This window comes from Hibiscus syriacus, unplaced genomic scaffold, assembly GCF_006381635.1.
Source record: "Hibiscus syriacus cultivar Baekdansim isolate YM2019G1 unplaced genomic scaffold, ASM638163v2 tig00110788_pilon, whole genome shotgun sequence".
In the NCBI taxonomy this organism is placed as follows: domain Eukaryota; kingdom Viridiplantae; phylum Streptophyta; class Magnoliopsida; order Malvales; family Malvaceae; genus Hibiscus; species Hibiscus syriacus.
Genome location: NW_024062863.1, coordinates 1,991,536 through 2,135,714, shown reverse-complemented (window position 1 = coordinate 2,135,714; position 144,179 = coordinate 1,991,536). Strand labels below are relative to the sequence as shown.

At 33.3% G+C, this 144,179-nt stretch overlaps 12 protein-coding genes, 1 long non-coding RNA gene, 1 other non-coding gene and 7 pseudogenes across 17 annotated transcripts; 7 read left to right on the top strand and 14 right to left on the bottom strand.

Moving 5' to 3' along the window:
* The first annotated feature begins 458 nt into the window (after positions 1 to 458).
* On the top strand, positions 459 to 1,760 carry LOC120140949 (annotated as a pseudogene).
* Positions 1,761 to 2,511: 751 nt separating this feature from the next.
* LOC120140717 lies at positions 2,512 to 3,652 on the top strand (annotated as a pseudogene).
* A 4,721-nt stretch (positions 3,653 to 8,373) lies between these two features.
* LOC120140767 (probable hexokinase-like 2 protein) lies at positions 8,374 to 10,611 on the top strand. The gene is made up of 9 exons (XM_039155746.1): positions 8,374 to 8,657; positions 8,811 to 8,964; positions 9,058 to 9,246; positions 9,342 to 9,416; positions 9,505 to 9,660; positions 9,742 to 9,840; positions 9,906 to 10,036; positions 10,132 to 10,213; positions 10,294 to 10,611. Exons 1-9 carry the CDS (start codon positions 8,374 to 8,376, stop codon positions 10,609 to 10,611), a joined length of 1,488 nt encoding a protein of 495 aa, XP_039011677.1.
* Positions 10,612 to 11,479: 868 nt separating this feature from the next.
* On the bottom strand, positions 11,480 to 12,646 carry LOC120140721 (EPIDERMAL PATTERNING FACTOR-like protein 2). The gene is made up of 3 exons (XM_039155707.1): positions 12,269 to 12,646; positions 12,142 to 12,179; positions 11,480 to 12,041 (listed from the first exon to the last, which is right to left on the bottom strand). Exons 1-3 carry the CDS (start codon positions 12,375 to 12,377, stop codon positions 11,781 to 11,783), a joined length of 408 nt encoding a protein of 135 aa, XP_039011638.1. The 5' UTR covers positions 12,378 to 12,646; the 3' UTR covers positions 11,480 to 11,780.
* An 8,132-nt stretch (positions 12,647 to 20,778) lies between these two features.
* Positions 20,779 to 21,944, bottom strand: LOC120140637 (annotated as a pseudogene).
* Positions 21,945 to 23,100: 1,156 nt separating this feature from the next.
* Positions 23,101 to 23,201, bottom strand: LOC120141013. Its single transcript, XR_005517750.1, has one exon. It is a non-coding gene; the product is annotated as a U6 spliceosomal RNA (small nuclear RNA).
* Positions 23,202 to 43,897: 20,696 nt separating this feature from the next.
* Positions 43,898 to 45,714, bottom strand: LOC120140948 (1-aminocyclopropane-1-carboxylate synthase 3-like). Its single transcript, XM_039155929.1, has 3 exons — positions 45,568 to 45,714; positions 45,145 to 45,437; positions 43,898 to 45,070 (listed from the first exon to the last, which is right to left on the bottom strand). The coding sequence occupies exons 1-3, from the start codon at positions 45,712 to 45,714 to the stop codon at positions 44,101 to 44,103; spliced, it is 1,410 nt and encodes a 469-aa protein (XP_039011860.1). The 3' UTR covers positions 43,898 to 44,100.
* A 6,479-nt stretch (positions 45,715 to 52,193) lies between these two features.
* Positions 52,194 to 52,905, bottom strand: LOC120140947 (uncharacterized mitochondrial protein AtMg00810-like). The gene is made up of 3 exons (XM_039155928.1): positions 52,878 to 52,905; positions 52,513 to 52,770; positions 52,194 to 52,342 (listed from the first exon to the last, which is right to left on the bottom strand). Exons 1-3 carry the CDS (start codon positions 52,903 to 52,905, stop codon positions 52,194 to 52,196), a joined length of 435 nt encoding a protein of 144 aa, XP_039011859.1.
* Positions 52,906 to 58,605: 5,700 nt separating this feature from the next.
* LOC120140617 lies at positions 58,606 to 59,302 on the bottom strand. Of its 2 annotated transcripts, none has more exons than XM_039155583.1 (2): positions 58,801 to 59,302; positions 58,606 to 58,751 (listed from the first exon to the last, which is right to left on the bottom strand). In XM_039155583.1, exons 1-2 carry the CDS (start codon positions 59,234 to 59,236, stop codon positions 58,726 to 58,728), a joined length of 462 nt encoding a protein of 153 aa, XP_039011514.1. In that variant the 5' UTR covers positions 59,237 to 59,302; the 3' UTR covers positions 58,606 to 58,725. The 2 variants fall into 2 exon arrangements, with proteins under 2 accessions (XP_039011514.1, XP_039011513.1); XM_039155582.1 differs by having other exon boundaries at positions 58,606 to 58,755; positions 58,805 to 59,302.
* Positions 59,303 to 60,030: 728 nt separating this feature from the next.
* Positions 60,031 to 62,995, bottom strand: LOC120140648 (heptahelical transmembrane protein ADIPOR3-like). The gene is made up of 3 exons (XM_039155616.1): positions 62,865 to 62,995; positions 61,661 to 61,985; positions 60,031 to 60,751 (listed from the first exon to the last, which is right to left on the bottom strand). Exons 1-3 carry the CDS (start codon positions 62,927 to 62,929, stop codon positions 60,134 to 60,136), a joined length of 1,008 nt encoding a protein of 335 aa, XP_039011547.1. The 5' UTR covers positions 62,930 to 62,995; the 3' UTR covers positions 60,031 to 60,133.
* Positions 62,996 to 63,212: 217 nt separating this feature from the next.
* LOC120140650 lies at positions 63,213 to 63,665 on the bottom strand. The gene is made up of 3 exons (XR_005517731.1): positions 63,564 to 63,665; positions 63,416 to 63,448; positions 63,213 to 63,302 (listed from the first exon to the last, which is right to left on the bottom strand). It is a non-coding gene; the product is annotated as an uncharacterized LOC120140650 (long non-coding RNA).
* A 1,154-nt stretch (positions 63,666 to 64,819) lies between these two features.
* Positions 64,820 to 67,421, bottom strand: LOC120140815 (NADH dehydrogenase [ubiquinone] iron-sulfur protein 4, mitochondrial-like). The gene is made up of 5 exons (XM_039155796.1): positions 67,179 to 67,421; positions 66,965 to 67,053; positions 66,244 to 66,373; positions 66,041 to 66,070; positions 64,820 to 65,072 (listed from the first exon to the last, which is right to left on the bottom strand). Exons 1-5 carry the CDS (start codon positions 67,341 to 67,343, stop codon positions 65,016 to 65,018), a joined length of 471 nt encoding a protein of 156 aa, XP_039011727.1. The 5' UTR covers positions 67,344 to 67,421; the 3' UTR covers positions 64,820 to 65,015.
* Positions 67,422 to 67,660: 239 nt separating this feature from the next.
* Positions 67,661 to 82,826, top strand: LOC120140816 (60S ribosomal protein L26-2-like). Of its 2 annotated transcripts, none has more exons than XM_039155798.1 (2): positions 67,661 to 68,204; positions 82,814 to 82,826. In XM_039155798.1, the coding sequence occupies exon 1, from the start codon at positions 67,763 to 67,765 to the stop codon at positions 68,201 to 68,203; it is 441 nt and encodes a 146-aa protein (XP_039011729.1). In that variant the 5' UTR covers positions 67,661 to 67,762; the 3' UTR covers position 68,204; positions 82,814 to 82,826. The 2 variants fall into 2 exon arrangements, with proteins under 2 accessions (XP_039011729.1, XP_039011728.1); XM_039155797.1 differs by lacking the exon at positions 82,814 to 82,826 and adding an exon at positions 68,809 to 68,825.
* LOC120140814 lies at positions 77,566 to 78,625 on the top strand (annotated as a pseudogene).
* A 4,518-nt stretch (positions 82,827 to 87,344) lies between the features above and the next one.
* Positions 87,345 to 88,919, top strand: LOC120140745 (scarecrow-like protein 32). Its single transcript, XM_039155727.1, has one exon. The coding sequence runs from the start codon at positions 87,552 to 87,554 to the stop codon at positions 88,917 to 88,919; it is 1,368 nt and encodes a 455-aa protein (XP_039011658.1). The 5' UTR covers positions 87,345 to 87,551.
* Positions 88,920 to 89,099: 180 nt separating this feature from the next.
* On the bottom strand, positions 89,100 to 92,825 carry LOC120140747 (WD40 repeat-containing protein HOS15-like). The gene is given in 8 exon segments (XM_039155729.1): positions 89,100 to 89,423; positions 89,615 to 89,689; positions 91,222 to 91,295; positions 91,594 to 91,647; positions 91,919 to 91,993; positions 92,385 to 92,506; positions 92,596 to 92,611; positions 92,613 to 92,825. Coding segments are annotated over 8 exon segments (834 nt in total). The 5' UTR covers positions 92,811 to 92,825; the 3' UTR covers positions 89,100 to 89,203.
* A 121-nt stretch (positions 92,826 to 92,946) lies between these two features.
* On the top strand, positions 92,947 to 104,034 carry LOC120140946 (annotated as a pseudogene).
* A 717-nt stretch (positions 104,035 to 104,751) lies between these two features.
* On the bottom strand, positions 104,752 to 105,824 carry LOC120140746 (transcription factor MYB44-like). The gene has a single exon (XM_039155728.1). It carries the CDS (start codon positions 105,724 to 105,726, stop codon positions 104,788 to 104,790), a length of 939 nt encoding a protein of 312 aa, XP_039011659.1. The 5' UTR covers positions 105,727 to 105,824; the 3' UTR covers positions 104,752 to 104,787.
* A 19,521-nt stretch (positions 105,825 to 125,345) lies between these two features.
* On the bottom strand, positions 125,346 to 129,894 carry LOC120140705 (annotated as a pseudogene).
* Positions 129,895 to 130,293: 399 nt separating this feature from the next.
* Positions 130,294 to 133,071, bottom strand: LOC120140582 (cathepsin B-like protease 3). 2 transcript variants are annotated; one of them, XM_039155547.1, is made up of 11 exons: positions 132,886 to 133,071; positions 132,338 to 132,394; positions 132,162 to 132,242; positions 131,908 to 132,064; positions 131,794 to 131,798; positions 131,632 to 131,706; positions 131,412 to 131,537; positions 131,097 to 131,315; positions 130,798 to 130,911; positions 130,666 to 130,701; positions 130,294 to 130,561 (listed from the first exon to the last, which is right to left on the bottom strand). In XM_039155547.1, exons 1-11 carry the CDS (start codon positions 132,955 to 132,957, stop codon positions 130,427 to 130,429), a joined length of 1,077 nt encoding a protein of 358 aa, XP_039011478.1. In that variant the 5' UTR covers positions 132,958 to 133,071; the 3' UTR covers positions 130,294 to 130,426. The 2 variants fall into 2 exon arrangements, with proteins under 2 accessions (XP_039011478.1, XP_039011479.1); XM_039155548.1 differs by having other exon boundaries at positions 132,338 to 132,391; positions 132,886 to 133,069.
* A 1,210-nt stretch (positions 133,072 to 134,281) lies between these two features.
* Positions 134,282 to 138,761, bottom strand: LOC120140581 (annotated as a pseudogene).
* Between the last annotated feature and the right edge of the window lie 5,418 nt (positions 138,762 to 144,179).

Here is a 144,179-nt window from a genome sequence, read left to right as displayed (position 1 = left end):
GCTTACATCAATTTAGTTTTGATGTCATTGCTTACATCAATTTAGTTAGGTGAAAATTAAGTATTTTTCTCATGTTTTAATTTCAATGGTTTAGATTATTTAGTGTTTATTTTAATGAGTGGTTTAGATTGTTTCTTGTAACCTATAAATACCCTACTTGTATTTGAGTTTTATCATCCAACAATCAAAGCTTAATTATAAGCATTTGAAAGCTTTCTTAAGAGTTCTTCCCTTTTGCAATTTTGTGAGATTATTCTAAAGAGAGTTTTTTTTTTTTATCAATTAGAGTTTTTACTCTATTTTGATTCAACAGACGGCAAGTCTGTTCCATCAGTTTCGCCATTGTCGAATAACAAAGGTTATATATTACATTGCTAGAACAAAAACTAAAGGTAATTTTCCTTTTTGCAAATTGTCTGGTTTTCTGATCTCTCTCCGGGATATTATTACATACAGCAATGGACTCTCAGTCTGCAAAATGGTTATCTGAGCTTGTAAGTTTTACTATCACCTGCTGCGATTCCGTCGTCTCTTAATTGTGCCTCGTTTAAATTTTAATTTGGGGTTTTGGAATTGCAGGGAATGGATGAGTACAACATAATCCACCAATGTCATATGAACTCGTTAGCTGAACTCACCGCCGAGAGATCTACAAATCAGCTCAAAATTCTTCCCTTTGAGAAACCAACTTCGTTGCCTAAAGACGAGATGGTTTCGTCGGCGAATATGAACTTTTCACCGGTGAAGAATGACCCTTTTGAGAACACAATTTATGCACCGAAAATCAGTCAAGGGTTCAAAAGGAGTTATTCAATGATCAGAAGCCATTCACATGCTCAAGATCGCATATTGGCCGAGAGAAAGAGAAGAGAAAAGCTTAGCCAACGTCTCATTGCTCTATCAGCAATTATTCCTGGTCTCAAGAAGGTAATCCCGTGACTCGAATTCTTCATTTTTCTTAAAGTATTCGGGTCCGACACATTCGATAATGAAAACCGCGAACTTTTGTCTATAGATGGATAAAGCTTCGGTTCTCGGAGATGCTATCAAGTACGTAAAGCAACTCCAAGAACGTGTAAAAGTGCTCGAGGAAAAAACAAAGAAGAGAACCGTGGAATCTGTAGTTTTCGTCAAGAAGTCTTAGCTATCAGCAGACGAAGAATCCTCGTCGTGCGAAGAAAACTCCGATGGCCAGTCGTCGGATGTGGCGCTGCCTGAAATCGAAGCTAGATTCTCCGACGACGATGTTCTGATTCGAATCCATTGTGAGAAACAGCAAGGTATACTGGAGAAAATATTAAGTGAATTCGACAACCTAAATCTATCTGTCGTTAACAGCAGCGTCTTGTCGTTTGGAGATTCGACTCTCGAACAAATTTCGAATTGCAGCTTTTATTTTCTCGAGAAACTAACAAAACTAACACCCCTTTTTTTTTTTCCTTTTTTGCAGAAAGAGGATGAATTCAAGCTGACGGTGAAAGATCTTGTTAAGGACATAAGAGTTGCTTTCTTGAAATTCATGTGACATTAGTTCTTAATTTCCACTAGCATATATATTAAGGTGTAATAATAACAGCTTAGAATTCATTAGTTTTGCGTTCTGAGAGAGCTTAGAGATTTCATTAACAATAACAATGGAATCCCTCTCTTCTCTCTGAGTTTGCTTAAACGTAATTATGAAGCTGTTCTACAATGGACAGATGATGAAGAAAACAGTTTCTCTCGGGATTTGGAATATTTTATTCTTTGGTTTTTAGGGGTTTGATCTCTGCGTGTAATTCTCATATGTAAAATGTATGATTGAACATGAATGAAATGATAATGCATATATTATATGTTCATTAACATGACAAAAATTGCATTATTTCATAATAATTTTTATGGTTTCAGTCTTCGTTGCTTTTAGTAACCAAAGGCGTGAGAATAGTATAACACCTCAAGGTGTGACAATAATATAATCCCTTAGGTTGGGTGAAAGTATAACATCCAGAAACATAAAATAATTATATAGTGTACGAGATTTTATAATATGCTGCTTATATTTATCAAATATCACTACTTTACGAGGTTAAACATGCATTTCTTAATTATTTCTTTCATTTGCACGGTTCATTTTACATGGTTCAAGTATTATGTATTTTCATTTTCTTCATCTTTTATTTCCTTACATATTTTCATATATATATATATATATATATATATATATATATAATTCCAACCGAGTATTATTTAGTTATTATTTTTTTAAATATCATAAATTTAAATATTTTTCAACTTCCATGCTGACTTTCTTTTTCTTCTTTTTGCAGATTTTTGGCAGGTTTTCTAGGACTTTTCAATCTTTTTTAATTACTGGGTCTTTCTTGGATTTTCTCTTCTTGATCTCTGCTTCCCTTCTTTAAAGATTATGGATTTCTTTGTTGCCTTAATATTTTTAGGTTTTGATGTTCCTTCAATGGTTTTAATGGTTGTGATCTAAGCTGGAAATTAACAGCTTTTTTTTTTCTTTTAATGGAAATCGTTTCTTTTATGTTTATGTTTGATTTACAGGAATGGAGAATCCCACGTTTTTCGCACAGTATCAGACGATGAACCCTAGTGAATATCTTTTTGATGATATTGGTTTCCAGTCTGAAAGCTATTCATCATATCCAGATATCAATCTTTCATCCATTAATGATGAGACGACTTCCAGATGCCGCCATCAAAACAGCTCGAGACCAACAACTGGAGCTCTTGCGTCACAGATTATAACATCCCACCCAAGGCTTTTACTTCTTCTTCGTCTTCTCATATAATCTCCTTCGACAACTCTAATTCATCATCGCCGGTTGTTTCTCACCAATATAACGGTCTAGACTGTAAATTTGTGCAGGTTACAAAGAGGGCTGATTCATTGACTAAGACTCCATTACATGCACAAGAACATGTAATTGCTTGAAAGAAAACGCCGTGAAAAGATCAGCCAGAGCTTCTCCTCTCTTTCTGCACTCATTCCTGGCCTCAAAAAGGTACACATTCAAACTCTTTCTTCTAGTAGACAAGGGCAGTCGGTAGCTTCGAAATTTTCTTCAGCACTATATAAACGTTTATGCATTATTGCAGAGAGACAAAAGTTCTGTTCTGGGAGACGCAATCGAATACTTGAAGCAACTTCAAGAGAGAATGGAGACGCTCGAAGAACAAGTTGCTAAGAGAACAGTGGAATCAGTCAAATTTGTGAAGAAAACCCAATTTCATACAGATGAAGAGAAATTTGATGTCCAACCTAACAATCCATTCCCCGAGATCGAACTTCGAAGCAAGAGTTTCAGACAAAGATGTGTTGATAAGAATCCACTGCGAGACAAACAAAGGGTGTACATTAAACATCATAAACGAAGTCGAAAAACTTCTTCTGTCGGTTATTCATAGCAATGCCTTGCCCTTTGGAAAATTTACTCTTGATATAACCATTGTTGCTCGAGCAAATTTTTACAACGTGGTTCTCTTGAACTATACTGTAGATATTATTTACAAAACCCTGGGGTTAAGGCCATAATATTTTTTTTCATGGATATTGCAGATGGAAGCTGAGTTTTCGATGACATTGAAGGATTTTGTGAAAACCCTACAACAGGGTTTGCTGAAGTTCATGTGATAAACTTGCGAAACCGTATGAACATTTAGGTTTTTACTTCTGTATCTTATGATTTTCTATTGTTAGTAATGGAACCATGATGCTGTTTTGATGTTAAGGATATGTTTGGAGGGCATATAATAATGGTAAGAAAGTGTGATTGTTAGAATAATGATTACTTCATATTTTTATAATTACAAATTAATTTTAATTCAGATTTAACCTATTAAGTGACCTCAGTGGTTAAAGTGATTGTTATTCTCCTTTGAGGTATTGAATTTGAGTAGCTACGCTTCTAGGGTTTCTAGGGTGTACGCGCTTTCAATTGTTAAGAAAAATCTTGAATAGCTATTTAGTAATCACCTTAATTTAAAAAAAATTAATTCAGGTTCAATATTTAAATTTTTAATTATACAATCAGATGATTTTAATTATGATATTTTTTAGACATTTATATTGGGTAAACAAATATGTGTGAGTTATCCTCATATTTATTTTAGTTTAAGTTTTACCATTTATAAATTTATAAATTGGGTTTGGAACATATAGACTGTAACACCCCAAACTATGGGTTAGTGACTAAATGGTAAACTTTCAGAATTTGGTGATTAAAGTGGAAGAATGAATTAGTTCAATGATTTATTTGGAAATAAATCCTAAAAATTGTTAGTAATTATCAAATGAAGTAGAGGACAAAATGGTCATTTGACTAATAAATGAATTAAAAATAGATATGATAAAAATATATATGTTAGAGGGGATAAGGATTAAGAAATATTCTCTTCATCTTCTTATTCTTCATGTACGAGAGAAAGAAAGAGCCAAGCTTGCAAAGGTAAGATTCCTTGTTAGCTGATTATTTGTTAATTTTAAGAGTGGGTTTTGATCATTAGGTAATACTTAAGCTTATGGAAAGCTTAAGTTGTCCTAAAATCAAAAGATAAAGAAGTTATGAAAGATTAAAGAAAATGAGTTTCTAAAGGAAATTCTGGAAAAGAGTTAGTAAGTGAATTTTGAGAAGGAATTTGATTTGTCATCAATCTAATTAAGAAATATGGAGTGTTAGAATTAGATTTAAAACATGTTAAAAATCTGGTATGATTCTTGAAGTTAATAAAGATGAGAGGATATTAAGGTTAAAGAAGAGATAATTGATTATAAACGAGTTTAAACATGTATATGAAAGTTAGGAATATGAAAGGGGATGAAATATGAATCATTTGAGTGAAAAGTTGATGATTTTCAGGTTCAAAAAGAGGTTCTGGGCAGAGTGCATCGATGCACATTCATAGTGCATCGATGCATCAAGGTTAAAACCCAGAAATTTGTTTGAAGGTGTATCGATGCACAGGTAGTGCATCGATGCACTCTTTTAAAATAGAAACATCGAATGCAATTAGTGCATCGATGCATAAGGCATGCATCGATGCATCCCAGTGATAATACAACATCGAATGCATTTTATGCACCGATGCATCAGTAGTGCATCGATGCATACTTTCATTGAAAGATGAAATTGGCATTTTTCTTAGTCTAAGTAGTGAACCATTAGAGTATATTAGTTATAATACTGATATAGATCTATGAATGATTATGTAGATATAGAACGTGATCCCATTCAGAAACAATTGAAGGATTAGAATCGAATCAAAGCAAAGCTAAGGTAAGTGCAATTTAATTGTACTTATGTTATCGAATAAACATTGGCTTGTGATGAGCCAGTGATGGAGTTACTATGGTAATAAGTGACTTCTAAAATGTTATTTGATTTGTGAATGATATGATGCTTATGTGTGTATGAGTACATGATTACATGTATATGTGATATGTGATATTGAACTATATGAAATTATAATATATGAGAATACATGCCTATGTGACAAGCTATGTGAAACTGAATTAAGTAAATACATGAGAATATGACATGAGATAGATAATATGAGTTATGTGATCATATTAGAAAATATGTTAAGTGATATGTGAAAGTGGATTACATGTTTATGTGAATATGTGATACAATATGAGATTCATAAATATATGTTTACACATACATAGGGTATGTGACAGAAGAGAAGGAACATGAGATTATAAGATCAATGATTACACGTATATGTGATACGTGACAGAAAAGAAGAGATATGTGTTTATAAGAAATAATATGATATAAGTTATGTGATTACATGTATGTATTAATACATCTTGCTTGCATTACATGTTAGTGTGATTGTGAATAAGTAGGAAGGAAACAAATGAAGATTTAAGAATCTATTATAAGATATATGATATGAAATACATGGTTACACATACATGTGGTATGTGACAGAAGAGAAAGAACAAGTGATGAGAAATGTATTCATAATGATAATGCCCATGTTATGAGTTATGAGAACTGTAGGTATAGTTGGCATGCCAAGAGTCAAAGAACTACCTATGTCTTTCGAGACATATGTACAGTATACCTATGTTCTAAGGAACATATGGATAGTTTACCTAGGTTCTTCGGGACCTATGGATAGTTACCGAGGATCTTTATGACATCTGGATAGTTACCGAGGATCTTTATGACCTCTGGATAGGTCCTTCGGGACATTGATCGAGCTGTAGTGACAGCATATGTGTGCACAACCTCAATGTACTCACATACCTTAAGTTCTCACTAGTGTACATATATGATGTGTAATATGAATTGTATGATATGATAGATATATGTGTTATGGGTTATTGCATCTGTTATATGATATACATGAATATATGTTAATGAATATGTGAATAAGTATAAATGACTTATATAAGATATAGAATATGAACATAAGAGATCATATGAACAAGAGATAAGATATATAAAGGGTGATAATATAGGAGCATGATAAAACATAAATGATGATATATATATATATATATGTATATATATATATAATTGTTACATGAAAAGTATATGAGTGATATGATTTGATAGGAGGTGTATAAATGATAATTACATGATTATAAAATAAAAGGAATTAATAATAATATGATAATAGTAGGAATGAAGATAATTACATGCAGATGTAGAATTTATGTATGAACGGATATATGTTTGTGTATGATATGATAGTAGTAGTTGTTCATGCATTATTACATGTTAGAGTTTACATTATATGTTTTATATGCCTCACTAAGTCATCGACTTAACGTGTGATTGTTTCACACGTAGGTTTGGAAAGCGAAAAGAGAAGTAAAGAGGAACAAGACAGGTCAGTTCTCCTTACCGAATGTCAGATCAGAAGAGAGGTGAATAATATGTATTTTTGTATATAAAGTTCTAGTTGGCATGTAATCAAAAGAATATATTGTATAAGCTCTAAATAGTTTTGTAAATGTTTTGAATAAGTTAAATGTTATAAAAGTTTTTAAATTACTCACTATTTTATACGAATAAATGTTTGAAAAGTCAATGTGACACTTCGGACTCGTATCCGGGTCGGATACGGGTTGGAGGTGTTACATAGACAACAACAATAAGAGCTTTGCTAAAGAATCTCCTTAGACTTAAATAGAAGAAAAAGAGTGCACCTTACAGTTGGTAATCTTACAATCAATCGAAGCGAACAAATAGATTCAACCTTACAAACAGTTCTACTTACACACACAACCCCACTCATGGGGGTACAACGGCACCAAAATCTTAAAAACAAGCATGGATCAAAAGCTCTCACCCTAGGCCATAGATAGATATCAGCCAGCACCACTCACAACTCCAAGCCAAAACTGCAATAAAATTGATACACAGCAAGGCAACGATATATGACTCCATAGAAACAAGCAATATCACACTCTCTTCAAAACGCCAGCATACTAAATGACAAATGTACTACTTTAGAAGCAGAACTATGAGGATTATACGAGAAACTCCCGATTGCTTGGAAGCCAAGAGTAAAGTAAGTAATAATTGAAATTGATAGTAGTGACACCGTTAAACTAATTGGGGGAAATCCTAACAAAGGAATACAACATACCCTACTACAACATATCAATATGCTGGTAGTCCGAGACTGGATAATATTAATCAAGCACACTTCAAGAGATGGAAACAAGATAGCAAATGCTCTAGCCAAACATGCATGTATACTCCTAAATGGATTATATGAATTCACTCAACCCAAGACGTGGTGGCTATAAGAATACAAGAAGAAAGTATTATTTTGAATTTCCAAATTGATTATATGAATTCACCCAACCCCATACGTGGTGGTTACAAGAATACAAGAAGAAAGTATTATCTTAAATTAGTCTCTGATTAATTTATTAATTTTAAAAAAATTACAAATTGTTTGTCTAAATTTATTTTATTTGTGTGTAAGAATATTATAAATAGTTGAATCAATCTAAATTACTGTTTTTTATTAGAATAAATTTTGTTATTGTTTTTATTAAAATATTAATATAGAAAGAATTTTTTTTGAACAATACTTCAAGCCATTAGATTTGGTGGACCTGATTGAATAAAGGATTGAAAATTTTCGTATTGTTTCCAAACCCAATGGGCCTAAAAGAATAGGCCCATTGTAAGCTCTGTATGGTTCCTAACTGTAAATCTTTGGGCTTAGAATCCAGGACTTTAAGATGCAAAATACTCGCTCCTCTCTACTGATTCTGATTTCAAGGTTTTTCTGTTACTTACCTTAACAAATTTCATTAAGCAAAATAAAATTAACTAAAGATTAAAAACTAAAAAGAAAAGCGTAAAAATTCCGCTTATCAAATCAAACTGGAAGATGAAGCAACAAGTAGCGCTTGTAGCGGTGACAACGACGGCCGCCACAGTTGTGGCGGTGGTAGCTCTTGTGAAACAATATTGGAAGGTTCAACAGGATCAACAGTGGGGCAAATGTCAACGGATCATGCGTAAATTTGCGAGGGAATGTGCCACTCCGGTCCCCAAGTTATGGCAAGTGGCTAACGCCATGGCTTCGGACATGGCAGCCTCTCTTTCCTCGTCAGACGAAGCGAAAACTAGCCTCAACATGGTTGTTTCCTATGTCTCTCCTCTCCTCACCGGGTAAATTTGCTTCGACTCTTCTTTTTTCTTAAATAGATTAGACATGTACGTGCATGGATAGATCATTGAGAAATCTTGCAATACGTAGAACTCGTATACAATTCTGTTCGAGTCCGAATAACATAGATATTAAAGCTGTTACAATGGTGGCAGGATTGATGAGAAGGGAATGTATTATGGTTTGAACATGAAACAAACAACGTTTTCGATAGTCTGTGGGAGACTGTTAGGCAAAAACGAGCCCATTATTGACTTACATGTGGAGGATGTTTCTATTCCTCCCAATGTCATGATTGGCACTTCAGAGGTACATTTTTACCGACATTAATTCCGGCTTTTTATTTTATTCTAAAATATTCGCATCCGATACATATTCGTATTGGTAATCACGGATCTTTAGGAATTATACGACTTCATAGCATTGGAGATAGCGAAATTCGTCTCGGCACACCCCGAAAACCATGATGAAACGCCAGGGTCACCGGAAAGCGATAAGAAACTCGGGTTTACATTGTCGTGTGCAGAGGATAAATCTACAGCCATATCCGGTTCCGTCATTACATTGAAGAAGTTCTCTGCAGATGCCACAGTTGAGTGAATCCCAACTCTGAACTATGAATCTTGAATTAAACCGGTTCATACTTTAGTCTAATTTTTGACAATCTCTTACTCTGTGGAAACCAGGGGGAAAATGAAATGGTCACTGGACTCAATCAAGCTCTGGAAAAACATGGTTTGAATTTTCGAGTTCATGCGTTAGTAAGCATCTTCATATTCTTTCGTTATTCGAATAAAATTGTTTGTAAGAGCCAATTTCCGAGTTGATTCAGACTCAAGGATTGAGCAGGTTGACGACATCGTCGGAAATTTAGCTGGTGGTAGATACTACGACAAAGACTGTGTGGCTGCAATCACCTTAGGCAAGGGCTCCAATGCTGCTTATGTTGATGCCGCGCAATTGGCTCCACGATGGCACAACTCATTGCCAAAGAAAGGCGAGATAGTGAGTGACTTGCTACACGTATACTTGCTCATTTGCTTGGATTTTCAACCCAAAATTTGATATTTGTGCCCTGTTCCATAGGTTATTAGCATGGAATGGGGAAACTTCAATTCATGCCATCTTCCAATAACTCAGTATGATTCTTCATTAGATGCCGCCAGTTCGAATCCCGGCAATCGGGTAACGCAAATAATATGTCTAAGCATAAGTCTTCTGCAATTGCTGCTAAACCTTTTTTCCTGCAGATTTTCGAAAAGCTGATTTCCGGCGTGTATTTAGGAGAAATTGTAAGAAGAGTTTTACTTTGGATGGCACAAGACGCAGCTCTCTTTGGTCAAAGTGTACCTCCAAAACTTCTAATTCCATACTTGTTAAGGTAAACAACGCTAATTGCTCCGATTAGTCGAATACATATGTTAGATATAAACTTGTGCCCGAATCGACGTTTCTGATCTAATTTTTCATTCTTAGGTCACCTGATATGGCTGCAATGCATCAAGACACATCAGAAGATCGTGAAGTTGTGCATGAAAAACTCATGGAAGTATTTGGGGTATACATTCTTGCTTAAACTATATATGCATAGACATTGAAACTCTTTTCATTATATCCGGTGTCCCGTCAACCTCTCAGATCACGAATTTGACACCGATGGCAACAGAAATCGTTGCGGAGGTATGCGATATCGTAACTGAACGGGGGGCGCGTTTGGCAGCAGCAGGCGCAGTGGCGATCGTAAAGAAGCTTGGGAGAATAGACAACAGGAGAAGTTTGATTATAATGGAAGGTGGGCTTTACGACCATTATAGGATCTTCAGGAATTATCTCCATAGCGGAGTTTGGGAAATGCTCGGCAACGAACTTTCTGACAACATAGTCATCGAACATTCACGAAGGGTCTCCGGCGCCGGACCTCTCTTTCTTGCCGCTTCTCCCGATCTCGACTCCTGATTTCAATTGTATCAGAGTTATGTTAGTTATAGGCACAGTGAATATTATTAGTGTCAATTAGTTACAAAACAGACAAGCATGGCTTGCATATTACAATTTCTAAACTTGCTTCAATAGCATTAGATCTTATATTCTATGCTAAACCGATCAAATAATGAATTCGATAGATAAATAAATTACAGATAAAAGTATAAAATCTGGAAAATGTGCTAACAGAGAAAGCTCAGAATCCATGAATTTTGGGAAGTCGTGTGCCTCAGCATTTTTACTGTATTTTATTGGTATTATTATTATTATTATTTGGTGGATTTATCAGTTGTCTGTCTTGAACTTTCCAACAAAAACATTCCCTTTAAGCTTTGGAGTTTGGAGTGTTTTAGGTCTGTAGAAGAAGATGGTGCCCCATCTTCCCACGTGACTCTTACCCCATTTCTACCTTCATATTCTATCCCAATGTTTAACATTGCAGATGCAGGTTTCTCAAACTGGATATCAGTATTTAAATCCATTCATTATCAAAATCAAATACCAAAGTATATAAAAACTTGAAAACTTATCTTACATAATAATATATAGTTGTATACTATAATGTTCAAAATATATAATTTTTGTTTGGATAAGAATGATTTGAATTTGTATTTGATTTTTAGGATCTGCAAACGTATGGAAGTTGTCCTCGTTATGTCATGTCTAATCAAAAGGACAGGAGGAGAACATGCACTGCTAATGAAATATCCCATCAACTTTCTTGTTTTATTCACTTCAAGGAAAACTCTGATTTCATTTTATTTTCCTTCTTTTCTTTTATTTCCCATTACGTAAAAGGATTTTTATTCCCTTAAATTATACATAGAAAGACCTTCATAGTTTTGCTTGCTTATGCCATGGATATTCCGCAACTGAGGTTTCAGTTAACCATAATTCATATTTTGCATCAGACCAGATTCTCTTGTTGATAAGACCACTTTTTAGATGCCTTATACGTATATACATACGGTCCAAGGAGGAACTGATTGCACACTAATTACATCTAAACATTCTGACAATCTGTTAACTATCTAATTCTCTTACAGACTTGCACAGATTTACATGGTTCAAGAACCTAAGATTCTGTTCTCGAAACTGTGTAATACACCCACACATATACTGATATACAGATACGTATATGTTCAGGGGTTGAAGATGAAGCTGCCACATTTGCATTTCCAGCTCAAGGGCTTGTAATTAGAGTTGTAGTCTCCACTTTTTCTCGCATGAGCAACATCAGAGATCGATGTTGAAGATGAATGGTCGTTTCCATCTCGGACCTGGGGATTCGTAGGCACCTGAATGGCTTCGCAGTGCCCGCACCAACTGCATCTTCGTTCGCATCGTGGCGGCCTCGAACCTATTTGACCTTTCAACACCATCGCCTCTTCTTCGTTTATTGTCTATTATCCAAGTTTAGAACACAGATACAAGACACATGAATGCTAGTTTTTGTTTTAAGGAAGAAAGAAAAAAACTTTAAAAAAAACTGATTAAGCTTACCTTGGAAAAGCTATTTGCAGATGTGGGATTCGGTTTACCTGCAGATAAAACAAGTGGGAAAATCAAAGAAAATTCACTTCAAAATTGTAGGAATATGTGAAATATAATAGATGAGTGGTGAAATTACCTTCAGCTTTGTTGTATCTCATTTGGGTTGTGGTTGAAATCATTAGAAAAAGAAGGAAAATAAAGCAAGGTTTCCTGGAAAACATGAATCTGCGACTGCAAATTACCATTTCGTGTCGATGGAAAGAACGATGGAAGGAGATGAACTAAATAGGAAAAAATAACAGAACAAAGAGGGTGGTATCAGGGAATGACTAGAGAGCACAAACTATGAAGGAAATGTCGCTCTCCAATGAAATGATGGGACGTGGAAGAGGCAAATAAGTTTTGCAGAAACCAAAGGAAAAAGGAAGAAAGGGAAAGAACCCAGAACAGCGGTGAACTTTATATTATTATTACTACTATTAACATCGGTTCTTGAGCCATTACCTCAAGCTACAAGACGAACAAAGATTTTAAAACAGAAGCCTTCTGAGAATAGCAGTGAAATCAAAGAAATATACCAGACAACTTCCCACCAAATTCATACAAAAGGACATGAAATCACAGCTGTGGGGGGAATTGGGTTTTCGCTTTCATTCGATCTGTTGCTATTAAAACTTGAAAAAGATTGAATTGCTTTGTGATTTATTGTGTGCGAGCAGTCACTTCCACCGTATCTTCTTTTTTATGTACATTCTAGGAGAAAAGAACGACAGTGTAATTTAGATTAATAGTAAATAGTATCTCTTCATCTCTCTCTCTTTCAAATGATGGGTTAATGATTACATAAGTATTAAATTATATTTATATGTTTTTAATGGATATGATTGTTTAATGATTACTTTAGTAGTTTATATTTCTTTTTATTAGGTAGAGATTTATTATATTTTCAAGATTAATGGGACTTGAATTTGTATACAGTAGAATAATATGATCATTCTTACTTAATCAATTGATCAATCAATAGATCTTTTAATAGATTATTTTATAAATTTGTAAATTAGAGTTTTTTGTGAAATTAAATAAATAGGGCTTTCCCTGTGGATCATAATTTTGTGTCCATTCAGCCTACAAGAAAATGGGCCAGGCCCAGTGTGATTGAGGTATCATAAGAACTATAGACATGAATGAAAACTCTTACCTCCTCCAGATTTTCCATGACAGGAATCACAACCGGAAGGTGATGGAAAATTTTATATCAGGAGTAAACTTTAAAAAAAGTTCCTACTTGTAAAATTTTAAGATGATTAAATAAATTTTCAATCAAAAATATCTAAAACATATGAGAATTTAAAATTTTTAGGAGGACGATTATTCCTACCCACCCCAGAATCCATACCTAACCTTTAAGGGTAAACAATTTCCTTTGGTGAATCAATTATTATGATGTTCCTATTAAGGAAAACTTGGCCTAAAACATGTAAGGGTGAGTAAAATTCGATTTGACTCGAAAAATTAATTTTTTTCGACTCGACTTGAAAAAACTTGACTCGTATTGAATTTGAGTTGTAATTTCATGAACTCAACACGAAAAAATTTCAAGTTATATTCGATTTTTTGAATCGAGTCGAATAAAAAAAACTTGACTCGAATTGACTTTAAGTTGTAATTTCATAAACTCAACTCAACTCAACTCATATGTATATCACATATGAAAAAAATATAAAAAAAAATATATATATGTTTTGTATATGATTATAAAAATCGTTTAAATTGGAGTCAAATAGTATCAAGCCTCGCAAATTATGCCGCAAGCACCAGGAACTGGTGGGAGGGCACTGCTTATCAAGCCCTTAACGCCATGGAAGCTAGACGATACCGGTGGGTTCGTATGAACCACATGATCTACGATTACTGCACCGACAAGTCAAGATACCCGGTTACCCCACCGGAGTACACGGTCGGAAGCTAAATTGTCTGGTATATACCGTTGGTTTCATGTCATATATTTTACGTACATATATTATATATATACCGTAATAGAGCCATGCAAAAATTGGGTCTTAGGGAAATAAGTTATGCTCTTTGGAATTGAAAATTAGAGATTTCATAAAAGGTCAAAAGTCAATTTTTATTCCATTTATATTATTGTAATTACATCTTACATAAAATATTTTTTTATTAATCTAGGATAAGGACAATGTAGTATCAGTTCAAAAATAGCTCTCAACCTTTTGATATTGAACGCTCGTACCTCTGACATTCCTGATGCTCGAACACAGGATGTCAATGAATAACAATAATATTTTTATCACCAACTGCATTAGGGTAGTCATTAAAACTAGAGACTAGGGACCATATACACTGTATTGCAACTTTAGAGTATATGAACTAGATATTCCAAATTCAAACAATTATGTATGAACTAAAATATATAAAATTCTGATTTATCCAAAATATATATATATATATATATATATATATATAAACTAGAGATAAATTTATAATCACTTTAGACTATAGACTATTCAAAAAATTTCTCTGGGAGTTTAAAGATTTACAACTATTTAAAAATGGTAGCTAGTTTTCTCTCCTAGTTTTCTCTTATTGGTAAGCTGTTCATCTCTTTTTCTTTCTATCTTTGTTGATCTGCGGTGGCACCAACTTTAATGTTGGTTGTCGACCGTCGGTATTCTTTATTGTCATTTTATTTTCTCTTGTTTTTTATTTTCAATAAGTCTGCTTATATGATATGTTTTCCTCAGCCTTTTGGGCACTTTTTTCGGTTGTTGGTCGTTGTTTTCATTTATCTTTTTCTAAGGGCAAATTAGACATTGCCACGTCTGATCAATACGACGCTTATATGATATATTGTTGATCTTCCCTTCTTTGGACCCTCAGATTGGATTTAGATACTTGTTATGTGTTCGTGTATAGCTTTTCACGTCACTCGATTCTAATTTACGGTTTGTTAGTGGTCTTTCAATAGCTTGATCTCCTTTTGTGATTCGTTTATCAATACAATCAGATCTATTTGTATCTATTTTTATTTGAGTTTTCTTGGTTATATTTTAATGTTTCCTTGTATGGTACTTATGTAATCTTTAAGTTGTTAGTTTTGTTTCAATTATTATAGGAAATTGTCCTAATTATGTGTTTAATTTACAATTATGATTATAAATGTTTACTGTAATTGAGGATATTTCCTATTTTTACAATCTAGGAAGGACTACCGATGGTATGAAACCCTTATGATCAAAGTCATTTGGGCCCCTAGGATAAGTTTTGAAAAAAAAAGCCAGAAATGAGGCAAAATCAGCACAATAATTCAAGTGAGTAAATTATTAAAGCCAGAAATGAGGCAAAATCAGCACAATAATTCAAGTGAGTAAATTATTTAGCTCAATAGGATGTCTCAAAAATTATTTTGAGATCTACGGCATTTATTATAGTGTTCGTGAAACTCGTCACACACACGTGATGAGTTTCATAAAATATATTAAAGATTAGAACTCGTCATATGATATGGAACAAAATTGTATGGAACTTGTCATGCCTCGTGACAAGTTTCAATTTTTTAATATACTTTATGAAACTTGTCACACCCATGTGACAAATTCTACGTACACTGTAACAAATGGCATATATCCTAAAATAATTTTTGAATTATCTTTTAGGGCTAAATAATTTACCCGTTTGAATTATTAGTCCGATTTTACCAAGAAATGATTGTTGGTTATAAGTGATAGTAAACGAAACAGCAGCGTACGACAAGTGGGCACAACCTTACGTTGGATGCTGTTTAAGTCTTGTTTCAATACTTGAAACTTTTATGCGTTAATCAAAAGCTTTGTTGTTCAAGGAATTTACAGTCCTCTTCTCTTTCAAAGAATCAGCTTGTGATCTTTGATTATGAAGAGTACGTATATTGAATGACTTGCAACACAAGCTTTAATATGACTCTAAATCAAGCAACCGTATTGGCCAAATTAATAGGTTTTTTATTGTAATTTTATCTTTAACTAAATTATCTTTATTTATTATTGTAAATATATTTTCTTCGTGGGTTGTCAGATTCATTCTGTATTTTGTAAATATACAAAATTGTTAAATTAAAATAACACAAACATTTTAAAAAAATTAAAAACATAAAACGGTCAAACCGAACATCGTTAATCATTTATATATATATATATATATATGTGTGTGTGTGTGTGTGTGTGAATTTGAACAAAATTTGAAATTTATATTTTGGATTTAATCGAATTTGAGTAAACATGTAGTATATTATTATCACATGTAAGTCCGATTTATGCTAACTTTTTTTAATCACTGATTAGAGTATTAAATTAGTTAGAAAAAGTTAAAAATATTATTTAAAATTATATGATGTTTTTATCTTTTTCATATTTTTATATAATCTTAAAAAACAATTAAAAATCATTGAATAAGAACTGAACATGTTATTGATGGAATAGATTGAGTTAGAAGAATCACCCTTATAATAAATTTATACACTATCCGATCCGAATTAGTTAATCAATAGATCAAATACTTATAATTATATATATAAAGACTACTAGATTTGCATATGAATCATTTAATAAATGATTTTTTTAAAACAAATTATAGAAAATATTTTTAACCACGCTATAATAAAGACAAAATCTAATGTACGTTAAATTTTAGATTTAAATACCTCAAAAAATTAAACAAAGTACAAATTCAGTAAAACACACTCTAAAACTAGACAATTAGAACTTAACAGTGAGAATTCAAATTTCGAATTAGGTTCTAAATAAATAGTTAATAATAGAATAAAATAACTAATCAACATCAAAATATGATTAAATTCATAAGAATCTATGAGTAGAATAGTATTGCATAGAGAAACATTAGAATAAACCCAACACAATACCAGACACACATATGTGAGATATCCATGAAAGATTAATTAATTAAAAGATACTTTTAATTAAACTTTTTTATATAAAAAAAACCTTATTCAAATGTTGTCTATAGCACGCGTGGGATTTGATGGAATCATTAGAAGATAAAATAATATAAAATTCAGGTTTATATGATGTTTCTTTTCATCATCGGCCTGCATCTTTCCTAAATAGGGGTGATGGAAATAAACAAATGAAAATGGATTGATTTTCATTGAAAAATGGGTTAATTCAATTTACAGGGACACGACAATAATAATTGAATGGTAAAGACATGGTTTGCTTATAATAAGCACGTAACATCAAAATAAGAGACAACTCATGCAACCACATGTCAGATCAATTTATCATATTTTCAAAACAGAAACATATATTAATTATATATATCATTAGATATGATAATTCAAAAAAATTGAAATTAATAAAAACATGAAAAAAAACCATTCATTTTCACAAACCATCTAATTTGTATATTTCATATCTCGAATGAGAAACATATCAGAAAACAGGAGGAAAAAAAGTGAATCATTGAACTTAAATTTCTACCTGTTGTGCAAAGGATTTGATCCGGTTGGAATCCCTCTCTTCTCATCCAAAGTGTAATTACAAGAGGTTTTGCAGGAAGAAAAAACAGTCTGGTGATGGGAGAAACTGGAAATTCCACGAGCAAATGCAAAAGCTCCGAAATTAGCAAGAATCAAAAGAATCGCTACAAATGTAAACGCACCCATTATTACAACATTCAACAACAACACTTAAGCTCGCTTCTCAGCTGATGTCTTTGAAAAGATCTGCGGCAAGCATGTTAGCAGAGGTGGACAAGGAAGATATATGTGGTTCCTGAAGAACACTGGCGAAGGGAATTGAAGCAAACAAAAAATATGGGTTATAAGAAAGGCTGGGTTATGAGTGTCGGGTTTCGATTTGTCGACAAGTTTTGTGGACAGTATTAGATGGTGTACTTGAGTGCCATTTAACTCGAGTTTGGAAGCCAATGGACAGATTCTAAACATTTCTTAGCATGCTATGGTTTTCTTCTTTGTCTGCAAGGCTTCTAAGCTTTTGCACCAATCTCTAGAAAGCTTGGTCTCTTCAACTCAAAACACACGCCTCAATAATTTAACTTATCAACCCTAACCTTGGTATATTATATTACATACGTGCTTTAGCTTTATCTGCTTCCCTTTCCCATTTTTTTATGCTATATTTTGTATTAGTATACTATCTTCCAAGGTATATATATTAGTACATGGGTTATTATTTTTAAAGGTAAGAAATAAAATCAAAATTGTTAGTGGGTTGGGTTTAGGCATATAGTAAAACTGATGATAAACACGAGAATTGGGCCACTAGCCCTTGCAGTATTAAATATGCACAAAGCCCATGCCTAATATTTTCCTTTCCAATAGTAACATTTATTGGAATCCAAATATGAGTTAGTATCCATCTTTATATATAATGTAAATTTTCAGTTTTATCTCTTTTTAAAATTGTTTTATGATTGGAAATAGATATTGTGATTATTTTCATTATTTTTATAATGCTTTTTTATTTTCTTCTGTCAATTTAAACTATCTATTTTTGCATGATCAATAATTTTAAAAAGATATAAAAATTTTAAAAAATATACATATATGAATTATATTATTACATATGGATTTCAGACACTTAACATGTTCGATATTGTACTTTAGGATGTCTGTGTAATGAGAAATCTATTACGAAAAGATATCTCTTAATTTATCAATACTAAATGGTTCACACAATTATATGAAAAATCGTGAGAAATTTATACGAATATATCAGAAGTTATATATATATATATATTACGCACTAATACACCTTTTAAGAATATGTTTTTTTTTTGTTTAATTTTTAAGAATATGTTTGATTGAAAAACAAATCATGTTAATTGAAATGTCAATTGAAAAGCAAATCCTTTAATGTCTGAATGAAAGGCAACAAATCACATGCCATTGACATCATTGGGTTTGATTTCTCAATTTCTACATCTTAATTTAAGTAGGACACGTCATTGTTGAAAGCAACATGGACCGTTGAAAGATATCTATATATTAAAGTTACACGATTCATTTATTTGGTTTCCATGTTATAAATCAAATTAAATAGTTATTTGAACTTATAATTATCAACCAAATTAAATATAAATAATTTGATTTAGATATATATATATATATATATATATATTATTTGAAAAGGCCGATGAAAGATTGATTGATGCAGGAAGAAATGGCAATCAAGCCATCCCTAATAAGAGGAGGTGTGCCGTTTAATGCAAAAAGAAACGTGGGTTTCTTTATTATATATTTATTTTTAAAAGAAACCTTAATTTACGAAAAAGAATAAAAGAAAAACAAACCTTATTTATATATTTTATAATCACCAAAGTTTGAAACAGACAAAATGAGTAAAAATAACGAATAATAACACTCTAGCAAACGTCAAAAGAATAGTTATTTTTGTGTTTGAAAGTTTGATAAAGGCTTGAAGATTCGTATGTGATGAAGATGGCAATGGTAAATAAAATAGGTGATGAAAGTGATGATAAAGAAGAGGAATACAGGCAGAGAATAAAAGAGTGCTTTCCCGGAAAGTCACTATTTTTTCTAGGAAATTGCTCTAGTGGACTCAATTATTTTACATAGGCTTAAATATATATATTCGTACTTGAATTAATTATCTTTTTCAGTCGGTAATTAAATAGTTTTTACTTTTAAGTTGTTATTTGAATTAAACATCAATTTTCAAGTTAGTATTTAAAATTTTTTATTCTTAAATTGATCTTTAAATTTTAATTTTCCTTTGTTTTTATTATGAATGATAACGAGTCAAATTTTTAGTCCATCCAAATTTGACATGAATATAACACTCCTCCACTTGTTATTTGAATTAAATTTAGGGAAATTCTACTAGATCTAAAATCATTACCTAAACTTTAAGATAAAATCCGAATCAACTCGATAAATTTTAAAAAATGAGATTGGTTATTATTATTATTATTATTATCTTTCATTCAAATGAAAACAACTTGACTAAAGACACATAAACGTGAGCTAACCTCATTCTTCCCCACACCCTTTCCCCCTCTCACTTGATTATGCCCACCAACTCATTTGAATTTCTTATTTTTCTCATTTCCAGACACCAACAGCGGTAAATCATCAAACTCGGATGGCCCATTTGTTTATAAATATTTGTAATTTGTTAAGTACTAGAAAGTATTTTATGACAAGTATGTAAGAAGAAGGTTCGTCTACGTAAACACATGGTGGATTTTCAACTAACGTGTTCAACTAAAAAGATTTCCAACTTTTGTGTTTGAAACTAAGCTTGAATATATGCCATTTGTATGAATCAACTTACATCAGTAGTTTTAGAGGTTATGGGTTCGAGCACCTGCGACGGCAAGAGTGATTTAACGTTCATTATCAAATTGTTGAAAGCATTTAGAGCAAATATTGATTTGTAATCACCTTAGCTTAATAAAATAAATATATATCGGTCCAACACTCAAAATTAAAAATAAATTACATTACTATATTGAATAAAAGAATCAATAGTAAAAGATTAGCTAACATGGAATACATATAATAGTTACTACCAACAAAATCCCTTCATAGATTTCTAATTATCATTTACATTGATCAGTAATTATTCTATTGATGTCTAAAATTTAATTAATTACACTACTTTTGATTCACTTTCTTTTGCTGTTAAGTTCTAAATAACTTAAATTAATTAACATGCTGCAGAAGGATTAAAGAAATGAGGCTTTGAAGGAATGGGAAACAGGTTCTTGAGATTCCCATCGCCGCCGGTTCTCTCACACGACGGGAACATCGTGAGAGTCGCCGCCGGCATGTTTGTGTAAAAGGATTGCACCGTCATTTTCAGTGCTTTGAGCCTTTGAGTTCTTGTAGCTCTTTTTGCAGTCTCCTGTTTTCATTTGTCAGCGTCTCGCAACACCTCTTCAAGAACTCACAATCCACCTCCGTCTGCTTAAGCTTCGTCCTGTAATGTTCAATGTCAAGTTCATCATTTTTTCAGATAATTAAAGCTTAGAAAGGAAAAAACTTTATTATCTTAGGTTATAATTACCTGGCTCTTCTGTTTTGAAACCAGACTTCAACTTGTCTCGCTTTCAAGTCTACTTGTCTTGCTAAAGCTTGCTTTTGATTCTGTTTTTATAAAACAAAAAAGAGATTAATTAATCGAAAGCTGATACAGCGATAAATATATGAGAAACAGTGAATTCTGATAGAGCCGTACTGGGTTGAGGGTGCTGTGTTGTTTAAAGCTTTCCTCGAGAAGAGCCGATTGTTCTTTGGTGAGCCTAAGTTTCTTTCTTGCATTGACGCCATCTTCGTCTTCATCGCTAACTCTACATGAATTCTTCTCTAACTCTACTTCTTCGCTGCTAAGGTCTCTATTCCTCTTGACCATACCACTAGAAAACGACGAAACGGCACTAGGATCAGGAGAAGCTGGACGATATAAATCACCAGCGACGGCGGAGGTGGGTGGTTTTTCACGGTGGACTTGATGATCAAGATAACCACCTTTGTTCACGTCAATCTTTTTGGTGACTGTAACTCGGTGGTTCTCACCGGAAAGACCAAGCGAAAGGAATGGTTCAAAACTCGTCACCGGAGCCGGCATGGCTGATGGCTTCGTGGACGTTTGATCGTTGGTCTTGGGTGGAGTTTCTGGGGACGATGGGGAGTCTAGCCCTAGAACAAGGCGTGTATTACATGCATCATCAAGACCCATTAAGCTTAAACCCTTTTCCTTATCTTTTTCTGTACTCTATCGGTTGAGTTTGTAAAGGGAATAGAATGAATGATATTTTTCTTGGGTGGTTTGGTGGATGACTATCATTACTAATAAAAAGAATTGATATAACCCATCAAATTCCATCATTTATTAAAAATAATTTTATAATGGTTATAAAAAATGTTTCCATTATATGTTTATTTATTATAGTTAATCACTATACATCTTCATCGTAATTTGAAATTTTTTTATCTTTAATAAAACTAATTGATTTTATAAATAAAAAAATCTATTACTCCCACGAAATTATTTATAAAAGTTATATTTAATGCATTACATATTCTAGGAGTATAACAAAAAAAAAAAGGCAATTTACTCTCCGTGGGTTTGTCCCTCTCATAGAGCTATGAAAAATCCCACAATTCACGTGGCAATATGAAACACATCAAGAGAATGCTTGGTCAGCACATCGCCACCCTTTAACCTACCAAAATTTCAACTATTTTTATTAATTTTCACTTTATCTATTTTTTTAAAATTTAAAGATACTGGTGGGCTGTTTTTCACTTTCTTATTATGATTATGGAGATTGGGGGGCGGGATCTCCACTATCTCTTATAATTTCAAATGATAATATAAGTTTCGACGTTCAGCTTCAATCATCATGATTGTGGGAGTTGGTTTCTTTGTGAAATTAGGTTAACCCATTAAAAACATGATTAAAACCCTAAAACAATGCCGACAAAACTATTGCAAATTGCATGAGATCATGCTTTTGTTTTAGGCTTCATTGTTCATTATGGTTTTACAAAGATTTATCTTTTTCGTGACGTTTCTCTATGTTTATTTTATAATATATATTCTGAATTTTAAGATTATTTATTTTAATATATATTTTTAAAATTCAAACTTTTTTTATAAAACAAGAATTATCATTCTATTGCAAATGGTATAGAGTATCCTCTCCTTTAATACATCCAATTGGGGAAATGGCCATTCCCTATGGAGGACATTAGTAGCAATGTGAAGCTTCCTTCACGTACTAACATCCCCAAATAGGGTTAATTACGTATTTGAATAGTGAATTATAATACTTCTATTACATTTGTATCTAACGTATAAAATATATAATTAATACTTCCATTACATTTGTATTTTTAATTATTTAGGGAAGACGAATTCACAAAAAGAAAAAAAAAACGAGATAAATGATGAGTTGTCATTATCCAAAAAAACAGCAATCTCAATTTGTATGTATCATCCTTACGCAATGGTTATGCTAATCTTTTCTATATCGTTTCAATTTTATCAGATGTCCTCGAAGAGAAAAAAAACATGAACAACTCACCTATAAAACAAAATAATCAATCTATATAAAGTTTAATATTCATATATTCCTTCCCAATCGAAGTTCCCACTAGATGCATCCTAATATCTTTGATTTCACGCACCAAATTTGCATCATTTCTCCGCGCACTCCAAATGTGCAAAATATTTGTTTAGGTTTTGTATCAGTTTTAGGATATAGTTCTCCGACGATTATATATATTTTTAGAACACGATATTTCGATGATGAATAGGGTCGTTGGTTATTGGTTTTGATGGCGGTTGTTGTGATAATTTTGTAAGCTTTTATAAATTAAGTGTTTCAATCCTAAACAAATAATTTTAAAAAAAACAATTATAATTTTTAATAAAAAATATAATTTGATTATATTCTTATTAAATTTTAAACTAGATAATTAAAAAAATTAATTTTAGTGCACGACGTACGCTCTAGACTCATTATATATATATATATATATATATATATATATATAATCCTTTGGCAAATCCCAGTAGAGTAATTGGATTTTACCTAAAGAATTGTAAGGAAATAAAGAGATAGATCCAAATAATAATAATGCGGATTAGATCATAATTTAAAAGTTGTCCGAATACATTAATTCAGACGAGCAGGATTTCGACTATTCCTATTTACACGATAAAAAGCTACTTTAAATTTCTATTACTGACAAAATGTTTATCAATTAAAACAATTTATACGGATGATTAGGTAATAAGTAATCTTCTTCCTCATAAAAAAGGTTGCACACGTCTTAACTAATTATATTCTTCAATGAATAAGTTTAATCAAATCATGATGTAAGCAATCAATCAAAATTTAAAAATAAGATATATATATATATATATATATATATGAAAAACTATTAACAGAAAAAATATAAACGGAAGAGAAAATTTTGTTTTGATCGGTGATAATATTATAAGAAGATTATAAAAAAATACACGTATCACATAACTTTAGACCATTAAAAATTTATGTTTTTCGCTTGATTTTATTTTATTTTATTCTATCAAGATTATCATACAATAAATTTTTTAAATCAAATCAAACGAAATTCAAAGCGTTATTTCTAATAAAACTCAACCTTTAAAACTCGATTAATTGGGATATATTACTATAACTAAGTATAAAATAAAAAATTAGAGTAAAGTATACAAATGGTATATCAACTATAAGACGTTACTTTGTTGAGTCTTATAATTATTAAAAGTTATGAAACGATACTTTGATTATAAGATGTTGTTTCGTTGAGTCACCTGATTATTAAAAGTTATAAAATGGTCACTGACTATTTATATGTTTGAAAGTCGTCCTTTTCCATTAGAAAATTGACGTCCGTTTGTGTTGGACATTAATTTTCTCAATAAGATATGATAAAATTATATTTTAATGATATCTACTGATACCGTCGTTGCTTTCAAGCACTGGCTCGCCAACATAATGTTTCAAGCACTAATTCGATCACATAATGTAAACAAAAATTATATCCATAAAATATAGCTAAAATGATTATGGGATCGGATTTTATCATATCTCAATCAACAAATTAACATCCATCTCAAACGGCGGCCAAGTTTTTAACGAAATATGATTAGTTTGGAAATATGAATTGTTAGGTGACTATTTTGTAACTTTTAATAGTCAAGATACTCAACAAAGTAATACCCTATAATTTGAGGAACATTTATGTACTTTACTCTAAAAATTATTTGGGTGCAATTTGGGCCTAATAGTTTATTTTTTTAATGTTTATTTTGCAACCCTTTATTTACGGGCTGTATTAAGGATTTAGGCAAACAAGACCACAAAAGGGCTACGAATTAGGCCCCGTTTGATGGTTAAGAGAGACATTGCTCCAGTTTTATATGCAAATAAAAAGAAAGCTAATTAATTAAATGTTGGGTGAAAAGGAAAGATGATGTGCTTAGCTGAAGTTTCCTGGAAATTACCCTACTGCATCAATGCAGTCTAATTAGCTGTTGTTTTCATATACTAACCTGCATGCAGATAATTTCATTTGATTTTTTACTCGTGGGATTGACTTTTGTTTCAGAAACAGAGAGCAATGCCATGGCTGCAATCTCTGACTGGTTATGGATATTTACAAATGCTGATGTTTGTTAAAATCAAGGCAAGATGCTGAGCAATAAGACCCAACCTTTGAAAAACTGTGGTGGTTTCTTCATCCACTGCAAAACATGTAAACATACTTCTCCCAGACATCACGCTCGTGTAATAAAAAGCTCGATATGTCAGATAAAAATTATTATTATTATTTTTATTTTATTTCAATGTTTTTTTTAAGATTTATGATTTATAATTTAATTGTTCTTTTTAGAAAAATTATATATGTCTTGGTAACTTGGCCACGCGTTTTCATGAACTGAAAAAAAAGGCATTGTTATATTAATTTTTCTTATAAAGACAAAACCAAAACGAAGAAATCCTGTTATTGTACAATGATTCAAAATCAAAATTTAACACTCCAAAAGTCATTAACACCAATCAACATCTGGAGCCCCCAAATTCAAGATTCTATTTTCTTTTAATTTATTTCTGGGTATGGGAAGTGGGTTAGGGTTGATGAGCCATGAAAAGGAAAGGCAGTGACCACTGAGCCATGTTCCACTGGGCCCTTCATGTATCCACGACCTTCAACACAACCCTAAGGGCTGCATACCAGGTTGCTTGCCAATTTCAAACATATTTGCCTCACAACAAATAAATTAAAATTCAAAATATTGAGGTTTAACTATACGTATATTTATATTATCACGAAAATATTTAAAATGTTTTATGTTTTCATAAATTTTAATTTCATAATTTACTTGATTTTTTGAAATATTTATATCGTTTACTCTTAATTTTACATATTTATTTGCATTAGTAATATATGTAGTTTTGTGCAGTGCAGGTGGTTTCTAAGTTCCTTTGGACGCTTGAATGTGTTGGTTTACCCTTCATGTGAAACCCACATGCTTCTATCATGATCCTAAGAGATACAGAAATTGGAGAAAACGAGGGAGAATTAGAAATGGGGTTAGGGATTTCAATTGAGGAGATTGGTACTGCCAGCAGTGAAGGGAGTTACGCCAGCAGTACCCAACAACACTTGCAAGGGAATCAAAATGTTAGATACAGCTGTATTGCTAGCTAGTAAATGGGATAGGGTTGGTACAATGTTAAGATATAAAACAATGTACTGGGCAAGACTTACCTTAGGATTGAAATGAATGAAATCTCAGTTTTCTTGAATCCCCTTTCTTCTCTTCTTTAATCTCCATTTCCTCTATTTTCTTCGATTACTCTTCTTTTCTCGCAAGGTTATAACAAATTGGTATCTAGAGCCATCAGTTCCTGGCAGCTTGAAGCAATGAACCAAAGCATGGCAGACTCCATTAATCTTTATGTGATTAAGAGGCAACTTGATGATCTGACAAGATGATAAAGTATACAACAATTAAATCAACTCCTCCCAAATGGTGGGAGGCACAGAATGCTCGCATAACTAATTTGGAGATGAAAATGGACACAACCCAGAGATCGGTGGAGCAAATCTTTCAGATTTTGGCTAGTACAAAGAGTGAGCAAAACAAAAGCAAAGGGGTTGTGGTAATGTAACTCAGGTGTTCGATAAAATGCAAGCAAAAGAAGCTGATCCATTCATCATTGAATCATCCAGTCTCTTTGATTGTCAAGATCTTACAAAAACATAAGATAAGCAAAAACAAGCAACGAGAAACGATATAAAGGCTACTATAATTGATGATGCTTATGGTAAGAACATTTACCTTGTTTATACACTTGAAGAAGTTTGCTTTATGACCAAAACTGAGGTGGAAAGCACTGATGCACCACTTAAAGGTTATGCCGAAACTGTAAAGAGTGGCCCCAACAATGGTGTTATGATACTTCGCTGCAAAGGGCATAAAATGTTTGAGAAAACGTTAGAGCTTCAGCATTGGGTACATCATAGCAGTGGTGACAAATTTCTCAGTTGTGGTGCTGAAAAATTCAGCATATGTGAGTCTAAAGGGTACGCATCCAATGGTTAAATCAATACCAAAGTCCGAAGTCTTACCTCTACATGGATAGAACAAAATTTGGGAGGAGCTGAATCTGAAACAGAGACTTCTTCAAAATCAAATGTAGCTTCCATAAGAGTTGAGAAGGAGAACAATCACTTATATGATACCAAATGGAGGATGAACCATTATTAATCCAAGAATGTTGTTGTTAATGTCAACACTTTCACTAACTACCACCCTCCAAAATTATCTATTGACCCTCATCACCTAGATCCTGTTGTGGAGACATCTTCTTTATCGACAGTGCAGTCACCTGAGCCCACATATGATCTAAGAATCAAGGATGATTTAGGAAGTTCAAAGGCTTTGTCATGCTTGCAGATTGAGACTTTGGTTTATGCTTGTCAGAGACATCTGCAGCACCTGCCAAGTAGTGCCAGGGTGTTGAGTTAATCGATCGATGGAGTTGGGCAAGAGGGGGGTGAATTGGAAAATAAAAATTTCGGTGGAAACTTTGTAGAAAATTGAAAAGATTTGCAAAGCGATTTAGAGTGGTTCGACTTTCTCAACCAAAGTCTACGTCCACTACCTTAGCTATCCACACTAAGTATTTTCCACAAATTCACTAATTTGTCTTTCTTTTGAGGACAAAGAGTAACCTTACAAATCCCTCAAGAATTATACCCCAAATTCTTTAGAACACTCTCTCCTAAAGAGAATAATACAAATTTTGCAAACTTACAAGAAAATCCTCACAAGGCAAGATGTTTGCACAATTCTAGAACAAAGAAAGAACACTCAAGAATAATACAATTGAGCACAATAAGTGTTCTTGAAAGCAAAAATGAATATTGAATGAAATAGGCTTGAAAATGCTCAAACTTGAGGTTTGATGCTTTCTCTTTGATTCTCTCTTGATTCTTGTTGATTGTTGTTTCTTGTTATTGATCAATGACTTCTAAGCTTGTTTAAATACACATTCAAATGATTCTGAACGCTGGGGATGATTAGTTGAGTTAATAGAGCCGTTTTAGTGTGAAATCAATTAATAAAACAGTTTGGAGCGTGGGGGAATCGGTACCCCCTCATGGGGAATCGGTTCCCTAAGTGTAAAATTCAAATATTTTGGCTGTTAAATAGGGGGAATCGGTACCCCCTTGGGGGGGGGAATCGGTTCCCTCTGAGCATTCTGTTTTTCTCGGAGCCAAACCATTCAGGGGGAATCGGTTCCCTCTGAGTAATCTGGAATTTTTGGCTTTGAAATGGTTCGAAATATTTTGTAAATTTTTCTTTGAAATTATTTTAAGAATAAAACTTAATTTTACACTTGAGTAAGGATTAAAAATGATATTTGAAAGATTTGAAGTAATATTTTGATATTCAAATAATTATATCGAATATACTTTAGAAAATCTTTTGGAAAATATTAAAATTCATTTAACTTAATTTGTTATATCAAAATATCAAAATGTTTTCAACAATCTCCCCCTTTTTGATATAACAAAACATTTTAGTAATTTTAAGATTTTGAAATCAATTTTTGAAATTACTCCCCCTTACTCTAACACTTCTCCCCTTTAAAACACTTTAACATTTCTCCCCCTTTTTGTTAAATCAAAAAGACTTTTAAAAGATTTTAAATATAGCTTAAGTTGTTAATATCACAATCAAGAGAAACGTTAGCCATTAGTTTCATAATCAATATTTATAAATAATGTGATATGGCGAAATTGGTCATATATCTAACATGATGTAAATGATGCAATAATGAATAAATTTAACCAAACCAAATATATAGAAATATAAGTTCAAACATCCATAAAACATCAACCAAATTCAAACATCCAACAATCAAAATTAAAAACAATCAAAAGTAATTCAAAATGTTGAAACAATAATCTCTAAGTCCTATTTCAAAGTACTAAAGCATGACAAATAATCAAGCATCCGTAGGAGGATCGAGAGAAGGAAAATGAGCTCGCATAGCGGCCAACTCATGCGAGAGTGCATTAATGCGTTCATTCATAGAAGCGTTGTTCGTGTGCATCTCCCGGAGAATCTCCAATTGTTGAGCTCCCATTGTGGATAAATGAGACTCTATGGAAGTGAAGCGAGAATCCATGGATGTATACCGGAAATCAAATGTCTCCATAAAGAATTGAAAGTATGGAGGCATTTGATCCTCTGGTCGTGCTTGTTCCTCTGGTGGAGCTTGTTCCTTGTGATGTTCTTGCTCATCGTCGGAGTCATCAGCTTCCGGAGGTTGTTCATGAATACGAACCCAAAGACCAGTCTCTTCATTGAACTTCCATCCCGATTTGGTTAAAGAGAAGAGGTTAATTTGGTTTTTGAGGAGAAATGAAGCATTAAGACCAACTCTAAGCCCAACCTTTTTAAACAGATTACTAAGAATACAACCGTAAACTAAAGAAGAACATAATTTCTTATTGGGAACAAGATTTACGGTTTCGATAAGTTCAGAAAATATAATATGTGGAAGGTTGATTTTAAGATTATTTTGGACATAATGTAGCCAAAATAAATCCATGGCTCGGAGAGTAGAGTAACGGCCTCCGGATGGTCGAAACCACAAAGAGATCATGAGATGAAGAAAACGGTCGTGTAGATCTAACACACTTGCACTATCCCTTCATTTATACTGAGATCCTACCGTCAGTTTTTCATTGTCTAACCCGTCATTATCTAATCTTAATGCTTTGGCTATGTATTCCGGGTCAAGATGAAAGAATCGTCCTAGAAGATAGGATCGAATTCTTGTGGTAAAGGTTTTCTCCCGGTTTTGAATGCAAACGTCATTAGAGTAGAAGATACGAACGAGTTGATGGTAGACTATTGGTTCAAGCTCAAAAAGTTTTTCAAATTTTCACTCTTGAAGAGTAGGAAGATGTCAAAAATTGATGTCTAACATGGCTTGAAGAGATGAGATGTGTTCTTCCTAGATTTTGTAGGACTCAAAGTATTGACAAAACCTAAAGTAGAGATTTTGTCTACGACCGGGTTCATTGAAGCAAGAATTGCGAATGGTCATGTTTGGATCATCGGGATTAGGATTAGGAATTTGTTGGATATGTGGAGGATTTGGAGGTGAGTTTGGAGGTTGGCTAGAACGACTAGAGGAAGGTCTAGAATGTTTGTGAGACATGATTTAAGGTAATCGGAATGGAAAGAATAACCTTGAAGAATTTTGGATTAGAGTGAGATTGGATGAAGTTTGCACGATTTTGATGATTCCAACAGGTTTATGAGTTGATATTTGAAGTAATTCCGATTAAAAATTGTGTTTTTGATGAAATATGGAGATAGGGAGAGAGTAGAGAAGAGAACAACGTTAGGAAGAGAGAAAGAGTTTGAGGCAAAATGAGGTATTCTAGGCGCAATATAACCAGAACCCTTAGGGGGGTATCGATTCCCCTGTGGGGGGGGGAATCGATTCCCCTTCAAGGGGGTATCGATTCCCTCTACACTAAAATTGCTAAAATTTGATTTTAAACACTCAAAATGCTAAATTAATTTGCTCTAGTGGTATTGGCAACTCATATTATAAAAAATTAACTATGTTCAATCAATCAAATATATCATTTAAAAATTATTTGAACATATAATCAATTTTTCACAAAGAATCATAAACTCCCTCTAACTAATAGCAAAGAATGCAATCAAAATTAATTATAAGCATTTTTCATTTATTCTTAAAAGTGCTAAAATTATTTTAAACACTAAGTGAAGATAGGTCAGTTAAACCTAATTCTCTCTTAAGTGTCCAAAATCTTTCATTGTCTAAAGGCTTTGTAAAGATATCTGCTAATTGATGCAAAGTATCAACAAATTCTAGAACTATATCTTCCTTAGCGACATGGTCTCTAATGAAGTGATGTCTTATTTCAATGTGCTTAGTTCTAGAGTGTTGGATAGGATTTTTAGTGAGACAAATAGCACTAGTATTGTAACACTTGATATGAATGGTACCTACTTCAATTCCATAATAAAAAAGTTATTGTTTAATCCATAAAACTTGTGCACAACAACTACTGGCTGAAATGTATTTTGCTTCAGTGGTAGATAATGCAACACAATTTTATTTCTTTGAAAACCAAGAAATCAACATATTTCCAAGGAATTGGCAAGTATCGGAGGTGATTTTCCTATCTAATTTGCATCCTCCATAATCCGCATCAGAAAAGGCATGCAAGCTAAAGCTAGAGTCTCTAGGATACCAAAGTCCTAAACTAGGAGTGTCCTTAAGGTATCTAAAGATTCTCTTAATAGCTAGTAAATTTGATTCCTTAGGACATGATTGAAATCTAGCACATAAGCAAACACTAAACATAATGTCAGGTCTACTTGCAGTTAGATAAAGCAAAGAGCCAATCATTGACCTATATAATTTAACATCCACACATTTACCTCCTTCATCTATGTCAAGCTTTGTTGATGAGCTCATTGGAGTGTCATTAGGTTTCCCATTTTCCAGTCCAAACTTCCTGAGCATATCTTTGACATATTTAGCTTGATTGATCAAGATGCCATCTTTTCTTTGCTTGATTTGGAGTCCCAAGAAAAATGAGAGCTCCCCTATCATGCTCATTTCGAATTCACTTTGCATTAGCTTAGAAAATTCTTGGCAAAGAATATCATTAGTAGAACCAAATATTATATCATCAACATAAATTTGAACTACTAATAAATCTTTACCTTTATGCTTTAAAAACAATGTAGTGTCAACCTTCCCTTTTGAAAAACCTTTTTCAATTAAAAAGTTTGACAATCTTTCATACCAAGCTCTAGGAGCTTGTTTTAAACCATAAAGAGCTTTTGTCAATTTAAGAACATGATTTGGAAATTTTAAATCTTCAAAACCTGGAGGTTGTTCCACATACACTTCTTCTTTTATAAAACCATTTAAAAATGCATTTTTAACATCCATTTGATATAATTTAAATTCATGACAATATGAAAATGCTAATAACATTCTAATTGCTTCCATCCTAGCTACGGGAGCGTATGTTTCATCATAGTCTATGCCTTCTTCTTGAGTATAGCCTTGAGCAACAAGTCTAGCCTTGTTTCTCACTATATTACCACTCTCATCAAGCTTATTCCTAAATACCCATCTAGTACCTACATTAGATTTATTACTAGGACTTTCAATTAATGTCCATACTTTACTTCTCTCAAATTGATTTAACTCTTCTTGCATAACCATAATTCAATGTTCATCATTTAATGCTTCTTTAATATTCTTAGGCTCTATGCATGAGATAAATGTAACATAATTACAAATATTTCTAAGAGAAGATTGAGTTATTACCCCTTTGGATGGATCATCTATGATTTCACCATCCTTGACATAGTTGTACTCTCTTGGGTAAGATATTTCCCTTTCTTCAATGATTGGATTCTCAAGAGGATCATGAGTTTCCTCATATTTCGTTTCTTCCTTTGATGATGGTTCCCCAACGTCATGTCTAACGTCATTTGTATTTATAATACCTACATCATCATTCAAACAAGAATCCTTCCTCGGAAGGAGATTATCATCGAAAACATGTATAGACTCTTCTACAACTAAAGTTTTTTTATTAAATACTCAATAAGCTTTAGAACTTAAGGAATAACCCAGAAAAATTCCTTCATCACTTTTAGCATCAAATTTGCCAAGATTGTCTTTACCGTTGTTTAAAACAAAACATTTACATCCAAAATGATGAAAATAGCTAATGTTAGGCTTTTTATTTTTAAAAAGTCCATATGGAGTTTTCTTCAAAATAGGCCTAATCATTACTCAATTAATAACATAACAAGCGGTATTTGTGGCTCCCACCCAAAAATATTTTGGCAAATTGTTTTCACAAAGCATGGGTCTAGCCATTTCTTCTAAAGTTTGATTTTTCCTTTCAACAACTCCATTTTGTTGAGGGGTTATAGGTGCTAAAAATTATGACTAATACCATTAGAATTACAAAATTTAGTAAATCCAAGATTTTCAAATTCAGTTCCATGATCACTCCTAACACTAGTTATAGAGTAACCTTTTCATTTTGGATTACTTTTGAAAACGTGATGAATTTTTCTAATGCTTCATCTTTAGTACTTAAGAATAGAACCCAAGTATATCTAGAATAGTCATCTACCAAGACAAATGCATATTGTTTTCCACCCAAGCTAGTAGTTCTAGATGGCCCAAAAAGATCTAAATGGATCAATTGCAATACTCTACTAGTTGATACATCATTAATGGATTTAAAAGAAACTTGCTTTTGTTTTCCTTTAGCACAAGCATCACAGATTTTATCATTATCAAATTTTAGTTTAGGAAGCCCTCGAACCAAATCTCCTTGAATTAACCGTTGCAAAATACTCATACTAGCATGTCCTAGTCTCCTATGCCATAACCAACTATCATGCTCATCCTTAGCAACTAGGCATAAATTAGTTATATCTATAGAATCTAAATGCACCATGTAAATGTTTCCTATTCAATAACCAACAAGCATAATCCGATTAGATGCAATGTCAACAACTTTACAACCATTAGTTTCAAACATTACATTGAATCCTTTATCACATAATTGACTAATACTCGAAAGATTATTCTTTAATCCATTCACATATAAAACATTTTTAATTTGTATGGATGAGGTATTACCTATTGTACCTATACCTTCGATGTGTCCTTTTGAATTATCACCAAAAGTCACTTCTCCTCAATTTTTGGCGTTAAGCTCTATGAACCGGCTTTTGTCTCCGGTCATGTGTCTTGAGCATCCACTATCAAGGTACCATGAGTTTGAATTTGTCTTTCGTGCCTTGTAGCAATGCTCTTTTTCCTATAAACATAGATTAATTTCTAATTTTTGGTACTCAAATTCTTTTGGGTCCATATTCATTAGTTTCCAAAATCCTAGTCCCCTTAAGTATCCATTTGTGTAGGATATTCTTATCTTTAGTAGTAACGAGTACTTTAGGAACCCATATACTTCTAACAATTTTTCCATTAGAGGTTCTTCAGGGACCTCATGATTGTAGTTTTTAAAACTTTTTCTAACAAAGTTGGATTTTGAATTTTCTCTATTTTCAAAACGTTTTGTTCCAGCTTTATCAAAAGAAGCTTTAAGATCATCAATTTTCTTTTGATGATCATCATTGACCATTGAAAGTAAATTTTGTAAATCTAAAATTTTCTTTTCAAACTCTTCTAGTTTGATTTGCAAATCACTAATTTTACTTTCGAAATCATTGTTGGTCTTGGATATGAGCTTATTTTCATTTTTCAATTTTGAAACATCATTTTTATATTTTAAAAACAATTTCTCATAATCCGAAGCCAACCCATTATATTCCTCTAATAACTCATCATAAGATAAATCATCTAATTCAAATGAGTTAGAGGTTACCTTAGAATCTTCCTCGAATGCCATTAAGCACAAGTTTGCTACTTCTTGTTCCTCTTCATTGGAACCTTCTTCATTGCTCCATGTAGCCACATGAGCCTTGTGCTTATTCTTTGATTGACTCTTTCTCTTCAATTGTGGGTAATCATATTTGACATGCCCTGACTTTTTGCATTCATAGCAAATGATAGGGTCTTTCTCTTTTGGTTCATTTTTAAGGCCTTCATTTCGTTTGAATTTTCTTCCTCGGTAAGGTCTCATCATTTTTTCTGAACCGTTTGGCAAACAATGTCATTTCCTCATCATCATCTTCATCCGAATCACTCTCATCTTTTGTGGATTTGAGAGCAACTCCAATGTTTTTTTTCTTCTCCTTCTCCTTTGGTGTCTCGTCAATCTTATCGAGGTCCACCTCATCTTAAAGCATCATTTCATGAGTGAGGAGGGAACCGATTAGCTCTTCAAGAGTTAAGGACTTTAGGTTCTTAGCCTCGATGATTGCAGTCTTCTTGGATTGCCACAATTTTGGAAGTGAGTAAACTAACTTCCTCACAAGCTTTTCATTCGGAATGATCTCTCCATATGATTTGAGACCATTGACAATCGTTGAGAATCTATCCGTCATAGCTTTGATATCTTCATTTGGTTTCATCATGAAATTTTCATAGTTATGTGTTAGAATACTAATTTTAGATTCTTTTACCTCGTCGGTGCCTTCATGAGTGACTTGTAGTTTATCCCATATTTCTTTGGCGGTTGTACAATATGAAACTCTTCCATATTCATCTGGTCCAAGAGCACATAATATTATATGGATGGCTTTGGAGTTGAGCTGGAACATTCTTGTCTCTCTTTCACTCCACAATCTTGGATAAGTGAGAGGCTTGATATATCCACCTTATACAACATTTCATGCTCTCATGTTACTTTCTTGAATGAAATACATCATCATATTCTTCCAATAGGCATAGTTAGCTCCATTGAAGAAAGGAGGCTTATTGACGGGCATCGAATCGAGATCGAAGTCGGAGTTTGAAGCGCCGGTCATTGATGACTTGAAAATCGATGTAACTCTTCCTGAATTAACTCAAGAGGTGATTAAACCTTCAAATGAGTGAGGCTTTGGTACCAATTGTTGACTTAATCGATCGATGGAGTTGGCCAAGAGGGGGTGAATTGGCAAATAAAAATTTCGGTGGAAGCTTTGCAGAAAATTGAAAAGATTTGCACAGCAATTTAGAGTGGTTCGAGTTTCTCAACCAACGTCTACGTCCACTACCTTAGCTATCCACACTAAAGATTTTCCACAAATTCACTCATTTGTCTTTCTTTTGAGGACAAAGAGTAACCTTACAAATCCCTCAAGAATTATACCCCAAATTCTTAAGAACACTCTCTCCCAAAGAGAATAATACAAATTTTGCAAACTTACATGAAAATCCTCACAAGACAAGATGTTTGCACAATTCTAGAACAAAGAAAGAACACTCAAGAATAATACAATTGAGCACAATAAGTGTTCTTGAAAGCAAAAATGAATATTGAATGAAATAGGCTTGAAAATGCTCAAACTTAAGGTTTGATGTTTTCTCTTTGATTCTCTCTTGATTCTTGTTGATTGTTGTTTCTTGTTATTGATCAATGGCTTCTAAGCTTGTTTAAATACACCTTCAAATGATTCTGAACGTTGAGGATGATTAGTGGAGTCAATAGAGCCGTTTTAGTGTGAAATCAATTAATAAAACAGCTTGGAGCGTAGGGGGAATCGGTTCCCTAAGTGTAAAATTCAAATATTTGGACCATTAAACAGGGGGAATCGGTACCCCCTTGGGGGGGGGGGAATCGGTTCCCTCCGAGCATTCTGTTTTTCTCGGAGCCAAACCATTCAGGGGGAATCGGTTCCCTCTGAGCAATCTGGAATTTTTGGCTTTGCAATGGTTCGAAATATTTTGTAAAATTGTTTTGAAATTATTTTAAGATTAAAACTTAATTTTACACTTGAGTAAGGATTAAAAAATGACATTTGAAAGATTTGGAGTAATATTTTGATATTCGAATAATTATATAGAATATACTTTAGAAAATCTTTTGGAAAATCTTAAAATTCATTTAACTTAATTTGTTATATCGAAATATCAAAATGTTTTCAACACAGGGCAAGATTCTTTGTTGGAGATGGAGTTAGTGTTGGTAAAGGTCGAACAATTGTAGGGTTAATATGGGAGAATTGGCACCATGCAAGGAAGAAAACAATATGGATTTTTGTTGGTTCTGATCTGAAGTTCGATGTGAGAAGAGATTTGGATGATATTGAAATACCATTAGAAGTTGAAATGGAGGCTATGTATAAAAGAGCAACAAAGCTTTGGGTAAAGCTTCGAGTGGAATTGTTGTCAGCAAGTGTTTTTCATAGTAATGATAAACCTAATTCCAGTCAGTTGTGGAGAATGTATTGGTCAAGTCATCAACATTTTTTTAGACACATGTGTATGTCAGCTAAGGTGCCTGCTACGGTGAGGCTTGCTAAACAAACACTAATGGAAGATAAGTGTATAGTTATAGGACTTCAGAGGCTTGCCAAGTGATATATCATTAGAATCTGGTGCAACAAATCAAACTGATACCAAGTGGGTGCTTACATTGGCAATGGCATTGCTTGGAAAAGGTGAGTTTTGTATGCAATTTTTTTCACAAAGACTGAACAAAATGGGATGCACATCATTGTAAGGAAGAAATTGTTTGATACTTGAGAACAAGGATTATTTCAAGGGAAGGGGAATGTCATAACTATATGGGAAGTCAACAAAAAATATAGTAGGAATCAATTACTAAAATAACAACTTTTGAATCTGAAATTTTTCAGAAGACTCAAGCAAGGCTGAAATTTTTTGCTAAAATAAAATTGACAAACAGAGGTATAAAGACTAAGGACATAATTTACATGAAGTTTCGGTCTTACCATAAACCTCACTTGCTCTTCGAAAGGATTAAGGCAAGCAGCAAGGGTCTATGGTACCTACATTGTTTTACATTGTATGGGGTTAATAGCATACAACTTGTTATATGAGTCCTCGAAGGCGCAAACAGTGAATTATAATAGTTTTTTGAAAAAAGAATCTTGAGATCAACACATTACCTCATTGGAGCCTTTCAAGTTTGGACATAAATGACAGTTGAATATCCAATCTGCTATGAAGTTTGACAAACATAGGGAGAAGAAGTACAATCAGCTGCACTGGACGAACTTAAGGTTGGAAAACGTCATTAGGGTAAATTATATTGTGCTTAAGGAACAATAATTAGGTTTTGATCCTTGGGGATAAGGATCCTTTCATGGAGGGGGTATTGTCATGATCATGAGAGATACAGAAATCGGATAAGACAAGAGAGAATTAGGAAAATTGGAAATAGGGTTAAAGATTTTAATTGAGGAGATTGGTACTGCCAGCAGTGAAGTGAGACACGCCAGCAACACCCAATAACACCTGCAAGGGAATCAAAATGTTAGATACAGTTGTATTGCCAGCTGGTAAATGGGATAGGATTGGTACAATGTAAAGATACAAAACAATGTATTGGGTAGGCTTACTTTAGGATTGCAATGAATGAAATCTAAGTTTTCTTGAATCCCCTTTCGTCTCTTCTTTAATCTCCATTTCTTATATTTTCTTCGATTATTCTTCTTTTGTTTTCTTCGATTACTCTTCTTCTTTCGCAGGGTCATAACAACTTTCCATACTCAGTAATCAAATTTTGTCATGTCATATTATGTTATACCAGTCATATTTTTATTATTAATTCCATGTGTTATAATTATATTTAAATTGATATATATTTACATCTTTGTATCGTATTAATGATTCAACTGTTTTGGACATCATAGCAAAATTGTTATATATTTGCATGGTTATAAGTATAGTGTCTAAAACTAATTGTTTTAATAAAATAATTTTAATTAATCATTGGTATCTGATCTATTGATCGACTAATCCAGATCGGGTATTGTAGAGACGAGGGCAACCCTCCTAACTCAGTTTGCTCTATTCGCAAACGTCAGGGTTAAAACCTCTAACATTACTTAAGAAATCTAATGTCTTATCCCACTAGACCAATCGGTTCTTTATTAATAAAATATTTTAATGTTTGAAAAATCACATCATTTTTCTTCAAATCTTTCTTGTCATTCTCTATAGTATTTGTTATGTTTAGACATAGCAAAATTTTTGAGACAAACTTTTTCTTAGTCAATGGTTTCATGTCTTTTGTGTCTCTACGTAAAAGTTATTCATTATTCTTTTACCTAAGACGGTTTGTTTTCGAAATTTACATATATATTATTATTCTCGCATTATGTTAGGTCGAATTTTAATTAAAAAAATTCTCTCCATGCCCACTTTTTCTACTTACTAAATTAAAATCAAAATATTACTTTTAATGATTTAAGCTCCTACGTGTCACATGCAAGAGACTATATTCGATTCCCTTGAGCTACCCCAGGGGTGCACAAAAAATCCGAATATTCGATTTTGCGAAAAAAATATCCGACATCGGATTTGGGAAAAACCGGTTATTTTTTAACCGGATCGGATTTTTTTAAACCGGTTATTTTAACCGGTTTGGAGAAAAAAACCTAGACCGGTTTTTTTACCGGATAAAAACCGGTTTGAAAAAAACCGGTTAAAAAACCGGTTTTTATCCGGAAAAAAAACCGGTATGAGTTTAAAAAACTAGCCGTTGATATAGCCGTTTGTGACCGTTTTGACCATTTTTTTCTTTAAAAAATTACCATTTTACCACCCTAAACATGTATAAATAGGTTGGGGATGTATTTGGTTGATTACAACTTTCTCAAATCTTATTACACAACACTTAAACATCTCTCAAATCTTAGTTTTGTAATTTTTTGTTCATCATGAGTAACACGGCTGAATCTTCCGTCGGGGGAAACCTTGAAGTCGTGAGAGTGATCGAACACACTCGAAACAAAGATATTTGGGATCACTACGATTTATGTGAGATGTCAAATGGCTCGAGGAGGGCGCGTTGTAAACTTTGTCTAAAGTTTCTTGCATCGGAAGGAAACACAACGTTGAAGAACCATTTGACAAAATCATGCAAGGCACTTCGCTCAAGATCGGATCCTAGTCAATCGAATCTTACACCGCAAGGTGGTGTTTTTGTTTACGACAACGAAAAATTACGAGAAGCGTTTACAAAGTTCGTGATTACAAAAGCATTGCCGTTCGACCACTTTGATGATGAAGATTTCACGACAACAATTCAACAACTAATGCAACCACGTTATACTCAAGTAAGTCGTACTACCCTTAGAAGAAATGCTATAAAAATGTGGCGTACGGCGAGGGAAAAAATGATTTTAGGATTCCAAGAACACCGTTATGGTGTGTCGCTTACATGTGACGTTTGGAGTTCCCCTCATAATACCGGAAATTTTTTTTTAGCCGTTACGTCACATTGGTTAGATCAAGATAATTGGCAAATGATGAAAAGAACAATCGCGTTTGAATTATTCGGTGAGCCGCATACCGATGCTAATTTATTTACACTTTTAAAAAGGGTAATTTGTCTTTATAAATTAGAAAATAAAGTTTTTTCTATATCCTTTGATAATGCATCGAATAATACAAACGCGGTTCCAAGATTGAAAATATTACTTTCACCGATTTTAGACGGTGCGTTTTTTCATACCCGTTGCGTTGCACACATAATTAATTTATCCGTGCAAGCCGGTTTGGAGGTTATTGAGCCAATTAGATTAGAATTTAAAACAATGATAAAATCGGTTCTTTGTAACAACAACAAAAGACTAAATGATTATAAACGATTTTGTAAGTCTGTTAATAAAAAAGCTTTGGGTCCTAATTTGGATTGTCCAACTCGTTGGAACTCAACTTGGATGATGATGCATACTGCCTTAAGGCAAAGGGAAACATTGCAAACATTTCACGATCGGCTTTTCGAGAGGGGTCATGTCCCAAACATTTATCCGGATTCGAGTTGGGAAACTATAGCCAAAATAACCGATTTGCTTGAGGTTTTTAAAAATGCAACAACTTTTTTATCCGGTGTTTATTACCCTACTAGCCCGTTGGTTCTTAATCAAATATTTTTGTTGGCTACCCGACTAAATGACTTTGAATTTGAAACCGAAGTTTTTCAAGAAATTGGCTTTGCAATGAAGGAAAAACTTTTAAAATATTTTAAGGAGATTCCCCCCATTTTTACTTGTGCCGCCGCTTTAAACCCAACGTTAAATGTTGGTGGGGTTGAAACACTAATTGAATAAATTGCGTTTGCTTTTAATCTAACCGATGATGAACCCAACTTTGTTCAAAACCAAATAAATTATTTTAACAAATGTTTTCGAGACATGTTTGCAATTTATTTAAATAAATACGGATCAAGTAGTGTAATACACGATCAAATGAGAATGAATGCGGAATCATCTAGTAGACGTCCAAGTAACATAAATTTGAATCTTTTTAACACTCTTGTAAATTCCCAATCCAAACGATCACGTACTACCACCCCAAGTAGCGAGTTGAGAAATTACATGTCATGCGATTTTCTATCAAAAATGACATTTGAAGAGTTTGAAAGTTTGGATATTTTGGCTTGGTGGAAAGAAAAGGAAGCACAATTTCCGATTCTAGCCGCCATGGCCCGTGATTTACTAACCGTCCAAGCTTCTACGGTAGCTTCGGAATCCACTTTTTCTGTTAGTGGCAGGGTTATATTGCAACGGAGATCAAGACTAAGTCCCGAGTCGGTGGAAGTATGCATTTGTTTAAAGGATTATTTGGATGGAGCGGCTCGTAAGCAACATATCACCACCCTAGAAGATGCAATTGATGCCGATTTGGAAGCAAACTTACACATTGAAGAAGTCGAACTTGGAATATCCCCTCCAAACGAAGAAGGCGAAGATGAAGAAGAAAAGTATTTGAATTTATCAAACTTGGAAGTATTTAAGTATTTCAATTATGTTGAGTTAATTAAGTATTTCAATTAAGTATTTGAATTTATCGAACTTGAGGTTTGATGCTTTCTCTTTGATTCTCTCTTGATTCTAGTTGCTTGATGTTTCTTGTCTTTGATCAATGGCTTCTAAGCTTGCTTAAATACACCTTGAATCACTTCTGAACGTTAGTGATAATTAATGAAGATAATATAGCCGTTTAAGTGTGAAAACATTTAATAAAAATGCTTGGAGCGTGGGGGAATCAGTACCCTCTCATAGGGAATCGGTTTCCTCTCATAGGGAATCGGTTCCCTAAGTGTAAAATTCAAATATTTCGACCGTTGAATAGGGGGAATCGGTACCCCTATGGGGGAATCGGTTCCCTCCGAGCATTCTGGAAATCTCGGAGCCAAACCATTCAGTGAGGAATCGGTACCCCCTTGGGGGGGAATCGGTTCCCTATGAGCAATCTGGAATATTAAAATCGGTTTTTTTATAACCGGTTTTTTAAAAAAACCGGTTATTTTAAAACCGAAACCGGTTACACCGGTTAGGATATCCGGCCCTCCAAACCGATTAGAAACCGAACCGGTTATTTTATAAACCGGTTTTTTTTCTATGGGAAAAAACCGGATCGGATAAAAACCGATCCGGATCGGATTGAAATCCGACAAATATGCACATCTAGCTACACCTAGAGTCCATGGCTTAATTTGATTTTGATGCTTATTAATATTATTTGATAATCAAACCCTGATTAGTACCTATTAATGAGTAAATCATATTTTGTCTTTGGGAAGCTTACTTCCTTTTCCTTTTTATTTTGCTCAAGTCCTGGACAACATAATCACCAAACTCTATTCATTGACATGTTTTTTGCTTGCTTTCTTGAAATTCCCGATGATTAATAACCATGAAGAGCAGTCTTTTTGTTGACTCAAAAACCGTGTAAACTCTCCTTCTTTTTAGCACTAATTAGAACCCTAGAAAGTTCAAATCCTATTTCACCTTTAACCTTTCTTGCAAGTAACTCTTCTTTTCTAAAGCTTACGTAGTAGGTGACGACTTTCAAAACCAAACAAAAACTGTTGTATCTTTTATATATATGGAATTATTATTTGATATAAATCATGTATAATTTATTTTAATCTTGAATTTTAAAATCTTATATTTTAAACTCTAAATTTTAAATTTATATATATTAATCATTCTTTTAGTTGAAGAGAATTTAAGGTTTGCAGTAACTATACGTAGGAATATACATGGCTTTGTTTCAACCACACAAATATATACAAGCATATATTTATGTACAAAAGAAGGTATTATGGGAAACCCAAGTCTCATAGATTGTTAAGGTCGGTTGAGCCACAATTAATGGAAGGGTGCTAAACGCAAACGCAGCTGATGATTATCAAAGTCACCATTTTCAACTTGTCGGGCGGGAGTGTTTCAACTACTCGTAACCTCAAATGGATGAGAGTTCAATCTTATTTGATTCATAATTCATTTTAAATATTTATTACGATGAGAGTTCTCGGAACTCAACGATATGCTGCTACACATAAAGAATTTATTGAGTATTATATTTGGAGTATTAGACGGTGTTCAAGAGTACAGAATTAATTTAGGTTGATTAGAGTTCTTATTACAAAAGTTTACTTTGTAATCACGTAATTATTTTTATAAGCATATAATAGTAATTAGAATTAAAAATAAGTCGATTAAACCTTTAATTTGTGTACAGTCGTAATTATTATATTCTTATTTTCGACATTTTAAAAAAATAATTTGTTCACAGTTTTTCTATGTTTGAAATCTTTCACGTAAAATCTTAGCACCTCTTCAAAAAAAATTATTTTACCATATCTCATCTATGGTCGCATCCATTAAAAACCATCAATCTCGTTAATTTTTCACCATGTCACTAATCCATTCATAATTAACTTCTAAATAATTAGTCATCTCCATATTTACATGAAAAAAATTAAAGATTTATCTTTTAAAAATAAAATAAAAGGAAAAATATAAAATAAACAAATTTTAATAGTTCAGATCTTTATGATCGTTTTTACAGTTATTGTTTCTCATGAAGTATAACAATACGCTATAAACTAAATTAAACTTAGCAAAGTTAATCTATTATACTTTATAAGGTGGTATCGAACATACATGTTTGAGATTAAAATCCTAACGATAAAGTTTGAGGGAGACGACAGTCCATACGTAAATTCAGGAATTATATTTTCATGCCACGTCGTAGACTTAAATTTTACAAGGTGATGAAACTGAGTACACTCCAAATCCCATGTAGATTGAGTGCAGTTTCTTCTCTGTCTGCAATTCCATAAATCATTTACTTTTGGACAAATTTATATAAAACAAAAAAAAATAATCTCTCAAAAAAGTATTTTCAATATGAACAATGTGTTCATACTGGTAAAGAAAAAATTAGCCAGACTTATCGTTCATCTTGCTCCCGATCATGGAACGACTGAAACGACAGCCGGAAAACCCATTTGGTGCGAAACTTCCTCCTCGAGTTCTTCAACTCTTGGTGGCTCCGGTGGTTACTGGTGATTGAACCGACGAAGGATTTCAACCTTTGTATGGCGAGTTTTAGGGTATCTTCGGACATGTTGGCGAAGCAAACACGGAACCACCCTGGTTCGCTGCAATGACACGAAGAACCAGGAGAAATATTCAGCTTAACATCGTAAACTATCCTCTTCCAAAGATCCATTTCGGCTTCGAATGTGTCGGAGCTCAGAAGATGTCTCATGTCGACCCAACAGAACAGCCCTGCATTGCTTTCTAAGCAGCAGATGCCGGCCTTTTCCAGGCCGGCAACGAGCATGCTTCGTTGCTTTCGAAGCCTCTTGTGGGTTTTGGCAATGTATTCTTTCGTGAACTTCTTGTCGGATAACATGGTGGAGAGGAGATACTGTGTTTGAGATGAAACTAGGCCGAAGCTGGACATTTTTGTGGCGGCGGCCACAACAATGGGATCGTTGGAGTAAATAGCACCAACTCGAAAACCAGGCAGACCCAGATCCTTTGAAAGGCTATAAACAATGTGAACTCTTTCCCAGACTTGGGTTTTCTCGAGGTTTCGATCTTTTAAAACCTCCATGATACTAACGAAAGCCGGCGAGCTAAAAACGGTTCCGGAGTAGATTTCGTCGCTGATCAAATGGATTTCTTTGTCAGTAATGAAGTTAACTAGAAGATCCAATTCATCTCTCGTCATGGTTGTACCCAATGGATTCGAGGGGTTGGTGACTAACACACCTTTCACCCTCAGGTTCTTTCTCTTAGCTTGTCGATAAGCTTCTTCCAGAGCTGACGCAGTGATTTGAAAGCGATTCGAACTGGTGCATTTGATCGGTACGATTTCAACCCCAGTTCTCCACTTGAGATCTCTATCGAATCTGTAAGGAAAAAAAAATGAATGAATTGTTGTTTAACATTTTGAACTAAGTTAAAGATACACAGTTGAACTTACCCTGGATAATAAGGCGTGGGAAGAAGGAAAGCATCGCCATGTTCGGCGAGACAGAACATTAGAGATTCATTTGCTGAGGTTGCACCGGCGGTGAGTACGATTCGATTTGGATCAAATGTTACTTTGTTTCCTCTGATTTCAGCCATGAAATCAACCAACGCCTGTTTGAATGCAGGGAGCCCATGATAATCTTGGAAAAGAGCAAGCTCTTTGAATATGGATTGCCCATCTCTCTTGAAACCAGCTACATCTGGGTTCTTATCCAACCAAGACTCGAGAAGATCAAATGAGAGCTGTAAAAAACAAAAAATACACACCACCATTAAGCTATAAACAAGAAACTACAATAATATTTTTAATTATTGAAAAAAAAAGCGAATACACTCTGTATTTTTCTGGGTTTTTTTTTTATTTTAAATTTACCTGATTCTCTGCAAGACCCATTTGAATAATCCCTTGAGGATTCTGGACTTCATCGTATGGATTCTTCTCGAATTCCTGCCATCCTAGGAAGTAAGAAGAATCTTGTCCATGAGAATTGCACGTGACTTTTCTCGACAACATCCCCATTATCAAGCCTCTCTATATGTACTTAGCCTGTAGCCAAAAGTGTGAATGCTATGCTTAGATCAAAACTAGCCAGGAAAAGCAACACTAGAATGATAGTTTGCTGCCGTATTTGAGCAAGTGTTGAAAATGAGAAACTTTGATTATTGCTGGTAATGGCCAAGCCTATCGAACATTGAGTGGTATAAATAAGGCAGGAAAATATTAAAATAATTAAAAATTATTTTACAATAGACAACTTCGAAACATTGACTCCGTGGTCAAAGACAAAGATTTTTAATTTACGGATGATATTAAACAAAAATTAATGTTTGATTTAGGTTTTCGTTCAAAGTTTATAACTGTCCTTCCGGTCATGTTAAATTAAAACTTCATGCATTTAAGTTTTTGAAGTCTACTCCATTTAATTATAAAATTTTAAAACTCAACTCATAATAAATTAGATAATTTTAATATAGGTAAATTAATTGGATAATTTTTAAATTATTGAATGAATTGAAATGAATATATAAGATTAAATAGAGTTTTAATTCCAATCATACATTTACATTTATTCAATTATTCCGAACCTCCGAACCAAAATAAATTGAAGGAAATTTTATATAACGAAAGTAAATCATAGCTCATATTAATTAAATTTACATACATATTATATTCTTGGTTCAAGCTTTCTCCACCGTGTAGGAGACATGCGTCTTCTATATACTCCAATTTTAATATCCAACTGGGGTAAGCAGAGCATTTTCTTTTCCATTTTTGTTGAGGAATTTTTATTTTGTTATAATGTTATGTTTAACGAAAACAAAGAGGCAAACTTTGAGAGACCTAAAAGCCATACCGACAGCAAATCTAATTAGAAAACAGCACAAGTGACCCACAGGACTGTAGTGTATGCCAATCTGGTCCATGTGTCCCCTTTCCTGTCCTAACCCATCGAACCCCATTGTCGGCCACTCTTGGTTTAACCGGCTTAATTCCCCATTGGTCAATGTTTTCCCCAGATTCTACAAAAATCAAAACAGAATCTCCCATTTCAAGTTATTGCTTTAACAACATTTAAAGTAATCGTTTCCGCCCTTTGTTTCTTTTAGCTACCTGATTTGTGTGTGTCATGATCACATGGGGAAGGTGAAGGCTGGTAGTGAGCTTCAATTTGAAGAGATTAAAAATGTCTTTGTTTTGGTTTTAAAAATATGGGACACAAAGGGTTTGGTGAAAATAATTAACTGGTCAAGGTATAGGTAGGTGAGACTGAATGACTGTAAACAAACCGAACGCATACGAACATAGGCATGTTCATGTTCGTTCATTTAAAAAATAAACGAACACGAATATAAACGAACAAATTTTTTTGTTCATGTTCGTTTATTAAGGAATATAACTTGTTCATATTCGTTCATTTAATAAATAAACGAACACGAACATAAATGAACACGAACATAAATGAACACGAACATAAACGTTGGAGACCCTACCTTCCATTGTTCTTTCATGAAAAATAGTCGACAATGCAAATCAACCAAATCTACAGTGATAAATAGCGTAAGAGCTGATTAGTAGTGATGAAATGTTTGAAGATATCAAATATTTCGATCGATATTTTAAAGATATTAAATGATTCACACGACTTTAATTTAACGCTATAACATTTATCTTAGTGGTCCATGATTACATATGAACAATCATTTTCCACTACGTTATTCTAATAATTTCACCGGCTAAAAGTTTTGTGACATCAATATCATACTTTATTGAGGTTTGTTAATAATGGTCATTTCCGTTGACAGAGTATAAAATTTAACAGCATGAAGATTTTGAACAGTACAAATTGGACTACAAGGCAATAACATAGATCCGAAATCCCTTTGATGTTACATATCGTAACTGATATTATTGCTAAATCACCATTCAAAATTTTAACGTACCTAAAATCTACTCCACAACTAAAGGTCACACAAGAACTATGAAAAAAAAAGTTCATTGTCAAAGTGTATTTTCTACTTATTAATGAGTTCTTCCTGGAAAACCCATTATTTCCGCTATTACACTCTTTTTCAGAAATTACATAGAAACCTTTGTTTTGTTTTATGACAAATTCTATATATTTTTCTCTTTACTGATGCTCATATACTTCCGATTGTTACTTTTATCTTCCCATCTATTTCTAGAAGGAAGTATGATGTTTTCTTGAGTTTTAGATGTGAAGATACCCGCAATAACTTTACATAACAACTATTAAGCCAAATAAAACAGAGAAAGAGATGAAAATAGACCTGTAAAACTTCATATTGCACTATAATATAACTTGTTTTGAAGCTTTCAGCAATCGTCTTCACTCTCCAGTGAACACTAGGATTTGGGAAAAAAAAGGAGGAAAATGAATATAGGTGCGAGGTGCCTCGGGTTAACATATTGGATTTAATCTCCAAATAAAATTGGGTTAATTATAGAGTTGGTCGTCAGAATATCAAATTAATTAATATTTTTAAGATACTTACAAATTGGTCACCAAAATTGATTTAAGAAGATTGGGTTAAACATAAATGAATGAACATAAACGAACATAATCGAACAAACATAAACGAACATAACCGAACGAACATAAACGAACATAACCGAACGTTCACGAACGTAAATTAACGAACGAGACCTATGTTCATGTTTGTTCATTTAATTAAACGAACACAAAATCTTGTTCATGTTCGTTCATTTAATAAATAAACGCACATAAATGAACTTCCCGCTGCACGGTTTATGAACGGTTCACTGAACGTTCAGTTCATTTACATGCCTATGAGACTGGGTGGGTTATCGCGGTATATTCCCCTCACAGATTTTACGTTTTTTCTTTTTTTTTTTTCCCTTTTTTACGAATAAAAATGATCTTTTATCATATATATTAGTATTAATAATTAGATTCATTAACTAATTTAAGTGTTAAATAAAAATGTTGTTTTCTTTAAAAATATTGAGTTCGGACAATCACATTTATAAAATATGTGCTTGTTATTAATTAACTAAAAAAATTCTAAACAAAATTAAAATATAGATATATTAATTGACATTATTAAGCATATTGAATTTTAACTCAATATTATTATTATTATATTTTAAAAATTATAAACTCAAACGCTTAAGAATGTATAATAAAATTTTGATTTAGAGATAAAGAATTATAGACAATTTTATAGATATTTTACTAAAAATCGTTTCTATTGAAAGAATACAACTGAAAGATAAAAGTGGATTAGGCCATGAAATTACATTAAATCAACGGGCTCCATAGAGTGGACTTGGACTCCAATACTAGTTAAAGAAGTCAAAATTAAGGATGCAAGCAGATATGGGATAGGGGTTGAGCCATTAATGTCGTATCCCACTAAACTATTAAGCTTCAACCAAATTCCATCTTACAGATAATTAATATGAAATGAAATGTCAAAATCTTAACGAAAGCGACCATTTATGGCAGAGAATTGACTCAAGGAATTGATAAAGTCAAACATTTTTTTCCAAAAAAATAAAATGTCAGTGACAAATACATAATCACCCAAAACTCTGCATATAATAAGGTCACTCAGTTCTTTTAGTGTAACAAAAGGGCTACACTGATCTGACTGATGCGATTTCATTTGCATTTGGATTGAAGGATCAGGCACGGCCATGGAACGACAAGCATAGGCATGACGCAAATTGAGTTAAATATATACATATATTGTTTCCTAAATGGGGTTTTGGGAAATAATTGAGGAAAGGCACGTGGTTTGTTGTTGGAGAAGGGTTATAAGGGCATGTGAAACCCTTGTTTACATGCCCCCTACAAGGGAGTGAAGGTCCACCATAGGGCTCAAACTCGATTCTATAGATTATGTATTATATGTTTTGTTTAATTGAATTTTACGATTTTACTTATAAAATGTTATCTTTTAAATTGATAATACTTTTAATATTAACTTTAAATTTATAATTTAAAGTTAAGGGCTCGAATTTAGATTAAAGAGATCATTTGGGCACAACCACAATTGGCTAAGCTAACCCTTCCAAGTTGGAACGTTGACAAGTAACGTGAAGCACGGGACAAAATCGTGGACCAATCGTCCATATTTGCTAACCTTTTATTCAATAACGTAGGACCCTCTCCAACCTTACATGAATGATCCTTTTGTCTCTCCTTTGTGACATTGATGCTTGACGTATGTAATATCCAATTTCCATACTGGATGTCACTGTTCAAATTGCTGCTTCGGTCGGGTTTTTAATCACATTAAGCTTATCTTGATTTTAATAAATTATAATGAGTATAAAAATAATAATTTAAAATCTTAATTAACTAATATTCATATCCGTAGTTAATAACTAAAATGGAGCTTAACTTCCATAAAGTCATGATATAAAACCAGAGTCTATTTCTTTTAATAGACAAATCAGATGTGTTTGGTTTTCCTTTTGAAAAGCCTACTTTCGAGGAAAAGTATTTGCATAAAGAAAGCATTTTATCTAAAAGAAAACAAGCCGTGGAAACATTAAACTATGTAAATTTCAAAGTTGGATTTAATGTTTTTCTTATATGTAATTAAAGGGTATGTTTTTTTAGGGATTTAGTCTGAATAGGCAAGTACGTGGAGGAATTCTAGGTCAAATTTGCATGAGAATGAACATATATATATATATATATATATATATATTATAGAACTTACAAGGTACGTGGCAACATACGTATAGATAAATTCAACATCGTTTTCCTGAACCACAAAAACTGGAGGGCGGTTCTTATCCAAATAGTTAGCTATCTATCTCAATAAAATTCTTAAAATAATATTATTAATTACCAAATAAAATTATTATTATTATTATCAATAGGGTTGGTTCAAGTGGTAAGTAGCTTGATATCGTTTAAATAATATCTCGAGTTCGAGTCATTGTGTATGCAGAAAACCCTTACGGGGAGGACTCACCCACCAAAAGCCAAGTGTGCAACAAGGGTCGATTCGGATTAGTTAAAACAAAGCCTTGGAACCGAGAGACCAACCAAAAAAATATTATTATTAATATGGTTTTAACGGTAAAGTATGTTGTATAGAAAAATCTATATTCAAACTTTAAAAACGATTATTAATAAAAATAATTGTAAACTTTAAATGTAGATCATGAAACCAACTTTGAAGATTAAAACATTAAATAAAATTATTATTAAAACTTGACCGTCAATACAAATTAATTTCCCATCAACATGATGACCGTGCGACAAAGATATCCACAACGCCTAGAAAGCTACATTTCTCTTTCATTCAAATTTCAAATTGTATAGAATTCATAATTGGAATAATGAGAAAACAAACCTAGCTAGCTAGATAGCTTAGTTTTTTATTTGATGTTAATATATATAACGATATCCAAATATTATTTTCATATGCATTGATGTATTATTATTTTAATTATTTTAATGTTTAAAAATTAGTTTTCATATAGAAAAATTATTTTAAATTGATTGCTGGTGTTATTTCATTTTTCCTTTAAAACCTATACATATCAATGAGTACGATACTATCAAGATTGTTTTGTATAACATTATCGACGTACTCCCTTTTCAAATTATGGAGTATGGACCTATTAAAATCCAAGTTCGAGTCATCTCATGAGTCTCCTCGACTGTTCCTTTCAAGACAACAGAAGTTTTGTCTACTTATGATATCCAAGTGGGTCGAGATGTTATGGGTATGGTGACATGGAATTGTAGCTGACTCTGGTACAGCATGCTTGCCCCGGTTGCGCGGTCGGTGGAGGCTCGATGCCAGCATAGTTTGAACATGATTGCTTGCGCCAATATTATGGCCTACGCTTGTACTATATTCCATGGTTTGATGGCCTTGTAAAGAAATCTATACTAAAGAGAAATGGATTTCTTGTTCACACTTTACAACGATACCAAGCTATGCTTATATAGTTTTACAAGATAGTTCATGCACTCATACAAGCTAACGTAACTAATTCATAACAGTTCTTAACTGCACTCAACAACCTTAACTGCATAATAACCAACACCCTCAACTATCCTCAACTGCATAACAACCTATAGGCTTAACATTCTCCCTGCTTCCTCTTCCTTCTACTCTTCCAAATGGAAACACTTGTACTTTTGATCTAAACTACTCAAACAACGGTCTGGATAACGGCTTAGTAAGTCCATCTGCAACTTGATGGCTTGCTGGGACGTAGTTAATCACAACTTGTTTAACAACCACCTTCTCCCGCACAAAGTGTATATCGAGTTCCACGTGTTTGGCCTTTGCATGATACACTGGATTGCTGCTCATGGCCACAACACCACTGTTATCACACCAGATGATTTGTACTCCTTGTTTCACAACACCCATATCTGACAAAAAAGCACCAACCCAAGCCACTTCAGCTGTTGCATCAGCTACACTGCGATACTCGACTTCCATGGTGGATCTTGAAACTGTCTTTTGCTTATTGGAAGTCTAGGACACTAGGTTATCCCCTACAAACACACAATACCCAGATATGGACTTTCTATCATCAAGATTATCACCCCAATCTTCATCTGCAAAGGCTATTATCTTTATATTCACTCCATACGGGGCTATCACTAACACATACTCAAGCGTGCCTGCAAGATATCGAAGTATCCTTTTAACATCAACCAGGTGACTCTAACGCGGTGCATACATGTATTGAGCTATTTGGTTCACACTATAGGTGATGTCAGGCCGAGTTTGACACGCATATAATAGTGCCCAACAACGCTACGATACTCCTTTGCATCACATAATAAATCACCAACCTCTGATTGTAACTTGCTTAACACCATAGGTGTTATTACTGGACCAGCTTTTTCCATGCCTGTTCTTGTCAACAGCTCAAGAATAAACTTGTGTTGGCTTAGTACCAACGTTCCTCCGCATCTTTCAATCTCAATCCCAAGGAAATAACTGCGCTCTCCCAGGTCTTTTAATGAAAATGCAACGTCCAGTTGTCGAACCACATCATCAATCTCTGTGTTCGAGTTTCCAATAACTATAATATCGTCAACATAGACTAGCATATAGGTATGCACACCATTGTTATTACGTATGAACAATGATGTATCATCCCTGGATTCATTGAACCCTAAATTAAACAAACACTACTTCAACTGTGCTTACCAGTTCCTAGGCGCCTGTCGAAGTCCATACAGGGCCTTGTTCAGCTTACACACAAGTTGGCTGCCATTTTCAACATACTATTCAAAGCCTGGTGGCTGCTGCATATACACATCCTCGTGTAACTCTCCATTCAGAAACGCGTTGTTAATGTCAATCTGACGCAGCTGTAACTGTCTTGTTACAGCTAACGACAAAACCACATGAATTGTGGGAAATTTAATTACTAGACTGAAGGTCTCGGTGAAATCCTGCCTTGGTACTTGCGAGTACCCCTTAGAACCCAAACGGGCCTTGTATCTCTGAACAGACCCATCTGGGTTAGTCTTTAGTTTGAACAACCATTTGCAGCCTATAACCGATCTCCCAGGTGGCAGCTTCATAACAGTCCACGTCCCATTGCTTTGCAACACATCAAGCTCAGCATATACTGCTATTTTCCGGTTAGGGGACTTCAACGCATCATATACATTGTTTGGTTCCACCGTCTCTGAAGACATCTTGATTAACTTAGGTCTAAAAGCACCACACTTGCTCCTTGTCATCATAGGATGAGCGTTTACAGTAGGTATATTTGGCATCAAGGGTTCTTACACAGCTCCATCATCAGTGTTTGAAACCACAAGTTCTTGCACAACGAAACCATCACTGTTCTCACCAGTTTGCCCATCAAAGACCATTACATCATTAGAGTTTTATGTAGGACCAGGCTCACCAGCAGCTTCATGCATTCCATTAATCGAAGTGCCTTGCATACTTTCTAAAGCACTTTGTAGATTCTCTGAAGTACTTTGCACATTCTCTGAAGTACTTTGCACAGGTCTATGCACTGCATCAACATCTCCCATGGCATATGTTATTGCTCGTAACTGCTGAACATCAGTTACAACCTCCAAGTCAGTTGATTCTACTGCACTGTCATTTGTAGGGACCTTGGTGGCCAAACCTGTAAATGGAAATACTGACTTATCAAATACAACATGACACGAAACATAGATCCTTCCACTCGATGCAAGAAACAAATATTCTTTGTGTTGTGAGCTATAACCCAGGAAGGTGCAAACTTGAGACCTGAACTCAAGCTTATGAGTCTGAAATAAACTGAGGCGTGGGAAGCATTTACACCCGAAGACCCTCATCGAAGTGTAATCAGTTTATTTTCCAAAAAGCTTCTCACATGGGGACATGTCACTCAATACCTTAGTTGGAAGTCTATTAATAGTGTGAACTGCAGTCATGGCAGCATAAAACCAGCATTGTATAGGCATAGACGCTTGAGCTAACAAAACTAGGGTCATCTCAATGATATGTCTATGTTTCTTCTCCACAATTCCATTCTCCTTGGAGGTGTGGGGGCACGAAAGCCTATGATTGATGCCATCTTGCAGCAGAACACGAGACAAACTCATGTACTCGCCACCCCAATCACTTTAAACCACTTTTATCGATGCACCAAACTGATTCAGCACTAGTGTTTTAAACAACCCAAACACCATTACAACTTGAGCCTTATTGTGTAGGAAATAAATCCACGTGTGTCTTGAATAGGCATCAACAAACATCAAATAATACTTAAATCCTTTGGAGGCAACATGAGTCGGGCCCCAAAGGTCATTGAACACTAATTCGAATGGAGCACAATACACAGAAGTAGAATTAGGAAATAACAGCTTGTGACTCTTGCCAATGCAACAAGTATCGCATTTTTCATTCATATTCGAAGAAAATGATACATCAATGTCCTTACATGCTTTGACAACAGTATTATAAGTGGCATGTCCTAATCTCCTATGACAAAGAGCGTACAGATTAGAGTTACTAACATCAGCGAGATTAACTTGGGTTTTTTCACAAACACTTGGCGAACCAGTCTCGAAAAACACATACAAGCCATCCTTGACCTTCCCCGAAAACAACACTTCACTCGTGGAGCTATCTCGAACATAACAACCATGCGCATGAAATTCAAAGTACACCTTATTATCCCTAGCACACTTTAAAATCGAAAGCAGATTATTTGTTACACCAGGTACATGTAAAAGAAATCTATACTAAAGAGAAATGTATTTCTTGTTCACTCTTTACAACGATACCATGCTATACTTATATAGTTTTACAAGATAGCTCATGCACTCATACAATCTAACGTAACTAATTCATAACAGTTCTTAACTGCACTCAACAGCCTTAACTGCATAATAACCAACACCCTCAACTATCCTCAACTGCATAACAGCCTATAGTCTTAACAAGCCTGAAATGCATACACCAATTGGAGACCAGAGATGATGTACTTCCATAGAAAACCTAGAAAGTCACTTGTCATTACGCTTGAATCCATAATATCTTTGATTTTTTCTGTTCATTGATTTATCATTTTATTTATATAGATTTGATTAATAATCTATTTCATTTTTTTGGGTCAAATTTACCAGATTGGTTATGGTTATCCTTTGCTTTATGCAAAAGTTTTACTATGGTGTTGGTTATAGGTGACGAACATTGATTTTTGCACCAATGGCTTGTAGGGAATAGCTTGAGACCCAAAAAAAAAACCAAAATTAGAATCTAAAATGCCCCTATCTATTTGGTTTTATTTCCTTGGCCTACTACTGGGAAAAAAAATTAATGATATTGCGAGGGACGGAACTTGAATTTAATGATATAATAATGTAAGTTTATTTCAAATAAAAAAATTCAGAAAATATGAAGATTGTCTGATATTTGAATCACTAAATGTAAAATATTTTTTTTATTTTTTGGTTATTTTCTGGAAAATCTACTTATTACCCAAATTTTCATTTTTAATATATTTAATGTATTATTAATACAATATATAAAAAAACATTTTTTAAAATTATTTTCGGTAAAACAAGCACATCATGTATAATTTATTTTATAAGTTTATAAGCAATATTTTAAAAACTTTACAAACATAGTGATTCATATATCCAAACTCCAAATAAAAATTATTTTAAAATTAATTTCGTAGTAAAAATTATTACATGATCAGATGTGCACAATTCAAGGACCATTAACAAACAAAGAACTAAATGACCAAAGCCAACTTGTAAACCCAAATTGCAGGTTAGCTTAGCCCGACAAACCAATCTGTATGACTTGGGCCTTGAATATGAAGCTTTTGTTTTTCAATTTCAGTTGGTCTGGTTTAAATTAAAAATAAAATAATTATTGTTTAAATTTAATAATTATTTTCTGTTGAAATAATAAACAATCGTAAAGGAACTAAACGTTCAGTGAACTGTTCATAAATCATGCAGTTAGAAGTTCGGTTCTGCTCGTTTATTTATTAAATGAACGAATATGAACAAGATTTCGAGTTCATTTAATTAAATGAATGAACACGAACAAAGGGCTCGTTCGTTCATTTACGTTCGTGAACGTTCAATTATATGTTCGTTCATTTATGTTCATTTATGTTCGTTCATTTATGTTCATTTATGTTCGAACATGGTGCAAGTTGAATATGTTATGAAGATTATTAGAGTTGTTTGAATCTCAAGAAGATTGTTTTGTTGAACAAATTAACTTTAAGACTTTATTATGTTCATATAACTTATTTATGATTTATGTATGTTTTTGTTATATTCGAACAAATTAACTCTAAAGTTGCAGGTTATATTAATGAATTTTAAGTTGTTTACTTTTTTTACATTCATTTGTTGTGTTTGAATAAGTTTTTTTTTTTTTTGTTCGTTTATGTTCGTTTATGTTCATTTATTATGTTCGTTTACGTTTGTTCGTTTGTGTTCGTTTATGTTCGTTTATCATTTAAATGAACGAACATGAACATACTATATTCTTTAATGAACGAATATGAATAAAATAAAATTATCGTTTATGTTCATATTTGTTTAGTCTGATGTAGAGACAGGAGACTCCAGAGAGAGTTTCGATGACCTTAAAAGTCATGATGGTCTGAGGTGGGAGATCCAGCCTGTCCTTTACCTTTCATCAAGCAGGTATTTATAATGCTATGGATACGTATCAGCCAAGAGTTATCATGTCTCTGATCTCGAATTCGACGTTCTACAGGTTGAAAGTCCAGACTAGGAAGTCACGGGTGACTACACGTAGTGCACAGTGAAGTTACAGAAGTATGTTCACAAGGATAACATATGAACGACACGTGGTTGTTTGTGCATGGTTGCTAGTGGCATACACTATGCTAGTCTGAGAATTCGCATAATTTCGTATTCGTATCCTCGAAGGTTCTCACGAGACTACGTTTGGTTTATGAAATGTAATATTATTTTTGATAATAAGATTAACGGAATGTTATATTATTATGTTTGATTTGTTTGACATGAATATATAATTACAGTGTTTAGTTAAAAGAATAAAAGATTACTAGAATGTATATTTTACTAAATTGTCCTTATGATATTTTTTTAACAAGTTAAATTCTAAATATTCAAATGAAAATATTTATATAAAAAATCATAAAAATTATATTATTGTATTATTTTCAATTTATATTTTTTTTTATTAAATTTTAAATTCATAAAATTTATATGATTTTTTTACAAAATTTAAAAGATAAATGGGTAGATTAAAAGAGTAAATATATCATATATTCTTTTAATCTTAATTAATATTTAAAAAGTTATGATAATAAATAAATAAATAAAATACCCAGTTAGAATATTTTTAAAATAAAGTTATGATAATAAATTTATGATAATATATTATAGCTTTTGAAATAAATCTTTTAGGACAAAGGCATTTTAGTCTAAGGTGAAGGGAAACAAAAAATACCTAAGCTTGTCATGAGATTAGCATTCCCGGTAATATTTGAAAAAAAAGTTATTGTTGGTAATATTTTATTACTCTCTTATGGAAATTTTCTCCATCCAAACGTGAGAATCACAAGTAGAAAAAAAATATTCTTATAAATAATGTTAAAAATCTTCCATCCAAACGCCACCTGAGTGGTATGTTCGCTATTTGATCTCCCACATCTGATCATCAGGACCTCTAGGACCACTGAAATCCTCTCCGGAGCCTCCCTACCTTTTCCTCATATCACCTTTGCGATTGTTGATCATTTCAACAGAACGATAATCAATATAAAATTAATCATTTTAAGAGTTTATCCATTTTTCAAACAATTAAACGACATGTATTAGGCCTAAATAACCGCATCAAACTTTCGAAACTATTTATAATTATACATGGTTTACCGAGGCAGGCAACCCAATGAACGGTGAAAGTACTATTTGATAAGCCATTTCATCAGAAGGATCGGTTTAAATTAATCCATTTATCATTTGGTAGGTTGATTTAATTTATATATTAGTAAAATGAATTAAATAAGGTTATATTTTTATAAGATTAAAATTTAATGTCTAAAAGAATTTTTATTTTGGAATCGAACTATAAATGAAAAAAATTGTTTTCATGTTGTTTTTCAAACAATAGTCGGAGTGATTTGATCGAAGGGACTGATTTGAATCAATTCCCATAATAGAGGGATCTAACATAGAATTTCACCCACTCCGTCTATAACTCAAATTCATCCCAAAGCATAAATAATTGTAGTGAAAGCAATCAACAGGGATAAGATAATATTTTAAGACAAAGTGTATAAGTGGTCACTAAAATTTAAATAAATTTCCCTTATTACTGGTTTCGAATTCTCAAAGAAAGGTAACATTCATATATATATATATATATATATATATATATATATATGTATCTCTGAAAAATAAAGTCGTGAATGTATAATAAACAAAGTAGTACAACAAAAGAATGTAGTTTTAAACTTTTAATCTTACTTTCTATCTAAGCTAAAACTAGAACGATAAAGAGAATTAACTTCCAAATTGTCCTAAACTAAACATACATATGATCTAAGGAACAGTGCTTTCGTCCAAGCTAGACAAAGTTGTAGGACTGAGAATAGGGAAAGAACACCAATTATAAGATGACGGTGACAAGTTTAATCCAAGCGAATCAGATGATTCATCACAGAATTTTTGGTTCTGTGGCTTCGTATGATATAACCCAGAAACCATATGCAGTGGCTGCGGTGGTGCAACCTGAAGAGGCGGAGGTTGCGGTGCAACTCTTCGAAGACGAGTCGACGGCGTTTGATGTTGAGAGAGGGAGTCGGCCGGAACGATTGTTGCACCACCAGTGAGTTTTTGAACCAATCCCCGGAAGTTTACAGGGTCGACCCTGTAAACTTTAAGCGGTGTCGGTTGCAATGGTGAAACCGCCGGCTTCTTCCACGGCTTTCCCATTGGCTTACGTACCGAATGAAGCGATGGTTGGAAAGACTGTGAGTTCTTTAACCCCGGTGCTAGTGCTGAAGAAAAAGATGATGAATAATCTTCCATCTATGGCTAAGTTGCTAAGCTCGTTTTTCTTCCTTTTAATAATTCACTCGAGGAACTTTAAATTTAGAATACGGAGATACACACTGATACGTAAATACATACATATATATATGTGTGTGAAGAAAATAATAAAAGAAAATGGTAATGACGCTGATGGTGGGATGAATCTGCAGATAAGGTAAAAATTCAAACGTTCTTTAGTCAACGTCACTTAGCAGCCCGCCAGGGTCAAAGTGCCTGAAATTTGACCAATTTTTTTTATTCATTTAAAAAATATTATTTTCTGGGTCCAATCGTGCCTTCAACGATGTTTCTTCGGAAGGGAAGAGTACGGCTTTATCAGGAGAAGGCGTTTATATCGTGCGTTTGGAGTTGGAGCAGTCCCACCCGCCGCCTCCTCTTTGTTGGACTAATCTCTACTGGCTATTCTCTCGTCATATTATACTCCTATATCGATATTTGATACAGGTGTGAAAGTGACGTTTTATTTTAAAATAATTGATTAAACAAAATATTTTCAATAACGCACTATTTACATATTTTATTCTTTATTGTAAATTAAATCACACATAAATAACCCATAAACGGTTGAAAGCCTTTTATTTGAACATTTGCTTTCAAACTTTTTTTGTGAAGATTATAAAAAATTTATTCTACAATCTCCTTTCGTTGATTTGTGTTCTTTTTTCCCCCTTTGTTTTATGGCAACATAAAATAATGTTGAAACTGTATGGTTCGTGACTTTGAGACAAATGATTTATGAAGAATATACATTGCTACAATGGATTAAACATATTCCCACCGCATACATAACATTATTATGCCTACTTGAACCAACTATAAATAACTTGCGAGCAGAGTAATGCTCCTTCGCCGACAATCGATTATTTGGTTTTTTTAACATCCATTTTGATCCCTCCATTTGAGGTAAACCAGTCCGGCTTGATAATGAGTGAAGGCACCGGCGACAACCAGGATGTGAAAAAGTTGGTGGCTGTGCCCGGCAATGTCGAATTTCCCAGGCATCCACCGCTCCGGAACCCTCGCGGCATAGACCAAAGCTCCAACACCGTACAAAACTCCCATCAGAATCTCGTACAAGGTTGTGTGAAGTGCCTCGGGCTGCTGCCAGAACAGGATAAGCTTGTGAATAATGGGTGCTACCCCAGACATGCCCATGCCGAAGAAGAAGGATGCTCGTATTTTGCGGAACTTGGGTGACTGAAACATTGGCAGCAAGGAAAACAAGATCGTTGCGATACGCAATACGGTTGTAGAACCCAAATAGACGTTGCAGAAGAACGGATCACACATGAACGAGTAATACACAGGAGGATAAAAGGAAGTTGCTATAAGAGCAGCAATCCCAGCATAGTCTAGCCTGAGCATGATATACGATAGGCGTTCAGAGTGGCATGAAAGGAGATGGTAGGTGCTGCTAGCGAACAAGCAAAACATTGCACCACCCAAGAAGGTGAAAAAAGGCCGTCGGGTTATCGGCTCCTTCATACCTTGCTGCCATTTAGAAAGACATTAAAACTATGAACCTCCCAAGATGCTAAGTCAATCATTTAACAAGAAAAAGAATAATATATATATACACTGCCCGGAACAGTATCAAGGATACCGGTTTCGCATTGAAGCACAAGATATAGCATGAAAAATCCATGTTTATGCATTTTTTATTAAACAATATACACTGCAGAACCGTAAGGCAAAATACTAGTGGCTGCAAAGAATGAGCCAGGATTCAATCCCCGCTACCCTCTACTTTTTTGTCTCCAAGGTACTCCAATCTAGATTCTATAATATATATAGAGTAACGGAACTTTCGAACTATCACCATTGTGGTAGCTGATACCACACTGCTAAAAAACTCGACTTCTCAACATTAAAATCCTTGTACATTTACAAACTATAAGTTCATTAAGAGTTTGATGTTTCAAACCTAAAGAACAAACTCGGGTTTTTGTCTTGTATGCTATGGGACATTAAGTTTTTGTCTTGTATGCTATGTGACGTTAATATATCTGATGTCTCCTAATCATTATAGAATCTCCATAAGTACTAACTGAAAATTTTATGACTGTTTACTGGAATTGCCCCTTTTATTTCCTCTTCTTACATTATAACTAAGTCTAACAGCATCTTATCCTAAAGTAATACTTAATCATTTAAGGATATGAAGAACAATAAAATGTAATGCAAGTCCAGCTATTCCAAAATTAGTTGCAGTGAGATAATTACATAGAAAAAAACTGGGAAATTTTCAGCAGGCAATGAACACTGGAAAAACAATTAGCATTATTCAAGTGGAACCTCAAAGACCACCTAGTGATTAGAAGGGCAGTCAGCCATGACAACTTCTGAAATTAGGTAAACTATTAAGATTTATGAGATAACTTATTAAGGGCATAACCATACCAGAACTTGAGCATCAATGTGATTTCCGGCAGCGAAAATCTCAGGTAAACAATTATGCAGGTGTTCCATAACATGCCAACTTGAGAGTGAAGGAACCAAATCCATTAAAGGAATAGAAGTCTTTAACTCCTCTCGAAGTTTGTTCAAATCAGGCATATTTGGTAAAGAAGGCAAGCATGTCAGGATTTCTGATTGCAATTTTTTTAAATCAGCCTTTTTCAATGCATCGGAAATCTGCTGCAAAGCTTGAAGATCGACAACTTTTGGAACCTTCATTGCAGTGTATATGGTAAGGGAAAGGAAAATGAAGAACCCAATCAAATGCCTGAAAAAAGCAACAGTCATACACAACATATCATATCACAAGTGACAACATATCAATCCATGATCTTACAAAGCAACAGTCACCTCAGAAACATGAATTCATAGACTATATAATACTAACGAAAGGAGTACATTCCAATTGATAATAGCATGAAAGTTACTTCACAAATCAACACATATTTACATCTCTTCCCTAAATCTCTGATTCTTCTCTTTCCAATTCTAAATAAAGAGGTCAAAACACAATTAATCTGCTCATCACAGTTTCACGAGCCACCCTTCTCCAAGTGTAATCAACTTGGTACATTCTAATGCATGTGATCCTATGAAGACAAGGACTGGAGGGGGTTCGTATTTTTTTCAACTTTGTCAACGATCATTCAAGGAAGATTTGGGTTTATACATTTAAGACAAAGGATCAAGTGCTACAAGTGTTAAAACAGTTCAAAGCTTGAAAGAGAAACAGGAAGGAGTTGAAATGCACCGAAACAGAAATGAAACTGATTCCCATGGACCTTTTGATGAATATGTAGAGACAAGTTGTCTTCATAAGACACCTCATCTAAATGGGTTTAGCTGAGAGAATAAATAGACCATCAACGGAAGGGTCAGATGTTCCCAATGTTCGCTCGCGAGTCTTCATATGTATGAAATATGTGAACATTCCCAAGATGAGAAATTTAAACTAGAAACCTAACAATGATAAAATCTATCCTCTTAACAAGTTTAGCCATAACTCATAAGTTATAAGATCCAATTAAAATGGGGTACTATTAAAAACAAGCAAAGAAAGCTTACGATAAGGTAGAGACCAAGCTAGCTAGCATTTGACAACAAGATTAAAATGGGGTACTATTAAAATCAAGCAAAGAAAGCTTACGTCCAAATATTCAAAGTCTCATTGTGAATTCTGAAGATGCTCGGAAAATCTGCTTCATCGGCCATTCTAATCTATAATGGCCTAAAATATATTCATTGTCCCTCAAAAATCCAGGTACTGAGTGGTACCCTACCAGCTGATATATCATCCTCATGAACACCCATACCGCATATCTTTCTGCTTTCAATCAAACAACAATTTATAAACTTCAAAACAAACCATAATTATATGTTTAAGAAAAAGTAACCCTTATGCTAAAGGAAAAAAAGTCATCCAACTCAAAAAAGAAATTAAAAAGAAAGACCCAATAAGGAAAATAAATTAAATAAAAAGAGAAAAGGGTCACTGAAATTAAATAAAGAAGAAAATTGAAGAATCACCAGATGAGAAACCCAGATGGGATCCTTCAATAAATACAGAATTCTCAGGCGGCGGACTCTAAGACAATCAAATTATATTATACAGAGATTAAGACAAAGACATGGAAATCAAGTTAGATTTTAATAATGAAGAAGATGGCCAAAACAAAGTACGAGGGGGGGGGGACTAACCGCAAAAATCTTAAGCAGGGGAAAGTCACGTTCCTAGCAAACAAAATAACAAAATTTTGAGGGTTATCTTGAAATAAAGAAAAATCACAGAAAAAAGAAGATTGAAAGAAAAAAAATAATCAAATTCGTTAAAGAAATGCGGAAATACCGAAGGTGGTTCGTCTGGTTCCCACTGCTTGAACGAAACACAGTATTAAAATGTCATGAATATATATTTATATATGACAAGGAACATGTCGTAATGCTTAAGGTTACGACTACGAGAAGCATAGAATATTTTCGGGGAAAAATAATTATGTTTTTGTTTTTTCATTTTATTGATTTTTTTTTTATTTGGGAACATAAAATTAATTCAAAAATCATTTTATTTAATTTTATAAAATTAATATTAAATTTATAATATTTATTTAAAATAAAATTATACATTTATTTTTTAGAATAATTCAATATTAATTTTACAAAATAACTAATTAATTAATTTTTTATTCTCAAAAGAAATTGAAAAATAATTGTAGTTTGGCGTTTAATTTTAATCATAATTTATATTAAATAATAATTTGATTTAAAATATAGTGATTATATTATTTGATTAATGGTTAAACATTGGATATTTTTTATAAGGGTCCCAAGTTCAATACTTCTAATAATTTTTTATTTAATTTTGAGATGATGACACAATTTAAGCTAAATATTAATTTTGATAGAATTTTAACAAATTTCTAGTCTAACTTAGTGGTGATGTTTGAATCCCCTTCCTCTCTAGCTATATTACTTTTCCTTATTTTGGTGTGATCAATTTAAATGTAAGTTTTGATGAAATAATTTATAAATATTTTGCTTAATTCAATGATTAAGAGTAAGAATCTTTCTGCAAGACATCATGGGTTCGAGTCCCATGTCTTAGTGACGATTTTATCACAAAAATAAATTGGTGATCAAAATAGAAAAGAAATAATATGTTAGTGATTAAAATAGAAAAGAAATAATATGTTGATTACTAATGATTTAGTTTACCCTTTAATTTTCGTACAGAATTGAAACGGATTGAATAGATGAGTTATTTGCTTGTTTCCTTTCGTAGGATTAAACCAAAACTAAATTTCAACTTCGTTTAATGAAAAACTAATTTTCGAAATTACTCCTAGAAAATAACCTTTTTCTTTTTCAATGAAAATAAAATACCCCTCGCGATAATTATTATTATTATTTATATAAAATTTTAAAAGTAACGTAAGCAAGAAAGAAATGTTGGTGGATACAGGAAAGTAACTTGACCTTTCAAAAATGCAGGCGTAACTCGGCCCAGCCCATCAGTAACTTTGCTGTTGCTCAATACGGGGTAGGGAAGGAGATGATTGTTTGTGAAGCAAGTTTCAACAAACATGGACCATATATCTGCACTGTTATCATAAATGAATGGAGGAGAAATTAGATAAAATGGTAAACACCCATTTGATCGCTGTTGATCGCATTTATTTTGATCCAATCGTCACAAACAGATACATCAGAAAATGTGCAACAGATAAAACCTGAGCAGAGGAGTCTCACAACTTAATTAATGGTTTGAATAAAAGCAACAGGATCTGCAAAATTAACTTAATCATTCTGCAGATACAGCAGGTCCCTTCCACTTGAAGTTATCCGCATACGACTTCAGCTGCAAACATATATTTTATGAGATAACATATTCTGCCTGGGAAACTATATTGTTGCATTTAATGGATGAAGTTCTGGTTTTTGGACATTCTAGCAGCATATAAGCTCGTCAAATATAGTAAGCCTGATCTAGATGTCAGACCAAAGTTAAAAGCTCGACCTTTATGCGGCTATCAGTGCTATAACTTTCACTCACTCTCTCAGGTAAGGAACACTAACTTGTCAAATGTCAATATTTAGACTTCACAGCATCTTTAAGAAGATTCCAATGTAATACGGGGCTTCTAAGAAATACAGTTTCTAGTACAGACCATGACTCTAAATCAATAAAATCAGCATTTGGAAATATAACAGAAGAAATTACTACGGACACTCTTATCTCTCTCTAAATTAGTGTTTTCCCAGGTATAGGGTTTTCCGACGAGTTTTCTTTGGAAGGTCTCATTTGAAAGATGATGTTCCTGGACTTTCAAGATCTTATAATTTATCTTAATTGAATCTCAGGGCCTGCTAATGTGGCAGCTCATTGGGTTGCAGTCAATTACGGCAAGAGGATGTGCACGTTGAATTGGGTTCGAACAAACCATTCCTCTTTGTGTGGTGTATTGTTACAAGACGGATTACCATATATCATCATCGATATGGGTTCCAGCTGTTTCTCTTTTAAGCTTTGAATTGCCAATCAAAAAAGAGGGAATTACTATGATTCCAAAGAAAAATGTCTAGTCAAGGAAAGACAGTGCAGGACCTGAAAGCAGTCATTCCCCTAAGCTCTAAAAGTTCAAAACCGATGATGCACAAGTTTGTTTAATCAGTTTCCTTTAGAAATTTAGAGTTGGTTTTCATTCTTCTGACTAGCTGAAATAATTAACCATGATCTTCAGTCCCAAACTTGCTACTACGTAGGCTCATGTAAAAGAATCGGAATTCATGGCACAAATTCAAAAGAAAGAGTTTAAAGTTTCAAACCTTCAGCACTGGTGTTTGGCGCTTTTTAACCTGTATAAATGAGTTCAAGATGTACAACCAATTAATTTCTCACCAAAGATAGGGTATGGTTCATTCAAGGAAAACATTTTTGTAGCAAAATAATCAAGTAAGCCATATAACAAGTGTGGAATCAAAACTGAATTTCCAGCGAAAGAGTGAAGGAAAAGAAAAATAGAGCATACCACGTAATCCCACCCATGTCTCTCGGCAAAAGACTTAGCAGCTTCTTCACTATCAAAACCGAGTGCAGAATCACCAACATTAGCATAAGGGTCCCCTGTTGATGTCCAACCCATCAATGGGTTCTCCCACCTGTACCATATTATTCAATGATAAGATAAAAAAGATAAAAACATCTAAGATCTACTTCCACATGACAAGATAAAAAAGAAGGCATCAACAATCCAAATATGGCATTTTGGCCAATGGTAAACAAGTTTTCAACAACAAAACCTATGTTACTCGATCAGTGAGTGCTGGGTATGAGCATCTGTCAGACATGGGTATGTTCTAATCTTTCTATATTTGTCTATGTATTCGAACAATCCTTTTGAGGACCATATCCCTATACCAATGTTCAAAAATGTGTTGGACGCAAGTGTAATGAAGAGTCGGAGCTACATAGAACAAAACCACAAACCAGAACGAACCGAACAGAACTCCAAATAGGACTACTTGCAACAGAATATGGATAATTGAAGATTAGCACTAGCTTAATTCCATCATTTTGATTTTCTTCCATTTACAAGAATCAGCAGAGATTACTTAGGATCACATTCAACTAGCAGAGTTACTACTATTCTAACATGAAATTGGCAAATTGACACAAACAAAAAAGGATCAACTTATACGGCTGAAACGATAAGAAAATTAAGGTTAAAGGAAAGGAAGAGGGGAACATACTTTTGTGTCGACACAAAATTGATCTTCCACCTACCAACTTTCCCAGATCCTTGTTGAGTAGCAGTTCTTGCAGGTGAGTAAATCACAACCTACGACGCAAATCAAGCGTCATAATAATCCTATATTTCCATATTGTTTCAAAAAAAAATAGAAGCAAAAAGTAACGATCGATAGAAAAAACAACCCTAAAAAACAATGAAAATTTGTAATTTACCCTCCTACGAAGATGTTCTTCAGGAATTCCGGATACCATTCCGACCTCGCCTGGCTTGACTTCAACCAATGCATCTGAAGAGAAGGTTCTCGAGAATGAACCCAAGGCAGTCCGAGCCACTCGAACTTGGTTCGTTAGTTTTAGCAGCGAGTTCGCGGCGGCCATCGTCTTCCTTGGAATCTATGCTCTCCTGGAAAGGAAATATAATCTCTTCGATTTTCAGATTAGGATGCAAGTGAATAAATGGTTAATTTCTATATATTTATGAAATTGGCTCTAAGAGTAAGAGTTATGGTTTGTGAAATTCCTCTATGTTGGATATATAAAGCCCATCAGAAGCAATATATGTAGTTTTCTCACTGAAACTATGTTCTTCGGAAATGGAAAAGAGAAAATAGCCCAAAAACAAGTTAGGCCTTCAAAGCTCTTTTTTAAATCCAAAAGCCTACAAATACCAAATTAACCCTAATTTTACACCATTTCCCACCATATATCTTTCTCAAAACCCTAGTTCCTCTGCTTACAGCATTGACCATCTCCAAGTCGAAGAGGAGAAAAATCCTATCCCCTCACCCACAGAAAAAATGAAGTTCAACCCACGCGTCTCCTCCTCTCGCCGCAAGAGCCGCAAGGCTCATTTCACGGCGCCGTCGTCTGTTCGCCGCGTTTTGATGAGCGCACCCCTTTCATCCGACCTGAGGTCCAAGTACAACGTCCGGTCCATGCCGGTCCGCAAGGACGACGAGGTCCAAGTAGTCCGCGGAACCTACAAAGGCCGGGAAGGTAAAGTGGTTCAAGTTTACCGCCGCAAGTGGATTATCCACATCGAGCGCATCACCCGCGAGAAAGTGAACGGTTCGACCGTGAACGTCGGAATCAACCCATCGAAGGTTGTCATTACCAAGCTGAGGCTCGACAAGGACCGCAAGTCCTTGCTGGATCGTAAGGCCAAGGGACGTGCCGCCGCTGATAAGGACAAAGGCACCAAGTTTTCTGCTGAGGATATCATGCAGAGTGTCGATTAAGGTTCTCGTTATTTATTTTTTACCTTATGATGTTGCAACTGTTGGACTTGATTATAGTTCTTTTTGCGTATGTTATCAATTAGTATTACGATGAAGAATATGGGATTTTGTAGACTTGATAATGTTATATGTTTCTATTTTTGCTATGGTATTTCCTTTTTTATCTTCAGTTGTTTTCTGGGTTTTTTAAATTCAGCTCATTTGAATGATACTCTCAATCGTTTGCTTTTAGCACTAGGATTGTTCTTATGGATTAGCATTGCATTGTTTAATTATCTTTTAGATTGCAAGCATGTTCTTGACTGATCTTCAACATTGGGCCAGCTTTATCAACATTAATTTCAAGATTGCATTAACATTAGAATTTGTTAGGTTTAAGGTTACATAGATTCCCTCTTTTTCTTGAGGATGTTTGGATTTAGGAAATGCAACCATAGTTCATTGATTTGTGTTGCTTTACAGAACAACATCCAGTTCGTGTTGTTTTTGTGCTGTGTAATTGCATCGTCTATGATCTACTTGTAGTTGATTTGCAGCCCTTGTGACTTATTTCTAGTTATGTTATTATCATATATTTGATAGTGTCCACGTTTTATTTTCACTAGGAAATGGAGTTCTTCAACTTAAGGGATTAAGAGACTGTTACTTGTCTCGTTTTCCTCACTTGGTTCTTCAACATAGGGCCAGCTTCATTGCACTATTCGTTTATAATACGTACTTATTCAAGTAAAATATAATAATTCTATAAATAATTTTTTTTCATATTATTCACATGTATTATCGATTTATAACAAATCGATCACTTATCATTAATAATTGTTATTGGAAGTTATGGAACACAACTCTGGTGCGTTAACCGACTAACTTGGTACGTGAGATGGATGATTCGACTTCTCTAGTCTGTGCCCCACATTACATGATTACTTAGGTGGTGTTTGTTTTTGCAGAGGTAAAAGGTCTGCAGACTGCGAATCACATCTGCAGGTATCTGCAGCAGAAGAGGTGGACCAAAAGTTTGCAGTCTGCAAGAAGAAGACTGTTTGTTTTTTAACGTCTGCAGACTGTTAAAATGAACTGAAATATAAATAAACTGATTTTTTAAACTTAAAAGAGTTTTGCAATATGAGATTTAAATAATTTTAGTTTTACAATACTAAAATTTAAATAATCCATACAATTACAATAATAAATTATTTAAAATAAATCAATCTATATTTTAAAATAAATCAATCCATACAAATAAATTATTTAAAATAAATCAATCCATACTAATAAATTATTTAAAATAAATCAATTCATATTTTAAAATAAATCAATCGATATTAATAAATTATTTAAAATAAATCAATCAATCCATACAACTACAATAATAAATCAATTCATATTTTAAAATAAATCAATCCATAAAAATAAATTATTTAAAATAAATCAATCTATACTAATAAATTATTTAAAATAAATCAATTCATACTAACAAATTATTTAAAATAAATCAATCTATACAACTATAATAATAAATCAATCTATATTTTAAAATAAATCAATCTATATTAATAAATTATTTAAAATAAATCAATCCATACTTTAAAATAAATCAATCCATACTAATAAATTATTTAAAATAAATCAATCCATACAACTACAATAATAAATCAATCTATATTTTAAAATAAATCAATTCATACTAATAAATTATTTAAAATAAATCAATCCATATTTTAAAATAAATCAATTCATACTAATAAATTATTTAAAATAAATTATTTTAAAATAAATCAATCTATATTTTATAATAATTTATTTTAAAATAAATTATTTTAAAATAAATAACCTTATTAAATTATTTAAAATTATTTTAATAAATAATTATATTTTATAATTGTTCTTGAAGAAGTTTGAAGACTTTTGAAGACATAAAACCATGTCTACACCAAGAAGAGCTCGCGCAGACGTTTGAAGAGCTTTTGTCTTCTAAAAAACAAACAGTCTGCGAAGCCTAATGTCTACACGTGATCTAAGTGGCGCATACATAAGTGATTTAAAGAGTTTGCACAGTAAAAACAAATTAAGCCTTAGTTTCCTTTTTCCTTATTTCCCCTTAATTTAGCATCAGCTGTTGTGTTTTCTTCCTCTTTTAAAAGTGTTTTTTAGCCACAACCATTGGTTTTTTTATTTTTTGTTTTCGAATCCTACCTTTGCTTCTTTTTCTTCATTCCATTTAACTTAAACAATGTTTTCTTCGTACTCTTTCTTTTCAAGTTTAGCAATGACTTTTTTTTTTCTTTGCTTCTGTTCTTGTAAATCAATCCACTACAAAAAATGTGTTGTGGTTATGAAAATTTAAGTAATACTACAATATATAAAATTTCGATAATAACTTATATGATCTCTATCAAAACAAAAACAATTCAAAAGTTATGTGATTAAATTGAGTTTTAAAATTTTAGTGACTAAAATGAGAATAAAAGTAAAGTTGAGTGATGAGATTTTGATTTACCCTTAAAATAAATTTTCCAATGTAATTAAATTTTAAATTTTGATTAAAAAATTAAGATAAATACATAAATGATCTCCCGATTATAGAAAATTACTTTGTCAAGTCTCTCGATTATTAAAAGTTACAAAACGATCTCTCAATTATAGGGAATTGTTTTGTTGAATCCCTCGACTATTAAAAGCTATAAAATGGTCACTCAACTATTTATTATATTCCAAAATCATCATTTTTCTTGAAAAAATTGATTGCAGTTTGAGCTGGACATTAACCTGTCGATTAAGATATAATAAAATATAATCTCATAATCTCAAACGACTATAATATATTAGTCAGCATGTCAACGTCTAGATTAAACGATCGTTAATTCTTTAACAAAAATGACGAATTTGAAATAAAAATGAATAGTCGGGGGATCATTTCATAACTTTTAGTAGTCGACGAATTAAATAGAACAACTATCTATATAGACAAAGGATAATTTTATTTCTTTCAATAGTCAAAATACTTAACAAAGTAATTTTTTATAATCAGATGGTCATTTGTGTACTTTACGCAAAATATACTAACATTTTAATTACTGTCTAAATAAGTATAATGTCTCCTAATCTCTAGCAAAACCCTTAATGATTAGTCCGATAGTCTCTTAAATTCTTTATTTTCCCCATTAGCATTATAATATATAGTTAAACCCATAAGTTCAACAACATTTTCAATACATATGTGTATGCCATAGCCCTCGAAAATCAACCTTCACTCTTCTCTTTAAGAAAAATTAAATACCCTTGATCTCAATAGTTTTTAATAAAGAAATGAAGGAAGCAACGGTGGAGCGACAACCATCCGCGGAAACTCGGAGCCGCTTGCGCCTAAGCCTTTGGAATCTAAATCTCTTTAACTCCCTCCACTGCACTCAACAGTTCCCGAGAAATAAACAATCGAATCAAACCTTAAATTTCGAATATCTATTCGTTTGATTACCAGATTAATAAATATCAAAAATAAAAATAATAATTAATTGGGACGAGATACTAGATTCTTTAAGTAATGTTAGAGATTCAAACTTGACGTTTGTAAATAGAGCAAATTGAGTTGGGAGGTCGCCCACCTCTACAGTACCTGATATGGATAAGTCGATCGATATATCATATACCAATTATAAATATAAAAAATATCATATTTTTTATATTAAATAAGTATTAAATATAATAAAGAATAAATGTTATTTTTTAATATATTTGAGTTTGAACAACTATGTCTACATAATGTATGTACATTATAAATGATTAAAAAATATGAATAAATGTTATTTTTAATCACTTCTTATTAATAAAAAAATTAAAATTTATTTAAATATTTATTTAAACACGAGACTAATAATTTTTCTAGTCTTATAAAAATATTGGTTATTAATTGATCGTTTAAAACTAAATTAATAAAAAAAGAATATTTAAGTTATCAAAGATTAAAGGCATAATTGAAAAAGAAACAAAATTTAAGAGTTTTATTGTCATTATCCCTAAAATATTGGAAAGCTGAAGTATTATTGCCTAATTAACTCACCCAGTCAGGACCCGACCCCTTTTAAACCCTCATTACTCATTTACCTCACCTTGTTTCAAATCTCTCTGACTATCTCTCTATCGTTTTCCCTGTTATTTCGAAGCCATTTTTATCTTACCTGTTCCTTCATATCTAAGCAACAGTTTCGTCAACCAGCGGAGCTGACCCTTGAAAATGTTGAAAATCCACCGAAAAGTGGATTTAAAATCCACCGAAAAATAAAATGTCAAAAAGGGTTGGCTAATTGTTGAAAATTAGTAATGGTATAATTGTATATTTTAATCATTGTAATTTAGGGTATTTACAAATTAGTCCTTAAGTTTCAACTATAAATACCCTAGCTCATTTAGCTTCAAAACCATCCCAAAGCATTCTAGCTTTCTTCCAATACTAGAGAGAATTTAGAGAGTTTCTTGAGAGTTATTTTCTCCTTTTTATCAAGAGAGAATTATCATTGTTTTCTCCTTGGTAGATCGAGAGAAGTTGTAATTCCTATTTTCTCATAGTGAAATTCTTCTACTGTCGCCCGTGGTTTTTACCCTAATAATTTTACGGGTTTTCCACGTAAATTTTGTGTCTCTTTTATCTTCATTTTTTATTTTCTCAAATTATCAGTTGCGACTTTGCTCTATCTGATAGCCGTCTTCCGCAACAATTGGTATCCGAGCTAGATTAGAGTGTGTAATATCTGCTTATTGTCTTTGTGGTTGCCACCAAAAGGTGGATCCTCCAAAATAAGAAAATAAGAAGTTATTGCCCATTCTTTGAAGGTTCCAGAGAACTATTCACGATAGTGAAATAGTGGGAGCTATCCGTAGAAGAAGCTATGGCAACGAAATTTGATATTGAAAAATTCAATGGGAGAAATTTCTCATTGTGGAAATTGAAGATGAAGGTCATCCTAAGGAAAGACGGGTGTCTAGCGGCTATCAATGAAAGGCCGGTGGATTTCGCAGATGACATCAAATGGAACGAGATGGACGGGAATGCTATGAAAAACTTTCATCTAGCATTAGCAGATGAAGTATTGTCAAGCATCGAGGAGAAGAAGACAGCTAAGGAGATATGGGATCATCTCACCAAACTGTACGAGGCCACATCGCTGCACAATAAAATTTTCCTTAAGAGGAAATTGTACACTCTCCGTATGCCAGAATCTACTTCAGTGACGGAGCACTTAAATACACTGAACACTTTATTTTCTCAGCTTACATCTTTAAGTTGTAAAATAGAAGAACAAGAACGTGCTGAACTTCTACTTCAAAGTCTACCGGATTTGTAAGATCAACTCATCATCAACTTGACAAACAGTAATGTCACCAGTCTAGTCTTCGATGACGTTACAGCTGCTGTTCTACAAGAAGAAAATCGGCGCAAGAACAAGGAAGACAGACAAGTAAATATGTAACAAGCAGAAGCGTTGACAACAATGGCAACGATGAGAGGGAGATCAACAGAACGTGGCCAAAGCAGCAGTCACAAACATGGTAGATCGAAGTCGAGAAGCAAGAAGAATTTAAAGTGTTATAACTGTGGAAAGAAGGGTCACTTGAAGAAGGATTGTTGGAGTCTAAATAAAAACTCCAATTCACAAGGCAATACCGCAAACACTTCAGATGATGGAGATGCTCTATGCTGTGAAGCGTCAACCACCGTGGAAGGAAGAAAATGATTTGCAGATATATGGCTCATTGATTCGGGATCAACATATCACATGACCTCAAGAAGAGAATGGTTCCATCATTATGAACCTGTCTCAGGAGGATCTGTGTATAGTTGCAATGATCATTCCTTAGAGATCGTTGGTGTGGGGACCATTAAATTGAAGATGTACGATGGAACAATCAAAGTTGTTCGAGATGTGCGGTACGTGAAAGGCCTGAAGAAAAATTTATTATCCTACGGATTGTTGGATAATAATGCAAGCAAGATTGAAACACAAAAAGGAATCATGAAGGTATTACGTGGAGCACTTGTGGTGCTGAAAGGCGAAAAGATAGCTGCAAACTTGTACATGCTGAAGGGAGAGACTTTGCTAGAAGCAGAAGCCTCTGTTGCCTCATGTAGTTCAGATTCTTCAATGCTATGGCATCAGAAACTTGGACACATGTCAGAACAAGGAATGAAAGTTCTTGTGGAGAAAAAGCTATTTCCAGGCTTAACAAAGGTATCACTTACTTTGTGTGAGCATTGCATAACAAGTAAGCAGCACCGGTTGAAATTCAACACGTCAAATTCTAGAGGCAAAAATGTTCTAGAATTAGTTCATTCTGACGTATGGCAAGCACCAGTTACATCCCTAGGTGGAGCAAAAGACTTTGTCTCGTTTATTGATGACTACTCTAGGAGATGTTGGGTGTATCCTATTAAGAAGAAGTCAGATGTGTTTTCAACTTTCAAAATCTTCAAAGCGCGGGTGGAACTTGATTCTGGAAATAAGATCAAGTGTTTCAGAACAGATAATGGAGGTGAATACACAAGCGAAGAATTTGATGACTTTTGCAGGAAAGAAGGCATCAAAAGACAGTTCATAGTGGCAAACACTCCTCAACAAAATGGAGTGGCAGAGCGGATGAACAAAACCTCATTAGAAAGAACAAGAGCAATGTTGAGGGATGCAGGTCTAGAAAAATCATTCTGGGCAGAAGCAGTCAATACCGCCTGTTATTTGGTGAATCGAGCTCCATCAACTGCAATAGAGCTGAAGACACCAATGGAGATGTGGACTGGTAAACCAGCTGATTATTTAAACCTCCATGTATTTGGAAGTATTGTGTACGTGATGTACAACGCCCAAGAAATTTCAAAGCTGGATCCAAAATCCAGGAAATGCAAATTCTTGGGGTATGCTGATGGTGTAAAGGGGTATCGTTTGTGGGATCTCACTGCCCATAAAGTGATCATCAGCAGGGATGTTATCTTTGTAGAGGATAAACTACAAAGAAAAGAAGACGATGATAGTGCTAAAAAGTCAGAGACTACACAGATACATGTGGAAAATGAGGTTGAACAAGGAGATTCTTCTGAAGCAGAACCAGCACATGATGAACAAGAACCAGGGAGTTCTGAAGCTCCAATAACTCGTCAATCAGATCGTGTGAGAAGACGTCCCAATTGGCACTCGGATTATGTTATAGAAGGTAATATTGCATACTGTCTTTTAACAGAGGACGGTGAGCCATCAACATACCAAGAGGCAATACACAGCTCAGATGTTCACTGTGGATGATGGCGATGCAAGAAGAAATTGAAGCCCTTCATAAAAATAATACATGGGACCTTGTGCCACTACCACAAGGAAGGAAGCCAATTGGTAACAAATGGGTCTTCAAAATCAAGCGAAATGGTGACGATCAAGTTGAGAGGTATCGTGCAAGACTGGTGGTCAAAGGATATGCTCAAAAAGAAGGTATTGATTTTAATGAAATATTTTCTCCTGTGGTTCGACTAACAACAGTTCGAGTAGTTTTGACAATGTGTGCTACATTGAACTTACATCTAGAACAACTAGATGTTAAAACAGCTTTTCTTCATGGAAATCTTGAAGAAGAGATTTATATGCTCCAACCTGAAGGTTTTGAAGAAGACGAAAAGAAGAACTTGGTTTACAGGTTGAACAAATCTCTGTACGGTCTAAAACAGGCGCCGAGGTGTTGGTATAAGAGATTTGATTCCTTCATTATGTGCCTTGGATACAACAGACTTAATGCAGACCCTTGTACTTATTTCAAGAGGTCTGGTGATTTTGTTATATTGTTGTTGTATGTGTATGACATGTTGGTTGCAGGACCCAACAAAGATCATATTGAAGAATTGAAGGCACAACTGGCTAGGGAATTTGAAATGAAGGACTTGGGATCAACAAACAAGATTCTAGGGATGCAAATTCACCGAGACAGAAGTAATAGGAAGATTTGGCTTTCACAAAAGAATTACTTGAAGAAAATCTTGTCACGATTTAGCATGCAAGATTGTAAGCCAATTTCTACCCCTCTTCCTATTAACTTCAAATTATCCTCCAGAATGAGTCTTAGCAGTGAAGAAGAGAGGATGGAGATGTCTCGAGTACCGTATGCATCAGCAGTGGGAAGTTTAATGTTCGCTATGATATGCACAAGACCAGACATTGCACAAGTAGTGGGAGTGGTTAGTCGATACATGGCGAATCCAGGCAAAGAGCATTGGAATATTGTAAAGAGGATCCTAAGATACATCAAATGGACCTCAAATGTTGCATTATGTTACAGAGGATCAAACTTACTAATCAATGGGTATGTAGATTCTGACTATGCAGGGGATTTGGATAAAAGCAAATCTACTACAGGGTATGTGTTCAAAGTTGCTGGTGGAGCTGTAAGCTGGGTTTCAAAATTGCAGTCAGTTGTGGCTACATCCACAACAGAGGCAGAATATGTAGCAGCTACACAAGCCAATAAAGAAGCAATTTGGTTGAAGATGCTATTGGAGGAGCTTGGGCACAATCAAGAGTATGTCTCTCTGTTTTGTGACAGTCAAAGCGCCTTGCATTTAGCAAGGAATCCAGCATTTCATTCAAGGACAAAGCACATACGAGTTCAGTACCATTTCATTCGTGAAAAGGTGGAAGAAGAAACGGTAGATATGCAGAAGATTCATACCAAAGACAACATAGCAGATTTCATGACGAAGGCGATCAACGCTGATAAATTTACCTGGTGTCGATCCTCCTGTGGCCTGTCAGAGACGTAAGCAATATGAAGGTACAAGGTAGAAAGAATGATGTGAATATATAATTGTTCCAATCAAATCTTCAAGTGAGAGATTGTTGAAAATCCACCGAAAAGTGAATTTAAAATCCACCGAAAAACAAAATGTCAAAAAAGGTTGGCTAATTGTTGAAAATTAGCAATGGTATAATTGTATATTTTAGTCATTGTAATTTAGGGTATTTACAAATTAGTCCTTAAGTTTCAACTATAAATACCCTAGCTCATTTAGCTTCAAAATCATCCCAAAGCATTATAGCTTTCTTCCAATACTAGAGAGAATTTAGAGAGTTTCTTGAGAGTTATTTTCTCCTTTTTATCAAGAGAGAATTATCATTGTTTTCTTCTTGGTAGATCGAGAGAGGTTGTAATTCTTATTTTCTCATAGTAAAATTCTTCTACTGTTGCCCGTGGTTTTTACCCTAATAATTTTAGGGGTTTTTCACGTAAATTTTGTGTCTCTTTTATCTTCATTTTTTTATTTTCTCAAATTATCAGTTGCGATTTTACTCTATCCGATAGCCGTCTTCCGCAACAGAAAAAAGCTTTGGGATATATTCATGAGTTGCAACGGCTGTCGAGTCTTACGAAAGGATGCAGCGACACTTGTGTTCTACGTCCATGTCTAAAATGGATCGAGAATCCCTAATCACAGGGCTTCGCCTCCGTTTTCGTCTCCAAGTTCTTTGGCCGTGCCAGTCTCATGTCTTTCATCTCCGACGTTCATGAATCTCAACGCCCTGGTATTGCCGCTAAAAGCCTCTTTCTTCTTTCAGTCATGCGTTCTTGGCTTTTCTTTTTTCATTTTATGTATTCTCAAAGTCTTGGGAATGAAACTTTCCATCAGCTTTGTTCCAGTCACTGTTGTTCGAAGCTTGTGGGAGAACGGTGAATCCCGTGAATGGAGCCGTCGGGCTTTTGTCGACCGGGAACTGGCATGTTTGTCAAGCGGCTGTTGAAACTGTACTACATGGAGGAACTCCACGGCCGGTACCGGAATTTATGGCTCCGACATCGGAATATAATGAAACAACCGAAGCTGCCGGTACGGCGGAGGACATGTGGAAGTTGCAAGAAACAGTGACGAGTTTAAACTCCAACTGTCAGTTTTCCGGTTCAAGATCTAAGATTTCATCTAAGCGTGAAACAATGGAAGGGTTGAAGAAATTACAGCCATCCGATCTAGATATTTGCTTGAATCCGGGCTTTAAAGGAAACAGGGTGGCGGATAATAGACGGACGGGGTCTCCGTCTATGAACTCTGAGGAATCCGTCACGACCGCCACGTGCTTTGAAAGTGGGTTTGCAGATCATGAGAAGTTACTAAACTTGTCTGTTTAAAGAGATAATAAAGATCAGCATATTCTTTTCTTGGTGAATCCAACGTTAAAATGATTACTGTCTGCTGTAATGTTCTTTTTCTACCACCATCATTTCTTTTTGTTAATGATTTTTTTTTTGGTAAGGGGTGTGTGTTAGATTAGATTATTTTCGAGGTATATTTGCCCGGAAAATGAATTTTCCGGTGAGATTATGTAATTAATCGGCATATGATTCCTCTCTTCTTTGTTTTAGTACTGTAAAAACCGTGAGAGAGAAAAATGAGTGTTGATGATCATCCTTTTTGTCATTGAACTGTGTTCGTAATATGGTTGATGAATAAATCAAAGTTTTTTTTTCTTTATTGATAATAAATTTATCGTAACTTGTTATATATTTTTAAGATTATTTTTTTATGGATAACTTAGCGCGTCTCATTCATTCCCTTCCTCCCAATTACTCACTCGGAATGGAGTACATATCTATTTAAAGCTTTATATATTTTTATTATTAATACAACATATAAAATAAATGAATTTAGATAATTATTTCCGTAATTATCCACAATAAATATTAAAAGAAGAAGTTTGAGAATATAATCAATTTGGAATAAATGGGCCGGGTATCTGACAGCTCATTGGCAGGCGGCTTTGGCCTTTTGGATGATACAAAGAGGCGTTTAAGAAATTAAAAGCTCGTCAGTTGAAACACGCATAGTTTCTCTCAAAATATTAAAAATCGTTCTAATTTTAAAGTAATAGCATAAAAAGAATAATATTATATATAATCAAAATGCATAATAGTCATGGATATGTGATACTTGATGAATTTCATGCTATTGTAACTAATCGAATGAAACTGTGTGAATTTCATGCTATCATAATTTATTTGAATTATCTTAACTTTCTAATCAAAGGATGTAATAGGGATGGGCATTCGGGTCGGGTTTTTTTATGTGGTGTTCGGGTCGGGTTCGGGTTTAGGGTGAAAAAATCTGATCCGACCCAACCCGAAAAAATATATAATTTTATCCTATATATTTAGTGATAATTATAATAATACCCCTCTATATATAATTTTTTCAATTAAGTCATTGTTTTTATTGAATAAAAATAATTTTTTTATTATTTCAGGTCGAGTTTCTATGTCATATATTCGGGTCGGGTCGGACGAAAACTTATTTTAGTCGGATTGGGTCAGATCTCGAGTGGAGACTCTCATGCTCTAGGGTCGGATCAAGTGGATTAAAAACCCGACCCAATCCGACCCATGTCCATCCTAGATGTACAGCCAATATTCAAGAAAAAGGAAATTCATATAATAATCCTAAGCAAACTATTGAGAAAGACCTAATAATACATATCTTGAGGAATGCAGCGAAAAGATGGGGGAAGTGATAGGAACAATTTATGTATTAACCAGTCATAAATGAATGACTTTCTTGACTGCAAGTGGCCAAGTTGGGGACCAGCAATCTGAAAATTGATGTGGAGCTGACGTTGATTTCCCAAGTAGTATAGGTAGATTTCCTAAGTTTGTTTTTATCGTACAAACACGATCAAATACATAATACGATATATACATGGAGAGGGGTTTAGAATCTACTTTTACAATGTAAATTATTTTAATTTTGTATAAATTTAAGATCGTTAGATAAATAAAAATATATAGTTGAGATTGATATCTCATTTTTTTTATCAATTAATATCTTTTCATTTTTTCTTATTAATTTTGATTATCTATTTTCATTCATCTAACAATCTTAAACTTGTATAAAACGAAAAGAATCATAACATGATCTATCCGATATATATATAATAAGTAAAAGTATCATTTTTTATCGAAAGTAAAAATATCGAAGTTGATGTATTATTATGACATTATCTTAACACAACAACACGAATGGGCTAATTATCTCCATAAACTCCATGTATGTTTTTTTTATAAACATACATAATTTATAAGTAAAATGCACTTAAAATATGTCCTATTATTGCACGAACCACTTAATCTTAGTACTTAAGGGACTTGTTATTCTCTCTAAAGGTCATGGGTTCGAGCATCGATAGGGGTATAAGAACTTATAGTTAATTGGTTGAGAGTCTTTGAACAAATATTGCCTTGTATTTACCCAGATGTACAAAAAAATATGTCCTATTATTATAAGTTTATGTTTCAATCAAATGAATCAAATAAGATAATATCATACCCACATTTTAAATAATATGTCAAATAATCTTATATTTTAATAATTATATTCTTAAAAGTATTGTTATGTTTCATAAATTAAACGTTCCATAATATTTCAGAACGATTACTATATATAAAATTATATTATATAATAGTATAAATACCAAATTTGTTAGATGTAATATCCAAGAAGGTGAGTTTGGAACCTAAAACTGATTTTCAGAAGCTTACACACAGTCATTCACTTAACAAACTGAAGAAAACATTATAAATGTATTAAATTTATCGTTTAATTGTATAAATCCATGTTTATTAAATATATGACAATCATATTCTGCTTTTCATACCATGTTTGTAAACCTAAATTATCAGTCGGATCCAATGTTATATAAGAAAAAAGCAAAGAGAGATGCCTTAAACCATGCATGTTTGAATGCTTGGCTTTTGCTGATGATGGAGATTGTTTTCTTCCATGTCAACGAATATACTCCTAAAGCCCAAATAAAAGAAGAAAAGCCTTTGCTAATGAGGTTTTTATCTGACCTAAACATTTCAGGGCTTTTAGTATAATTGGGTTGAGGCCTATAAGTCAAGAAAGATCCCTAAGCCTCTTAGCTAACTTAAATTTAATTTATGGTTTAGTCCTCATACTATTAAATATTACAAAATAGTCATCTAACTATTTATATTTTTCAAACTCATCCTTTGCTATTTAAAAAATTAATGATCGTCTGAGCTGGACGTTAATCTACTGATTGAGATATTATAAAATCTGATCTCAAAACCATTTAAGTTATATTTTGTGGATAAAGTATTCGTTTATATTATGCCATCGAGCCAATGCTTGAAAGCAACAGTGACGCCTATAGACATCATTGAAATATAATTTTATCATATCTCAATTCTCAATCAGTAGATTAACGTCAAACTCAAACGATCGTCAATTTTTAATGGAAAATGACAAGTTTAAAACATATAAATAATTAAATAATTATTTTATAAATTTTAATAGTCGAAAAACTCAACGAAACAATATCATACAGTGAGAAAACCCTTTAGTTTATAGTCTTTAATCAAGTTTTAACATTTAGTGCTTCTAGCTTAGGTGTTAAACTTTAGGGCTTTGTTTTATAGCCTTAAATTAAGTTGTAACATTCTAGTTTCAACATGGTTAATCATTTAGGCAAACCCTTATAAACTGAATTCAAATAAGAGAGAGAAAGAGAAGTACAACGCCAAAAGTAATGCATACGACATTGCAAGTGAACAAAAAACCTTGCAGACAACATGCACAAATATTAATTTTTTATATTATCACAATTGTATACCTTTATCAACTTACCGTTCTCATTTTTAAATTCTTAGTCTTTTAACTTTTCTTTTCTATATATAATAAAAGAGCATTTTAATATCTTGTTTTCCATAGATTTTCTAAATTTCAATAAATTTAAAATTGTAACAATATCTTTTTAATCACTATATTATAAATTTATATGAAAAAAATTAGTTTTAAATATTATTTAATAATTAAACATATTTATTTATTATAAATTCTTAACTATTTTGATGTCTGATACCTAGTAAATAATAAATTTAATATTAGCACTGACATAAGTACACACACACACACTATTATTATTAAACTCTTAATTGAGTTGGTGTTATGAGTTAGTTACCCGATGTCAACGTGGTTAAGAAATAATTAATTTATATATTTTTTAAAATAATTAATATTATTATAACAACGTTTTTAATATATATTTTAAATAAAAAAAAAACTAAATACCACCCATTTAAAGATGAAATATGTATATAATAAAATTGATATATAAATTCTTTATTTTACCATTATTAGTGATCATAATTAAAAAAACATATAGTTTAACATAAAATATTTCTTTCAATTATATGGTGAATATGACAAAAATATAATATGTTAATAACATTCTTCACAAATAAAAAAAAATCCAAACTTCCCTAAGTAATGGTTGGGTGGATTGTTTTGGTAAGATACCGAACAAGTACATCAATCAAAGTTCCAAAACTTAGCATGTAGAGAAAATGTCCCTTTTAACTCCTCCCCTTTTCTTTTAATCTGAATAGCTCAACATTCGATGCTATTATTTGTATATCTTTGGCTTCCATATGTTTTGGGCAAGTTCCTAATATCTTTAGAATTTTAAAAGACTATGTCAAGTGGTCTTTAAACGATCACTAATTTACTACAAAACATATGTTTTGTATCAGTTTGTGCATCTTTACCCACATGCTTTCATTCCTTACTTTCACGTTGCCTAGTTTGGTTTTTTATGCTTTTCATGATGAATGCAAAAAAACCAAAACTACCATTAGATGCCGACTTGATTTGAGTTTGTGTTTATACGTATCTTAAACGCAGTGACAGATTCAAAAATTAAAAAATGGGATCCAAAATTTTATTGTTCTATTCTAAAAATTTTGGGTATGCAAATTTTCTTTTTTTCGTATTTCCATTAACACATTAAAATGATTTAATATTTTTCTCGAAATAATATGTGTGCCGTGGCTCCCTAGGGAGCCACATACATCCACCCCTGCTTAAACGTATAAATATATGTTGTAGACACAATATTTAATCCATGTATATTTTATCTTTACGTCCTTGACAGGTGTTAGATGATTTTCATTATAATTTTTTTTCTATAAATTTCAATAAAGAATGAATTTAACAAACTCGTACAAATCTAGAGATAATTTTACATTTTCATTTCTCTATTTTTTTTATTTCACACTATTTATTGAAACAAATCAGACACAAATAGACAGATATTTGAGAAGTTCAATAAAGAACATGCACAACAAATTTACATTTAGCCAACATGTCGTTTAGTCCTTGTATCTCAAAGTTAAGGAATCTTCTTCAGAATGTTTACAGTTCTATATTTAAACCTGAATGCCTTAGCTTATATGATTATCCTTTTATGCTTTCCTCAGATTCTTCTTAAAACTCTTCTTTAACTGCATGCATTTCGATGAAATGTAAAGAATTATATATAAAAAGAATACATTTGATTATGCAGAGGGTGAAAAGGCAGCGAAAAGTTTGTCAGCTTTCTCTGATTCTCACCCATATCATAACTATATTAATTACATGCACGCATTAAAACAAATGATCAATTATTTTTTAAAGTTTATCGAAAGGGTTTAATTAATATATTTTTTATATGTAGGATAAAAGAATAATGATTTTTTATGAAATACTGAAAAGTAAACATTTAACATCTTAAAATAAAAATATATAAATTTATGTGAAAAATTCTCTATAAAAAAATTATATGTAGATGATTTTTTACTATATTCATAAATATGTTACAAGAGAAATAATACATTGAATCTCTAACCTCTACCATAGATATAATTATAATTAAATAATAAAAGGAGTTAAATTATTTTATATCAGATAATAAAGATCTATTAACAACCAGTAGGATCAGACACTAGATTCTTTGAGTAAGGTTAGGGGTTCGAACCTTGACGCTTGCGAATGGAGTAAACTGGGTTGGGAGGATCGCCCTCACCTCTGTAGTACCAAATATAAATTAGCGGTTAATAGATCTAATAGTAATGATTAAATAAAAAAATAAAGATCCAATGAATATTTAATTTTTTTTAAAAAAAGAGAAATATTTTATTTAATTAATATTTAAACTAAAAAGATATAAAATATCATTATACTAAAAAATTCGGAGCACAACCCCTCCCAATCCTTTGGTGGTTCTGTTATGTCAGTATATCCATTATAAATTTTTATCTTTTTAATTTATTTCTTCGTCAAAATGACTGTATCATAAATTTTAAACTTGACCAAATAAAATTTGAATTACAATATATAATAACATTTTTGCTTGAACTTAAATATAAAAGGACGTATAGTTCAATGCATATTTTAAATTAGATGTTATAGAGAAGCCAGAGATTGGATTCAACTAATAGAAGTAATCAGATTTACGGATTTTTATTTTGGGTTCAAAAAAGTGTGCAATAACACAGCAATGATCTTCTAAATTCCAAATTAAAATATTATTTTTGTATATCCAAAACAGGTCCTGCAAAAGATCTCTTTACATATTTTGATACCGAAGTTGGTGAGATAAAAATGTTGGAAGCATATTTTCATATATACTATACACGTCATAGTAATGGTTCTTTTTATTTATAAAAATATACGGAAGGGGAAGGGGAATTGTTTTACTCCTAATAGGTATTAAATCCACAATATAAGGGAGAAAAGAGGTATTAATTTAGTCTTTTTAACCACATGCTCTAGAAATTATACGTTTTATAAGATAATATTTATTTGCTAAACCCAGATAAACGTTTATATGCCTTCTCCTATGCATCATATAATGCATTACATAAACCATTATATAATATAAAAATAATATAATTTGATCATATAAGTATGATAACTATTAATTATACAAATTATTAACAAGTAAATATTTATATAACTATATAAAATATTAAATTTAAGGCTTAGTACATATTTTAGTTCCTAATCTCTAATTTTTGATAATTTTTTTGATTCTTTTACTTCTTTATGGTTTTGTTTTATTTTATTTTTTAGGGTAAGCTACATGTTTAGTACCATAATTATCCTTTTTATTCCATTTTAGTCATCTAACTATTTTTCATTTTTGGTTTCATTTTGGTTATCTACTGTTAAAAAATTAATAGAATTACTACTTACTAGCGTGGCTTTTTTCTTCTTTTTCTCAATGATGACATGACATTATCTTACGGTGGTATATCAGTATCATCATTAATATTTTAACGATGAGTGTCCAAAATGAAACCAAAACTAGACATTAGATATGATTTTGAAAAAAAAATTAGGTGACTAAAATAGAACAAAATTGATAGTTTAGGTACTAAATGTATAATTTATCCTAGTTGTACTAAACATGAAGAAACTTTATTGGGTCAAATGCCATTTTTTTAATGAAAAATGTTCAGAGATAACTAATACAGACGGAATCAAAATCGGTAAAAAAACTGTAAAAAGGTTAAAAGTACAAATTATCGTAAAATAGAGAAACTAAAGTATATATTAACCCATAACCAGTTGTTCTAGTGGGATGAGACATTAGATCTTTTAAGCAAGGTCAGAGGTTCAAATCATGGCGGTTGCAAATGGAGCAAACTGGGTTGAGAGGGTCGTCATCGCCTCTGTAGTACCCGATCTAGATTAGTCAGTCAATAAATCGGATATCAGTGATAAATTCAAAAAAAATATTATGAAAACTAAATTGAATTAGGTCATTTACGAATATAAAAGTATTTAATGCTATGACTAGGACTTTGGCTAATTATGGTAAGGAATAAAGTATTGAAGGGAGGCAATCTTCATTTTCAGCTCGACAACGACTATTCTTTTATTGAATTTGTCTTACTAGAACTTGCGAAGATTATGGCTGCTACAAATTCTTTGAGGGCCCTTTTCTACATTATCTTTTCTTCTCATATGATGAATCGATATGAAAATGAAATGATAAAAATATTAAAATATAAATTAAAAAAATCTAAGATATAAACATTATAAAATTAAAAAAAAACTAAAAACTTTTTTATATAATAACAAGTAACAAAATTATAAATTTGATATTTATAATTAAATATTAATTTATAAGTTTAAAGAAATTTATATTAATTTTTAAATTAGAAAAACTTATAGATCAATATATGTGTTGAATACACCGATAATACATATGATATAATTAAGTAGAGAATTCAAATTTAAACTTTTAAGAACATATTATTAAAAGGTACAATCACGAAGTCAAATATAAACGATGAACGAACATAAATAATAAGATAAAAAAACATTTTAAAATTTCCATCAAAATTGTGTATGTTCCATAGAAAATCCTAGAAGACCAATATCCTCCATCAACATTTGCTACGGAATCCCACGTAGATGGAGAAATGAAACGGTACCGTATGAAAAGAGGAATGATTTGTTCATGAAAACGATAAAGAGGTTAAATGTCATATGGGATATTAGTGAGTGTATGTTAAAGCTTTAAGTTTAAAGGAAAAGTAATTTGATGTTTTTTATTATTATTATGAGGGGAATATAATGTAATATTTGTTCAAGATATTCTTAATTATTTAATAATAAACATTTTAGTAATTTTACTTATGTTGTGCTCAAATCCAAGATCTTAAAGGATACAAATAATTTGTTAACTGCTGAAATCACTTAAATCGCTAAAAACGTCCTTATAGATATTTGAATCTTGATTTAAATTTTTGTTAATGGAAAATTCATAAGAAAAACTATGTCATACGCTTAAAAGTTTGATTTTATTCGAAAAATAATCCAAATGTAAGTAAATATTTATGCTGAAGTGTCGGGTAAAAAATGAAATGGCATTCAATCCCAACTCCTCATTACGAGACAAAATCCCAACTCCCACATATAGACAATCGGTTGGCCGGCAATCCTCACATACCACCAAAATCCAACCCTAAGTAGCCCACCTTTCCTCTCATTCTTTTTTCTACGTTATATTTGCCTCTCACGGTGTTCATCTCTTTCATTGATTATAATAGAGGATGTTTGAATCAGTGGGTTGCTGTTGTTTTGCTCTTGTTTCGTTGCATACCCTATCTTTTAGCAACTGAAAAGGCTCATCTTCGTTGCCAGAAGGGTCTCTTTTGCCAAACTTTGACTTGAACCTTGTTTGTTCTTGTGGGGGATGAAATCAGAGTTTAATTTCGTCTTCTTTGAAGTTTGATCAGTCTCAGCTTGAACTTTCAAATTTGTTCTGTGAATCTTTTGCAGAATTTCCCCAAGCTGTACTTATAATTTGGTGGGTTTCTGTCACTGTTTTCACCAAAACTTTGTGGCTCCGCTTCCCAATGACGAGGTTCACAGGTTAGTCTTTCTCTCTTTCTTCTCTCTTCTGATAGCATCTGATTCTTACTTTGTTGCTGCTTCGTTTTGCCTGTGTTATACTGTCAATTTTGGTACTCTTTGTTTCTCTTATTCTCCATGATGCAATTCCCTGAAACCCTATCATGTCCCTTGCAACAAATCACTCCATTTTCGATTCCAACAATGAACACAAACCAGATTCACCAGGCTCGTCCGTGGCCTGGATTCCCTACCTCAAAGGGTCTAGCTAGCTTCGGTGATGCCAATTGCATGGAACAACTTTTAGTCCATTGTGCAAACGCAATGGAAAGCAATGATGCCACTCTAGCCCAGCAAATCCTTTGGGTTCTAAACAACATTGCACCACCAGATGGTGACTCCAACCAGCGTCTAACGTGTGCTTTTCTTCGAGCTCTAATAGTCCGAGCATCCAAAAGTGGTACTTGCAAGTTGCTGGCTGCAATGGCCAATGCTCGTTGCAACCTTTCCATAGATACCCACACTTTTTCTGTCATCGAGTTCGCTAACTTTGTCGACTTAACCCCGTGGCATCGGTTCGGTTTCACCGCAGCAAATGCCGCAATACTCGAAGCTGTGGAAGGGTATTCGATCATTCACATTGTTGATCTAAGCTCCACACATTGCATGCAAATCCCTACATTAATAGACGCCATAGCTAATAGGCTCGAAGGACCTCCAATGGTGAAACTTACAGTTCCTGGTGTTTCAAAAGATTTCCCCCCGATGCTTGATCTTACATATGAAGAGTTAGGCTCCAAGTTGGTTAACTTTGCTAGGTCACGCAACGTGATGCTGGAATTTAGGGTTGTACCTTCGACTCACGCCGATGGATTTGCTTCGTTGATCGATCAACTTCGTCTTCAACATCTAGTATATGCCGAAACCGGTGAGGCTCTAGTTATCAACTGCCACATGATGCTTCATTACATACCAGAAGAAACTTTATCTCCTTTACCTAATGCAAACTCAATCCCTTACACATTCGAACCATCTCCGAAACGATCACTTCGAACGATGTTTCTCAAGGCGCTTCGCGGATTAAACCCGACCATTGTAGTCCTAGTAGACGAAGATGCGGATTTGACACCAAATAATTTGGTGTGCAGATTAAGGTCTGCGTTCAATTATCTATGGATACCGTACGATACGATGGAAGCGTTTCTGCCAAAAGGAAGCAAGCAAAGGCAATGGTATGAAGCTGATATATGTTGGAAGATAGAGAATGTGATAGCTCAGGAAGGTTTGCAGAGGGTGGAGAGGGTGGAAACGAAGAGCCGGTGGGTGCAGCGGATGCGAAACGCAGAATTTAGAGGGGTTAGTTTCGGGGAAGAAGCGGTTTCGGAAGTGAAAACGATGCTCGATGAACATGCAGCTGGATGGGGATTGAAGAAAGAAGAAGAAGATGTTGTTCTTACTTGGAAAGGCCATAATGTTGTATTTGCAGCTGCTTGGGTGCCTGCCTGAACTTTTCTTTTTTTAATTATTATGCAATGAATTTTCTCTTGTATTAAACTCTAATAATCTATAATGAAATATTGTAGGATTCCCAACAAAATCACAACAGAACTTACTTAGTAATGCCATAATCAACAAAAACGCAAACCTACCCTAGTTAACAGTTTCCCCTATTCATTCAAAGCAAGATACCTTAGTAACTATACCTAATAATTATCAATGAACACACAACATATCGCATGCCATCTTTCAATACAAGCTTGGATTCATGGAATGGAGCGATTTCCCGGTTGTTACATTCTAAAGGACAAGACGCATAGTGTATTGTTTGCGAAACAAGCAGCAAGCTTGTCACCTTCCTTGTTCCAACAGACTTCAAATATACCTCCATTGCCGGTATATGTCTTTACAATCTTCCCCTCTTTCAAGGACCAAATATGCACGGATTTATCGAGAGATCCGCTGGCCAGATACTCTCCATTAGGGCTAAATGCAACTGAGTATACAGGGTCCCTGGTATTTTAATCAAAAGAAACTTGAGAGAAAAAAACCAGAAAAAACTGCCCAAGTCACGGTAGTTGTTCATTTCACTATCGAAAAGACTTTTAACAATCTTACAATATATGATTAGAAAAAGTATTCGACTGTTTCCAGCATTAAAAATAGAAGAAACAAATAGAGAATGAGGATTCAAAGGATGGTACCTGTGTCCATTTAAGCTGTAGAGAAGTTTCCCGTGTTCCACATCCCACAACTTCACGGTGGAGTCAAATGATGCACTATATAGAAAAGAGATAAAGAGAATAAGGAACACCTAAATGTAGATTCCTAGTAGCTGTTGTAAAAGCAGTCTACGTTCCCTTTGATACAAAAGTACTAAGGAAAAGGTTTATTTACTAACTAGTGAAGGTAGTTTATTGCTCCCTCATGTACTCAAATATGAGAAAATTAACACTCCAACCAAACATGTCATAAATAAATTCCATTGGACCTTAATTACCCAAAACAGAAAAGTAAATAGCACCGCAAATCACTCAAGTATTAGTAAGATTACAAATGGGTCATCCAATTTCAAAAAACTACAAATGGGTCACTCGATTAAACGATGGTCGCAAACAAGTCATTGGGTCTTTAAATATTATACGACTTTCTGACGTGGAAGAATTTATTTATTCAAAAATATTAGATTTTAGGAAAATGCAATCAAACCGCCCAATTGATTGTAACAATCAAATCATGTGTCACCCCTTGTATATGGTATCCAATGAACCCCCAAATTTCATCATAAGATTCACATTGATCTCCTCATTCGATTGACCAAATTAGAATCCCAGGAACCTCTCTCAAACGCCAAGAAATCACTACAAAACTTTCAAAAATTTTAATCCTCAATTTACACCGTCCATAGCCAAATGACCTCCATCTGACGAGATGTTCTTCCTCTCTCCACCAACAACCTCTCCACCGTTCGGATCTCGAATGGAGCTACCAATCTTCGAGAAGTCCAAAACTCAAAATGGATTTTCTTGTCTGATTAATTGGGTGACTCATTTGTGACTTTCTAAAATTGGATGACTTATTTGTAATCTTACTAATAATTGGATGGCATGAGGTGTAATTTACCTGATAAGAAAAATCATTACAAAATGTTTTACTAAAAACACCTAATGTCCGTTACATTTTTAACTATTCAATATGTGACAATCGATTAACTGAGTGACTCATTAGTAATCTTACTAGTAATTGAGTGACGTGGCTAATTTAACCTAAAAAGGAATTCCATTGAACCTTGGAACTAAAAAGGGCTACATTGCTCTGACTTTCATTTTGCTTGAAGTAGCTATGACCTTCCATATACCCTCGAAATATATGGAAAAACTTTTAAAAAAAAGTGAACATACACGGAGTCTTACGCATACCCAAGTTTGACAGACGCAAATCCAAGTAACATAGGAAAACAGATTCAATTTTACACCAAAGGAAGAAGAAGAGAGTGGACACATTCCTCAAAACACTGTATAGTAAAGTTTGCACACACAAATGCCGTGAAATATCAATTAAATTTTTTAAGTTGTTATACACAAATATGTACTGAAAAGAAAAATAGATGATTTACATTTCTATCAAAAACCTCAATCAAGTCAAAGCTTAAACTAGGGATAGTATTTTGCTATCGAGATTGCTGAGTCATGTTGGTTTATCTAATGGCTTCGGATATTAGACTTAATAATGAAGATACGAAAGAAGTGCACACAAATCATGATCCAGCAAAAAAAAAACTCAAACGATTTCAGTTATTCCTAAATTTTACCTCGCAAGAATTAACTGTTGGTTAGGATTGTTTGTCCCGGGTCCAGTAGGATTCCATCTGATGGCATATATCTCCTGCAGAACATATGTTCAATATTCGCCCAAGACAATAGTTTATGTTGCTTAAGACTCGGATGTGAGCCCGATATGTGTTTGTCAGAGGTATGTTCAATTTCTTTTCCAAGATTTCCATGAAATTGGAAAGTTTTCAGAGGATCATATCCTCGTACCGGTGTTTGAATGTGAGCCGGACACGAGTGACAAACAGGGATACTTCAAGGAAAATGAAGAATCAAAGCAACATAGATACAAATAAATGCAGCCAAGCATGTGAACAAATGGATTGTTCAGAAGGTACGAAGCTCAAAACTACCTTAGAATGCTCCCTCAAATCATGAACATACCTGTCCTGCTTCATGCACCATATCTGCACCAAGACTTTATTAGTTGAAACTAAAAAGAATAAAAGACAGAACACTTATGCGTAAAGGTGTCGCAGCAACAAAAAAGGGAATCAAAACCAACAGAGACAAAGCAATAATATTAAAAAAAAAAAAAACTGGCAGATTGTTTCAAATTTAACTTCTCATTTTTTTCTTCAAAAAGAAAGAAGACGACAAGATGCAATAAAACAAACTGTATATTTCATGAAATAAAGGAAGCTAAGTAATAACAAAACGATAAAAGTTAAAAAGAACATTTGCTGTAATATCATCGGAACAAGAGGCCAATAATGAACCTGTCGGATCCCATTTGACACAATTTACTTCGCCCTTAGATGCACAAAATTCCAAAAGGTGTGTAGAAGAACAAAGATACAATTCAAGTCAAAAGTTTTACTCATCAAAATCCAAAACCGAACATTGTTTTCAGTTGCTAATTAAAGACCATGGATGGCAGTTACACGTGCCATAAGGCTTTGTTTCATTGTTGTAAAAGTACCCTAGCAAATTGTATCTCAGGAAAGAAGAGGAGGGGAGAAAAGTAATAGGAACATGGAAATTGAAAATAAAACAAGAACAAACAATAATTGTAATTAAATCTTTTCTTTTATAGGATGCAAGTAACAATCTTTAAAGTAGAAACAGGAGAGAAAGTGGCAAGAACTTGAAGGAGGAATTACAGGAAGCAGCAGGCATGCATTTCATACAACTGACAACAAACCTGATGCCCTGCAAAGGTTTTAATAGGTCGTATTTCTCCAATCTTGCAAACATATATCATATGGTCAGTGGAACTTGTTGCGAATGAAACATTGTTGCACCAATCAACATCAAGGGTTGGACCTAAAAGGTAAAAAAGATGATACATTGGATGAATGAATATTGGCTACCCTACTAAAAGCCAAACCTTCAAGTTTTGTCCAATAGCCAACCTGAGTGAAACTCAAAACTGCTGTTTCCATTCTTCTGCCTTTACATCCCACACAATTGCCGTTTTATCAAAGCTTCCCGTAAGAAGATAATCACCCTTCTTGTTCCACTTCAGAGAAAATATAGGTCCTTTGTGTTTACTCAAAGTAGATCTTAGTTCTCCTAAGCAAGAAATAATTGAGGGGGAAGAGTTGAGGCAAATAATTCTCACGATCATTGAAAAACATAAGAATATATATAAAATTCTACAAGAGTAAATTAATTAAAAACAGAAATAAAAATGTTGCTAACAGGGTGACCAGCTAAAAATTTGATTTAAAGAATGTTATGAGCACCAAAAGGCGTGTGGAAAAATGGAGAGAGTATGAACACCAAGTGAAGGGATGGTACAAAATATATTTTCCCGGCTTTTAATTGCAGGATATAGGATGGCATAAATAAAATATCCCACAATGACTTACCATCTGTCGCTTGACCATCATATGAACCTGTTGCAAGCAATGTCCCCTCACCCTGAATACAGATTAAGATAAAGAAGGATACTATTTCCATTTTGAGAAGAATAATCAAATAGGCAAGCAGCTAAATTTATAGCATTGCCAATTAAGTACTCTTACTCTACAAGAATAACTAAAAAGACACTTCATTCAGCAATGTAAGAATAACAACCAAACAAATAAACAACTGAAGTGGCATTTCTAGCATTTCCAATTAAGTTCAGCTAATGCACAAGAATAATCAAACTTACAAATTTAGACATTAATTATGCCTTTTTACAGAGACAGTAAACCACTGAAGAGCAAAAACAATAGCATCAATTGTAGTCTATATGAACCAAACATCCATTAGAGGAAACAAAGGTACAGTAACAAGTCAACTTCCCATATGCTTAAACAAACTAAATCATCTAAGGGTGACATCACCACCACCTTTGTTCCATCAGCACCTGAATGCAAAAAAAATGGTTGTTGCCTCAAATTCATTGCTCAAAGAACATTTCTAATTAAATGTTCATAAGGTTTGAACTAATCAAATTCATCATGTAATCTCAACAAAAAATAGTCTGACCAAGTTAACTAATTAAAAGCTCAAAGAACATTTCTAATTAAATGCTCAAAGAACATTTCTAATTAAATGCTCAAAGAACATTTCTAATTAAATGCTCAAACTAAGCAAGTTGTGTACCAAAAAAACTTTACCTAAAGCTTATTCTTTATTGCCTTTCAACATGTATTTTAATAATTGTTAGAAAGACAACTCACCCCTGGAAAAGCTTGTCAAGATTCAAGTTCCATTAACCCTAAAGAAGCAGCTGGTTGATGATTGAGATTTTGTTACTCAATAGGATAAGGTGCAATAACTTTTGAAGTAACTTTGTTATGGCACCATTTGGCTGGTACATTAATAAACTGATTTGGTGTAAATAAACCTTATTTTATACAGCTGGTTAAACTTCCCCGATTGCCAAATGTTGATGATATCTTGACAAAGTACCTTGAATACAGGTCAAAGAAGGATGGCATGTAAGTTAAATCCATTCACCTGCTTGAAACAACCATGATAAAGTTTATGCTAAAGCTTTTGAACAAGTAATTTCCAACTATGGCAGTAATTATTTTGTTCTCTATCTAGTTTCCATCTAAAATTATGGTTCAATCCTGTGATATTTAATTATATGTTCTGATTGTAACATCCTAAAAGTCGGGTCAATGACCAAAATAGAATTTTGGTAAATTTAGTGACTAATTTCAGAAAAGACTGGAAGTGAGGACTTAAATGAAAAGTGTTGATGTTGGATTTAATAACAAAGTTTGAAAGTAATAAGGGTATTATTGTCATTTTTCAGGGAATATTTTTATTTTCCCTTTATAAAGGGTAATAAGCACGTGGGAAAGGAGATAATTTATCCATAGCCTTCTTCAGTCTTCTTCTTTCTCCTCTCCACCGTGAAATCTTGTATAAGGTAAGTGGGTCTTTAGTTGGTTAATTCTTTCGTTTTAAAGCTTGTTTTGATTCTTGGGATGTTAAGAAAGATTAAGGAAAGCTTTAGGTGGCTTAAAACTCAAAGATTAACAAGTTATGAGAATTTAAGAAAAAAATGAGTTTTTAAGTGAATATTTGAAATATAAGGAGTTAATAGAGTTTGAAGATGAATTTGACTTGTCGATGGTTAAATTAAGGAATATGAAGTGTTAGAATTAGATTTAGAACATGCAGGAAATTGAGTGTAATTCTTGAATGCCATATAAAGGAAAGGATGTTGAGTTTAAAGAAGTGATTATTAAGTAGAAATGAGTTTAAGTGTGTGTATGAAAGTTAGGAATATTAAAGGAGGTGAAAGATTAAGAGTTGAGATGAAAAGAGAGTGAATTTCGTGAAAAAATGAAATTTCTGGGTTGTGTGCATCGATGCATCTTCAATGTGTATCGATGCACTCTTAAATAAATGAACATCGAATGCAATTAGTGCATCGATGTATAAGGAGTGCATCGATGCACCCCCTTAAAATACAAACATCGAATGGAATTTATGTACCGATGCATAGATAGTGCATCGATGCACCCGTCAAGGGATGCATCGATACATGGTGTAGTGCATCGATGCATACATTCATTAAAAGATGAAAATAGCTTTCTTTTTAGCCTAAGGAGTAATAGTTTAGAATATATCAATTCGTATGTTGATATGCATCAATGTATTACTATATAGATTTAGAACGTAATCTTGTTCCGGAACAATCGAAAGATTAGGATCGAGTCAAAGCAAGCAAGGCTAAGGTGAGTTCGTATTAGTTGGTATATTATGATGAATGGAAATAAGACTTGCGATAAGTCTATTTCCTATAATAGCATACATATAAGCATGTTATTGATATGGGCATAATTGTGATATATTATTGTATATGTGGTATGATCTGTGTGAATGTTTTTGTTATGTAAGATATCAATCATGTGATAATGAATTGTATGGATATATGGAAGGTGAAGTAAGCTAAAGTATGTGAACATATGTATATAAGATAAGCCATGTAGATATGATTTATGAGAGTATAAGTGATATGATTGCAAGATTTCAAGAGATAAGCCATATGATATGAGTGATATGATAAGAACCTATGTTTATGTGATATGCCTATGTGAATATAGGGTAAACATAATAATGATGCCCATGTTACGTGACATGAGAGCTAGAGGTATAGTTCCCATGCCAACAGTCGAGGGTTCTACGTGGTCATTCGGGACATATATGTAATTTTGTGGAACATATATGTGGTACTTCGATACACTTATTTGGTCCATTGTATTATGTGTATGGTTCTTAAGGAGTGGTCCTTCGGGACATAGTGGTTCTTCAGGACATAGTGGTCCTTTGGGACAAATATACAGTGCCCCTAGTGGGAATTTATTCGAGCTGTGGTGACAACATCAGTGGCACAACCTCAATGAACTCACATATCTTTTGTTCTCCAAGATGTACATGGTCCAATAAAGAAATAATATACAAAAACTTAACATGATTGTCATATGTGATTGAACATTTGGATGTGAATGTATGAGTTTCATTTATTGCATATATGATATGTTCTATGTGAAACATGTTGATATGATATTTGGGAATGTAAGTGAATATAATATAATTATATGATATGTTAGAAGTAATTTCATGAGAAATCTAGTGAACGCTATATACATATATATACATAGATAATGAAGTGGTGAAATATATGATTAATTGGAATTGAGACAAAGCATATAGTATATTAATTGAGGAAAAAGGTATATAAATAAGTATAAAAGGATATTAGATAAGTTGTGTAAGAAGGTATATACGTTTAAAATAGAATTGTGAACTAACATTGCTAAATTAGTAAGGGATATGAAATTTAGTATAAGAATCTAAGAAATCATATGAGAATATCAGAGAAATCAAATGGCAATAAGTTATAAAAATGTATATTTATTAAATGAAGATTTGGTGAGGAATGAATTAAGCGAATATAAGAAATTAGGATATTAGAATATGTAACGAGAATTTATGGGTGAAATGTTAAATAGAAACATATAGAAATGAGAGATAAGATATGTAGGATTGCAATCAAAATTATAGTATTAAGAATAAGGTAAGTAAACGATTTAAATGAAGATAGTAGAATGTGATATAAGCTAAGTAGTGTAAAATAAATGATTATAAGAATATGAAATAGTAAAACTCATATGTGATATTATAAGGTTTGTGTATGTATGTATATATTCATTTTATGAAGTGTACATGAAGATGTATGTTATAATAGCCTTAATTATTCATATGCATTGTTAGAAGTTTAGTTTATATTATATGTTTTATAAGCCTCACTAAGTCATAGACTTAGTGTGTGATTGTTTCACACGTTGGTTATAGAAGCGAGAAGATAAGCTAAGAGGAGCAAGACAGGTCAACATCTTCCTTACGAATATCAGATCAGAAACATATTAAATATATGTATGTATTCTGTTTATTTGAATGTAGTTGGCATGTAGTATAAAGTTTTGAATAGTATAAGCTCTGATATGTTTTGTAAAACTCAGTTATGTTAATTAATGAAAATTTTAATTTTATCGAATAACGAGTTGAATTTTTATCCACTTGTAAAGGAAAATTTTTGAAAAGTCAATGTGACACCTAGGACTCGGATCCGGGTTGAGGATGTTACATTTAATGGTATCAGAACTAAGGTTTAGTCGATACTAGGCTTAAACCGAAGGTAAAAGAGTTTTAAAAATGTTTGCATGCCAACATAGAGTGAAAATTTCTGATATGATAGTGTAAGGAATGCGTTGTCTTGCTAATAGAATTAGATTGCTAAGTTATAATAGAAGTATGATTATGGTAATTTTTTAAGTATAGTGAAAGGCGATATTCCTGACTGTGATAGCTATTCACCTGCCCTGGCCAGGCAGGATGACGAGCGGACACCTCAGGAAGTGCCTCGCAAGATCAAAAGTTGATTTCAGAGAATTGAAATCATATTAAAATAGTGATAGAATATCTTCATTATTTTGAATCAGAAAGGCGATATGGATTAGTTTTGTTAGTACATGGATAAGATAGAATATGGTGAATAAGTGTCACCATAAGAATGTTAAAAAGATCAAATGATGTGGTGAGTATTTGTATAAGAGTTCAAGAATAGATGCATCAGTGACAAGTGTATAAGAGATATGGAGATATAGTTTATGAATTTGAGACAAAAGGGATAATATTATGTTTAAGCAAGAATATGAATATGATAAGGGTTTGCATTCTAGATGGGGAAAGTTAGCGTTGGCTAACAAGATTATGTGATGAAAAATGTATTGGAATTATAAGATTTTGAGATATTGTCAGGATAAGATAACCAAAGATGATATGGATCTGAATACAGTTGTATATTTTGATCATAATAATGTGACATAGTGAAGAAGGTAAGGATTCGTATGTTTAAGGAAAGTTAAAGAGTAATAGAAAAGTTTAAGAATCAATATATCAGCAATCAGTTTATAAGGCAGAGAAAGTTAGACTGCTTGAGTTTGGAAACAGAGAAATCGTAACGTGTAAGGAAATGAATATAGTTTGATAAGTCGAAGAAATTGTTGTTAAGTTATTTAAAGGAAAATGATGTATGCAAGTGAAGTATGGATGGCTTGTGCCTAGACTAAAAGAATATTATTGGTGTTAAAATTGTTCTTTCCAAGAAGTGATGAATTATGTTAAAGATCTAGAGAGATCTCAGAAGGATTAAGGGAATTCGTATCTCACAAAAATCAACACTATCGAAGAGAGACAGAGGTTATGATTTTCAATTACAGACTCGGTTTGAATTAGTGTATTCCATATCAAAGGATTAAATTTGATGAAAGACAAATACGCTTGAATAGTAGAGTCTGGTACTGGAAGATTAAATAAGGAGTTAATTAAGTTAGAAGGGAAAGTAAGGGATTGGATTAAAAGTTCTGCTAGGAAATAGGTAAAGTAAAATTATTTTAAAAAGGATCAAGTGATATAGGTACTGTTTTGCAAGGGTTTAAAAATGGGTACATTGATGATTGATTTATAAGATAAAGGAAGTTGAAATGATTGAGTTTGAATTTAGGAAAATTGCATTGTGAAGGAGTAAGAATGTGAGTTGAATGAATTAAATTCATTAATACTGAGCTAATTTTGACCGGAAAGAGTGTATATGATTGGAAGAACTGTTGCGGACTTACAAGGTTGAGTGACGAAGAATGTAGTTAAAAGATTAAAGATGATGTTAGGTTAAGCTAACAGAGTATGGTGTAAATTTGTAAATGGTTATGTATTTGATTATGTAAATGTGATGTAGTGAAAGAGATAAGGATTAATATGTTTGAAGAAAGTTAAGGATATGTGTATTGTGATGCGAACAAGGACTTTACAAAGAATAAGATTTGTGCAAAGAGTGTTAATTATCAAAGTTACGAAGAGGTGATAAAGATCAGTAATCAGAGATAAGCATAAGTGATAGGAAAAGAGCATGTGAGCATGAAAGAAAAGATATGATTTGTGTATAAGGAGGTTTTGATTTTGAATAAAGGAATAATGGAATAAGGAAATGAATGATAAAGTTAAATAATCAGATGTGATAAGGCTATGTTTGGTCAAGCAGACTTAGTCAGATAAATAAAGAATGATTAATATGTATTAAGGAAGTTTAAGAAGTAATTAAGTGATGATGGAATAAAAGTTAGTTATTATTGCAAGGCAATTAAAGATTGATAAGGAATTTGATTGATTTATGAATTTGAGTGATAAGAATTGATGCTACTGGTTATATGATAAGTGACATGATAAGGATGTATAAAGGAAAAAGGTAGTTGAAGAACTAAATAAAGGAAAGATTAAGTAAATGAAACAACATAAGAACATTAGAAGATATGTTCTTATTGTGTAAGCAGTGAAAATTCGAGGGCGAATTTTCTTTTAAAGGAGGGGAGATTTGTAACATCCCAAAAGTCGGGTCAATAACCAAAATAGAATTTTAGTAAATTTAGTGACTAATTTCAAAAAATACTGGAAGTGGGGACTTAAATGAAAAGTGTTGATGTTGGATTTAATAACAAAGTTCGAAAGTAATAAGGATATTATGGTCATTTTTAGGGAAGATTTTTATTTTCCCTTTATAAAGGGTAATAAGCACGTAGGAAATGAGATAATTTCTCTAGAGCCTTCTTCAGTCTTCTTCTTTCTCCTCTCCACCGTGAAATCTTGTATAAGGTAAGTGGGTCTTCAGTTGGTTAATTCTTTCGTTTTAAAGCTTGTTTTGATTTTTGGGATGTTAAAAAAGATTAAGGAAAACTTTAGGTGGCTTAAAACTCAAAGATTAACAAGTTATGAGAAATTAAGAAAAAATGAGTTTTTAAGTGAATATTTGAAATAGAAGGAGTTAATAGAGTTTGAATATGAATTTGAGTTGTCGATGGTTAAATTAAGGAATATGAAGTGTTAGAATTAGATTTAGAACATGTTGGAAATTGAGTGTAATTCTTGAATGCCATATAAAGGAAAGGATGTTGAGTTTAAAGAAGTGATTATTGAGTAGAAATGAGTTTAAGTGTGTGTATGAAAGTTAGGAATATTAAAGGAGGTGAAAGATGAAGAGTTGAGATGAAAAGAGAGTGAATTTCGTGAAAAAAATGGAATTTCTGGGTTGTATGCATCGATGCATCTTTAATGTGTATCGATGCACTCTCAAATAAATGAACATCGAATGCAATTAGTGCATCGATGCATAAGGAGTGCATCGATGCACCCCTTAAAATACAAACATCGAATGGGATTTATGTACCGATGCATAGATAGTGCATCGATGCACCCTTCAAGGGATGCATCGATAGGGATGCATCGATACATGGTGTAGTGCATCGAAGCATACCTTCATTAAAAGATGAAAATAACTTAATTTTTAGCCTAAGGAGTAATAGTTTAGAATATATCAATTCGTATGTTGATATGTATCAATGTATTACTATATAGATTTAGAACGTAATCTTGTTCCGGAACAATCGAAAGATTAGGATCGAGTCAAAGCAAGCAAGGCTAATGTGAGTGCGTATTAGTTGGTATATTATGATGAATAGAAATAAGACTTGCGACAAGTCTATTTCCTATAATAGCATACATATAAGCATGTTATTGATATGGGCATAATTGTGATATATTATTGTATATGTGGTATGATCTGTGTGAATGTATGTTATTGTTATGTGATTAAGATATCAATCATGTGATAATGAATTGTATGGATATATGGAAGGTGAAGTAAGCTAAAGTATGTGAACATATGTATATAAGATAAGTTATGTAGATATGATTTATGAGAGTATAAGTGATATGATTGTAAGATTTCAAGAGATAAGCCATATGATATGAGTGATATGATAAGAACCTATGTTTATGTGATATGCCTATGTGAATATAGGGTAAACATAATAATGATGCCCATGTTACGTGACATGAGAGCTAGAGGTATAGTTGGCATGCCAAGAGTCGAGGGTTCTACGTGGTCATTCGAGACATATATGTAATTCTGTGGAACATATATGTGGTACTTCGGTACACTTATTTGGTCCATTTTATTATGTGTATGGTTCTTAAGGAGTGGTCCTTCGGGATAAATCAGTGGTCCTTCGGGACAAATATACAGTGCCCCTAGTGGGAATTTATTCGAGCTGTGGTGACAGCATCAGTGCACAACCTCAATGAACTCACATATCTTTAGTTCTCCAAGATGTACATGGGCCAATAAAGAAATAATATACAGAAACTTAACATGATTGTCATATGTGATTGAACATTTGGATGTGAATGTATGAGCTTCATTTATTGCATATATGATATGTTCTATGTGAAACATGTTGATATGATATTTGGGAATGTAAGTGAATATAATATAATTATATGGTATGTTAGAAGTAATTTCATGAGAAATCTAGTGAACGCTATATACATATATATACATAGATAATGAAGTGGTGAACTATATGATTAATGAGAATTGAGACAAAGCATACAGCATATTAAATATGGAAAAAGGTATATAAATAAGTATAAAAGGATATTAGATAAGTTGTGTAGGAAGGTATATACGTTTAAAATAGAACTGTGAACTAACCTTGCTAAATTAGTAAGGGATATGAAATTTAGTATAAGAATCTAAGAAATGAGTATATCAGAGGAATCAAATGACAATAAGTTATGCAAATGTATGTTTATTAAATGAAGATTTGGTGAGGAATGAATTAAGAGAATATAAGAAATTAGGATATTAGAATATGTAACGAGAATTTATGGGTGAAATGTTAAATAGAAACATATAGAAATGAGAGATAAGATATGTAAGATTGCAATCAAAATTACAAGATTAAGAATAAGGTAAGTAAACGATTTAAATGAAGATAGTAGAATGTGATATAAGCTAAGTAGTGTAAAGTAAATGATTATAAGAATATGAAATAGTAAAACTCATATGTGATATTATGAGGTTTGTGTATGTATTCATTTTATGAAGTGTACATGAAGATGTATGTTATAATAGCATTAATTATTCATATGCATTGTTAGAAGTTTTGTTTATATTATATGTTTTATAAGCCTCACTAAGTCATAGACTTAGAGTGTGATTGTTTCACACGTAGGTTATAGAAGCGAGAAGAGAAGCTAAGAGGAGCAAGACAGGTTAGTATCTTCCTTACGAATATCGGATCAGAAACATATTAAATATATGTATTCTGTTTATTAGAATGTAGTTGGCATGTAGTATAAAGATTTGAATAGTATAAGCTCTGATATGTTTTGTAAAACCCAATTATGTCAATTAATGAAAATATTAATTTTGTCAAATAGTGAGTTGAATTTTTATCCACCTGTAAAGGAAAATATTTTGAAAAGTCAATGTGACATCCGGGTCGGATACGGGTTGAGGGTGTTACACTGATGTTCATATATTTCCTTGTCAAACATCTCTATATGAAATAAATTCTGGATTAATATTTTATTAGGTGTATTTTGAAGGAGCAATGAATAAGGAAAATTTATGGTCATAATAATTTATTCAATAGAGAAACTCCTCTGTATATTATTTCAATGGTACTTAGAAATTCTGTTTTCTTAGATGTTTACCTTTTAAATCCAAATCCCGTTTTCTAAGATGTTTTCTTCTAAAACAGGCTAATCTTACATTAGAATCGGTGACAGAGACTGTTTTCTTCTTGGTTACAGAACGACTGATTCAATTGGAGAAATCTTGAAGGGAATTCGATGTTACTTTGACAAAGCTTTGCCTGTGATGCTTCTCTACAGAAAATAGCGTCAACAATACCATGAATTTGTCCATGATGGTGTTTCCCCATCGACTATATACGGTGCCGAACATTTACTACATCTTTTTGGTATGACCACTGTCTGACTTAGAACTTTCAAGTGCACTAATTTACTTTCATCTTCAATGCAGTTTGAAGATTCTTTTTCACCTAATGCGTCATTTCATGCACTTCATTTAGCGTTGTTGTCAAATATATATAAACATTTCATTGATCTCTAGAACCCAAGACTAACGTGTTCTGGTTTTTGTTGTTAAGTTCCCTGAGCTATTGGCATATGTGAACATCGTAGAGGAAACCTTAACCCGCTTGCAACAGAAGTTAATGGATTTTCTCAAGTATCAACTTCCCCTCTCATCTATTTTATCCTATAAAGTACCATTTGAAGATCATTCAATCTTTTAACTCTGATTTAAATTCAATAAGGGGGATATAAAAGTTCGCATCATTATTGTCACCATGACATCTAGTTAGATTTCATAACCGCATTTGTTTCTTTTCTACTCCAATCATTTCTTCTTTTCTAGTATGTTATTCAGACTAGTCTAGTGTATCGAAATTTTCTGTTTCTTCGTATTGGAATGATCCTTGGACGGTCATGTTTCATTGCCTGTATATATGTGGGAAATATATAAACACGGATTTCGAACATGAGTACTTCAAGGAAAATTAAGAGTCCAATCAACATAGCTTTTCTCGACACTTTTTTGTTGTTTGGAAAGAGTATAAACAGCTTCTCTTCTCATCTCTTTTTCTTTTCTTTTTGTTAACATGTGCATGTTTTCATAATCATCTGTTCACAGTTTCTTTCATTGGTTTGTATAACTGGACATTGTATTTCAACTGCATTAGTTTAACGCTAGTCTATTCATAAATTCCATTCTGTTCATATATATAAAAAAATCAAAAATAATTCTTACATATGCAGGTCTCTGCAAAAGAACCAGAGCACCTTTTTTCTCTCTGCGTACGACGGATCTAGACTTTCAGGTCAGGGGAAAGGGAAAGATGACTAGAAGCAGTATTCGAACTGCTACCACAACCATTTTCAACGTTCGGAATTTTAATTCCGAAAAACAGTAAGGAAATCAGTTGCAGTATTCGATGATCGGGTGGCATGCTATTGTCTCTTTGACAAGGACAGCATACAATTAAATGGCTGTCCCTTTTTTCATATATATGGGATAAGGAGAGGTAAGATAGTAGGTTATCTTCAACACCAGGTTGAAAGCAGCTTCCGTAAGAGACCTTCGAATTATGAAATGCCTTTCGTGGGACTCGATCCCACGACCTCAAGATACTAAACGACATTTAATCGGGATATATTTCGTGAAAACATTGAGAGAAGTTGCCGTAGGTAGCCCCTCTTTTTGTTTTCCCTCGAATACCAAACGAAATTCGATTGTTGATATATGTCGATGTTATGGTGTGAATTAGCATTCTAGCTTGGGCTTAGAAACTGCTTGATCTGTTTTTCTTGCTATGCAATTTGCAAATCATAGAAAGGCTTACTACGACCAGATTCGATCCGCATTGGGGTATAGTCTAGTAATCACTTGTCAACACCATGACCCCTGTAACACCAAATTGAGAAATTCTTCCCATTTTGCATATAAAAATAATTTATTCCATGTAAGTAATTAATCATCAAGTTAAAAAAGCTTGAAATATTTGGATTTTTAGGGGATCTTTGGCATGTAAAATTTCATTTTTAAATGTCTTTTTTCCTATCTCAAGCCTCAAGTTTTCCTTTAAACCCATAATTTTTTCTCAGTTTCTGTACACTAAACAAAATTATTTAAGAAAAACAATAGCCCCTTTTTTTCAACATTTTGAAGTTTAGTCGATCCTATTAACCCCAACTCGACTCATGGGCATACCATTCCTAATCCCCATATCCGAACACATCCCCATTCCCTCTCCTCCTGAAACGCCACCGTTTGCCAGTTGCTGCATCTGGACCATGTAATTCCTCACCTCCACTCTTATCATTTCTTGCATCACCGCCATAAACTCCGCACTGAACCCCATCACCCCTCCTCCCTTGCCTTCATTTCTCGCTTCGTTCCTAGTCTGAGTTGACTCGGTGACTGGGAGAGTTGACACCGACACCTCACATGTCTCAGCCCCAGGTAAAGACAGACTCAGTGACGTCTGTGGTTCGTCAGAAGACGAAGCCGCTTCGGCTCCAGGAGATGGCATAACGTTGACTCCGCCGGTCCTCGGGATGGGTTTATACACGTGTGAAGATGATAAAACGGGTACGCTTGAATCGCTCAAATCGGACCCCGATTGTCTCCTGGGGCTCATGTAAAGTCCTGCACTCACCGATCTCTTCAACGGTTGTCGCTCCTCTTCATCCCCTTCCAAATTACCATCATACCCGCCATTCAAAGCATTAAAAAAACTCTCTTCCCCGACCGATAAGCACTTACGTTTAAGCGTCGAGTTCCAGTGGTTCTTAATGGCGTTGTCCGTACGACCGTTGAGTAGTCGGGCTATGGTGGCCCACTTGTTACCGAATCGGGCATGAGCTCTGATGATGGTCTCGTCTTCCTCGGGACTGAAGGCCCGGTGCTCAACTTGGGGCGACAGCTGGTTACACCACCGGAGCCGGCAGGATTTTCCGGATCGACCCGGGATCGATTTGCTGATCAACGACCAGTTTCTGGGTCCATGCTTTTGGACCAGTTTCTGAAGCAAGTTATCTTCTTCGGGGATCCATGGACCTTTGCTCCGATCCATACCTTTTACGTTTGATGTGCTTGTTACAGCCATGATATCAAATTTGAAAGCATCGAAAGGAAAATTTGGTTCTCTGGATCTATTATCGGGTTTTTTTCCTTCTAGTTTCGGTTTGCTGTTTAAAAGAAAAACAAGCCAGTGAAGGGGGAGTTATATAAAAGAGAAGAGGGCAGTAACAGTAACCGGTTGAAAACGGTGAGGAGAAGCGTTATGGGCACCGACTGTTCAAATTAAGCGGTTGGATAAAGGGGGTTGGGATACAGCTGGCGAACACACACGTGTCATATCTGCACTGCACTGATTTAAACGTCACTCTCGCTTAATATTTGTTTTATCCTTTAGAGCTTTTTTGCGACTCTCCATCCTTGCAGCGTCTTTCTCACTCTCAATGTTATAAAGAATTTATATTTCGAAGTTAAAATTAATATAATTTGTATAATTATAACTAAAATTAATTAAAATAATATATAAATAAATTTATAATATTTTATTAAATTGAGTGGCATGTTATAAAAATTCTACAATATATGTTAAAGGTCCGTTATCTACTTTATTCAGTAAGTTATAGATCTGGGAGATATATATTAATTTGAATCAAGCTGGTCTAGTGTTAGTTATTTTTTTAATATTATAATATATTTTATTTTATATCTAGATAATTAAATACCATCTCAATTCAGACAATTGGATGTTAACAAAGAAGCTTCCTGGAAGTAATGACAAGTGTACTCACGCTCTAAACATAGAGAGTAGAATACGGTTGCTTCTTATTCACTGTTCTGAAAGATATATATACAGACAGAACCGAACTCTACGTACAATAATTTATCACGAAAACAAAACAAAAATACTAAATTATATTAGTTGGGCAAGGCTCGAATCTGACTTTGACTGAGAAGGCCAGCCTGTAGAGCATTTTCGTGATGAATTTTTTTTTACTTTTTAAATATTATTATTTTTAGCTAAAAAGTTAATGAATAAATAGAAAAGGCGCATGGAAATGATGAGGTGGCGCAAAACGACAAGATTGGTCGCGGAATCGGAGGGCGAATCGTTACTGCTCTTTTTTTTTTCTTTTTTCTTTTTTTGGTATAAGTCCAGCCTGTAAACCTGCCACGTCTTTACGTCCTCTGTCTTATTTATTTGCCATTCGTCGGTCATCCGTCCTTTTTTCTTTGCTTCCTTTCGCTTTTGCGTTTACCTGTACGGAAGCTGTAAAGGAAGGAAACCCCCGTAAATTGTTTACCTAACCACGTTTGAACGTCTTCCAGCGACCTTCTTTTTCGAAACTTGAAAAGAAAAAGGATTAACAGGGCTTTTTTGGAAAATCAGTGAAGGGATTAAAGGACGGATTAAGGAGCGGATTAAATTAATGAAATGATTAATTAAAAAAATGTGATTAATGGTATCCCTGTCCATTTTATGTTACCTGTTTGGTGGTAGACATTAGTGTTAGATTTATTTTAATTAGTAATTGATGTTTCGTCTGAATTGTTTTTCGGTTAATTATCTCTTTCCTTCTTCTCAATTTTATAAACTCAATCAGTAATTCATCGATTTGATAAGGAATTCTATCATTTGAACCAATATGATCCAATTCAATAAATGACATATTTTCCTCGTCTAAAACCAATTATTATAACTTAACTTAACTTTATTTTATTTAATTATATCTTTAAAATTTTAATTTAGTTTATAAATTATTAACACCTTTATTGAAATGATAAACTTTTAATTTAGTTATTATATATGTTTTATTTTTTTAAGAGGAGTACAAGTAAACTTATACGTATAAAATGATTGATTTGTGACGAATATGATCAACGGGTGCATAAATTTACGACGTTAAGTAAAAACACAAATAATTTGTTTATCGAATTACGTGGAATTCATTAAGGTCTATGTATAGTAAAAAAGTTGCGAATACTACACTTAAAGTAGAATTCGATGCTAAATGGGTAGTTTACTTTAAGTGGAAACATAATTGATGATCATCCAACACATGTTTTGATGAAGGAATGCTACACATTCATAAAAGAGGGTGGGATCAAGGAAGTATGTCATATATTTTGTAAGGGAAATAAATGTACCGGTCATCTGACAAATATAGCTCATAATTAACACGACGTTCTAATAATTTTAGATGAAACTTCGATTAATCTTCTTTCTTACTAAATATTGATGTCAGAAGAGTAGACATTTTGAGATCATAATTTTATTTATTTATTTCATTATCATACCAAAAAATATAAAATTAATACATTAATCTTTAAAAAATCAATAAAAAATACAAATTGGACAATTAAAATAGTATTTTTAAATATAAAGGTAATATATGTGTGATTGTATAGAACCAAAATTTATATATCATGTTTTATAAAAAAAAATTAAATATCATGTGAAACATCAGATGAAATTAGACTATTAAAGGAAGGATTCTTCAAATGATATTTACATACAATAATTTTGTGTAAAAATATTATCTTTGCATGTGTCACGTGCATCAGCTTCGCCTCAACCCAAGGAAACACACGTGCGAGTTGCTTCCATCAGTAAAGCAGAACGTTTGGGGCACTATGGAGATTTCGAAGGCGTGAGAAAAGGGCCGTATGAGTATTTGGATTTTCTGTACGGTCGGTGAATACATTTATGTAATTCTAACACGTGGATTTTCATTTATAGCGAATTTTTATAATATTTGATCAGGTCAGTCCATAATTTTAGGGAGGAAAGGTAATCATCCGATTATAAGTTATTCAAACATTAATTAGTACAGCTCGTTACATGTATTATAAGATTAGGGCTAGTCAAATATTATTTTTTTAAGCTATGGTCAAACATTAATTAGTATAGCTCGAGACATGTACTATAAGACTAGGGTTAGTTGGAAAAAAGTTCACTATTTTTTTATTTTATTTAACTAGTGATAACATCATTTTTAATGTTAGTCGATCATCAATTATATTCCTTTTTATTTCTTACATTACATATTTATTTTTTTTCTTTATTTTTTTAGTTTATAATAATTTTATCTTCATAATATTTTTTTTCTACTTTTATGACACGTTTTCATTTGTTTTTATGGCACATTTTTAGTCATTTGGTCAATTTTTAGTTAAATTTTCCAGAATTTGATTTAACATCTGGCCGGTAAAGATGACGCTTGTATATAATTTAAATATGCGGTTTGCATTCATAGATAGTTTTCTCACGACGATCGATTCTGATATGCAATTGTCGATAGTCTTTTAATAGTTTAATCATCTGTTATGGTTCGTTTATTAATGTAGCTAGATTTGTTCGTATATATTTTTTGTTCAGTTTTTTTGGATGGGTTTTAGCCTTTTCCTTATATTGTCCTTATCTTAAGTAGGGATGGCAATTATCCATATGTGAGTAGATTATCTACCCACCCGCCCCGAATAAATGGATGAAAACCCGCTATGAAACGGATGATTGGCGGGTGATGGGTTGGGTCGGATATGGATGAAATTTTTTTGACCCATCACCCGCAGCATACATCCACCCATTAATATAACCATCCATCTATATTTATATATATATATTATATTATATATATATGTTAAAAAAATAAATGGATGATTGTAAATATTCTTATTCTCTTAATTCTGACTTTTATCCCGTTGAAAATATGTCTAATTTTTTAACATTGATTTATCCCTATTGATACTAGGATGGAGAGGACTTTTGAGAAGTGATAGTTTGTTGATGAAGATTTGAAGATTATATTTGGTGTACAAGACTATACATGATGCATCTATTTACTTGAAAAATGCATCACAAACATAGTGCACAAGACTATATAAATTGTGTTCCGTTTTGTTTTTGTTTGAATTTGATGAAATTTTGTTGTTCATGTTTTGGTTTCTATGAATGTTTGAGTATCAATGTTTGGTTTCTATGAATGTTAGAAGAATTTGAGCTTAGGATGTAACAATAGGTTTGTTCATAGTATCATCCATTTCTCATCCGCTCCACCCGCGAATGATGGATGGAGCGAATATGGATGAAATTTTTGGTGGGTGATGGATGGTGTGGATGGAGATTTGGACCGCGGGTGATGGGGCGGATGAAGCTCCACCCGACCCATCTCCGATCCATTGCCAGCCCTAATCTTAAGTGGCTAATTTATTGTGTCAATGATTATAAAAAAAATTCTAATTGTGTGTTTAGGTTACGAACTTTATTGTAATTTTAAATATTTTCTTTTTTAATAAAAGTAACAGTTTTATTTACATAAAAAAATATTATAACTCGAGGACTTAAATAAATACAACTAGATGTAAAGGGTAATTTTACTCAAATAATGTTCTGGAAAAAAATACTTTCATACAAGAGATTGAAAATTTTATTTTTTCCGTCTATGATTATTGTTATGATACATTATAGAAGATATTCATATTATATAACGATATTTGGGAGACAGATTATCCGATATTTTTTGAAAAATGTTATTTAAATTATATCATTGTTAACTTATGACTCATACATTTATCTTAGAGATGTTGAGTGATCAATATAAGTCGTTGAATGATTCATACATCTTATTAAAATTATTAAATATTCCAAACGTTTTTCATGAAATATTATGACAATTACCCCACGTGAAAAAAACAATTTTTTCAACTCCTTAGCACAATTTTTTCTAAAACATTATTTGAGCAATTTTATAGGACGTAAGCTAAATTTTGTTTTTTTTTATAGAAATAATTCGTTCACTTTGGATAATAAAAAATTATTATTTATTACTCCACCCTATATTTTTCATATTATTTATTGAAAGAGTTAATTGTATTATATGTCTTCAAACTATAATCCTCATTTTAAATTGGTCCTTAAACTTTTAAAGATTCTAATTTGATCCCCAAACTATGACTCATTTTAAATTAGTCTTTAAACTTTTGAACACTCTAATTTTATCCTAAAGTATGATCCTCTTTCTAAATTAGTCCTCAAACTTTTGAATATTTCAATTTCATCCCCAAATTTATCCAAATATATAATTAGTTTCAACCATAATTTAACCTAAATTTTATTTTTTAAACATATAATAATATAATTTGGTCAATCGATTTTATTAACAAGGGATGTGATTAGTATATGCATATATTTTGGGATTAAATTGAAATGTTCAAAAAAGTTTATAGACCAGTTTAGAATGAATGTCATAATTTGGGATGAAATTAAAATGTTTAAGTTTGAGAACTAATTTAAAATAATAATCATAGTTTATGAATGAAACTAAAAAATTTAAAAGTTAAGAGATTAATATAAAATGAGGGTCATATTTTGAGTATATACGATACAGTTAACTTTTATTAAAACAATAAAACTTTACATATCAAAAGTATAATGTATTGTTTATAATTTAATTGTTTTGTAACTATAATAATATTTTGGATCTCTATTCAAGGCAAGAGACGGGCAAGTCGGCCCTCCGGCTCCTTTTATATAATTATAAAAGAAAAGAAAGTTAAACTATATTTCATTTTTCATTGTTTGAATAATAATTAAAATAAAACAAATAAAGAGAAATTGTTGTAATCTTTTTTTATTTTTTTGTTGTCTTCCCGGTTTTAAGATTCCGTTTAGATTTATCCAGATCAACTCGCATTACACGCTTGACTTTGATTGGTGAGTCTTCCAACAGAGATTTCTATATACAAAAAAACTCAAGACCTTATTTAAATAATATCAAGTTGTTTAACACTTAAACCAACTCCCGTTATTTTATTTTCTCTACATTTTTGTTCACTAAAGAAGTATTTTAACAAATGAAAAAACATTTTAGCCTCATAAAATAATTGCAATAAAACATTTAATTGATAAAATATAATTGTATATTGTTTAGTAAAATTTATTAATAAAAATGTAAATTTAAAATTAGTCATACATATAATATATCGATTTTCATAATCAAATAATTACTACAATAATATTTAATTAGATCTGAATTTAATTATTAATTAACTTTTCAAACTCACTTATAAATTATTAGTATTTAAATTATTTTCATTTTTGGAAATAATCTGTAGCCCTTGCCTGTCTCCTTAAGAGCCTTCATTGAGATAAACATCGGAAAAAAAATTCAATATTGCCAGCTATAACGCATTTACTTTGCGATTTTTCCCAAAAATCACTGGTGATCGGTATATATATCGATCTAATATCGGTCAGATTATATTTCTCGATCTAACACCCGTAGCAGTAAAGCGCGCCCCTTGAACAGCACTATATGCTGATTTGATGTCACGTGGAGTATAGCGCCCTCTGTACCGCGCTATACGCTGACTGGGTTACACGTGGGGTATAGCGCGGATCAATAGCCGCGCTATACGCCGTACCAAAATTATATTTAACACGGTCCCTGATCCGCGCTATATAATAATTACATATAACGCGGTGCAGGTACCGCACCTTATATGTTTATAAATACCTTCCGTTCTCGCATCTCTCCTCACATCTCCTCGCATCTCTCCTCTCTTATAAATTAATACAACAATTCCGGCAACGAGTAATAATTCTGGCAATCTTCTTATATTTGATTTAGAAATTCGTACGATTTTTCGTTATAAAGTAATTTTGTTATAATTTTTTAATTATACTTATTGTTTATTATTATTATTTGAAAAAATATTATACTAATTATTTTTAATTAATTTTTATGTTTGTAAAATTGAAAAGTGGGAGCATACGTCGAAATAGTTTTGCGGTGCAGGTAATAATATGAAATTATATTATTTAAATTATTTACGTTGATGTGTAAAAAAAATTTTGTGTTATATTTTCGTTCATATATAATTTATTTAATCAGGTTTGTTTAAGTTTTTTTTTTTGCAGATATAATATTGCCGCACTTTTAAACTCAAAGATTGACGCGACTTTCAGCTATTGTTTATTATGATGGTGAAATTCGAGAAGATGAAACCGGCGTTGTTTTCGTATCAAATGAGCATGTTAAAATATCATTCAAGAGAAACATAACTCTTGAGGAGCTGATAACGAAGATTTCGAGGAAGATTCATGTTGGAAGTAACAGAAGAATGTCGTCGTTGCAGTACAAATTTCCAACATCATTGTTGCCATTAACTTATACAGCGTTCGAACTTTCGAACAATGATGATGTTCAAATGATGGTTGAAGCTCAAAGTAATTATTCAGACGCCGCTATTGAGATGTATGCACATTTTGTTCAAGTGCGTGTTGTTCGGGGTCAATCTTTAAGCTCACACTATGGGCTGGCTGAACAAGTTGATTAAGTTGACAGCCTGACTACAGTAATGTGTAATGATTTTAATGCCATAATGGGGAGACATTCATCCGCAACTCCTTACGATATGTACCGAGGTGGGTCCACGAACAATCTGTATGGCAACACCGCGTCCAGTTCAAGGGGAAGGCATTCATCTGCAAATTTCTTTGACCATATGGAGATGCCATCGACGCAAAAGATCCAATGATTCACGCTATTGTAAGCCTTATGCATCTTGGTAGTGATTTCGTTAGATAGTAGATAGGGATAGTGAAAATCTTATTAATTCATTCATACGAGTCAATAATTATATGATGAGGCATTTTACTACTTTAAGAGTCATAGTTACTCTCATTGTTTACTTACATTTGGTTGATTTTTTTTACTTTAACATTCAGAGCATTGGGTAGAAATATATTGCATGAGCATCCGCTAGGACCATCGCAATGCTTTATTTTAACTAAACAATTGTATTCCCTTTGTCTTTATCGGTTATGAGTTAACTGTTTGTCGTCCAGGGAAAGTCCCCGAAGGAGACATTCCTAGTCCGTCTCTCGGTCGGCTCGCAGCAGCCTGCTCTCGCTGCGGGAACAGCTCGAGTAGTGCACCGAAAGCTGACGGGTTCGAGACTGAGACGTCGTACCCAACCCTCAAAGTCAATCATTTTCCCGAGGTTATGAATCCCTTTTGTCGACTTCCCTTGCCTATATTATTCCATCCATCATAGGTTGTTCCCATCACCTTATCTCTTTCCCTTTAATAAAATATACTATTATCTGAAGGTTTATTTGTGATTATATATAATTGTTCTTGCAACTTATTAACAAATTAATAATTACCTCAGTTAAGCATTGTTTTTTTAAATAATTTTCCTCGTTCATTATGTGAATGTAATATGATGTAATAAAACCACAAGAATATGATTGTATTTGGACAAAATTGGTGGTGGGTAGGAGAAGCTAGAAGAAGTTGGTGGGTTCTGAACTATCCACCAGCTTGTGCTTTGTTCTACATGAACAAAATGGAAAACCGTCAATGATTTGCCCTTCAATGCTCTCTTGAAAAAATGCAAAAAAAGAAAACTAAAGTCTCTCATGCTTTCATTGTTTTCATGTGTCATCAATGCTTAGACCCTAAGCCCATTGCCTCCCAATAGTTTAGGGTTTGGTCCGAGTGGTGAAGCCCCATGTCCCTGTCCTCTTGCCTTTGGTTAGGTTAAGGGTCACTGTCTTTTTTTTTTTTGTGTCTTCTTGGTAGAGCTACTTGGCCTAATCGGTTTTGTCATATTAAAATTTGTTGACGTAAATCCAATTTTTCACATTTCACCAATTTATTATTATTATTATTATTATTATTTAAAATTTCTTTTATAAATTCTGTTTTATTTTATACATAACATATAAGGTGCTGATTTTAGATGCATGTTGGTTATAGATGATGATCGTTGATCGGTCGATCATAATTTATCCTTAACCCCCTAGACTCGATCTATACATTACAACTAGATTTAGCATATTACAATAAAAAATTTCAAAACATTTTTCAATAATTTAAATCCATATTATGAATAAACACATTTTAAAAACATAGTTATTAATAATGAGTTCTAATTCGAGTAATATATAAAACTATAAATGTATGAGTAAAACAAAATCTTTCACAAATCAGTATTGATGTAATTCTAACATCAGTCGCAAAAGCAATATACGTCACAAGACAAATATTTCAAAATAAATAGGCACATGTCACCCATCATAATGGTAAATCGGAAGATAAAAACATTACAACAAAATAATATTGTACGAATATGTCGATCCTCCAAGTGTCATGTCCGGGTCGCCTATAAAAAAGTATCTGAAAGAGAAAAGTTTGGGGGAATGAGCTAGGGAGCTCAGTGTGTTCCCGGTAGTGCAAAATAAAAACATACAGTTAAGTTTCAAAATCGGTTCATTATCAAAGTTATGAAAACGATAGTAGAGCTGTAGTTTAAAATACAGAACAACCATCCAACCGTACGCCATATGCAGTTCCCCATAATTGCATCCATAAGGACTTACCCTAGGTCCAAAGGGCGTAGGTGTCAACCTAAGAGAGTACCTTGAGTCCATAAGGTCTTATTCTAGCCGAAGCGTAGGTGCCCACCTAAGGGGTTTGCCCTCAGGTCCATAAGGACTTACCCAAGGCACATAGCAGAGGAGCCACCATAAAGGAGTACCTTAGGGTCCATAAGGTCTTATCACTAGGCCCATTGGGCCCAGGAGCCCACCCAAAGGTCGCCTTAGGTCCATAAGGAATTACCAGCTTGATCGGTGCTAAACCTGCATGAGGAATTACCAGCTTAATCGGAGTTGAACCTGTAGAGACTTCATACCAGATCCCAGAGTTCCCCGAAGAGAATAGTTTTCAAACAGTAACTAACAGTAATAAGAAAATCAGAGTTCTAAAAGATATCAATTCAGTAAAAACAGTAATCAAAGAACATGAATCAAACAAGCAAGCTTAAAACTTCAGTAAATCAGAAATCAGGCTTGAAACAGATAACTCATGCGAAATTAAATCAGATCAGCTACTCATATTGTAAATAAGGTAAAATAGTCATGTGCAAATGATATTTCAAATAAGTATTTAAAACAAATATATATATATATATATATATAGTACACAAGGAGCACACCTCGCAAAAAGAATTAGTTCGGTAGATCTATCGAGCACCAGCTTCACTATGCTTTTCAACTGTACGAGAATCTAAGTCATACCAGAACAAAATTTTATCAGAGTAGTACACTAAACTGAGTATTTAACAGGGTTGCAGAACTATACGAGTAATCACGGGCTCTAGCAGACGAGCGGATTGGGAGGAACAGGGCCGAGCAGATGAACGGTCGGGAGAATCACAGGTACCTTAATTAAACAACATAATAATTTAGTCATTGACCCTCAAATTAAATTAGATGCACTTAATTAAATCACTTAAATATATACTTAAATTACATATGCATATTTGAGTTTAACAGGGCAATTCAGAGGCTTTCGGGTTCTAATTTAGCAAAACGGACTTCGGATTCAGACTCAGGACGTCGAAAACATAAAATATGACTTTTAAAAAAATTTAACTTTTTGGTCAAAGTAAACGATCAAACTGGTTAAAAGTCAAAGTCAACTGGTCATACCGGTTCGAGTTGACTCAGGCCAGTTCGAGTTGATTTAGGTTGGTTTGAGTTGTATCAGATCGGTTTAAACAGATTTGGGTCGGTTCAGACCGACTGGAACTTTCTAGAAGATTTTCTTGATCGAAGAGGAGCCTACACGCATGTAGCGGTGTGTGGCGATGCATGGAGACGGGATCGGGCACGATGATCGAATACTCCAACAACTTCAATTAACCAAAATTAATCCACAAACAACCCAATATTTAACCAAAACAATTTAAATCAACCAGAAAAACATTCAAAACTTACCCAAATCGACGATGGGACAATTTCGGACGACAAACCCGATCGGGTTTTGGTTGGAAACACCTGGGGAGCACAACGGTGGCTGGCGTGAGGCTAAATGACAGCTGAAGCGACTGAAAATTATGAGAAACTGAGGGGAGAAATTGGGTTTTCTAGGCGAAGCTTCAACTATTCCTCCATGACGAACGGTGCGACCACTCGGCGAGTGATTGGCTAGGTTGTGATCGCGGTGACCTAACGCGCCAGATGGATACGACTGTGAATCACACCGATGAGCGATCGCAGAGATCGACGTTGAGGCTGTCGAAAGGTCCCTAGAGATTAAGGCACGAAGGTGGCCGATTTAGGCGATCTGAGGGGTTGCTGGTTGCTGCCAAGTTTGATGACGATGGTGGTGTACTCCACCACCGACAGGAAGTGGCTGGATCGGAGATGGAAAGTACGAGTAAGTGGTTTAATTTTTTTTGTTTAATTTAGGGAATAGGGAGAGCTAGTTCACGACCAAGGGGAGGTATCTAATTTTTGTTTTTGGGTATATCCCCAGCCAAAACAAGTAATACATATTTTTATTAAAATAATAAAAAATAGTGCCCTAGCCTAGATAACTAAGGCATGGGTGGACATCCCTTAGGTCAAGGGTTCAAGTCTCTCTAACCACATATTTTTTATTTTTGCTTCCAGAGATATTTCTAGTTTAGGTAAGAAGGGGAAATTATGAGGTTACTCCCCAAAATATCATTGGTTTACAATTTAACCTAAAATTATCATTAACATAATAAATAAATCCTAATATTTAATTAATGAATTTTTTTATCATTTTCCCCCTAAATTTTGGCGTATGATAACTCTCCTCCCCTTAAGAGAATTTCGTCCTCGAAATTCATCTGAGTCGAACAGCAAATAAAATCTAGATCTCTAATGTTTCCTTCAGAGGACAAAGGCTAATTACTCTATTGACAATAATGAAAAATCTTGCTAGACTATGAATGAAAACGATGATCTCGATTCCTTAAATAAAAAATCTAAGGGTCTTAAGATACAAAACTCGAATATAGAAAGGACGTTATTAGAAATGCATGGTAAAAACAGAAATAACAATAAATATACCTACAAAAAGTGCTCAACTCGATCACCAGAACGTCGGGTAGCGCAGACAAGGACAGACTGCCTAGTCTCAGAAATAGTTAGTCCTCTACTCTGCGATCGAGCTCCACCGCCGATATTAGAAACAAATTTGAAAGTCTTACATTGATTGTGACTTCTAACTAGAGTCTTAACAGAAGCCTGAAAACATGTAAGAGTCTGAGCAGGGGTCCAATCGACAGGAGCTGGAAGTGGACAATTCCTTAAAAAGTGCTTGCTGGAGCCACAATGATAACATGTACCCATCTTCTTACGACATTCTCCCCCGTGTCAGTTTCTACAGTACTTACAACTCAGTATCGAAGAGAAACCTGAAGAATCACCTCGATTAACTAATGGAGGTGGAAGTGACGCATGCCTTGAACCAGTATGGCTCCTTTGATGGGAAGTAGTACAAGTTCTTTTATCAGGGCATGCATAAGGCTCAGAATGACCAAAAGGTCTTCTAGATCGCTCTCAATCTACCCTATCTCTATTAGGAGCAGAAGCCTCGACTTCTTCAATGTCTTTTTCTCTCCATACTACAACATCGAACACTTCATCCTGGTGAGTACACTACAACAAATTTATCAATCTATGACGAAATTCCTATATGACATTGTATATAACGTCACAAAATATATTATTAACGTGACGTTTTTTTTGTTTTTGTCACATTTAGTGATTGATGGCATATCTTTTATGACAATTTAAAAATTTGTCATTGATTTTTTTCATCATATGTTTGGAGCAAAAATTTGCCTCCAAAAAAATTTGCATCCAAAAAAATTTGCAAGAAACTTTTCAATGACGTGTAGACAAAATAGTGACGTTATAAAATCGTCTCCAATGAAATGAAAGTATTAGTGACAATTTATTATTATGACGATCCGATTTGAATTAATAACGTTTTAAATTTATCACTAATAAGTTCTATTTGTGACAATCTGATTCGTTTTATTTTATAAAGCATAAAAGATGACATTTTAATAATATCACAAAAATAACTTTAACTTGATAAATGTAATTATTTGTCACTCATTTTTTATCCTTGTCTTTTATACGAAGATTTTAAAAGACACCATGAGATTGTGTCACTTAATGTTTGACATAAAAATTTAATAGAAAAAATTGAGGTAAAGGTATGCAGTGGGATCTTTGATTCACAACTAATTAAAAAATCTTATTAGTTGTGATTTTTCAATTGTTTTTGGATTTTAAGTTGATATTATCAATCACTCCTATTAGTTCCGTCAAACATATGTGGCCTATATATTTATATTATATATAAGAATTTTTTATTATTACATATATTTACATGTATATTTAAGATTTTTTTAATGTTAAAAACAATATTTAGTTGACCATGTCAAAGTTGAGAGCTAATAAAATAATCATATGACCTTAATGAATAATTTAATTTAGGAAAACTTGTTAGTATTTCTAATTTTTCATATTATAATGCCAATTAAAATTTGCTAACATTCATTGGTTTTGTTTTAAAGGGAAATATACCGGTTTAGTTGTTTTGTTTAATTTACTTTAAGGCTAAAAATATGTTTGCCTGCTAAACTATGCCTTTGCCCCTTAAAACTGTTTCAAGACTTTCTGCCCCTTGACTTTAAAACATACATAACGAGGTGTCTCATTTTTAACATTATTAAATTCAACATTTAATATTATTAAAAATAGACCAATCATACCATTCCATGTGACACTTTTTTTACCAAAGAAATGTTGATGACTTTAAGAAGAAAAGGTAAAATGCATGTTATGTCTCTCATGTTTTATTTTTGTTCAGTTTATATTTAAAAAAATTAATATGAAATTGGCACCTATTTGTTTATATTTTTTAAATTAAGAAACTAAATTGGAAAGATTCATAAATTTATAGTTATAAGTATAAAATTTTTGAAAGATGGTTCCATTGTTGAAAATACTAAGATATTTAGTAACTTGCTCTATAATTTAACCAAATTTAATTTTTATTGAGTGACTTCCTCCAAAACCACCGGTTTCAACATTTGAGCTAGAAAAAAAATTCTTTTCTTTAATGAGAAAATATTTTAATTTAATAATGATATTTTAAAAAATAATATATATATATATATGTATTATCTAATGCCCTAATTTTAAAGCAGACCCCTTGTTCCCTTTCAAAATTCTCCTAAGCCTAAAACAATTGGTTTAGAATTGTAATCCCAATCTAATAACCCAAAAGGTAGCAAGCAATGGCTCGATTTCATGGTGCAAAGAAATCAACTCCATACTTTCGTTGCTGGTTGACTGGATATATTGTGGCCATTCTCGCGCTTTCCTTCTTGGTTTAATCCAGTGGTATGTGCCTTCAATCGGGTAAGTATATTTACCCCTCTTATTTTTTTTCCTTCTTTATTAATCGTCATTTTAGTTCATTCTCCCTAAAAGAAATAAAATAATAATGGAAGATATGCATATATTACAGTCTATTTTTCAAAGCATTTACATGAATCTTCCAATCTTATATGGCCCTTCATCAAATCAACCGAGTGGGTAATAATATTCAAAAGACCATATTTGCTCTTTTTTTTCTTGATTTTGATTTGTGTTGTTTGTGTTTGTGTTTTTTTGTTGTTGGTAATAATATTTTTTGGCTTTTAGTTAACTTTTTTTTTTTTGTATTTTTAAGGTTTCATGATGGTGGCCGGTGGAAGTGGTGACCAAGAGGTAGTGGCAGCGGAGAGGCCTAGGAATGTGGTTGAGATTGGGGGCTAGTTTTTAGTATTTTAGAGGGAAAGGATTAAAATATAATGATTGTATTACTTTGGGTTTTTATTGTAAATTGTAAAAAGTATGTTCTTTTATTATAATTTGTAAAAAGTATATTGCATTATTGTAATTTGTAAGGAGTTTGGCTTTTTATTGTATTTTCTAAGAAGTTTTGGTCTTAACTATAATTTATAAAAAGTTTGTCCCTCTGTTGTAATTTATAAAATAATTTGTTATTTATTATCATTTATAAAAATGTTTACATTTTTTTATATTTTATAAAAACTTTAGACTTTTATTATAATTTATAAAAGGTTTAGACATTTATTTTAATGTAACTGTTTTTAAAATTTTCAAAAAATAATTTTTAATAATTTTAATAAAAATTGTGACGATATTGTTTTCGTCATTTATATAATAAATTATTATATTATTAGTGACGACTTGAATAATTAGTGATGAAATATTATATTATTTTGTGACATAATTAATTGTCACTGAATATAAATTATAATGTACCATTATTCATTAACATCACTATATGTTTCACTATGCGTGACGAAAATATAGATATCGTCACATTTGACATTTAGTGACGCACTAGGGTGACGTTCGTCGTGACACACCTAGGGTGACGTTCGTCGTGACAACAATTTTTATGTCATAAAAGATAAATAATGACTTAAATGAAAGATTTAGTGACAATGTTTTAGATGCCACAAATATGAATATCTTTTGTAGTGGTAATTGTAACATCCCAAACTACGGGTTAGTGACTAAATTGTAAAATTTTAGAATTTGGTGATTAAAGTAGAATAGTTGAATAGTTCAATGATTTATTTGGGAATATTTATGGAAAGTTATTAGTAATTATCAAAGAAATTAAAGGGCAAAATGGTCATTTGACAAGAAATATATTTTTTCCTCTTTTATATGAATGATTCACGTGGAGTGGGGAAGTTATCTACAAACTCTTCTCCATTCTTCTTTCTCCTCCCGTGAAGTGAAGGCTCCAAGGCAAAGGTGAGTTTTCTGGTTAATCAATTATTTGTTGATTTTATGAGTTAGTTTTGATCATTAGATGATAACTAAGCTTAAGAAAGGCTTAAGTTATCTTAAAATCAAAAGATGAAGAAGTTATGAAAGATTAAAGAGAAGGAGTTTCTAAATGAATTTCTAGAAAAGAGTTGATAAGTTGAATTTGAAGTTAAATTTGACTTGTCATCAGTTTAATTAAGAGATATGAAGTGATAGAATTGAAATTAGAACATATTGACAATTTGGGTATGATTCTTGAAGTTCATAAAGAGGAGAGGATTTTGAGGTTTAAGATGAGATAAATAAGTAGAAATTGGTTTAAGTATGTATATTTGAGTTAAGAATATGAAAGGGAATGAAACATGAAGAATTTAAGTTGATATAGTGAATTTTCGTAGTTGAACAGTGATTTTTTTGGCTTGAACGAAAAATTCCAGATTACGCAGGGGGTACAGATTCCCCCTGGGGGTATCGATTTCCCCTAATGGAAAAATTGGAATTTAGGTTCATTAAACTAGCTTAAGTTATTAACATCAAGTTTAAGATTTAGGATTCTGATAATTGTTTTGAAATGTTATATTTATGTAGATATTGAGCCTAAACAAGTACCGGAACAATCAAAGAATTAGGATTGAATCAAAGCAAGGTTAAAGTGAGTGCAATTTAATTTGTGCTTATGTTATAGAACGAACATTGGCTCACGATGAGCCAGTGATGGAGTTACCATGGTAAGAAGTAACTCTTAAAATGTTATGGTATGTGACATGATTATATATATGAACATAAGTAAACAAGACATGACATAGGTGCTTAAATAAGAACATGAGAAATAAAATAAGCTGTGTGATAAGGATACAGAGAATGAAATGAATGACATGAAAGGTGTGTATGTTTGATTATATGAGTGATATATCTGATGTATTGGAAATATATGAGAACAAGAGATGACATGATTTGTATGATGTATGAATTCATGAGTAAAGGTATATGTGAATATAATTTGTATGCATTATATGTCATGTGAACATAAGAGGATAGAGCATGCTATATGATATAAGAATAAGAAATGGATCAAATGATATATATGTTTATGTGAATTCATGCAAAGTGATACGAGCTATGTGACATATGAATATAAAATCATATGATAAGTGATATGAATTATACGAAAATAAACTACATGATGATATGCACATGTGATATGAGATATATGTTTACACATACATATGGTATGTGACAGAAGAGAAAGAAATATGTGATCATATGAAATGTGATAAAGAGCTATGTGAAAGAACAAGTGATATGAAATGTATAAATGATAATGCCCATGTTATGTGATATGAGAGCTAGTGGTATAGTTGGCATGCCAAGAGTCGAGGGTTACTTATGTTCTAAGGAACATATGGACAGTTTACGTAGGTTCTTCGGGACCTATGGACAGTTGTCGAGGTTCTTTATGACCTCTGGATAGGTCATTCAGGACAAATTTCATATGCCACTCAGTGGGACTTATACGAGCTGTGGTGACAGCAATAGTGCACAACCTCAATGTACTCGAATACCTTGAGTTCTCAATAATGTACATGGGCCTATAAAAGATATCAAAAGTATTTGCATTATTATATGATATCGTGCTAATATTGTTTACACTGAATTATTTGTGTACATGAGCTAATAAAGAGATAATAATCACTACAATATATGTTATGTATATGCTTTTGGTGATATGAAATGTTTCACATGAATTATATGATGTTATATGGTACACAGAAAAGATAAGTACAAGATCATGATAATGAAGTTGTTGTGGATAATGATGGTATAGATGTATGTATGCATTTTGTTATATGAAATGCTTATAGTTTTATTATATGTTTTATATGCCTCACTAAGTCAACGACTTAGAGTGTGATTGTTTCACACGTAGGTTCCGAGAAGAGGAAGAATGATAAAAGTTAAGCAAGACAGGTCAGTTTCTCCTTTCCAAAGATCATATCAGAAAAGAAATGTATAGTATGTATTTTGTAATAAGGATAGTGGTTGGCATGTAAATAAAGGATTAAATCCGATATGTTCTAATTGGTTTTGAAAAGTTATATGATTGATTTTTGTAATGTTTTAAATGTGTATATGTAATTGATAAATTTTATACAGATGAAAGCTTAGGTTTTTATAAAGTTATACGCATTTTACGAAAATACTGTAGCAGTATTGTAGCAGGGTATCGGTTTCCTGTAGCAGGGTATCGGTTTCCTGTAGCAGGGGAATCGGTTCCTCTCTGACATTTTGGAAAATTTTAACATTTGGGTACTGTTCATTATTGTTCATGGTACTGTTTATTACTGTTCATACGATATTGTTCACTGTTCATATTGTATTTTATTGTTCATAAAACGTATATTTTCTTAAATTGGTTATAACAAACATGATTCAACAATATATTATCGTATTTTCTTAAAAAATTTCAAATGTTTTGATATTTTGTAATAATATCGTTTTTAAAAGTTAATGTGACATCTCGGACTCGTATTCGGGTCGGATACGAGTTGGGTGGTTACAGTAACAACCTGATTACGCAGCTCATATCTAAGTCCCTAAGCAAACTTTTGGCACCTATCCCTCTCGGTAGGTATCAAACTAGAACCATACTTTAGCAACTTTAGCAACTTCAGAAACTCTATCTCATACTCAGAAACTGTCATATCTCCATGAACCGTGTCTTGAAACTATTATCGTTTATACACTAAATATCGTTCTCCGAGGAAACGACTCTTAAAATGCTCTCTAAATAAATCCCAGGTCAAGCGATCGGCTAGAACACTAGTCACCACAGACTCCCACCAAGTGTAGGCATTCCCGTCCAACATAGAGACGACTCCCAAATAACGTCGTTGTGGATCTAAACCTAGCTGATATATACACTGCTCGGTATCACAAAGCTAATCCTCAGCCTTAGTCGGAGCTCCACTAGTAGGGCCTCTAAAGGTTATAACTCCATTAGTAATCAGGGTCTGAGAAATAGAAACTTCGGGTGTAACGCCAGTAGCTCGAACCGTTCCCTGAATCAACTAGAGAAATTATCTACCGAGATTCTCATCTAATACTACCATCGCAGGCTCAGAATCAGAAACGGCCGCTCCTTTAATCGAAGTAGTCAAACCTATACCAGGGGCAGGGGTAGATCCATTGGGGTCGCAGGGGTAGAATTATCTACCGGAGGCAGGGATCAATACACGTCTCCTCTATCGGATCCACAAATCTAGTCACTCGACTTCGCCTAGCACTCATATAAGAAAAACCCCGAGTTCACTACAGAATGATAAAACCTAGGATTAGATTGACATTTGGAGTCCTGCATATAGCTAAACTCGTAAAAACTTGGTGACATAGCCTTCGTGACTTATTTTGTAAAACATTTTAAAACTATATTTTTATTTAGGACTCATCAATAGTCCAAGGTTTTAAAAACCAAAAGCTCTCATACCAACTAAATGTAACCCCCTAGACCTGATCTATGCGTTACGACGAGATCTAGCAGATTATGATAAAATTTTCCAAAATATTTTTCAATAATTTAAATCCATATTATGAATAAACACATTCTAAAAACATAGTTATTAATAATAAGTTCTAATTCGAGTATATAAAGCTATAAATGTTTGAGTAAAATAAAATCTTTCACAAATCAGTATTGATGTAATTCTAATATCAGTAGCAAAAGCAATATACGTCGCAAGACAAGTATTTCAAAAATAAATAGTCACACGTCACTCATCATAATGACAAATCGGAAATCGGAAAATAAAAAACATTACAACAAAATAATACTATACAAATGTGTCAATCCTCCAACTGCCAGTTCCGGGACACCTATCAAAAAGTATCTCAAAGAGAAAAGTTTGGGGGAATAAACTAGGGAACTTGTGTGTTTCAGTAGTGCAAAATAAAAACATACAGTTAAATTTTAAAATTGTTCATTATCAAAGTTATGAAAACGATAATAATGTTGCAGTAATTCACTCGCTTTTGTAAACTTCTTCATCATCTAAACTGAAGACCGAAGCTTCGGCCGCCATGGCTTTGATATCACTTGCTCCCATCAACTCCACACTGGGGAGCTCAAGTCCACTTGATGGTCCTCCATTAGTGGCAATGTCTTTGGAACTATTGTTAGATAAAAGCTCTTGGTTTTTTATAGCTACCATTGATGTTCCAATTTGCTCGGCTGCAGGCTTTGATGGATTGCTTGACGTTACAGGTCCGAATGCGGCAGCCGGTTGAGTTGGCTTACTTATTGAAGCCCCCGATTCCTCTCCGTCACTGTCTGAGAATATGTCATTGCTGTCTTCAATCCTTGAAGCTTTGCTTTGTTTCGAATTGGCTTCGACGACTTCATCCTTAACATAACTAGAGTTACCCTCGGTACCTTGGTTTGCAGAATCCGGTTTAGGATTCGTCTTTAGTGTGCCATCGTAGTCTACATTTACCAATTCAATATTGAATCCATGATATGGCACATTTCCCTACAGATCAAAGGTAACAAATCACTACGAACCAAGATGTCTGAAATGAAGAAGAGACCCCTTTCACATACTAGCTGGCATTATCTTCTTTATAAGTTTTTACCTTATCGAAACCATCGAGATCCGAGGCGTTGAGCATCGTTCTGTTCTCTATCATTGTTGAATTTAACCAACTCTTCATTTTTCTAAGTTTCTGTATACGAAACCAAAGTTCGAGGCATATTCAGACATGGTTATGGCAATATGACCCTTTATATATATGGAAAAAAATATAAAAGGTTGAACATATACCTAAGCCAAACACATACTCGTATTCAATACTCACCCGAGTCCAAGTAATATAGAATAAGTGTTATAAATCAGCAAAAAAAAGTAAATTCATGGAAAACTAGTTCATGAAAAAAGAGAAACGTTGCAGACCAGTAAAAATCGCCTTGGTGGTCATGAAAATGGATTTTGAAGTCACCCACTACCTCTGTAAGACCAGGCTCCCTGGGAAGAGCAAAACTCACTATCCCTTTCGTAGGTGCCTTAATCCAGAAATCTTCTGGCTGCAATTGCACACGCATTAGCAGAGCACACACAAATACCACTAAAACAAAATCATAACACATTAAAATATTATTTTCACCATTAGATTCTTTGTTTTCAGGTGCTTGCTACTTGCTAGTGGAGAAGAGAGTTCCTGAGATGAGAAAATTTCAGCTGTTACCAAACTGCAAGATATGGAAAATAATGTTTATCTTTTATTTAACTTCCAAGAAAACAGTATATGCTGGCATTGCCATGGGGAAAATATTGAGATAAGCTATTTCCCACAGTATAATACCATCTAGACGAAGACCACGAAGGACTACATGAAAATCAAAGCGTACCACTGTGATCAGAGATGGTAATGGAGGGCCTAATCCAATAAGGACACTTGTGAAGCCGGAAGCCCCTAATGATGCACCTATAAAACAATAACCTTCAGTATATTATTATTAATGGTAAACAAAACACAGTTTAAACAAATGACATACCTACGTCCAGGCGGGTTTCTCCATTGAAGCGTGTCAGGATACATTCAAAGTATTTGACATATCTCTAAGCAAAACAGGAGAAAGATTATCTATGAGAAAGGATGCCAAAAATAAATGATCAAAATTTTCCATAGAATGTAATGACTGACAATCTGACTAGGGAGAACCAGAGCTTTCCCATCTATGCATCTTTTTTTTGGTTGAAGTAACCAATTGCCTCATCAGCTGTGGGAAAGAACTGAAGAAAGAAAAGTGATAATACAATCATAAAATGAATCGAAAGTGGAGCTAAAAACTCATTCTCTTTAAAAATCCCATAGATATATAGACGGGCTAATTAAATTCCACCTTAAGGAATAAAAGAAGACTGCAAATCATTAAACCTGTCCTTCCCATACCAGCTTTACAACGAACAACCACCAGATTTTCGATGTCCTCTTTCAACCATGAGTACGCACTTTGACAAAAGGATTTTATGAGATGAAGTGGGGGGCAATTGTGGTCATCAAATGGGAAACTTGCAACCTGTAAATAAGTTCGATGTTAGATCTAAGCACAAACCATCATAATACATTTCAGATTTAGTGGTCAAATAGAGATGAGAATAAACCTTTCCCTGGAATAGTGATGCATCGTACAACCTATCGGAACAAATATTGTACACTTTGTATCTCCCCTGTATAAAGAAAATGTTGATATAAGATACTTGACGAAATGAGGACTTCAAAATGATTCAGAAATCAAAGACAAAGGCATATCTACTCACAGACAACATAGAGCAACTACAGAAAACTAAGTTACAAACTTCGAAGTTTTTTTAATATGCAGATAGACAAATATAAAGAAGGGAAGGAGAATGATATTACTATTGAATTGTTTTTCGCTAACACTAAGATTTTGTAGCCAATGCAGTTTGTCTTGCAACTTTGCCTCAACTATACTTACTCTTGAACTATGATTTAATTAGACAAACACTGACCATTCACGTTTAAGAACATAGTAACAAATACTATGAGTAATGACACATCAATACATTCTTCAATTATAGACAAAAACAACTTTTTCATGATGTTCCTTGCAACATGGAAAATATTTCCAAATAGTTCTATATAGTTTTTACTGAAATTATATGCATCTTCTCAATTTTTATCCCCTTTTCTCATCTATTCACCCATATTATTTTAGTTGACGTTGAACCCCTACTCTCTCTCTCTCTCTCTTTCTCTCTCTCTTACAATGTTTAGGCTTTATAATTTGCAGATTCAATATTAAGATTCTAAAAATCCCACTTCAAAACATTTCCTTGTTTAATTCAGGGAGCACCTCTGACCTCCCCCTTGTTCAAGACCCATCCGATAAACAGATAAAAGGGTCTGTTGTTTTGCAAACAACATCCTACCTTATGATGGGTTTCAAAAAACTTGATCACTTCCTCCATTTTATTCCAATAAAATCCCTGCATCAAATTTTAAGTCCATAAAACCAAAAATTGAACCTGGACACTAAATTTCAAGTGCAAACCACATAAGTCTTTTTTTACCTCAAAGAATCCCAAAAGCCCCGAGCTTAGATCACCAGCAGGAAACCCCATAGAAATTATATTCTCAGTGAAATAAGTCAAATCCAAATCAAACTCTCCCTCCTGTATAACATGCATTAAAGATCTTTTGAGTATGTAATTCACAATAATCTAGTGCAATATTAGATCTATACATCTGAAAGATAAGGAATTTCTTTTGCTAAAAGAGATAACACATACCTCGAATACCACAGTTAGGATACCTGGTATCTTCTTTTGTTTTGCGAAACTATATGGCGAGCTTTGACCTGCACAGCCTTCACTGCAGTCAAAGATGAATCATCTATACCCTTTTTAAATGATTCAAGAACAGTTTGTGTTGCTGCAGAGGTATGTTCTGCGTGGTTATCTGGGGGTAGAGTCATCGATTGCAATCCGAGGCCACTGGTGAGTCGTGCAAAAGCTGAAGACCCTGCATTTCCAGCTTGAGATTCCTGAGGTGGCGCTGTAGGCTGTGGTAAATTCAAAATTCTTGTCCAAGAAGATATGCCAGTGGAGGGTAAATCAGATGGTTGGGGTTCCGGTGAGTTAATTGTTTTCACAGTGACAGTAGATGCATTATCACCAGCCTTTGGAGGTTCATTGTCATAAGCTTTGAAAGGAGGTTCCACAATGTTGGCCATTGAATGACTCTTCATATCATTAGTACTAGCTGGGCTTTTAACATCAGTGTCAACTTCAGCAGAGGTTTCAACATCAGAAGCTTCAGTTTGAGGTTGAGATGAGGAATCAGCAGAATCTGAGTCCATTCTACTACTCAAATTCAATTAAGTCACACCAGTAATCCGAACAAAGTACGGAACTCTAAAACTATGAGAAAAATCGCATAATCTTAATCATCCATGAGTTGCAATGTCGATTCAAGCAATCAATCCAAAACTAAACCAAGAAAAATAGCATGCGGTTTGTTTACTGAACCAAAACTATTATCTCAAAAACATTGTCTTACAATTTTTTTTTTTAATTCCGAATAGACATTTTGCTTTAGGAAGAAAAAGTTAACGGAGACAACGAAGTTTGGAATCCTCTGAAATAAAATTCGAGCAATGAAGCCATACAATACCGCATTTTAGAACAGTTATCATTGACAACTTTTATTAAAGATAACTGTTCCAAAATACAATTGTTTTCTTTGTGTTTATAAATTTGATGAATCGCTACTTTTGCATTGCTTGGGGAATCAAGATTTCAAATTCAAAATTCTTTTGTTTTCTTCATATGTATAAATCTAAGCACCAGCACATCCTAATTTGACGATGAACTGAAATGCAATTTGTAAAAGATTAGATCTGTAAACAAAGTTTGCATAACTTTAAACAAACAAAATCCAAAAATGTTCATGAATTTCGCATTAACAAATGCACTTAAGATTAGCGGCATTTTGATTTTGAAAAAGAAAACTTTACCAGAAGTCTGATCCTCAGCTGGAATATACGCTGCAATTGTTGAAGATTAACAAGATCTTCAACTGTTATTTGATTTGATTTGCTTGCATCGAAGCTCATGCCCGTAATTGAAAATTGAAGATAATAGTAATAGATTAATCAAATAAACTCGATTCTAAATAAAAATAAAATTTCCTTAAAATCTTACTTCATCTGTTCACAAAATTAAAATCCAGTTTAACTTTTACATGTGGATAATTTTAGGGTAACCTAAGTTTTTGTTAGGGTGTACATTCCATTGATTTGATTGGTTAGCTTTTTATATACTAAAAATTGAATAAATGATTAAATTATTAAAATCGAAAAAATCAAATCAAAATTATTTCTAAAAGGAATAGAGCAAGCCATTTCTAATGGTAAGGCTAAATCATGGTGATAATATATCGCAATTCATGTGGGTACAATACATTATACTTGATATTACGAAGCGAAGCATAACATTTGAAACCCCCAAGTGGAAACAAAGGTAAACAGTCATGCACTGATATATCATTACATTAGGTAGGGGATGTCTAGATGAGCATTCTCTTAGAATGAAGCATCTTCGACGATTTCCGTATCTGCAACGTCGCGAACAAGATTTTTGGTGGACGGCAAACCAGCTACGACATCGGATTCAATACCACACTCGTCTACTCCCCTTATGATCTTGAAGTAACCATCCTGTTCCGAGAAATACAATAGTCAATATTTAAGCATTTTAAAGATGGTTTTTAAATGAATATGGAGACAAAGTTCAATGGAGACAAAGTTCAATGGATACATACATCACCCCAGCCTCTATTCCACTGGTTTGCAAGAAGCTGTAATGGAGGAAAAGGTAAAATATCAAAATATTAACTCGAATCAGTATAAGATTTTAAGATATAAGGCCAAAGATAAAAGCCATTCAAACATACCCAATAATCTTCTCCGTCATCAGAAGTTCCCCATCCAATCAGCTTAACTGCATGGCCTCCCATAATGCCTCCGGTCACATGTTTGTAAACTCCCGACTTGTAGTGAGCGAAATCCTGCGAAAATCACGAAGAAGCTAAGGATATTAAACTATGTTTTGCTTGGCATCTTCATTTTTCTTGAAATTCTTGCATGGGATTCATGCATAAGTAATAGTTTCAAAGCAAATCAAATCACTTCGTAATTGCTCATCATGAGAAGCAGGAAACTCAATTAGAAAAGCATTGAGTTCTTTCTTTACCTCATAAACAGTGAAGGAGACCTCAACCGGACCGTTCTTATAAATCTCTGCCATGATATCTGCAGGACTTGAGTTGATCCTATACGCACCGACACTGTAGTGTTTTGATTGCGTCCAGAGAAGGTTTCTCTTAACACACTTTTTCACACATTTAGGAGTAGGAAATGAAGGCTCGCAACCAGGGTGAGAACAACCAATGTCATCAAAGTACGGATCACACTGCAAGATGAAGAATATAAGATTAAGGTAAGCAATATTGCTTGTACTAAATCAGGCTAGATGTCCAGAAGGTCTAATGCTTGTAAAAATCAATACCTCTTCAGTGACAACACCATTTCGCGCAAAGTATCTCCATGCAGAGATCGGATACCCTCCATCGCAACCATCTCCGCATAGAAAGCCACAGCAAGCAACAACATCATTAGCGGACAGAGATATGTTCTGTAATGAAATATTTTGCAAGTAAAAATTAATGTCATGAACTGTAAATTCTCTTTTTTCGGAAAAAGAAAAAGAAAAAATGAGTTTCATTTACCATGCCAAAATGGATACAGAACCTATCAGATAGTGCTTCAACAGCACCAAAAGCCCAGCAAGAACCACAGTGACCCTAAAACATAAGCACAGCTAAACATGCTAAGAATTTAATTATACAAGAAAAATATATTCAAATTGAGAGAAATGAAAATGGATTTACCTGATCTTTAATATCGAAATCGATCCGAGAATTGGTTCATCATATAAAGAAGAAAACATCATCAATCCAATTTGTTCAAAGTCGCAACATTTTATAAACCAGCACAAAACTCACCGAGAATTCTTCCAATTGTACCACATTGTGGCCAAGCTGTTCTAGAATCAAAAGTAGTTGGCAACCTCAAGTATTTGTCATGAGTTACAACAGGAACGCCCAGGAGTTCTTTCTTAGGTGTTGGTTTGACTCCAAGAAGGTGCTTAAACTCACCAACCTATGAATCAGAATACAAATTCAGAACTAATAAGCATACAGAAATAGCGACATAAGCCAGAAAGAATGGAGAAAGGTCCGACAAGTTGCCAACTTACGGTGTAATTAGAAAATCTAGGATTCAGGGCAGCTTTCCATCCAGCTTTGGAGTTTTCATTGACTTGTTTTACAATTGAATCCTACATGATAATGGTAAGAGTAATGAGTCAATCTCCCTCAATTTGACAATTGGAACCATTTTCCCTTCCTTGAAATCTTCAAATTGAGATAATACCTGAAGGATCCGAGAGTTGAGCTTGACTTCTGAAAGTTGTTCCACACCAAACACCTGCTGACAAAACAGTATCAACTAAGTTCGAATTCCAACTTTGGGGACTGAACGATACCAATCTAATCAAATAGTTGGTCAGCCAACAAAGCCACAATTCGAATCTTGTGCTCCCAATCCCCTCCCAAGTTAGATATGATCCACCCAAAACCAAGTTAATCAAAGCATACCAATGACGGCAACCATACATAAAAAAGTAAAACTACCAGAAGCCAATAAGCTCCCCTGAATTCTCCCCTTCAGAAAACCATTTTCATTTTCAGTTTATAATGAACTAGTTTATATCCTTTCATCGAACACACAGTAAACTAATAAAACGAACAATCGTCTTTTCACCACTATCAGCTCAAAATAAGTCAACAATTGAAGAGTTTCGATCTAAAAGATTGAAAATGGGTCTGGTAGATTCTTCGATATTGTCACAAGTTAACGAAGTCCAAAAACAGTATCAAATCTACACACACATATAAAAACGAAAGAAAGATCGGAAATACCTTTGGGTGAACCGTGGAGAGAAGCAACAAAGAGGTAGCCAGAAGCAACAGTGGGGAAGCCATATCCACCATTTCCAAATAAAAGGGCAAAAAGAGAGATATTGGGGGATCACAAGGCTCCTATTGGTTGAGACTCCTTTTTGTTAACGATATTGAAAAAAACGACAACGGAGCTTAAATGAGGAAACTTCAGAAAAGTCACATACTTTAAGGAATCATTGCGTGTTGGGGTACGGTTGGGAATATCTGACACACATTTTCATGGCATCTTATCTACCCGCCATTGCTGACTCTATCTATAAAGATATTTTTTCCCTTTATCTATTTATCTTATCTTATTCTTATCCAGACGTTCAGACAGCTCCTTCAATGTCGTGTCTTAAAAGATATAAATAAATCGGAGCCTAACATTAGGTTTTGGTTGGTGGTTTATTAACTTCTTTTTACAAATATTTAATTAATAAATAATTGTTTTATTTTTTTTCAAATATCTAATAAGATATTTTTTCAGACACGCTCACTATATATCATATGTCATCGATCGTTATAGTTGCGACATAGGAGCCTATTCAACTCCAGCCGAAAGGAGGCTTCCCAGTTTATGAGTTATGACGCAGTTTAAACAAAATACAATAAGCTATTGGATTACATCTTTACTTCTATACTGATATAGCATTTTGTAGATTTTTTTAATTTTGATTATTTTTTCTAAAAAAGTTTTATAGTTTTTGCTATAATTTTGACAATATTTCAATATGACCTTGATTGTTTTGCGCATGACTAAACTTTTTTATCAAATGAAAATGTAATAACCCTATTTTTATCCAAGCGCTTGTTGTAGACCTTTAAAAGATCAATTAATCTTATTTCATTAAAATTTGGGCCCAATTGGATGGTTATTGGTCCAAAAGATTATAAATTAAGGATTTCTGCTTTACATGTCATACTTTAATAAAACAATATATATATATATATAAGAAGCAGAATGCGTTACATTATCCATTGATTTAGAAAATTCTAAATAAATATTACCTTATAATCATTCTATACTATTAAAAAAATCTCGCACCCACACCCAAACGTGTGAATAGAAATTGACAAAAAAACTGAGCATGCAAATTGAAAATGGCTGTCACTTTTTCCCATATGTATGGGATAAGGGGAGGTAAGATAGTAGACTACCTCCAACACCAGGTTAAGAACAGCTTCCGTAAGAGACCTCCGAATTATGAAATGCCCTCCGTGGGTCTCGATCCCACGACCTCAAGATTAAGAATTTTGTGCTCTACCAACTGATCTGGATAGTCATTTTAACTAAATCCAAGACCTATAAAGTCCAGCTGAGCAAAATCCCAAGAAAACAAATATAAAGCCACAAAAACTCATTTCAAGGATCAAATAGTTAAATTGTATACAACATATATATTAAACTCAAGAGACAAGGTTCTCATTTAGAGACAATGATGCTAGCCTATCAGTTGCACTATTGGCTTGCTGCGGTTTAGAGTCAATCTTCCTTAGAACGTCCATGGCCTCCGCAACTTTTGCTTTCAAAGCTTCTGGAGATTCTAGCAAGTGTAAAACCTCAGTCTGGTCCATCTCTAGAAGCATGCCCGTCACCTTTCGAGCATTATCATGCTCCAGCTGATCCACAAGATGGTAAAGATTTTCTCCCAACTGCACCCAAAATTTGGCGAAAGAAACATTACTATTGATATTTATCACAGGTAGTTGATTATGACAGAAAATGGTAATCCTATCTATGCATTTTACGCAATAAGATGAGCACTTACTGTCCTCTTTTGTACAGGTGTTGCATTTGCGGGAGCAGAAGCGAGAGCCCCAGTAGCCATGGGCTGTGAAAATGCAGCATCTCGGAATGGCATTCCACCTGCATCAAGCATGCGTCCAGGAACATCAGGCATGTTGCGGCCAGGGGGATAACGGTAGGCACATCCCGTAGGAAGCATCTGCAATCAGCATCAATACACGGATGTTCGAGTGAGAAATCTAATATATAGACCAAAAAAAGTGAGATTAATTGATATGCAGTTCTTATAATTAAAAAACCAACAACATGTGGCTGAATGAAGGGAAATGGTTATTGTTGCATTGGCCCAGCTCCGGATCGTCTGCCTCCTTGGTGTTGATTCTGCTGCCCGGGCTGAAGCATTGGCAAGAAAAAATTTGGCATCATTCCAGGAATAAGTTGCTGCTGATACCCAAATCCAGTCTGTTATAAAATTACAGAAAATTAATCAACTTATAGCATTCAAAACTGAACCACAAAAAGACAGCATGGCTGGAGATTGAATATCGAGTAACAAAGATCAATCATACGTCCACACAATAAAAGGACAGGATAAGTTATGAATCCAAGTAAACAAAATGAGAGATTAAATATAAATTGTCAGCCTAAATAAGAGAAGTCAAAACCAAAACCAGACCCCATTTTACTTGGATTCTAGAGGTAGTATCAACTGTGGACTTGTGTCCAATATGGGTAAGTTTAATTTTTAAGGTTTTCAATATATAGGAGGGTCTTTCTACTGTTAAATCCCCGTGTCAATGTCTGGCTATGCATTAGACGCAGGTGTCAACCACAAGTAGATCAAGAAAAATGAAGAGTTCAAGCAACATAAACTCGGACCTTCACAAAGGAATATAGTAAGCTTTAACGCTCCAAACCCTCTAGACAGTAAGCACATTATATCAAATACACCAAAGAAATTACTAATAATAGCTCCCAAGGTTATAGCTTAAGATCATCAAGTAAAAAGAGAATAAACAATTGAAATGCCTCCAATAAACAGATATATTTAACCAATTATCATCAAATGAAAAAGCAGGGAAATTTTTTAGATGCACCTATAAACGGAAAAATCAACTAGAGTTGAGGAAACAATCAACATAATCAAGTTGAATTACTTGGGGTGGAATTATAGCATGAGGGCCTTGACCATAGAATAGTTGCTGGTCAAAATGTGGTGTGCCAGCAGTATACATGGGCATCCAAGGGACAACAACAGGTCCCATTGCAGTAGGATGCATATAACAATATTGTTCCTGTACATAAAAAACATAATATTATTATATATTCATGCTGATTTTAAGTCCAGCTCCTTTAGAAAACAGAAAAACCAATACACAACAAAGAGTAATCAGCTCAAAAAGCTCTTTTGCATTTGCATTGTTATTGTATAAGTGCAAGTTACCTTGACCCAATAGTATAAGAAAAAAAAAAACTAAAGATATGAATACCTGCAGCCTAGCTTTCCTATCTTCCTTCCTTTGAGCAACTGCAACATAAAGTGGTTTGCTAACTACCATTTTACCATTCATCTCCATTAGCTACAACACAGAACAAATGTCAGGAACAATAGAAAGGAAAAGAGAAAATCTGTTAAAAACTAGGGAAAAATAACAAAAATATCTTACAGCTTGAGATGCATCTTCTGGAGTTGAAAAGGCAACAAAGCCTGAGCCTCTACTTATACCATTGGGGTCAAGCATAACCTGTTAACCCCAGGGAAAGAGGGAGAGAAAAGGAAAATATATAGCATGAAATTGTTTCTATGCTGCAAACTGAAAAATGGAATTGACTAATATTGAACTATTACAAACCTTGCATGAAGTTACTGTACCAAACTCTGAGAACAATTCTCTAAGCTTATCGTCATTGATGCTACCATCTAGGTTTTTGACATATAAATTAAGTCCTGTAAACTTGTCTGCTGTTTCCTTTAAAGTCTGCCCATACTGCCCTTTCAGTTCCATCTCTCTTTCAGATTTCTTCAGAGCCTTCCCAACAAACCATTCTTTATTGTCAAATTTCTTTCCATTGAGAGAATCAACAGAACGAGCTGCATCATCAGGATTCTCAAAGTTGACAAATCCAAAACATTTTGACTTTCCATCTGCATCTTTCATAACCACGACACTAGTTATCGGTCCGTATTCACTAAATACATTCTTTAAATCCTCATCAGTTGTTGATTCTGATAGATTCTTTACATAGACATTGTTAAACTTTGTGTTGCCTATGGAAGACTCTCTTTCCTGTTTACGAAGGAAGGGTCCAACAAAAACTTTTTTGTCATTAATTAGCATACCATTCAGCTTATCAATTGCGCTTTTGGCAGATTCCTCATTATCAAATTGCACAAACCCATATCCTTTGGAATGGCCAGAATTATCGGTAGCTATCTTGCAAGATAGAATATTACCAAACGCAGAAAATGTCTCATGTAGAGCTTTGTTGTCAATTGTCTTGTCCAAATTCTTTCAGAAAAAAGAGATGAAGAATAAGAATCAATCAGAAGACAAAAGAAAGTTAAGTATATCAACAGGGACATTGGAGAACAGAAGTACCTTAATAAATATATTTCCTGCCCAATTTTCCCGAACAGTAGGATCCCTGTTAGAATACATTATTCTAATTGGCTTGCCATTGAGAGGAGTAAAATTCACTACATCCAATGCCCTTGCAGCTGTTATGTACAATAAGACACAGAAAAGCATCAGCAAACATGGATGTTCTGGTGAATTAAAAAGTACAAATTTCTGTTACGTTGTTTATGCATTCATTCAGGTTAAAAAGACTAGAAGGAGAAACTTGATTGTTTAACCTACAAGACTTGTAAACAGAATTGTAAAATAAATTGGGTGTTCGGCAGGAAGCAAGGATAAGGGATGCAGCAGCAAGAAACCAGGCAGAAACAACTTGAGAACCAATACATGTATTATCCAATTATCCTCCAAGAAAAACACCCTATCCCCACCACAATGGTAAACAGACATAAGGTTATTTCTCTGCAGTCATATAGCTAATCATTTGCTACAAAGAAAACTGATGTACATCGATATTGTACCAAAAATAGAACAAGTATTGCAACATGGACAAACCCAAGGGTAAGTCTCAATATTAAATAAAAAGCTTGCTTTTGCAAGTCAGAACTAAATTTCTGCCAATCATACATAATCCATGTAAAGTATCATTACAACTTAGCCAGACTAAAACAGCAAGACAAGTTTGGAAAAGGAAAAAAATAAAATTCAGGGAGACATGGACCTAATTATTTCAAATTTTCATTTTAATTTACAAATCATTCTAAATTATATCGAACAGAATTAAAATCACACTCCAGAATACAATAGCACTGTTAGCTAAAACTAACACATTTCTTCTCCGTAACTCTGCAACAGAAGATTATCCATAGATAAACACAAAACAAAAATAAAGCATCCAACATCGTGTGCACTATGAATTTATAACTCTAAGCCCATATAAAGGTAAAATAAGGCACCCAAGCAAAAAATTTGTTCAGATACAACTACATTTACATACTATTGTAGTGGTTCACTCATTTCCAATGAGGTGTCATAATATAGCTTCTATACTTAAAAAAGCAAAGAAAAGTGAATGCAAGAGGAAAACGACGGTAACCTTCATGTGTGCCGCTGTAATTAACGTAACCGTAGCCAAGAGAGCGGCGGGTATTCGAGTCTTTACAAACCCTAAGCGAAACCACCGATCCCAGTGGGCTGAAAAATCATAAAGGTGAGATTCCGTCACACTCGGATCAAGATCCCCAACATACAACGACGTAGTCACACTTACACCATTATCACTACCCATCACATTCGCAACCTGCTGCTGATGTGGCGGCGGCGTCGATGTCGCAGCCACGGAGGCCACCTCAGCTTGCACTTGAACCTCCGCCATGACCTCTTTCCCTTTCCTTTCGTTATTGTTGATTTTTTTTTTGTTATTTTTTCCTTCAAAAACTCTGAGGATGACAATAATACAATAACACGAAAAACCTGAATAAGTTCTTCCGATTTCCTTGTTTAAATTTTCTTGAAATAAAAATAAAATGGAGAAAAATAACAGGAAATGAAGCGTTTTTGCTTTGAAATAAAATTATTTTTATATTTTTTGTTCAGCACGCAGGGGCGGCACCGCACAGGATTTGTAAGAGAAGTGTGATGTTTATATAGTAGGGGTAGTTGGTGGGACCCACAACTGTTTAACCCTAATTTTTATTAGCGCTTTTTTATTGATTGATGAGATTTTAGCCGTTGATCCTTTTATCCATTTTGTGGGTCCCATACCATGTGAAGGCTTTGACTCCTTTTTATTCCTTTGTGGGTATAAAGGGCCCAGGCGAGATTTTGTTGGTGTATTAATTAATTATCCGGAAAAATATTAACAAATAAAATTTGTTTTGAGTTATTATATGTACTTTTATTGATGTATGTCTTCCTCTTCGAGTTTCTAATGTATAGAAAAACTCAATATACATATGATTTTACAATAATATTAAACGAGTTTCACCTGGCTTTTTCTATATAAAAAATAATTCTAAAACTCTATATTATCAGAAATTTTATACCAATACAAGAATATCATATTCTGATATATATATATATATAACTTTGTCCATTCGCTTTTCCAGTTTTTATTTACTCCGTTCTTCCTTTATTGTTCATTTGTTCGTTTCATGATAAATCTTTTGTTAATTCCACTTCTAAGAATTACACAACAAATATATTTTTATTTTAAACTCTTTTTATATGTTTCTTGTTAATGTTTCAATGCCTGTTCTTTTATATGCTTCGACCACTCCTCGCCGTAACTACAATTATTATAATTTTGTTTAAGATTATAGTTTTGACCATGTTTACTACGGTGGTTCTGGAGCTGGTAGTGGAAGTGGCAGAGTAGTCGTGTGCGAGAGTGGAGACAGAGTTGAGAATCAATCCCCGAGGAGGTCAACGTTGGGGCCATTTCAAAATGTCGTGGGCAAAACCTTGCTGCTTTGTGGATGTAAGCAATGTTAGAAAATGAGGTTAATCGGGCCCTAAGTCAGCTGGGCTTAGGCCGGAGTCCCTCACAAAACCATGTAAATACTATTACTCTCGTGTTCTTGCCCGTATACCCACGCAATTCATTTTTTTTCTTAGAACGTTCAATGCTATTAAAACGTATATGTTATACTACTATAATTTTTTATACCTTTTAATATTAATTTTGTGGGAATTATACAAATGATTGGTGGCTAATAATATTTTCTATAAATATGAATAATAATTTAATTGGTTTTATATTACATAAACCTTAAAATTAGATTTTCATAAAATAGAAATGATATAGTTTTGCTATGAGTTATTATTATTTACACTTACCTTCGTTAATTTTTGTCTATAAGGTAATATTGAATCGATTTTTTATGTTGTAATTATGAATATGTAATGCTTTCTCTCCTTATAATCTTCCCTTTTTTATTTTAGTTTGACAATCCGCAATACTAATCTTGTGACACTAATTTTAGTATTGGTCATCGATCATCTTTATTCTTTATTTCTTATTTATTTTCTTATATGTGTATTTTTGTTTATTTTTTGTTTTTTAGATTCTGATAATTCTACTTTTATGGTACGATTTTCTCTACATTCATGACACGTTTTCTTCTACTTTCATAACGCTTACTTGTTACCTCATTTATTTTTCCTGTTTTGGACCCTCGGATTGGACTTGGATATGCGGTTTACGTTTGTTAATAATTGTCTCATGATACTTGATTTTGATTTACGGTTAAAAGTGATCTTTCAATAGTTTAATCATATGTTATGATTCGTTTGTCAATTGTGTCAAATTTGTTCATATATGTCTTTGTTGGATTTTCTTAGATGAGTTTTAACTCTTTTTTTCTTGTATGATCCTTGAATGATCACGTGTTTAGTGATTTATTATAATTTTAAATATTTTTTATTTTTAATAAAATCACAGTTTGTACGAAGAAATTTTGATACCTTCTTACTGCAAATGGAAACCTAAAAGCAGGTGAAATGTAAACTTCAATGATAACTAATTATTTAAGATATCCTATATTATATTAATAAAAGGTATCGTGAAATTGATGAAAAAATTACTGCTGGCTTGCAATTAGTTATTAGGTCACAAACAAAATAGTCCCTCCACCAACCCCTTCTCCAACCACCATTCCTCAAAAAATTTAATATCTTAAATTTTATATTTAAAATTTTCATAAAATGTTATATTTTTACGCATAAAAATTTGAAATACCGAACCAACGATAGAGTTTGCATGGAAACATAAAAACCAGCACCTTTTTTTCAAAAATGGCCTTTAAGGTTAAGTTTGGTTTCTAGAATATTAATATTTTTTTTGAAAAATGAGTACTTTGTATTGATAAGGATACAAGGTACACCACTTCATGGACCTCATTAAAAACCTCCCTAAACCTATTTAGAGGAAAAAGAGTGAACCATAAGATGAAAAGAACAGAAAGCCATAAACTAGCTCCTGAGAAAACACACACTGTCTAAGAAACAAGAGACTATATCAACCCGATATATAAGCACTAACCACAAAATAAACTTCCAGTTACACTAGTCCACCCCACAACACATGACTGTCTGACATCAAACAATAAATCCTCAAGGACAACATCCTAGCCTTCTGAATGAAAAAACCACCATAACACCTCGGATCAAGACTATAACTGCACCAAGGACCATCCAAAGAGAGCTCCCTTCACCCTCTCATCTGCGACATCATAAATAGTCCTAAACTCACAAAGCAACCCCGTCTATACTCTAAAAAACATCTGCGAGAACGCATAGCTAACGACAAAGCTTCTAAAGAACCACAATTTAAGGACTACCAACGAAAAGTCCAAGTTGCCTACCAACAGACACTGCCTCCTGCGCTTCAACAAAGGCTTCAGCCCACCTTTACTTTAAAACAGAATCTGAAATAAATGTACCTGATAATTCAGATAATAATAGATCCGATTTATCCAAATTTAATTTCTTCAGCGCTCGATCTCTTCTTCTTCTCTCCGCTTTAGATAGAACTTTTCTCTGAATATCAAGCATAGATCCAAATTTCTTCAACTTCAAATTTTTGGTGAAGGACCGAAAAGGCAATACCATCGTCTTCGAATCACGACCAATAGGAGACATGGAAAAATTCCCCTCATCCGCTCTTTGGAATGAAAATAACTTGACAGTCGGGCTAGCACAATTACCCTTGTTTGACGACCTAATCAAAGGCGTAATAGGACTGACGAAACCAGTTTCCTCGTGACCAACATTCAACTTGTGCATAATATTAAAATCTCCCACCTCATGCGCATTATAAAGTTCTGAACACTTATGCGAATTATCAAATGCTCCCACCTCGTGCGTATTATTAAAATCTCCCGCCACCTTTATAATGTCGTTCGACTGACAAGAATTGGCATGCGCCAACTTGTTCATGCGCACTACACTATGTGACAAATCCATTTCTAAATTAACACCGACTACACCAGCACTTAAAACCATTCTTTGGTCCACATGCGCACAAAAGGCTTCCTCCACCGCATAAGAAAGACAACTCCTCTGGCACAACGCAACATACGCAGCTGCCCCATTACGAGCTGTCTGGGAATCTGATTCCAAAGGCCGTCCCTCTTCAAAACGCCACGAACCATCACCCTCGCTCAAACCATGAATGAACTCTCGATTCTCTGTATGATCAAGATTAGCATGGGAAGTTAAGCCGGCACAAATCTCCTGCTCGGAAGCCATAACTGGTGAGACCACATCACGCTCACCCACCGGAGAAACTGGGTAAGCAACAGCTTCATCCAACAACAACGAATCTTCCCAAACAGATTATGGGTTGAAACAATGTTCAAACTCTGAGACGAATACTGTAAAAGTTCTATCCCCGACTCTCAAATCAACATTTTCTTCCACTCAAGCTTGTTGGTTCGTAATAACCTGAAACAAAGCCCTATCAAAGGAATCAGGATTTAAAGTTCCAACCTCTATGGAAATGAGCTCTCCCCATTTTCCTGCTATGTTTATGAAGGTTGAAGGACTCCACACAAATGGTGGGATCCCTTTACACGATAACCATGCCCGTCGACTGCTACACCGAACATTTCCCGACCACACTTCCACTTTGTCGAAATAGGTTTGTAACACCTCAGTCTGATTGTTAAGGGTAAAATTCATACTCTCTTCATCTTCAAATATGATTAAAATTGTTAATCCGCTTAATCTCATAAGTCTCGGACGCGATATGCCTTCTTTTTGCATGATAGTAGCCAGCTCCTTCAATTTGAAAAATTTCTTGCACCAACCAACCAAACTATCTTTAAGAGTAAAAAACTTATCCTCATCAATAACACCGACAATGAGAGCCTTAAGAAGATTAGCATCCTCCACTATGCTCTTGTTCACAACTAGATTTGGAACATAACACTTCTTTCTCCAGAAAACTTCACGAGGTTGAAATCTCGTCATAAAAAACTCTTACTTTGTTGCCTTGAATCCACGATCTATCGGCATAAGAGATAGTCTTCCTCGCATCCTCTAATCTGGTGAACCGAACAAAACCAAACCTGCTTCCTCCCTCGCTTCTTTTAATAGGTGTCAACATACATTTTCGTCCTACTAGAATTCAAACTCTTAAAAATAGGATAAAATTTTGCTAGGATTTAAACTCCTAAAAATAGGATAGAGTTCTACTAAGATTTAAATTCCTAAAGATAGGATCCACAAGCACTATAAATAGCCATTGTAACTCACCATTGTAACACACGATTTACACACAAAACATAGAGGAAAGCACGAGAAGATACAAAGGCAAAGCTATTGTAAACGATTCGAAAAATAAATAAAAGGTAGTATCTTTTTTACTTTTGATTTGGTCTCTTACATTTACGTTTTAATTATTATTATTTTATTTATTTAACTTTATTTATACGCACATTTCCCTTGTTACTCATTTTATTTAATTGTTTTGTTATTTTTCTTTTCTTTTTTTTCATGTAATATTTTTTACATTTTATGTATTTTCTTTTTTACTTTAGTATATATTTTTATTTTTTTTAGATTATATATATAAATATATTATTTTTTATTATCAGTTTTATTAATTTATATATATATATATATATATTTTTACTTTTTTTATTTTTTATTATATATATATATATATATATATATTATTTTTATTTTTTTATTATTATTTTATTTATTTGTTTTATTTCTATATTTATTTCTTCTTTTTCTTTATTTTTTTATATTTATTTTACTTACTATTTTATTTTTGTTTTCTTTATCTTATCTTTTATTTAATTTGTTTTCTCTTTATTTTAATTTAATTAATTAATTTATTTCTTACCTTTTTATCTATTACCTTTTTATCTATTACCTTTTTATCTAACATGGTTTTTTTGACCTTCTTAAGGCCACACCTTTAAAACTATCTA

Coding starts and splice junctions, on each gene's coding strand:
- LOC120140816 (XM_039155798.1), top strand. CDS start 67,763: ATGAAGTTCAACCCACGCGTCTCCTCCTCTCGCCGCAAGAGCCGCAAG.
- LOC120140767 (XM_039155746.1), top strand. CDS start 8,374: ATGAAGCAACAAGTAGCGCTTGTAGCGGTGACAACGACGGCCGCCACA. Junction 9,417..9,504: donor ATTTTCGAGTTCATGCGTTA/GTAAGCATCTTC, acceptor AGGATTGAGCAG/GTTGACGACATCGTCGGAAA. Junction 9,841..9,905: donor GTTCGAATCCCGGCAATCGG/GTAACGCAAATA, acceptor TTTTTCCTGCAG/ATTTTCGAAAAGCTGATTTC.
- LOC120140617 (XM_039155583.1), bottom strand. CDS start 59,236: ATGGAAGATTATTCATCATCTTTTTCTTCAGCACTAGCACCGGGGTTA. Junction 58,752..58,800: donor TTATAATTGGTGTTCTTTCC/CTATTCTCAGTC, acceptor AAGCACTGTTCC/TTAGATCATATGTATGTTTA.
- LOC120140745 (XM_039155727.1), top strand. CDS start 87,552: ATGATGCAATTCCCTGAAACCCTATCATGTCCCTTGCAACAAATCACT.
- LOC120140648 (XM_039155616.1), bottom strand. CDS start 62,929: ATGGCCGATGAAGCAGATTTTCCGAGCATCTTCAGAATTCACAATGAG. Junction 61,986..62,864: donor GAGACTTTGAATATTTGGAC/GTAAGCTTTCTT, acceptor TGCTTTTTTCAG/GCATTTGATTGGGTTCTTCA. Junction 60,752..61,660: donor ACATTGATGCTCAAGTTCTG/GTATGGTTATGC, acceptor TCTAAATGGCAG/CAAGGTATGAAGGAGCCGAT.
- LOC120140582 (XM_039155547.1), bottom strand. CDS start 132,957: ATGGTGGATATGGCTTCCCCACTGTTGCTTCTGGCTACCTCTTTGTTG. Junction 130,912..131,096: donor TCTCCTTCACTGTTTATGAG/GTAAAGAAAGAA, acceptor TGATTTTCGCAG/GATTTCGCTCACTACAAGTC. Junction 130,562..130,665: donor GGAATAGAGGCTGGGGTGAT/GTATGTATCCAT, acceptor TTCTCGGAACAG/GATGGTTACTTCAAGATCAT.
- LOC120140815 (XM_039155796.1), bottom strand. CDS start 67,343: ATGGCCGCCGCGAACTCGCTGCTAAAACTAACGAACCAAGTTCGAGTG. Junction 67,054..67,178: donor AAGAACATCTTCGTAGGAGG/GTAAATTACAAA, acceptor TTTGCGTCGTAG/GTTGTGATTTACTCACCTGC. Junction 66,374..66,964: donor AATTTTGTGTCGACACAAAA/GTATGTTCCCCT, acceptor AATATGGTACAG/GTGGGAGAACCCATTGATGG.
- LOC120140948 (XM_039155929.1), bottom strand. CDS start 45,714: ATGGGGATGTTGTCGAGAAAAGTCACGTGCAATTCTCATGGACAAGAT. Junction 45,438..45,567: donor TGGGTCTTGCAGAGAATCAG/GTAAATTTAAAA, acceptor TGTTTTTTACAG/CTCTCATTTGATCTTCTCGA. Junction 45,071..45,144: donor CCCACGCCTTATTATCCAGG/GTAAGTTCAACT, acceptor TTTTCCTTACAG/ATTCGATAGAGATCTCAAGT.
- LOC120140947 (XM_039155928.1), bottom strand. CDS start 52,905: ATGGACTTCGACAGGCGCCTAGGAACTG. Junction 52,771..52,877: donor CGACAGGCGCCTAGGAACTG/GTAAGCACAGTT, acceptor CCTATATGCTAG/TCTATGTTGACGATATTATA. Junction 52,343..52,512: donor CAAGTTACAATCAGAGGTTG/GTGATTTATTAT, acceptor GATATCTTGCAG/GCACGCTTGAGTATGTGTTA.
- LOC120140746 (XM_039155728.1), bottom strand. CDS start 105,726: ATGGCTGTAACAAGCACATCAAACGTAAAAGGTATGGATCGGAGCAAA.
- LOC120140721 (XM_039155707.1), bottom strand. CDS start 12,377: ATGGTAATTTGCAGTCGCAGATTCATGTTTTCCAGGAAACCTTGCTTT. Junction 12,180..12,268: donor GAGATACAACAAAGCTGAAG/GTAATTTCACCA, acceptor TTTTATCTGCAG/GTAAACCGAATCCCACATCT. Junction 12,042..12,141: donor CTGCAAATAGCTTTTCCAAG/GTAAGCTTAATC, acceptor CTTGGATAATAG/ACAATAAACGAAGAAGAGGC.